Source organism: Mauremys mutica, chromosome 8 (genome assembly GCF_020497125.1).
Source record: "Mauremys mutica isolate MM-2020 ecotype Southern chromosome 8, ASM2049712v1, whole genome shotgun sequence".
Classification (NCBI taxonomy): Eukaryota; Metazoa; Chordata; order Testudines; family Geoemydidae; genus Mauremys; species Mauremys mutica.
In genome coordinates this window covers 75371420-75515297 of record NC_059079.1, presented here as the reverse complement: position 1 = coordinate 75515297, position 143878 = coordinate 75371420, and the positions used below count along the sequence as shown (strand labels likewise).

Sequence of the window (143878 nt, the reverse complement as noted above, 5' to 3'; positions counted from 1 at the left end):
CAAAGTCAATGAGGTTGGCTGATTTGCACCAGCTGAGGATGCTGCATAGAGAAGGGAGGCTTGGTGGTTAGGGAGATTCAGATGCAAATCCCTGCTCTGCTACAGACTTGCTGTGTGACCTTGGCTAAGTCACTTAGAACCTAGCTCCACACCTGTACAATGAGGATAACAGCCCAGGCCTGCCTCCCAGGGGTGTCAGAAGGAGAAATGCATTACAGATAGTGAGGTGCTTGGACTCCATAGTAATGGGGGCCAGATAAGCACAACAGATAAACAGGATCTGGCCCATAGAATCTATTCCTCATCCTTCTGTTGGGGGAGCCAGGTGTCCCTGAGAATAAGACCATTTTCCATCAGCAGGAAGGATGGCTGAGTGATTAAAGCACAGGCCTCGGAGTTACAGGCTCAATTCTTGGGTCTGCCACTGACTTCCTGTGTGACTTTGGCCAACTCACTAAGGCCCACAGAGGGGTTCAGGCTCCTAACTTCCATGGAAATCAATGAGAGTTGGGACCTCAAATGCTTTTGTGGAGGATCTGGGCTTCAGTCTCTCTGTGTCTCAGTTCCCCATCTGTAAAATGGAAACAATACTTCCTACCTACCTGTGATACTTCAGTCACTGAGGTTTGCAGAGCACTCTGCAGTCTTCATGGGCAGGGCGCTGCAGAAAAGCAAAGGACCTTTTGGTTCTGCCAACAGTTTAGCTGTGAGCCTGCACAGTGAAGCCACGGGGCTCCCAAGTGCCCCGCATTAACATCCTTCCCCATTGCTGGACCATCAGCTGGTGAGGGAGCCTGTATCGCAACGGGACAGGCCAGGCTGCTTTGCTCCTCTTCCCCTCAATACTTCCTTGCTGGTTTACAGGGCTTGGCTCCTGCCCTATGGATAGCTCACGGTTGGGGGTTTTGTAACATCAGAGGTAACCCAGCCAATCATGGTGGGGTCTGTGTGTATACTGGAGCTGTGTTGGTTAAAATGCCTTAAAAATCGTCAGATTTCTTTATTATCCCCCAAAGCCACTGTTCTTGTGGTCATCCATCCTGTGTGTCTCTGTTGCATGCTTGTGTGCAGCAGTAGTCACTTAGTTAGAAGTCTGTAAGTATTTACGGGGGGGGGGGGAATATTAAATAATGGGCTCTTTAATCTGGCAAAGAAAGATCTAGCACAATCCAGTGGCTGGAAGCTGAAACTAGAGAAATTCAGATTGGGAATAGGGTGTATGTTTTTTAACAGTGAGAGTAAATAAACCATTGGAACAAATTACCAAGGGTCGTGGTAGATTGTCCATCACGGACAATTTTTAAATCAAGACTGGATGTTTGTCTCAAAGCTCTGCTCTAGGGATTATTCTGGGGCAGGTCTCTGGCCTGTGCTACACAGGTGGTCAGACTAGATGGTCACGATGGTCCTGTCTGGCCTTGGAATCTACAAATTTGGGTTCGTGGCCAAATTCCAGGCCTGGGGCAGCACCTCCAAGTATGTCGTCTTTACTCCTTCTGCCTGCTCATCCTCCCCTGCCCCACACTCTCCCTGCCAGGGTTTCAGGGGAGTAACATTTGGGGAAGGGATGAAGCTTAAACAAGGGTGTCCAGGCGGTTCCTCCTCTGGGGCAACCCCAGCCATTGGTGCAGGCTGGCGCATTTCAAAGGCAAAGAGTTTGCTCTTCAGAAGCATCTTAATAAGTCCAGGTAGAAGCAAGTCTTGACTGGGGAGAGGGGTAGCCATACCAGGGGAGGGGGGAAACTCCAGCAGAGCAGGGCAAGTGCTGCTCCCCTCCTGCCAGCCTACCCCTCAATGCATTTGCCTCTTCCGAGCACCACCTCATCAACGGCTCCTCTCCTCTCACCCTTCTGTTCCTGGCTTGCCCTTCCTGCCCACCCATTCCTTGTCCGAACCACGGGCCTGAGGCTCCATCACACTCAGGCCCCGTTTGGCTGCTTCAGGAGCATGAAAGGTCCTTAAAGTGCATTTAAAGAGCCCCTAGGAAACCCCCCCTCTGCTATGAACCAGGATGTGGGCAGTCAGGCCTAGTGGTTGGAGCAAGAGTCACAGGCCAGGAACAGCACTGAAGGTTAGAGCCTGAGTTTGGGACCAGGAGTCAGAGCCCAGGGTCACAGCTGAAGCCAGAAGCAGGCGAGGGAGAGGGTGGGAGCAGAGTAGAGCTGCAGAGGAACAAGGCAGGCTCAGGAGAGCTTGCAGCTGCAGGCATGTTGTGGCTCAGCTGGGTTCGTAGGCTGCTGGAAAGTGGGCAGGCGCAACCGCAAGTCCTCATTCCTGACACCTGCTGGGCCTTCCTTGGCTGGTTACAACTAGCTTAAGGGCTCTCTGCTACCCCAGCTCCCAGCGAGTGGCAGACGGGATGGAGTAACTGAGACTCAGGCCCTTTGTCTTCTGTCCCCCATTTCTGTCTGCCTCCCTGGGCTTCTGCCTAGTGCTGGCCTGGCCTTGAAGCAGTTCAGGGAAGCAGCCTCCACTTGTTCCCACCCCTCTTCCCCAGAATGTCTGCTCTTCTCTCTCCCCGCTGCCTCTCTCACCACTCTCCTCTTCCCCGTGAGTCTCTTCCTTGGAGTCTCCTCCTCTGCTCCAGCAGGGCCAGGGCAGCACAGTCTTCCTCACAGTGAGTCGTGGTGCAGATGTCCAATGGCTCCCCCTGCAAAAAGGAGGCCTCTGTCCCCCCTGCTCTGCTGGTGACATTCTCCGTCTGCCACTGAAAACAATTCAGCAGAACCTGGACAGGCTGGAGCCCTACAGTAACCATGGTTGCAGGCTGCAAGTGGCGTATGGGCTGTATAACACGCCCTGGTGTGCCCTTCGATAAGGCTGAATGGTACTGCTATGAACTCCAAAAGGGAGCTCTGAGCACATGTGCAATGCAGAGCCATGCGCACTGCTGAGTGACAAGGAGATGCTTACCCCAAATTATCTCCATGCCATGCCGTGCACAAAGTGTGATTAGAATAGGACCCCTGCACATATCCGCATGAGAGTTGACTGCACACACCTTTGCTCCTCCATCCCATAAGGCTGGCTGCTGCTGTCATGTAGCTAGGGGGAAGCTGGGACCACTGCAGGAGATTTCATCAAAGACGGGCTGCAATGCCAAGGGATGGAGCTCAGGCTACTGAGCAACCTTGCCAGGAGTTCCAAGGGCTGATGAAATGGGGCATAGTAGCAAGGAAGGAGTTCCGGGAACAACCCCCGGAACAGCTGACTGCTTGTAGCAGGGCATTAGCAGTACTGCCACCTGTAATTATTTTTTTTGGCATGTCTCATGATATTTGAAAATTTTCATCAAGCCCCATCTCTTGGAGTCATGGGCTTATTTGAGAATCTCAATGTCCACTTAAAAGAAAAAAAGGAATTTTCTAGCCCTCATGGTTGCAGACCAACCCTGTGAAAATGTGGCATGAGCGTGCCCTAAAAGTTCAGAAGTCGGACAGCAAATAAAATGATCCCCAGATCTATTATTTTGCAACTCTTGTGATTTTTAAGCCATCTCGTAACATTGGTGGCCCTGTCTCATGATTGGTGAACACTTGAGGCTGGCAGCACTCTGTTGGGTTGTAGCGCCCTGTGCAGCAAAGCCACCAGCTCTCCTGGATCACTCTTGCCATCAGGTCAGCTGGGCCCTATTCCCTCCAGCACAGGAATACAAAAGGTCTAATGCCACTGATTCAGCCTGGCATTGGCGCTAGGCTGTCCCTATGATCAAGATAGAGGCGCTGTATATTTAGGTTTCTAGAATGCCCTGGGCATTCCCCCCAAGCACCCTATGCCTATCCCTCAAGGCTTCTTTGCCAAGACCTTCTGCTGGAGGGCAGGAGACTAGAGCCAGATACCCCTGCTCCACAGCTCCAGGGAAATTCCCTGGTGAAGGGATGAGCCATGTCCTTGTTTTGTGGTGTCCCTGTGCTGGTACAGCCCACATGCAGGGGCACAGGGTAAGCACAAATCGGGCGCTGAGTGTGTCTGTGAAGCAGAGGGAACTAGCAGCAGGGAGGGAAGGGCCTGCAGCCGAACTTGGGAGAACGCTTGAATTCAGGTTTGCGTTTGTCAGCTCAATTAACTATAAAGCCCCCCCTGTCCCTTCAGCAGGGGCTAAGTTTGCACCAGCCCCAACCTGTGTGGTTGTTAGGAGCCGGGAGGGAACATGTTTCAGTGTAACGGTTCCTGATGCCCTGAGGAGCAGCCACATAAGCCCATGGGGCTCCTCTGATTATCAGCATTGTGGTACTGCCTCTGAACTCAGTCAGGGACTGGCCACTACTGGGGGAATTGTGGGGGGAGGAGGGGAGATGGAGCCTAGGGTTGCCACTTTTTATTTGCACAAAAACGAACAACCTGACCCTGCCCTGCCCTGAGGCTGCACCCCTGTCCCGCCCCTTCTCTGAGGCCCCACCCCAGCTCACTCCAATCCCCACCCTCGCTCACTCATTCATTTTCATCGGGCTGGGGCAGGGGGTTGGAGTGCAGGAGGGGGTGAGGGCTCCGGGATGGGGCTAGAAATGAGGGGTTCAGAATGCAGGAGGGGGCTCTGGGCTGGGGTGGGGGTTGGAGTATGGGAGGGGGTACAGGATCTGGGCTGGGGGTTCAGGCTCTGGGGTGGGGCTCAGGATGAGGGGTTTAGGGTGTAGGAGTGGGCTACAGGGTGGGGCAGAGGGGTTTGGAGTGCAGGAGAGGGTGCAGGAGGATGTTCTGGGCTCAAGTTTGGGTACAGCCCCTGTCTTCTTGGAGACTAGAGACTGAGTGCCATGGATTACGAGGCCTCACTGGCTCTAGTTAACAGAGAAAAGCCCAACTCTCCACTCCATGAGGAAAGGGCTTGGAGGGCAGAGCCTCCAGGGCAGCCTGCCCTGCTGCCCCCCGCACCTACCCCAGGTCGTTATGCAGCCTGAAGCCTGCTCTATAATCCACCTGAGGACAGGTTACCCTCTAGTGCCCCCCGAGAGCATGGCAGTATGGAGTGCTTTTTCACCCACCATCCCTTGCCTATCTGTAGACAGCTCTCTGCTCCTACTGCGCAGCTCTCCAGGGGATGGGGGGAGGGGGGCAGGGAGCCCCATTACTTTGTGCATGTTCTGTGAGCCCCACTAGCCAATCCGTGTCCTTCGTTGATGGACTGCCCAATGAGAGCGCAGGAAGGCAGGGGTGGCCCGGTGAAAGGGATGCTGCTGGTTGGCTGGCCAGGAGGGGATGCACAATGCCAGGGATTCAGCTATTTGTATTCTCTGAGACAGCGGAGCTGCAGGAGCAGGCGCTTTGGTTAATTAGATTACGAGACCCCACAGGCTTCTGAGTCATAAAAAAAATTGAAATGATTTTTGAAATTGAGGATGGGGTTTCTGCCAAGAGATGCTTTAATGAGCTTTTAGGTTTTCTCTCTTAGCTGAGCATGAGTAGGTATGGGCCACTATCACAGCCACTGTGTGCTGAAGGCTGGTAGTTTGCAGGAGAGGCTATTTACTTCTGCTGCGATCTCTATTCATTGCTTTCACAGTAATGGGAATCCTTTGCCCCTTAGGGCCCTTTTCATCTAAAAGCCTCCATGTGCCTTCCAAATGTTAACGCTCCATTCCTCACCATTGCCCCATGAGGTGCCCATCTCCAATGTGCAGTGGGGAAATTGAGGCACAAAACAGTTAAAGGACAGATTCTTGCCCCCTCTAAGCTGTTCCATCACATATAGGGGCTGTTAATTCACCACAGCTAGCTTGTAAATTCCCCCAAGTGCAGCACTCTGATGCTCCCCTCCTAATCCCCAGGACAGGGGACAGGCTGAGGGTAGATGATTAGTACTGTGTGGATTCTGGCCTGCTCCAAAGCCCGTAGGCTGGCTTTGATGGATCGCCATAAATTAGAAGAGTCACCTGCTCCTCTGAGTTACATCTGGGGCTATTTTGGAGCAGCCCAGATTCTGAAGGATCAAATGGTCGTGTAAAGCCACTTTCCTCCCTCCCCAGTTTGGTCGGGCTGGAGGCGCTGCACAGAATGCCAGCCTGCCTGTCTTGGTGGAGGGACACAGAGTCAGCTGTTGGTAGCGGTGGGATTAGAAGCTGGTGGTTTCCGGCTCCCAGCACCGTGCTTGGTTGCCTAGAGATGCCCTAGCAGTGGAATGACATTGCACTGGGACACTTTCCAGAACTAAAGTTTATTGCTTATAATAACATGTTAAGAGCTCTCCAGTTGGGCATCCAAAAGTCGATGATCTTAATGGTCCCTTCTGTTGTTAAAATTTAGGATCTATGAAAATCAGAGGCCACTTTGCAAAACATTTACTGAGGTGCTGAGAAAGGGTGGAGGGACTTATCCTTTTCCTCCTAGAGATTCTGCCATGGTCACATCCCCAGCTGAAGTCTCCCAAAGTGTTCCTCCCCTTTACTTCTCCTGCTCATGCTCTCCCTGACCTTGTCATCAGCAATCACCCCTCATTAACTTTGAAAGATTCATCAGAATCTCCTTAGCAGTGCTGAATTTTGGCATGATTTCTACTAACATCAAGAACAAAGGTGGTCTTGAGCCCAGTTAAGGAACATTTAATATGGTGCATTTGTCACTGGGGTCTGGGCAACTTTCAGAGTAGCTGCATGTGGCTGGGTCAGATTGGCTTGGAGCCTGATTTCAATGCCACGTGCATGATCATGCTATTTCAGTTCCTGTCGGCTCTGGCTTTAATGTTAGTTAGACCTGTCAGCTTTCGTTGGGAGTCAGAGAATGACCTCATCTCTTCTAGCTCCTGCAGGGAGCTCCATTAAATAAGCATGTCTTGATCTTTTTTCAGTTTTTTAAAAAACGTTAATTTAGCACTGGTGAAAGGTACCAGGCTGAGAATGCTGAAGAACAAAGCATCTCATTCATCCACAGAACAGGTCTAGCACAGGCAGCACCAGAAGGAGGTTCCTCCCCACACTTAGTCAGCAGGACCCAATCTTGGTGCAGAACAGACCACCCCGGTGGTGCAAGACTGCCATTTACTCTCCATGTCCATTCAGTCCTTGGTCAGTCTCTGATGCATCTACCAATAAGGAGGCTAATTAGAGCCCTCTAGAAAGCCATCTGAGACCATTTTGTCTTATTTCATGCTGGCTCTCCAACAGCTCTCAGGTGGTGGTGCCCAGGGGCGGCTCTAGTGATTTCGCCGCCCCAAGCACGGCGGCATGCCATGGGGGGCGCTCTGCCGGTCGCCGGTCCCGCGGCTCCGGTGGACCTCCCGGAGATGTGCCTGCGGAGGGTCCGCTGGTCCCATGGCTCCGGTGGACCTCCCGCAAGCACGCTTGGTGTGCTGGGGCCTGGAGCTGCCCCTGGTGGTGCCCATTCTGGATTGGATTCAAACCAGCTGTAGAAGTGGTAGATTCATTAGCCTATCAGAAATCCCCTAAATAACCCAGCCATAAGTTTTAAGATGGTCACATGTTCATCGAGGGTATATTTATCACTAGGTTAGGAAGGGTTAATAAATGATTAATAGATGTTTTAAAAAGAGTTAATCAATTATCATACAGTCCCATAGGTCAACAGATTGTTAACCATGGCTTATAACTGTCTATCATGCTTTTTGTTGATGCTTATAACCACGTGTCTGTGACATGCTGATAGCATCTATCCTTTAGTAAACCTTTATAAATTGGTTATAAATGTGCCTTTAGTATAACGGGTGACCTTTAAGACTATACATTATTTTGCGCCAATCTTGTGGTCTCAAGGGATTTTACTCTTTGCCTTCATCTTGATGGCTGCACTGCCTCTTAGCTTGTCCAGAAACTTTCAGTGGATGTCAGCTTCTGATGGGAAGGAGCCTTTTTAGAAGAGTGTCTCATTAGTTCCAGAACAGTATCCCTAGTTTTCTCAGTTAATGGGCCCTAGTCTCTGGAACTCACTCCTCCCTGTTGGTCCTGCAGAGCCTGAGTTTGTTGTGTCACTACAAGATACATGACCACGGTAATTTACTTAGTTTCCACTCAGAGGAGTGACTTTGGATTTCTTTGTGTTGGAGCTAGAGGCGGTCTCTCCTGGTGACATAGTGTATGTTTACAGTTATTGGGGTTCTCGTCTTTTCCATGCATTAAATAATGTGCTAGGGGCATTTTATAAATTAAACAATTCATTTATTAAATATGTATGGCCTGCTCTTGTGTAGTAACTTACACGAAGGCAAAGCGGGTCCAACCCACTGCCATGTTAGAATGGAACAGCATGGACAGTGCAATGTTGCCAGCACTGTGCATTCAAAAATCTCGAGTCAAGCCCCAAAATCATGAGATCTTAACAATAAAAGTTAAGTTCTTTTTTTTATTTTATTTTATTTTATTTTATTAAGTTCTTTTGAAACTTTGAGGTTCATGTTTCCAAGCTTATTTCTGCAACTACTTACTCTTTTTTCTTTTTTTTTTAAATGAAAGCTGAGATTCTGGTGTATTCACATGACTCCAAGGAGTTGGGGTTTAAAAAAAAAAGCCCAAATATCACGAGATTTGTGATAAAATCATGAGAGTTGGCAACACTGCATTACCCAGGTCTAAAAGACTACATAAGATGTAAGGCAGGAGAATTGGACTCGTAGTAAGGCTAGACAGAAAACACAAATTCCATTCCTAGAAAAATGTCAAGTTTTCACATCATCCCACATCAGAACGAAACCCAGAGCTTTTGAAACTTTTTTCAAAAAAAGAGGGCCTCATCCTAGAATAGCCAAATGTCTACAGTACGGTTGCTACAGCGGCATAGTTACAGTGCTGAAGCTGTGCCGCTCTAGTGCCACAGTGCAGATGCTTCCTACGCTGGCAGGAGGAGTTTTTTCATTGGTGTTGTTAATCCACCTTTCTGAGAGGTGGCAGCTAGATCGACAGAAGAATTCTTCTACTGACCTAGCTGCATCTACAACTAGGGGTTAGGTCAACTTAGCCATGGCACTCAGGGTGCAAAATTTTTCATAGTCCTGAGTGACATAACTAGGTTGAACTAATTTTTAAGTGTTGACTAGGCCCAATAGTCTAGTGACTAGGGCTCTGAGCTGGGATGGTGGCTAGGGAACTGACTTGGGGTGTGGAAAGCCCTGGTTCAAGTCTTTGCTCCAAATCAGACGGAGCAACTCCTTGAACCTGGGTCTCCTACATATTAGGCAAATGCCCTAACTGGCTATTCAGGAGGCCTCTGGTATTGATCAGAAAGTCCATCCTGGAATAGGCATTCCCTCCTGGCAGAAGTTTAATCAAAACAATACATTTCTGCAAAAGGTTTTGGTTTCGACAGACAGGCATTCTCTGATGAAAAATATTTAGTCAAAGAATTCCCAACCAGTTCTATTTCATAGTGTCAGAGTTTACAGCAAATTGTAAGAACCATATCTTAGGTTTTGTCCATTCTAGGCAGTTGTACTGCTTTAACGATATGTGGTATAAAAACATATATAAAATAGAACAGAATCGGTATAGTAAAGCAGTACATCCCCTCCAGTCTGGACAAGGTTGTATCAGTCTAAATGTGATTTATAGTAGTAAGGCTATTCCGCTGTAAAAGGGGAATAAGCTATACCCACATAATGCACCCTAGGAGTTGTATCAGTATAAATTTATCACACCCCTGATCTAGAAATATCACACCTCTAACAGACAGTTATACCCGTACAACTGTCACATGTAGACTAGACCTTAGTCTGTACCAGAGCAGCTCAAAATTTCTCGTTCAAATTTTTTTTTGTTTTAATGAAATCTGGCCATTTTTCAAAGGCTGAATAGGGGGTGTTTTTTGTTTGTTTTTTTGCTCACTGTTTTGGATTTCCCATTTTTGTTTCCTTATTGCCAATTTTGATTTGTTGGCTTAGTCACATGGTGGGAGTGTTCACAATAAAAACTGCTCTGAAAAGAAAAATGTTGCTGGCAACATTTAAAAAAATGCTTTTGAAAAGTACAATTTTTGAAAAAAAAAATCAATCTTCCAATTACAGAAGTACCACAGCTATTTTTTAAAGAGGATCCATTCTGAAACAATGGAATGAAACTGCCTTTGTAAGAGTTTCGACCAGCTCAACTTTAAGCTCCTTTCTTGGTCCCTTACTTGAGCATGTACATAACTTTGAGGCAAATGGAACTATTTATGAGAGTAAAGTTATTTCATCTTAAGTGTAGCATAGTGGTTAGTCCACTGAACTAGGACTCAAGCCCTGGATTCTATTCCTAGTTGTGCCATGGGCCTGCTGAGTGATGTTGGGCAAGTCACTTTGCCTCTTTGTGCCTCAGTTTACCTCACTGTAACGTGCTTTAAGGTCTTCTGATGAAAGATCTATGTATTGTTCTGTGTTTGCAGGATCAGGGCATTAGAGGGTAAGCTGTTGTACGCAGGACAGTATCTTCCTGTGTGTTTGTACAAAACCCAGCACAATGGAGTCCTGATTGGGGTTTCTGGTCGCTACTACCAGACAAATAATAATAATTAACAATAACATGCTACATTATAAAGCTAGTGGAATGTTGGTCCTGATCAAAGGGAAGTCTGCTTTCCTTGTACTTACTCTGTCCCAATCTTTCAGTGCTAGGGGAAGGTCAGCCCTGCGTACAGAATATGTAGCTGTGCCAACCAACAGTTCAGCATTCAGCTTTTCAATACATAAAAAGAGCATTAACTACTTTTTGTCTGAAGATCCCCCATTAGGGCAGATTGATGCTTTAACACCAGTGTTTGCAGTGGGGGATGTCTCATACTAGCCTTTGCCATGGAATACCAGCACCCCCATGCTTCAACCACCACATCTTTTTGTGCTCATCACGCATGCGGCAGCTCCACCAAGTAACTGCCCCACTTGGCCCATGGCTCACGCAGTAGGTACCCACCTATCTCAGCTTGGCTCCTCATGGGCTCCTTCTTGCCTCTTCCTTTATCAACTTACTGCTTCCATGTTCTTTTCGCTACCAGCTTCTATGATTGGACAAAGATGGTGACTTCACTGATAATTCAAGGTTTCACGACTTCAGGCCCCAATACCTTGGAGAGCGTAGGTTTCTGCTGTGTCAGCTCTCCACACATCTGCTGTCTGTCAATGCTGGGTCACTGCTCTCCAGCTTCTGCTGTATCACTAGACTTCAGCTTGTACCTCATGGGGTTGTCCTCCTTCCTTTTTCCTTTCCAGTGGTTAGAGGATGGCCCAGCTCTTGGAACACTTCCTACAAGTGCCGTCAGAGCATGCCCTTCATAGGTGGCATGATGGCTGTATCCTACGCCTCAGAATAGTGCACGACTGACTTTGCTGTGGGTTGTGCTGACCCTGAGAGCAGTGCCCCAGACAGAGTTCCTGCACATGCTCACGGTCCCCTCTGGAGCTCCCTATGAACCTGGCACAAAGTCCGCCTCCAAGGTCTAAAGTCCTCCTTTAGCCCTGAGCAATCCAGAGCTCAGGCCCTTAGCTGGGCATGGAGCCTGTACCAGCACTGCCTATATCAGCATCTGTCTGGCATGACAGGCCTTGCCCCTGCCCCCACATCTTCGAGGCGGTGAGTGAGAATCAGTGCTCAGGATCACTGGGAAGGACTAACCCTTCAGAGCCCACAGGGCCTTCACACACTGCTGTGCTGCTGCTTGATGCAAATTCTCGTCCAAGCCAGGCGCTCTGTCCTCCTCAGGAGCCCACTCGACCCCCAACATTCAGGCAGCTCTCCCCTAGTGGCAAGGGGTGAAAAAGTCCAGCTAGCCTAGCCCTGAGTGCATTGGTACTGATGCTCTTTGATCTGAAGTTAGCTGGAGGTGTCAGTCAGTTGATGTCTTCATTCAGATCAGCATGGTGGGACTGAAGATTTTTGCTCCATCAATGTCCTAATGCCGATGGGTACCTGGCACTGTCAGGCCCATTGGAGTTGAGGCCTCAGGCTTCCACGGCACTGAGAGCTCTGAATAGCCTTGAAATCAGAATATTGCTTCATCTAGATAAGGATGCTCCAGGTGCTACCTGGGCCTAGCAGAGACAGGTGTTCTGAGGCCAGGTATCTCTGCTGGACCAGATACTAAAGGCAGCCCCTCTCTGATGGAGGACCCTGAATTCCCCCACTTCTTTGAAAACATGGTTCTGGCCATTCCCTTTACTTGGTGACTGACCTGGACTGCAAGTCAATAGGTGGGTCCCCATGTAGATATGGTGGCAGACCTCATCCACTTTAATCTGGACCAGCTGGGACGTGCAGGATCTTCTCCCTGACCAGCTGTTTCCTAGGGGCTTGAATCCGAAGGGATTCCAGCAAGACCAAAATGCTATCAACACTGTCAGCATTGAAGAAGTAAAAGAAGGAGTTACCGCAAAGAAAAAAGGGAAGGGTATTCCACTAGAATTCCTCCACCATCTCAGCCCCAAAGGACTCCAATGGCTAGCAACATTGTACTCTGCTACCTTAAGGACAGTATGGATTCCTGAAATATGGCGAGAGGCAATGGTAATTGCCATTCCAAAGCCTGGGAACCCCCCAGTGAAGTGGGAAGCTATAGGCCAATTTCTCCATTATCTACGACCTATACACTTCTTGAACGTATCATCCTCAAAAGAATACGCCCTTTTACTGAGCCAATTATCCCTGTCCAACAAGCAAGCTTCTGGCCATAACATAGTTGTTGTGACCAAGTTCTGGTACTCACAAATCACATTGAGGCTTGGCTATCAAAAAAGCTAAAGACTGGCGCGGTATTTGTTGACCTGTCATCTGCGTATGATACTATATGGGTTAAGGGCCTGATGCTGAAACTTGCTAAAATTATACCTTGCTACCAAACACTTTGCCTGCTGTGGACTATGCTGAGTAACAGAAGCCTAAGGATGTACCTGAGTAATAAGACCAGTGTACTCCGTATCATAAACAATGTGTTACCACAAGGCTCTGTACTTGCGCCAACTCTTTTTAATATTTACATAAATGACATGCCCCCAACTAAATCACAAAAATTTGGATATGCAGATGATCTTGCCATGACAATCCAAGCACAAACCTCCATGACACTGAGAAAGCATTGACTGAGGACTTCCAAAATATGGAACAATATTTCCGGAAATGGAGGCTCAACCCAAACCCTGGAAAAATAGTAAGCGCATTTCATCTTGATAATAAGAGTGACAAAAACACACAAAGTAGCTTTCTATGGTAAAAATGTACAACACGATTACACTCCAGCATATCACGGAACGAAACTCAACCACACTCTCTCCTTCCATGATCATCTTGAGAAGGTAGCTGCAAAGATAAAAAGTGGAGCCAACTTAATCCAGAAACTAGCAGGTACAACCTGGGGTGCATTAGCATCAGTGTTGTGAACATCTGCAATAGCATTTGTATATTCAGTAGCTGAATATTATGCACCAATATGGAGCAGATGCAGTCACACATGACTCGCATATACCCAGCTGAATACAGTGATGCGGTGCATCATGGGAACCCTTAAATTGACTCGAACACCATGGCTACCTGTTCTGTCTAACATCACTCCTTTGCCAAAACACTGAGGGCGCAGGGGCTAGACGGTGACCGGCAGTAGCCATGACTGAGGCAACGTGGGGATAGGGGGCGGGGGTTCCCCTGGGTGTGGAGACCCAGAGAGAGTGGAGTACTGCCAGGGGGGGCAGCACCCAAGACAAGGGCACTGGGGTCTTGGGAGGGACATGGGGCCAGCGGTAAGGTGGATCACTGGCCTGCAGAGGGCACTCCGACAGCTGGAGAGCTAATTCCCAACAGAGACCAGCAGGAGGCGCCGCAGGAGTGAGTCCGCACCCTTACACTACTCTACACGAGCCATATGGAAAAAGAAGAAGGTGCTTGATCATAAATGTCTCCTGCAGATCACTGGCTATTCCCCCTCCCTTCCCCATGGGAGTCTGGTGAAGGAGGGTGCTCTGACTAGCTGACTCACACTGTCAGCCCTCCCATCCCAAACCAGGACTGGCAGCTGCCTTCAGATGAAAGGCTCCTCAGTCTGCATCGCTTGCAAGCAATGACAGCAGCTCTCTCTGGTACTGGTGCCCACCAAGACGTGGCTTCATTCTTCAGGCCTTCATCAGGTGGGTCAGGAGAAGCTCAAGGACGTGCCCTATGCCAGAAGGAGCCTGTTCTTGGGGAGGAGAGATGTTAAGCTGAAGGAGAGTGAAAGCTGCCCTGGTTCCATCTGGGTTGTATCAATCCTCACCCTCCTACCAGGGAGCAAGAGGGACCTGTCTGCCACCACCCAGCTTGCAGTGCTGGGTCTGGATTCTGGGCTGTCCAGTGCACCAAGAGTCCCAACCTCTCAACAGAAGCCAAATAGTTTGAAGCACAGCCAGGTGCACACAGCCAAGGACCACTCCCAGACATCCTTGGGAGGACTCCCATCCGTGTCGTTGGCATTCGCAAACCCACTTGCTCACACCCCTGCAAACAGCCATTGCAAAGGAGTCCAGGAATATGTATCAGTGAGATGGCTCATCCAGGAAAGGCTCCCGGAGCCATTCTGACAGGCTCTGTTACAGTCTGTTGAAAGTTGCATGTCTGTGGACAATCTGTGAACAGACAGAGGGACTGCTGTTTATAAACATTACCTTAGCCAACCAGGGAGCAGAATCAGAACCATGACACATCAGTGACCAATCCTACAGCACAAGTGCCACATTGCCGGTGATCCAGGCTCAAATTTAGCACACAAGATATACATACAAGGGTTTCATTTTGTTCTCTAACACCCGCATGTGTATCAGGTTCTTCCTGGAGAAGGTGAGGATTGAAGGTATGGGAAATAGCAGGAAGAATAACTAGATAAAAGGCTGGCACACAGGGCTTCCTTGTACTTAAAAGATGTTCTCTGGGAGATGATCTTGTGTGAAAGCCAGGGGCGGCATGTCTGCGGGAGGTCCGCTGATAACATGGATTTGGCGGCATGCCTGCGGGAGGTTCGCGGGTCCTGTGCCTTCGGCGTACCCGCTGCCGAATTGCCGCCAAAACCGCGGGACCAGCGAACCTCCCGCAGAATTGCCACCGAAGACAGCCTGACTGCCACCCTCACGGCGACTGGCAGGCCGCCCCCCGTGGCTTGCTGCCCCAGGCATGTGCTTGGTGCACTGGTGCCTGGAGCTGCCCCGGCGAAAGCACAAGACTGGGAGTCAGGAGACCAGCCATGGGATCCTCCCTCCCGCGCTGGCCCCTAGACACTGGGTAAGAAGACTGGCGTGTGTAAAATGGCCTGATCACCCTGCAACTGAGCTGGGAGGATTCCATGGTGCAGGTACTGTGGAAGACAGCTCCAAGGCTGCCTTCTGAGGGCCCCCTCCCAAGCCCAGGTGGCTGGGGCAGGGCTGAGGCTGGGGGCAGGAAGGGTGTGTTTCGGGGAGCGCCTCAGCACACAGCACTGCGGAGATTGCTGCCCATCAGGCAACCTGAGGAGGCTGTTGTAACTTTGAGAGGCCCCCAGTTATGCCAGCAGCCTCGTCTCCAGCCCTCGGAACAGCTCAGGATCAGGAGGGTGCAGAGGTGGTTTAAAGCCACCTTCACCCCCTTTCCACCTGGGCTGAGAGTTCTGGAAAAGTACAGAACCTCCCCTGGATCCCATCTCTGGCTCCATCACGCTCACTCTGTCTGACCTTGGGCAACTCACATGACATCTGTGTCTCTGTTTTCCCATGTGCACAAGGTAGATGATCCCTTTTCCCTAGGTCACCAAAAGGGGGTTTACTGCTTAATTCATTAATGCAAAGGGCTGGAGAAAGGCTCAGTACATAACACGTTGTGTAGTTGCAAACTCAGGGTAAAGGAAAGAATATTTGCAGAATAACTGGCTCAGTTTATTTTTCCCATTTGAGTAACTGCAAAAAGAGTGCAGGCATAAAAGCAGTTAAGGATTTTAAGACCTACTTTTATTGTGTTTGTTTATAACTAGGAAAAGTGGTATTGTTTCCCAAGTGGAAAATTTTCACGCCGTTTGGTTCCAAATGCACGGTAATGGCTCTGCAGGTTCTAATAAAAATTAAAAATAAGGAACTACAGTATTTGGCCTCAAGAAAAAGCAACCACCATGCACAGTAATTTCTGATTACCTAAAAGGTGTGTGGATGGGGAGGAGGGAGGGCGATTTAGCATGTGGTTGGTGTATTTTAGGCTGTGGGGGACTGTTTTATCTGTGGACTCAGATTTACCCTGGAAACTAAGGATGTAGGCCATGCTGTTTAAATTGACAATGAGCGATGGGTTAAACCACAAGGGACAGGTATAGCCAGCAACAATTGCCAGGATCCAAAGAGATATATGCTCCTGTACCAAAAAAAAAACAGAGAGTAATTTTTCAATGGCAGGAGGCATATTATCTTGGTGCACATCTGATTGCTGGTAGTGATGCAGAGCTAAGGTAGGCAGTAGAGGACTGAACTATGGCCAGAATATCTGAGGTTCTCATACAGCTCCCATTGCCAGGAGCACCTCGCAATCTTTCATAGTTCTGCCCTCACTCCCCCGGGGTAGGGCAGTGCTGTTATCCCCATTGTACACATGGGGAAATGAGGCCCAGAGACTAAGTACAAGGGCAAACAGGGAACAGAACCTGGGTTTCCTGAATTTTCAGCTGTAGCCTTAACCCCAGCACCAGCCTCCCTCTGCAAGCTCGCTGAACCAGATTGAGGCCCCTTGTTCTCCCTGCACTCATTTCACTTCTTTCTGCACAGACAGTGGCTACAGCCTCCAATGTGGCACCATCTCCTTAGAGCCCGAGAGCCACCTTCATGCGGTGTGGGGTCCCTGCTGTAGGAAAGGATGGAGACTGGGCAGTGGGCAGACCGGAGGCAGGCGTGGATGGGGGCATTGAGGACATGCATCATCCCTCCTCCAGCCACACAAACTTGGTAATACTGTTATAGGTTCCATTCTATTTTCCATATACCCTCCTAGGGACCGTGGGCAAGTCCTTGTTAGCACAGTTCCAGTGGAGCCATGCTGCAGGGTCGCAGACGAAAAGGGCATCTGGGACGATGTCCGTGGCCTCACACAGGTTTCCTGGGATCTGCCAGATTTGGAGGCAGGCCCCACATGTTTTTCTGTGGGGTCAGCAAACCCTGAAGTGAGAGAACATGGGGGAATTTCTGTGAGGTGGAGGTACCAGTCCTGCCCCATGTCCCCAGAGCCCAGCTAAACTGCGGGGCTGGTCTCTACACCTGCAGCCTGAACCAAAGCTCATCAGAGTCAATGGAAAGGCTCCCTGTGGGCTTTCAAACAGACCTCTGCTGAGGAGGAGGGTCAGAATTTGGCCCATCTATTTTTGGAGCCATCAATAAACTTCAGCAGTCAAGTGGGGTGGAGGCATCCAGTCATCAGTCATGTCAGGGCTAGAATGATCCCATTCATATCTGGGGCTGAATACCAATCACTCCTGATCTATTTCCCTGGAAAACCCCAGAGTCAGGACAGAGGAGGTAGTTAGGGAGGGGGCATTTCTGAGACAGCTTTTGCCATGAGCATGGGCAAAGAGGCACAGCCCTCTAATTGCTAGGGAAGGTTCTCAGGTTTAAATTACTGCCTAATTTTGAAGAGCACTAGAAAAATGACATCCCTGCAAGACAGCTACAGTGGCCCTCATGCTATTCTTGGCCGCTGCTCTTCTAAAACACACACACACACACACAAACAGAGAGGGAGGAATTGGACAGAATGTTAAAGGTACAAGATGGGTGAGGTAATAACTTTTATAGGACCTACTTCCGTTGGTGAGAGAGACAAGCTTTCAAGCCACACAGAGCTCTTCTTCAGGGCTGAAGGAGTGAGCTTGAAAGCTTGTCTCTCTCACCAAAAGAAGGTGGTCCAATAAAAGCTATTACCTCACCCACCTTGTCTCTCTGATATCCTGGGACCAGCAAGGCTACAACTACACTGCAAACAGATTTTTAAGGAGCTTGTCATTGTTAGCTGGGAGGTAGCAGAAGGACAGAGGGCCAAGGCAGAGTTATAGCAAAGCTGAGGTTTATCTGGAAGACAAAGACTCAGATCTTCAGCTGTTCTCATTCCACTCCCCTAGTAGACACTGACTGTCTAGTGCGCGCACACGCTCAATAAGTTCCATTAACCGTCTATATCCAACGCACACTTTGTAAGCTCGATCGCAGATCAAGTTATGACAACATGACAGGCCACCTATTAAAAAAATAGCATTCATGTCAGACATTTTATATTGTGCCTGTCACTCTTGATCACAGAGGTGACAAGAGCTACGGGCGAGATCCCACAGACACTTATTCACAGCAGTTCTTACGCAGGCAGTTGTCCCATTGGAGTCAATGATTTGCATGAGCAAGGATTACTCATAGGAGTAAGCACTTGCAGGATCTGGGCCGCTTTGCCCACTACTCGAATGCAGCCACCTCTGTGGTGGATCACAGCAGCTATTAAACAGCGCACAGTAATGCTAAACAATAGGTTGGGACAGGAAGTGAAGAACATTCTAGCTAGCTGAAATGACACAGAGGGATCCAGGGTGGCAGAATGTAATGTTCCAGACTGGAATTTGTCCAGCACACTGAGGTCAATAGAACTACACTTGTGGAAAATGCCAAGGAATTGTTCATGACCACAAGTGCTCCCAACCTCAGTTTTGTGTGTCACCTGAAAGATGGATTTAAATCTGCATTTTATCCAGTAATAAAAAAAATTAAAACAAAAATGAAACAAAAGATTTTTGTATTTCTGTCTCTAGAAAAAAAGAAGGGTAGAGTTTTGTCCGGAGGGGTTGAAAATCTAGGTTAGGAGAAGCTGCTGTAATTGCATACGTGCGTGTATGTACGCAGAGTGATTTGTGTTTGGGGGAAGGGGAAGAGACATAGAGAAGAAATTGCCTGTTATGACTTGGGAATTCTGCTGATTAATTCTGCCAAGATGCAGGCTGGTGCCTCAAATTACCTTTTCTTCATACACACACAAAAAAGACTTGAAAGGTAACTTTCAGAAATGACATATTAAGAAGTGTCTTCCAGCAGTTTTACCAGTAACAAGATGGAGCAGCATTGCTAGGCAGTGATATATCTGCATGTTGTGGAGTTCAGCAAATGAGGCAAAGGGAAGGGGAATGTACCTTGAAGATTAAAAATACCCGTGGAAATGACCCAATGGGTAAGCTTCAGAATTCTACAATTAAATACCCAGGCATGTGCTGTGTGGGGCTGGCTGAGCTAACACAGGGACTGAGACAAAACATTTTCCCCAGACACTGCAGAATTTACATACGGTGCCTGGAAAGGGCTGTCAGCAAGCTGGCAAGTGGGGCTCACCCCTTCACATTCACTCCAGGGCCCTCTCATCCTCCGAAACACTCATCACTGGCATTTGTAGGGTGAGCAGAACCCACACCGTTGCAGAATCAGAGGAGGAGGAGGGTAAGGTCTAAAGGGAGAAATGGTGGTGGTGAGGGGGAGATAATTTAGGAGAGGAGAAAGGGAGAGAGAGAGAGAGAGAATATGTTGGAGGTAAAAATAGATTCTGGAGAAAAGCCAAATTAGGAAAGAAAAATGTTCTGAAGAAAGAGAGTTTTAGAGTAAAAACAAACAGAAACCTTTTAAAAGGAGGGAAATCATAGCCAGGGAGTAAAGCATGGGCCCTGAACGACAGCAAAGCAACGCGGCATCGGCACATAGGTGCGTGTGATGCACCTGGGGCACTGACAAGCTGTTTCGCGAGACACGGGAAGGAGAATATAGGGAATGAGGGGGGCACAAAGTACATGGGAAGTCGGTTATTTTGTCTTTGTTCTGGAAATTTTGCTGTAGGCAGCATTTTGGGCCAGATTCCTGCTCTGCCCCTCCCCCCCACCCCACTTGCTCCACAATGTTAGCAACTCTTGCGCTGTCTTGCAACATTTGGTAGTTTTCTTAAAGTCCAAACTCCTGGAGTCCTGGGATTACATGAGAATCTCAGATTTCGTTTAAACACAGTGTGTTTCCAGCCCTTGCAGTCACACATAATCTGAACACACATACAAAATGATGAGGTCTAAATTAGCTGTTACCACTCAGGAAAGATCTTGGAGTCATTGTGGATAGTTCTCTGAAAACATCCACTCAATGTGCAGCGTCGGTAAAAAACAGATTGTTAGGAGCCATTAGGAAAGGGATAGATAATAAGATAGAAAATATCATAATGACTCTATATAAATCTATGGTGCACCCACACCTTGAATACTGCTCACAGTTCTGGTTACCCCATCTCAAAAAGTATATATTAAAATTGGAAAAAGTACAGATAAGTGCAACAGAATTGCTTAGAGGTATGGAACAGCTTCTGTATGAGGCGAGATTAAAAAGACGGGGACTGTTCAGTTTAGAAAAGAGATGATCGGGGGGGAGTGAGTATAATAGGGGTTTATACAATCATGAATGGTGTGGAAAAAATGAATAGGGAAATGTTATTTACCCCTTCACATTGCAAAAGAACCAGGGGTCACCCAATGACATTAATAGGCAGTAGGTTTAAAACAAGCATAATGAAGTGCTTCTTCACATAATGCAGAGGCAACCTGTGGTACTTGTTACTATGGGATGTTGTGAAGGCCAAGAGCATAACTGTGCTCAGAAAGGAATTACATAAGTTCCTGGAGTATAGGTCCATCAATGGCTATGAGCCAAGCTGGTCAGGGAGGCAACCCCATGCTCTGTGTGTCCCTAAGTCTCTGACCACCAGAAGCTGGGACTGGATGACAGTGGATGGATCACTGAGGTTGCCACTGCTTGAGCAGTGGCATGGATCTCGGTTTACTAATAGCAGCTGCAATCTTTTCTTTTACCACAGACTCCTCAGAAAGAGACATTGGGCCAGGCAAAGCAGCCGCCATTCCCCAAGGGCCTAATCCAAAGCCCACGGAGATCAACAGACTGACTCCCATTGGCTTTGATGGGCTTTGGCTCAGGCCCTACATGCAGTTTCTGCCACTGCTGTGGAGTTGGAGGGTGAAGGAATAGGGCTGGAGTAGACCCCTTAATCATGCAATGGGGACACTGCCAGGAGACCCAGCAGGCCTAATCCTGCTCTGGGTTGCACCTTGCATACTCACTGGCACCTGTCCAAAGAGGGTGAGGCATGCTGCCAAGCCAGCCCCTTTGCAGAGGTGTCTGTGCCTTCACAAGAGCAAGGCAGGGAGGGACCAGACTCAGGATGTCCAAGCCAAACTGCTCTCTCCCTCTGTCCCCACTTGCTTGCCCCAGCTGCCTCTTTCAGGCCAATGCTCTGACCTTGTCACATGGGAGATGGGTGAGTTTGTTTTCTTCTCCTCTCCAGTGCCCCATGAGCTGCATCACAACATGACCTTCTCCTCTGCCTTTCCCTTCTGCCTCTCAATCTTGTCTGTTTGGGTCTTGATACAAAACAAGAAATCAACAGTCCCCTTTCAAAGAGAAGCAAGCCCAGCAACATTCCCTCAATTGCCGAAGGATAGCCCCAGGAGCATGGAGGCAAAAGAGGCATGAACCTCAGATATCTCAGCCTGCCCTGAGTATAGTCTATAAGCTTCCCCCTCCCCATGTCTCTCCTGCCTTCATTCAGAAGTAAAGAACACAAATAAGCTACAGCAACAAAGAATCCTGTGGCACCTTATAGACTAACAGACGTTTTGCAGCATGAGCACGTCTGTTAGTCTATAAGGTGCCACAGGATTCTTTGCTGCTTCTACAGAACCAGACTAACACAGCTACCCCTCTGATAAATAAGCTACAGTAGCTTTTCCAAGTTTCTCTGTGCGGTAGCAGCCAGGCAGTGGGAATCCTTCCAGATCTGAATACAGGGAGGAAAATTAAAAATAAATAATTTCCACTAGCCATTCAGCTTCAACAAGAGCTGGTAGGTTTCCAAACCAAGCTCATAAAAGAACTGCTGTGTTGTATCCAGCCATAACTAAAATCAGGCAAACTTGCTTCATTTGTAACCATTCCCTTTGTAATCAGCTCTCTCCCAAAACTCGCAGCAGCCCCAGTCTTTGTCTCCACCACAAACACAAGGAAGAAACAGGCAAACATAACCTGGAATGACCACAGGGAAGTTTACAGGACCCCGAGGCAGTGCTCTGAGAACAAAGAAAGGGCATGTTCATTCTGAAGCCACTGATCAGTAACCCTTCCGCTCCATGGGAACCTCGGATGGGAGCGATTCAGAGGCATAGAAGCTGCACCATCTAAAGAAAGATCTACCAGTTGGGTATATGTATGGGTGAAATATTCTACCATTGGAGGTTCTGGACAACAGCCATTACTAGGATGAGCAGAAGTAGACATACCTGAGCTAACTTGGGTCCCAGAGAAGTAAAGATCTGAGTAATTACTCCCAGCATTAGCCTCTGATGATGCTTTACTACACTGGTACCCACGTTTAAGGCCTCACAGGTCTAGAACCCAGGTATCCAGAGTTACCAGGCAGCTAGCCTCTCCATCACCCAGCAGCAGCTGTAAACATATTGTGCTCCACTTCCCATGACCTGCTGTGGACGCAGATAGGGGAAGTTCCACCTCAAGAGTTTGACAGACAGCAGCTGCATGGCTCCTGATTGGCTCCCTGCCCTATATAAACTCAAGGGCATTCCAGAAAGTGTCCAGGCAATGGTGTGGATTGCCTGTAGTTGCCATGACTGCTCCTGCAAGTAGCAGCCCCTCTTCTGACTCCTTCAGAACCTTCTCCTTAAGTTCTACCTGCACTTTTCCTTGCCCCTCCTGATTTATGCACACCCATTCTGTGGCCCCATGAAGTCACAGGACCTCCTCATCAACCTCCTCCTGGCCCTGGACAAGGTGGCCGTCCAACATACCAGGAGGAGGAAGTTGGATGGGGGGTACTCTGTGACTACAGGGCCTATTTACGATCATCCCTCAAGTCACGTCCCCAGGCCGAGTTCCTCTGGGCCACGTCCACTGGCTCCTTAGACTCCTTCGAGGAGCAGTGGGTGCGGTCTGGGGTTCTTTGCTCAGTGTCCCCCTCTTGCTCCCTGTTTCTGTCCCTGTGACCTTCACTCTTGTCCCTGTTTTTTCATTTGTTGTCCACTGGATTTATTTGATCACTGGGTCCTCCCCTTAGGCTAGGGCTAGGGGAAGAGGGGAGGCCTTGAGATGTGGGCAGGCTTTCTCCCGCCCTTCCCCAGCGATTCAATAGGTGCTCCTGCTCCTGGCTTGATTTGGACTTTGCCTCCTGAAGCCTGACTTGGACTCTGGCCCTTGGCATCTACCATGGCCTGGAACCTGACTATGAACCGCTCTGCCCCTCCCTGCGTCAGGTTTGTCCTTGCTCTGAGTCTTGGCCCTGACTGCCCTGGTTGGGATCTTGACACCAAGCTAGGTAGCTTAAAGCTAGCTTGGGGCAAGATATGTAAGGTGCAGTCACATCTTGTGATTGCAGTATAGATTCACCCTTAGAAAAGAAATCATCCCTGCCCTGCTGGGTTTACAATCAAGACTTCAACAGACAAAGGGTAGGGAATGGAGCTACAAAGTGAATGAGTATGGTGAAGAGCCCGCAGTGTTTTGCTACTTACCTGAACTGTTGAGGTTGGCTTTCTTGTGGCAAATAAGCTATCCAAGGTGTTTGCCATCACATGCTGTCAGTACATGTCTGATAATAAGGATAATAATAATTAAGGCTACGATTATGTCACAGAGGTTATGAAAGTCACTGAATCCATGACTTCCATTGACCTCCGTGACATTTTCTGCCCTGGGGCTGGAGCTCTCAGCCAGCCCGCCCCCCTCTCCCCCCCCCCCCAGCTCCCTGCCCTGGTGGGGAGAACCTGCTGCTGCCCCGCTGCGGCAGACAGCGAGGACTCCCTGCAGCTCTCCAGCCATGGTGGGTGGTGGGGGGACTCCCCACAGCTGGCCTGCTGCAGCGGGCAGCCAGAGGACCCTGCAGCTTCCAGCTGCCCTGGGGGTGAGGGAACCCTGCAGCAGCCCAGCCCCACGGGCAGGGGGACCCCAGAGCTCCCACGCAACGCAGCGGCACTGGTGGCGGACCCGGGAGCCCCAGAAGCAGTGGGTGCTGAACCCACCTACCACTTTTGTCAGCGACAGTTTTAGTGAAAGTCAGGGATGGGTCACAGGTTTCTGTGAATTTTTGTTTGTTACCCATGACCCGTCCCTGACTTTTACTAAAAATATCTGTGACAAAAACTTAGCCTTAATAATAATAATCAAGCAGGTGTGTGTGGGGATTGGTTCTTAGCCCCAGGCTATTTAACATTTTTATCAATGCCCTGGAAGAAAGCATAAAATCATCACTGAGAAAAGTTTGCAAATGGCCCAAAAATGAGGGGAGTGGTAAATAACAAAGAGGACAGGTCACTGTTGGAAGGATCTGGGTTGCTTGGTAAACTGAGTGAAAGCAAACAACATGTTTTAATATGGCTAAAGTGAATGTATACCTCTCGGAACAAATACTCTAGACTTACAGGATGGGGGACTGTATCCGGGGAAGCTGTGACTCTGAAACAGATTTGAGGGTCGGGGTGGATATTCAGCTGAACACAAGCTCGCTCTGACCAAAAGGGCTAATGTGATCCTGGGATGCATAAACAGGGAAATCTCAAGTTGGAGTAGAGAGGCCATTTTACTTCTGTATGTGGTGCTGTCTGGACCCAGTGGGGGGGCGGCATTGAAAGCACAGGGGAGACAGGCTCCCGGCTTCAGTTCCAATGCTGCTCATCGGTCCTTGTCTGGCTCATGGCAGCAATTTCAGGGAAAGTCCTGTTCAGTCCCCTGCTGCCCCAGGCAGGAACATGCTCCGTGCAGACAGAATCTTCATGAATTTAGCTACAAAGCTGTAACAAATCTCAACTGAGGATGTGCAGACTGCAATTCTCACCCCACCTCCCTGCCACCTCAAGGCTTATAACTGGGCTAAATTTGGGTGAATTTTCACAGAATGGCAAAACCCAGCCCTGACACAGAGGCCACCTCTCTACCAAATTTCAATCCCCACTCCAAAGCGCACAGGTGCTAGAGCTTCTCATAGAAAAGATCAACAGAATTCTTTAACATGGGCATAACAATGTATGTTTTCCTAGCCTCATTCTTGGAAATAGCCAAACAATTTTGACTGAAATTTCCAAAAATAATTCAGCCTGAGGCAGACAACCAACATGGACAATTTCAGGCCAAATGGTTGAAGTTTGGCAAAGTTACATGCAAATTAAAACAGGGTCTTATTATAGAAAGTGTTGGGCAACCTTAATAGGTGGTGCTACCAGCCCTGTCTGTAATAATAATATATAGTTATAGAACAATATCATTGCCACTAGGGCCTAGCAGTATTACAGTTTACACACAGGGGTGGGCAAATTATGGCCCACAGGCCAAATCCAGCCCACGATCTGCACCAGGTCGGGGCTGCACCAGCGGCTTGGCCTCACTCCAGCCGGGGTGCTGGGTCAGGGGGCGGACCACACGGCTTGGCCCGGCTCTGGCACTCCGACTGGGGCGCAGGGTTGGGGCCCGCACCATGCAGCTCCCAGAAGCTGTGGCATGGTCCCACTCCAGCTCCTATGTGCTCCAATGGGAGCTGCAGGGGTGGTGCCTGCGGATGGGGCAGCATGCAGAGCCACCTGGCTGCGCCTCCACGTAGGAGCCAGAGAAGGGACATGCCACTGCTTTGGGAGCCGCTTGAGGTAAGCGCCGCTCAGAGCCTGCACCCCTGAGCCTCTCCCCATGCTCCAACCCCCTGCCCAGCCCTGATCCCTCTCCCTCTCTCCAAACCTCTTGATCCCAACCTGGAGCACCCTCCTGCACCCCAAACCTCTCATCCCCAGCCCCACCCCAGAACCTGCACCCCCAGCCGGAACCTGCACCCCTTCCTGCACCCCTGCTCCAGCCCTGATACCCTTCCCACCCTCTGAACCCCTCGGTCCCAGCCCAGAGCATCCTCCTACACCCCAAACTCTTCATCCCTAGCCCCACCCCAGAGCCCGCACCCCCTCCTGCACCCCAACCACAATTTTGTGAGCATTCATGGTTCTCCATACGATTTCTATTCCCCGATGTGGCCCTCGGGCCAAAAGTTATGCCCACCCCTGCCCTAGAAAAAGCAAGCCTGTGTACTATCAGGCCTTGAGCCATCCCTGATGCATATTTCTTACTATTTTGTGTGCAGATCCACATTCTTCATATGCATGGAAGGAGGCTTCCATGCATGTTTGAGGCCTCTTGGCAAGCCGAGTGCACATTGACCCATGACAACCCCAGCAGGTTACTAGCCAGAAGATTTGTGGTCATCACCACCATGCTTGAGGCATATGCAGGGTTTGGGTAGCCGAAGCTTCTCAGAAGCTCCAGACACGTAGCTTGTTTATAAGAGCCAATAGCCCGTGCTCCTGACAGTGCCCGATCACCTGCATCTTGGGAGAGGAAGAATGAGATTGGCACAGAGAGCAGCAGTAGCAGCGAACAGCAGCAGGAGAACCAGATGTCCTGCCCCTGTTGGTACCAGCAGGAGGGAGGCCTTTGTATAGCTTGGAGGACAGGAGGAGCCTGAGTCCTCATGGTGATGGTGCACATACTCCTCTTCTGAACAGCTGCTGCTATGGTAGGCACTAGGGTTGGGTTCAGGGGGTGTCAGGACAGCAAGGGATGCTGCGCTTCAGTCCCTGCAGGGCAGACAAACACAGCTGCTGCTGGGCACAAGGGCTGAAGCATGGTTCTGAACCTCGCTGCTACCTTGTAGAAGGCGGGGACCCAATTCTGCCATCCCTGAACTTTAACAATATGATCTAGAAAGTGGGTTTCTTCAGGGGGGCTGTGGACTTTGCAGCATCTGCAGAGGATGCCCCATCTCAGTCCTGCCTGTCTTCCCTGTCACGATGACTGTGGCATGAAGCCAATAAAGGGAATTAGTCCGTTTCTCAGGCGAGTGAGTCAAGGAGCACCTGGCCTCTAAACGCAGGCTTCTTGCGTCTCTGCCGAGGGCTCCTTTGCATCATTCTGTGCCATCAGATGATGTAAAAGAAAGTGCCCTGGCCCAATGGATCTGAGGGGTCTGCAACTGTGGAGAGATGGATTCTTTTCCTGGTTCTACCACTTGATCAAATCACTCAGCCGCCTCCTCTGTATAATGGAGATAACGGTACTGACCTGGGTGAAGTGCTTTGAGATCTAGGGATGACAAGAGTAAACTGAGCTCCTGCCTGTGGGTTTGTGTGTTCTCAGGTGTAATTTCTCTAGTGCATTAAGGATGCAGAGTCTTTGAACAGAGGGTGACTCATAAATATGTATTTTACTACACTAATTATTATTAATATTTTATTAGTGGTATTAATAATAGTATTCACGAGAATGGTGACTAGATATTACAATGTATATACCACAGCACTTTGGGTGTAGGCAGCAACAAGTAGAAACACCCATATCAACAAGAGAATACCAGGTCCCCAACCTGCAGCGCTTACGTTCTCAAGGCACAAACAAGCAGCAGACAGTGGAAGGGTCTATGGAATTCAGCTCACATTAGTCTCATGGAACAGATGGATTTGTAGGAGTGATTTGAAGAGCCTGCTTTACCAGGGGTAACTGACTGCCTCAGTGTGTTTTACATGTCCCCATGGAGCTGGCTTCTGTCATCAACTGAGGGGTGGCTTATTTAGCTACAGGGCTACACTTCTAGTGCTAAAGATTCTGGGTTCGTTGCCCCTGATGAGAGTCACTACAAAGAGAAAGTCAGAAGACTCTCGTCAGCTACTAAGGGCCTCCCTGTGCAGATCTGACATACCTGGGATGTATCTAAGTACTATGGTGATGAGTGCTGTAGAGCACCGAGAGAAAAGCAGAGAGGGAATAACTTGCTGTTATTATTATTGTTCCAATTAGACAGCGTCTTTGTGCATCTTAGGAACCCACTGAATATCTGAACTAACCAGCTGTGGGAACTGTTCTGAGACGATGTCAAACATCAGCTGATCCTTTCACAGATTGATAGATTCCAAGGTGAGAAGGGGGAATCTACAGGAAGAGATGAGAGGCTATTTTGCCTCGGTATTTTGGCACTGGTGCAACCAATGCTGGAATCTCGCATCCAGTTCTGGTGTCCACAATTCAAGAAGGCTGCTGATAAACTGGAGAGGGTTCAGAGAAGAGCCACGAGAATGATTAAAGGATCAGAATTGTTGTAGCCATGTTGGTCCTGGAATATTAGAGGGCGGCTCTAGCTTTTTTGCCGCCCCAAGAACAGCAGGCAGGCTGCCTTCAGCGGCTTGCCTGCGGGAGGTCCCCAGTCCCGCAGATTCGGCAGCATGCCTGAGGGAGGTCTGCTGGTCCCACGGCTTCAGTGTACCTGCTGCCAAATTGCCGCCGAATCTGCGGGACCGGTGGGCCTCCCGCAGGCATGCCGCCGAAGGCTGCATAACTGTCGCCCTTGCAGGAACTGGCAGGGCGCCACCTGTGGCCTGTCGCCCTAGGCACATGCTTGGAGCGCTGGTGCCTGGAATCGCCGCTGTTAGAGAGACAAGGAGCGCGATGTATTACCTTTTATTGGACCAACTTCAGAAGATATTACCTCAGCCACTATGTCTCTAAAGGATTAGAAAACATGCCCTATAGCGATAGACCCAAGGAAAACTCAAGCTATTTAGCTTAATAAAGAGGAGGTTAAGGAGTGACTTGATCAGTCTGTAACTATCTATGTTGGGAACAAATATTTTATAATGTGCTTTCCAACAGCAGACAAAGGTCTAACATGATCCAAAGGCTGGCAGCTGAAGCTAGACAAGTTGAAGTTAGGCATAAATTTTTAACGGTGAGAGGAATTATCCACTGGAACAACTTACTAAGGGTCATGGTGGATTCTCCATCACGGACAATTGATTTAAAATCAATATTGGATGTTTTTCTAAAAGATCTGCCCTAGGAATTTTGGGTAAGTTCTACGGCCTGTGTTATACAGGGGGTCAAGCTATCTGATCCCAATGGTTCCGTCTGGCCTTGGAATGGATGAAATAAAAAAGAAAACACAGTAAGGGCCAAATCTCTCCTTTCCCTTGATGCCTACAAAACTCTCGACCATGGTTAGGCAGGAGTCTTAGCACACCAGCAGCCTAACAGGCTGACCAGTATTGTCTCATTGTTTCCTTGTGCTCCCCTATCCATCTGTCTGTATCCATCCGGTGTCTCTTGTCTTATACTTGGATTGTAAGCTCTTTGGCGCAGGGACTGTTGTTTTGTTTGGACAGTACTTAGCACAGTAGGATCTTGGTCCAGCACTGGGGCTCCCCAGTGCTATAATAATAAACCATTTTCCTGAGGGTTTCCACTGATGAATTTGGAGTTGCACAAGGTCTAAGGACAGGTGTAAGGTGCCTATTCAGTATTTATTCAGTCCTTGTTCAGGAAAAGCTCTTTGGACTCTGTGGGAGGTTTGCCTAAGGACTAAGGATTGAGTAAGGGCCTAGGGAAAAAAGCAACTCTCTGAGCCATTTTAGCCTAGAAATCAGGCTCAAAACCAGTATCTACTTCTGACTGGTGATGATTAGATGACTGGAGGAGGCAGGTTGAAAATAATTCGGCAGCACTCTAGTGACAACTTCAACAGACTGCCACTCATCCCTATTGGTTTCTGTAGGTCCCAAAGTTTTGCCTGGTTTCTATTGGCTTCTAATGATATCTAGCAGATGAAATTGGGGGATCAGTTCTGTTCTGAGAACAAGTATTTCCAGGAAATGTTGGACAAATAGCCCCATTACTCTGCTCCAAGACCTAGTTGGTCAACTGGAACCAGTAGGAATCAGTGGAAAACATCTAACATGGATTTCCACTAGCAGGCAGGGGAAGCTGCTCTAGGGTGACCTGTTTTTAAAGGGACAATCCCGTTTTTGGGGACTTTTTCTTATATAGGCACCTATTACTCCCCACCCCCATCCCATTTTTTCACAGTTGCTATTTGGTCACCCTAAGCTGCTCTCAAACTGTTCTCCACTTCTCACTTAAGCAGGGCCGCCCAGAGGGGGGACAAGAGGGGCAATTTGCCCCAGGCCCCGGGCTCCGCAGGGGCCCCCACGAGAGTTTTTCGGGGCCCCTGGAGCGGGGTTATTCACTCGCTCCGGGAGCACTGGAAAACTCTCGCGGGGCCCGGGCCCCCGGAACTTCTTCTGCTCCCGGTCTTCACTGGCGAGGGGTCCTTCCGCTCCGGGGCGGAAGGACCCCCTGCCGGTGAATTACTACCGAAGCAGGACCCACCACCGATGTGCAGCCCGGTCTTCAGCAGTAATTTGGCAGCGGGGGGCCCTTCCATTCCGGGACCCCCCGCCGAAGTGCCCTGGAGACCTGCGGCGGGGGCCCCCCGCCACTGAATTACCGTCGAAGACCCGGCTGCACTTCAGCGGCGGGTCCCGCTTTGCGGTAATTCGGCGGCGGGGGCGACCCCACCGCGGGTCTCCGGGTCCCGGAGCGGAAGGGCCCCCCGCCGCCGAATTACCGCCGAAGTGGGGGCCCTCTGCCGCCGAAGACCCCAGGCCCCTAGAATCCTCTGGGCGGCCCTGCACTTAAGTGCACCTTTTCAACCCTCACGCATTTGCAAGCTTGGTCCAAGCACTGGACAGAGGTGCAGATGAGAAGACATCAGGGTGATTGGGCGAGAGAGTAGGTTAGTCTTCTCTGAACTGTGTCGTACTTTTATTTGGTCCCTTGTTGCAGACTGTAGTTGTCATGCATTGGTTAGGACAGTTTGGGCTACATTTACAAACCCAGATGCCTCCTAGTACACTGCATATGTGACTGAGGGGAAATCCACGTGCACTCAGATGCAGACTGAGTAAAACTGTGCAAAAATTATTAGTGCCTGCACAGTGACTCACTTAGCTTGTGTGCCTGCCTGGGGCGTATGCACAATGCCCTGCTGGCGTCATTGTGCCACTTAGGCACCTGTGTTTGGAAACATGGCACTTTGTGACCTCATCCCATTGCTGGGGTGATATAGGCTGCTTTATTTCTTCCGGGCGCAGAAGGGATTCTAAATGCAGCATTAGAATTGCTGAACATACACTGAGTCCCACAAGCAGTGGAAGAGCTTATCCACATTTTCTGCTGATTTCTAATGGCCATCAGCATTGCTAATGAGGGGCTTTGAATTTCCAGAGGGACACAAATTAATCAGTCAAATAGTGAGAGAGACTGCCCGTAGTCAGGGGAAAGCTATATAGGGATGCACCATGGGTATATATCAGTAAAATGGCCTTGCCCCAAGTCCTGGACTGAGTGATAGGGCACCTTCTTCACAGCTCTACATAAGTCCAGTGAATTCTTATTTACAAGGATTTGGGAGGGTACTCCATCGTGGCCTTTAAGAATAAGATTTGTGGCTAGCAGTTTGAGCATGTGTGCAGTAGTGGTGTTCAGTTGGCCTGAGGATTAGAGCTTCAGTCTATCAGTCATAGCTTCCAATGAGAGAGACAAGCTAAATCCTATGATAGAATCATAAATATTATACTGTGGAGGATCACACTTGAAAAACAGTATCACATACCAGTTGGGTCTGTTACGATTTCAGGCCATGGAGATTGGAAGAATGCCATTCAGCTATGCTGACTAGGGCTAGGTGAATTTTTTCAGAGAATAGTAAATTTGTCAAAGTGCATTTTTCAGGGCACCAAAACCATTTGTGAATTCAAATTCAGCTAATTGATTCAGCTGGGAAAAAACCTGAAAAAACTCTAGCTTGGAAATGTCAAAATGGTTCATTTTGACATTTGGTTTCAAAACAGTGTTTTCAAATCGACATCTCATCTTGAAACAACATTTTCTAAATGAAATGTCAATTCAATTGACTTTTGGAATATTTGGATTGCTCTGAATGAAATTTTTTCAGTTTTTTGTTTGGGTAAGAAACACCCTCTCCCCTCAACCCCCCCAAAATCCAGTTTTGGTTCAAAACTGACTTCTCTGAGGGGGGTGAGTAGATTGGTCTGGCCACTGAACCAAAAAAACAATGTTGACCAACTAGTGTTCCCATTCAGAGGTACAGTATATCCATGGGAGGAGGGAGTTAACTACAGTAATATATATCCTAGAATAATACACAGGGGGATAGATTAGATGATCAACAGAGAGAGAAATGAACTAGATTATTGGCCTGAACATGCTTTAACATAGAGTAGTGGTTAACTAGAATTAATTAAAGCTGGTTAAAACTACTGCCGGTATTACCCATTTCCACCTAGCTATTTGATCATTTACTCAACACCTCTTCCTGGGGCTGGAGGGGGGGTGGCAATACAGAGTGATGCCAAAGAAAACAAAACAAATGTAGGGAGGAAAGGAAAAGAATCCGATCTCACTAGTTAATCATATCCTACAAATATTAAAAATTGCCCTGCTGTGTTAGAGCAGTATTCAGTCAAGGTGTGAACCTAACTCCAGTAACACAGCAAAAAAAAAGCATTTATATTAAACATGGTTATAATGATCCTGCTCAATTGTAGATGAGTGGGGAGCTTGGCTGTTTTAGGGGATTGTGCAGGTGTATAATGCAAAGGTAGACTTACTGCTGTAATGGTGAGTAGGACGTGGGTAGGCCCTGACTATCATGTGCCCGCATGAGGAGTTCTGTTACGCTACATCCCATGGAACCCTTTCCCACTTCAGGAGACCTCACTCCGATGGTGTCCTAGCTTGCTCCTTCTGTCCTACAAATTCAGTGATGTCAGCACCAAACACAAATACAGAACCTGTGGCCAGCTTTCAAAAGGAAGCCAATCCCTCAACACGTTGATCTCAGTAAAAAGAAAATCTTCAGTCTCTTGTGGTCTGGGTGTTGATGTGACTGGCCTGGGTAGGGAAGGGGAGATTGTTGTGTGGGTGTTGGAAGTTAGTCCCTTCTCTAGGTGGTATATCACAAAATGATAATGGGATCCGGTCTCTGCTTTTCTTCTCAGTTGCGTTCTTTGCCGGCACTCTTCAAGCCCATTCTGCTTTCAGGAGAGTTCCTTGGTTAAAACGAGACACTGTCGCTGAGTTCAGTCTAAGAGAAACGTGACCCTCTTCACTCCTTGGTCATTTTCCAGGACCCCTAGGAATTGCTGATTATTCTGCCTCAATCTCTTCTCCATTAAGTGATGTTATCTTTGCAGACATGTAGCCTATCTGAAGCTCTGTGCTAGCCATGCCTGATCATTTCAGCCATCTCATCCTCTTGCCCCAATTCCAGGTTGTTCTGTCTGCTCCACTCTGCATCCTTCTGAGTCCGTGAAAGTGCGTGGGGAGAGCACAGATTCTGGTCCCTACCTATGGGCCCAGTCCTGCATGATGCTTGAGTATGTGTAACCCACAGAGCCTGCCTTCTGGGGCAGGCAGGGCCCACTTCCTAATGTAAGTGTAAGCAGAGTCAGAATGAGCTCTCCCCTGACATCTGGTGGTGAGCTGTGGAAAAGGCCTTCAGGGGCTGATCTCGTTTGCATGGGCACACCCATCTGCCTAGCATGATGGGACTGCTTGCCCAAATGTTCATTTTGGCTGCTATGGGATCCCCAGTCTCTTTGTTATTGGGGCAGAAGTAATAAAGGAGTTTTATCCTGGTTTGTGAATCAAGGGCAGTAGAACTGTACTAGGCATTTTATGATTGAGGGACTCTCCCTCAACTAAGCAGCACTTGCTAGTCCAGGGTTCCAAAGCCCAGCAGCTAGAGAAAGATTCAGGGGACAGGAGGTTGTTCCTTGTGGTGTGGGATTTTTTGGTGTAGGTCTCAAACACTACTTTGAACTTCATTCTCTCTCCTGTATAATAACAGAGCTAATTTAGACTCAACTAAATGTCTTGTTACATGCTGTGGAGCTGAAATCACTGATACCTAGGTTTAAGTATTAGACCTACTTTGGGCTAGTGGTGATGATGCAAGAAGACTATGCAGATGTACCAGCAGTGAAGCTCCCCTACTAACAGCTGGAATCACTGAGAGCTGTGTTAAGGGGGGGCTGAAGACTTATTGGTGAAATGGCTGGTGGAGAGGTATGGCTAGTGGTCTGGGTGGCTGGTGGAAAGGCACGGTTAGTGAAATGGCTGGTGGAGAGGTGTGGCTGGCAGTGAAGACTGGAGCAGAATGCTACAGAGAGGCATGGCAATCGGCTGTCGAGGGCCCGAGCAGTGAAGCATGAAAGGTGCTTCCATACCTCTCCCCCCTTCCACCCAGGCTGGGAGGTGAACTTCTGAACTCGGGGGCTGCACTGACCAAGGACAGCCTCTGCGAGTGGGGTGACTTTTGGGTTGCTGGACTTCAGAACCCAAAGGGAAAGGACATGACCCAGTCTACTGGGGTGTGGGTCTTCTGGTTCATGGTTTGCATTTATGTATCCTAGTTGTGGTGTTTTCCCAATTTAATGCTGAGTTGTTTACCTCCTGTTATTAGGTTTTTTTTGCTACACCAAGATTCTGTGCTTGCAAGAGGGGAAATATTGCCTCTTAGAGGTGCCCAGGGGTGTGTGTGTAATTTTCCCAGGTCACTGGGTGGGGGCTCAAGTTGGTTTTGCATTGTATTGTTGAAAGGGAACCCCTAGGTACTGAATCTGGCCCTTGTTGCTGTCAACTCTGCCTGGTATAAAGGTTATATAAGCATTGGCGATGGGCTAAATAGGCAGTGTTAGGATCTGGACCCAGATCGGGTTTGGGCTGTGCTGTGGGTTTGAGGCTAACTCAAGACTGGAGCTTGGGTTCAGATTCAATAGTGCCAAAATCTCATGAGCTGTTCATGTGCCATTGTGACCCTGAATGGCAGAACCCTTGGAAGAGCAGCCATACTCATGAGTTTTCCACTGCATCTAAACTGGAACCAGAAAAAAAGGCCCCTTCTGGGTTTGGGTCTGGCCTGGAACCAAAAGTACAGTACTGGGTTCAGCTACGATGGTTCAGATCTAACATTCCCCAGCTTCCAAAGGGGGCCCAATTCCAGATCCTGGCATAAGCCTATCTTTCTTTGCCGTTGCTTGGATGTGTTGGGCACGGAAGGCGGTGGCCACTGGCAACCCCCATTGGTCTCTCTGACACACTGTGCAGTGAAATGTCCATTGTGCAGCACAGCCAGACATTCCTGCTTCTCAAGTGTTCCTTGCTCTCCGGGGGGAAGGAGAAGAAGAGGAGATCATCTCTTTTTATTGCCTTTCAATTCTCTCTTTTCATCAGTTTTCCAGTTTCAGACTAAAGATTCTCACATTTCCACCTCTTTCATTGGGTCAGAACTTGTAACGCAGGCAGCAGAGCTAGCTGAATATATTGTGTTCTCAAGAGCCAATATAAATTTGTGCTGAGGGAGTAGCCAATTTCAATCATAATAATTATTAATAGTTGCACTTATATGGCATCCAAACATTTCAAAGCCTTTTACAAACATTAATTAATCCTTACACCCCCCCCCCCCCCGATAGTACAACATTATCCCCCATTTGACGCATACGGGAACTGAAACAGAGAAATGGAATGAGTTGCTCAAGCAAGTGAGTTAGCAGCAGAAATAGGAATAGAACCCAGGAGTCCTAGCTGCCTGGTTCCTGCACTAACCAATATCCCATCCTCCTCCTTTGGGTGAAGAAATCATTTTTCTTTTTAAATTATTTCAGATGCCTCTACACTTCTGCCTGAACCCCAATGTAGAGAGGTTAGCCAGGGCTCATCTCTCTCCAGGGCGGCGGGGAACCACACCGCCTCACTACACTCTGTTTATGTACTGGGGAATTAGCTCGGCCGCGGGAGCCCTCCCCAGGCGGCCCTGGTGGGGGCAGAAATAAGTACAGTTAGGCTGGGGCCCTAAGTCAGGGTGGGGCAACAATGAGTTAGGTGCTCAGGCCCTCAGGCAGGGCTGAGCAATAGCACTATAGCAGTAGCAATATACACAGTAGCAGGCCCTGGCCCTAGGTCAGGGTGGGGCAATAATGAGTCCGGAGCTCAGGCCCTCCGGCAGGGCTGAGCAACAACAGTAGGCCCAAGCCTCCAAAAGGCCTGGGAGAAGGGGAGACTGCCACCCACGAGTTGGGTGGCAGGGGGGACGCAGGCCCTCCCACTCCACTGTGTCCCAGCCCAGGGCCCTAGCAGCGGCAGAAGACCCATTGCTGTGTCAGTGGGGATCCTGGCCACAACGCACTGACATGGGTTCTGGCAGTGCTGCAGCCAGACTAGGGTCGACTGCCCCTGGGCTACTTCCTACCTCCCCTTCGTGTGGTACCTGGGTTGGGGTGGTGTCCTCCGGGGGCTCCAGCATCATGGGCTCCTCGGGGCAGCTGGCGAGAGGCAGGCCCAGCAACTCCTCCAGGTAGCTGGTGCAGGGCAGGCCTGGCAACTCTTCTGGGTAGCGAGCGCAGGGCAGGTCGGGCCAGTCCTTGCATGGACTGCGGGTCACTGGTGCTTCCCAGTCGTGGCCTAGGCCAGAGGCATCTGGCCTCTCTGGCAGCTGCTTTTCCAGTGAGCTCTGAGGTCAAGCCTTTATACTTCCGGGGCACCATCTGACCCTCTGGGGGGCGGGCTCAGAGCTCACTAGCTCTGCCCACTCTGGCGTCCAGAGGGGCTCACCTCTCTCCGGGGTGGTGGGGAACCACACCCAGGGGTGGCTCTAGTAATTTCGCCGCCCCAAGTACGGTGGCACGCTGCAGGGGGCACTCTGCTGGTCGCCGGTCCTGCGCTCCGGTGGACCTCCCGCAGGCGTGCCTGCGGATGCTCCACCGAAGCCACGGGACCAGCGGACCCTCCGCAGGCACGCCTGCGGGAGGTCCGTCCACCGGAGCCGCCTGCCGCCCTCCCGGCGACCGACAGAGTTCCCCCCGCGGCATGCCGCCCAAGCACACACTTGGCGTGCTGGGGCCTGGAGCCACCCCTGACCACACCGCCTCACTACACCCAACAATACTGAAACCTCAGCAATATTTAAGTTCAGTTTGTAAGTCACTGCTTTCAGCTGCATGTCAAGGCTGGATATAAATTTAAACTATTTTATATGCAAATACTGTTTTGTAATCAGCAACAACTTACTTTATTTGCAAGACTGGCATCACTATCTGTTAAAAAAAAAGTAAGGTGCCTTTTTGTAGTGCTGTAGATAGATAGATTAGATAATTTGTCCACTGTGCTATGTTGACCTTCTTTTGTCCTGCCTGGGTAGCAATTCTTAGGATATTCATAAAGGACACATTTGTGATGGTCTTAAGTGGCAACTAGATGACATGTTTCAGCAGTATTTACATGTAGGGGAAAGAAGTGTTACTCAGGCAGTGAAGGAACTATTTTTAAATAGAGAGAGTCAGCAGGAATAATTTTGCAAGTCTGCACATCTCTGCTGTACTACAAGGTGTTATAAAAATTGCAACTAGCCCGCCTCTTATTCCCACGCCCGGGATTGAATCTGCCTTTTAACTGGGAGGTAACGTATCAACAGACACATCTGGGAGGAAGTACCCCATACCTCTGAGGCTGCAATGACATTAACCTGTCATGCTGCAGTGTTTCCAAATACCCCTGTGCCCCACATGAGTCTGCTAACCGAATGCAATATTTCCCCCACACCAGTGGGTGCCCAGACCCACCTTGGTGCTTCCCCTGATATTCTGCCATCTTCTGAAGCTTCACTCTACTCACCACTGGGACATCTATCCTCAGGCAATGACAGCTGTGCAGAGTCACCTCTCTACTGATGTGCTTCCCACCATGAGAATTCTCCTACCCAACATCCTCTCTCACCCATGGGTGTGCCAGCCAGCTGCAGCACACCCTTATGGGCATGCCAACTGGCAGCATTACCCCTGTGCACCAGCAATCTCTGGCTTGCAATGCTGGGACACCTTCCCATGAAAAGCAGCCTTCTGGGCAGGCAATGAACCCACTGCCAACTATGATCACTGTTGTTGTTAGGTGTTATCACTGAATCATAGAACTGGAAAGACCTCGAGGGGTCATCTAGTCCAGTCCCCTGAACTCAAGGCAGGACTAAGTATTATCTAGACCATCCCTGACAGGTGTTTGTCCAACCTGCTCTTAAAAATCCCCAATGATGGAGATTCCACAACCTCCCTAGGCAATTTATTCCAGTGCTTAACTACTCTGACAGTTTGGAAGTTTTTCCTAATGTCCAACCTAAACTGCCCTTGCTGCAATTTAAGCCCATTGCTTCTTGTCCTATCCTCAGAGGTTATGTTGGCAATAACAACAAAGAGACCTCGTCCTGGCCCAGGACCCCATTGTGTTAGGTGCTGGACAGGACGGGGAGCACAAAGAAACACTCAGGCAGTCTGGGTCAGCATGACTCACAGTGGGTTCAGTCCACCACCAGCCTAACCGTTGTCAAGTTTGTTGTAGGCCTCATGGCAAAGGAGAGTTTTAAGGAGTTTTAATCTGAGAGGGGAAACATGGCAGCTGCATTTCTGGTACTACCAGGCCGTTCTCTGAATGATTGCAACCTTAGCGCCAGGCATGGGTATGAAGCTAGAGCATGGAACACCCCTCATTGACAATACCCACTGCTGTGAGTGGTGATTACTTGGGCACCTTCCAAACACCAGCCTGTTTTCTGTCTGTGTGGTGTGACAGGGGCTGTGGTGATATGGCTGGCACTGCCAGAGTTTTAGACAAAGTGGTATGCCCATGTCAATAGCCACTAAGTACTGCTCAGTGCTGTGACGGCCTGTGAGATCTTGTTTGTGAGCCATTAGCCTGATGGCCCTGCCAAAGGCTTCAAAGGAGCAGTATCTGCCCCACTCTGACCTGTAACAGACACCTCCCACAGTCCAGTGGGCACCAGAGCAGGTTTTCAGGAGGGCTGAATCTGGGAACCTCTGGATTTAAAAGCATGAAGCTCAACTGCCTGTGAAAGCGCCGTTAGCTCAAAGGCTGTAGAAGACTCAGAAATCTTTATATATGGTCCAACCACTAGAGGAGGACAGAGCCACAGCATGAGGGACAAGTGCATTTGAACTGGGCATACTGACTATTGACTCACAGGCACTGGCTCTGCACTTTTCTGGGAGGGTTATGTAGGAAACAGGCCACGCATGTGCCTTCTTGTGTCTCCTGCTGCTCAGTGAGAAGGGACTGATCTTTTGGGACTGTGGCTGTGTTTGGATCATACGATTGCTTTCCTCTGTTGCATAGGCCGTATGCACAAAGAGTTCTGACATGTGCCACCTCCCCTGGCTTCTATTTTAAGGCAAGGAGGGCATGAGTTTTCAAAGTTTTCAGCCCACTCCAGCCATCACCTCCAAGAAGTGGCACCCACCCAGCTGCAGCTCAGGAGTCTGAATGCATGTTTGTCTCATTCCTCTGCACTTTGAAACTGTCATTAGACAGTAACATCATTAACGGTGACAATTTCAGACACTCACGATTTTCTGTTTCTCCTCCTTTGTAGATAATACTGAGCCTGAGTTAACCAAGGGCACGCCCTGTGAGAACAAGCTGAACATGAATGAAAACATTCACTGTCCATTATCTTCTGCGGAGTATAATGAGCCACATACCTCGGGCTTGCAGCTAGCCATGTTAGCCTGTAATAATGGGAGTGAACAGCCAGCAGAGCCCACAAATCCCTCCAATGAAAAAGCCAGCCTCCTGAATAGCGCTGAGCCATCCAGAGCAAAGGAACGCAGAAGCCCAACCAATGACAGCACCGGCCATGGGGCTGAACATCTGGAAATGGCACCAGACCTATGGAAGCAGAGCGAAATGCAGAGAAACAGGGTACAGCAAATGCAATCAGAGGGTGACAGCAGCAGTGTCAACGGTCTGGTGCTGATGAACGGTTTGCATACAGAGTTTGAGCCGAGGAAGGAGAGGGACTTTGATGTCAAGGAGGTAACAGAGACACAGGGCAGCACAGCACCAAGGAGAAGTGACGCTGACTTGGAGGAGAGGGACTCGCCTAGCAAGGAGCTGTATAGCAAGCTGCTCAGTGGTGTGCATTTGCAGACCTTCCTGGACTCTCCAGAGGTGCTAAGTGCTGGGGACTCAGAGGAACAGCTAAGGTAACTGGGATTCTCTCTCAATTTGTTTCACTGCTTGGATTAATGTGCATCATATTTCCCCCACTTAAATCTGGGGGGGGGAACCATCAGGTCTAAGCTCTCTCATGGTTGGCTTTGGCCCCAAATGTACCCTCCTTTACTGTCTTCTGTTGTATCATATCCTTTTGCAAAGCTCTTGTCAAACAGTCACCCAAAATCAATGGGGTTTGCTGATGGAACCGCTACCCCTTGCACTCCCCTGTGGAATAAGTTGGGGAGCGCTATGTGAGGGGATCTGCATGGGATTTTCTGCTTCCCTCCCCTTGGTATTTCCATGGGCACCAGTGGTCAAAGCCCTAATCAGCACAGAGTCATTGTCCTACGTGATTCTTGCACCACAGTACATGTGGTATCACAGCGGCAGAAAGAGGCCAGCAAGCTGCAGGGAGTCCAAAGAAGAGCAATGAGCATGGTTAGCGAGGTGCCTGGTCTGATGTGCGAGGAGAGAGTACAAAGATCTGGAATGATTCTGGATGGGGATGTGAGAACAGTTTTACAAGGGTGCAGGTACCAAGCAAGGAGGCAGACCATTCAGGATGGTCCCAGCACATAGCGAGGAGTCAGGGGTCACAGTGACGAAATGAACGTGTGTGAATATTAGGGAAAGTTTCCTAATGAGAAATCAATGATCTTGTGGAGCAATCTTCTTAGAAAAGAGGTGGTCCCATTGCTTAACTTATGCAGAACTAGCATGGGCAAAAGCAAATGGTGTTTGGCTGATGTTTGTTTGAGTCCCAAGTAGCTACTCAGTTCCCTAAGAATTAGTTTTAATTCATGTCAGTGTCTGGGGCATGGTTGTCCTCCTTGATGCCTTCTGTTGGATGGTAGTTTAGCAATGGGGAGGGCGGGCTGGACGCTTTGCAAGCAGGAAAGCAGCAAATTGTGCTGCCCACCAGGACCCACAACCTGAGACCGAGAGAAACTCCACATCAGTTCATTGAAACGGCTCTTTAGAGGTCTGGCCAAGAGCTAATGGCGATAGTGGTGACCCTCTGAGAGATTCTGCCCGGACCAAAGCCAGAAGCAGTAGCAACATGGCTTCAGTGAACATATAGGACACCAATTAAAAATATAATAAAAGAACTGGTGTACAGTGACGCATGCTAATATCAATGGAATCGTTAATATATTGCGCAAGCTCCGAACTAATGGAGGAAAAAAGCCTTCTCTCAGATCACTTGCAGAACAGCGCTCCGCTGAAGAATTAGGCCTCAAGAAAGATGTAACGGTGGTCCACCATTGGAAGAGGAATGATTTTAAGGTGCTGGGCATGCTAAAGGCGTGAAGTTATGAAATGGCAGACCAACGGTTTGGAGAGAATACAATCAGACTGTGTTCCGCATTCCAAGAACTTGCTTTGCTATTTATGTATTTACTTAGGTTTATTTATAATTTGCTTTAAATTCTAAGCCCAATACATAGGGAAAAACACACCCCAGAAACAACTGCAAAATGCTTACATAACTGCCGCACTATAACTGACAGCCCTGCCCGGAAATATCTCTTGGTTACCAGGAGGGAGCCAGATTCTTTCCCTCTGTTCCAGCTGCCTTGTGCTGCTCAACAGTCTGTTGTGTCACAGTTATGAAAGCATCATAGTTATGAGAGGTTGAAGCATCTGGGGTGGGGGCAAATTCATCACTGGTGTAAGCAGGTGCAACTCCACTAAAATCCACAGAGATCCATCTGCTTACACTAGGGCTGAATTTGGCCCAATATGTCATAACCAATGTGTCTTCATTCATTAACTGCAAAGCTGGCCATCCCCCACTATATTCTGGCCTTGAATAGCCTGTGTGACTCATTAGATGAGACCAAATTCAGAGCTGTGGGGAGTAGGTGAGGTTCTGTGGAAGTCAGTGGAATTGAACCAGCTCTGAATTTGGCCTATTCTTTTACTTTTTGTAAGTGAATGTATTGTTCTTTGCTATCCCCCATTTTGTGCAGTGGATGTCTGTCACAGAGCATCTAAACCCTGTTTAATATATCCTAATTAGTAGTTAAGAACAAATATAACTTAGATAATATTTTTACTTCAAGGTCCAAAAGACACAGACAAGGTTTTCATCTTGAGGCTAAAAGACCTAGTTAACTGATAATTCATTTATAATTACCAAATCATTTGTATAGCATGTTTCATCTAGAGATCTCAAAGGACTTTACAAAGGTGGGTCAGTCCCATTAAACCATTTTACAGATAGGGAAACTGAGTTGCCTAAGGTCACCTAGTAAGTCAGTGTCAGAGCTGGGAAAAGAGCTCTGGGCTCCACAGACCTGGTCCCATGCCCGACCTCTGTATGTGTTAGCAACATCTTCACATGAAATATTTAGTAACAAACAAGGAAACAGCAACTACTTTGGATGTGTCTGCTGTCATTTCCATACATTAGCATATATTTGCACTCTCTCATTTAGATACATTTCTACTCTGATTTATGCAAATTCCCCTACACAACATTCAGCAAAGCCTTCGTTTTCCCAAGCCTCACTAAACTTTTCACTGTGTGTTTTATCCCCAAGCCCAGTTCTCTGCCATCAGCTGCTCGGGCCTGGGTGGAGCCTTGATAGTAAAGAAAATGCTCCTGGGAGCCAGGTTGGGAGGGTGGAGGGCAGACTGGTCTGGCAATGTGGATCTGACTGCAGGAGCAAAGCCCAAGGCTGGTACGTAGGGTAGTAAGATGGTCCAGGGGTTAAGGTCCCTGCTCTACCACAGGCTTCCTGTGTGACCTGGGGCAAGTCACTTGGCACCTGAGTCACTCCCAGTGATTTCAGTGCAAGTTAGGAGCCTATGTGCCCTTGAGACTCTGGGCCATAGCTCCTCTGTTGCCTTAGTTCCCCTTAATGCCCTTCCTTCCCTCACAGGGATGGTGTGAGGAGAACTACATGACACATCACAAGGTGCTCAGATAGTGCAGTAACAGGGCCAGATAAGTATGTTGGACCAACAGTACCATTATATATCTCCAGTAACACTGTGCTGCTTTCAGCTCCAGCCTGATGCTTTTCAGCTGCTTATAGTAACGACTCTCTCCGCTGCCTGTAGTGTTCTTACAGCCAGTCACCTTATATGTTCTTCTTATCTATAACATGGCAGTGCCGAGGGGCCCCAGAGATGATCCGAGCCACACTGAGCTCCATGCTGTACACACACACACGCACTGTTGCAGGATGACTGGCCCCTTTAAGACCAGCCTCTGGGCCCATTCAGTTGCCTCTCAACTGGGCTGATGAGAAGGCAGCTGGCCCATGTAAAGAGGAAAGACTGCATGGGAGGAGGAGTGAGGGAGGGGCAGGTGAGAGCAGCCTGAGAGCAGAGGTGCAAGGAAGGTGCTGCAGGAGCTGCTGCTGGTGACTTCAGTTGGGAGAGCTGGGGAGAGCTGCTGCATTATGGGAAGGTTTGTGCAGTGGCCCTTAGGAATGAGGGGAAGAGCCAGTGTGGGCAGTGTAAACTGGGCCCAGAAGTAGGGATTGGCTTAGGAGGCGGGAGGGTAGATCCCAGGAGCAGAGGTAGGACTAACAGAGGAGGAGGCCTGGGGGAGTGAGACACTGCAGGGAATCCTCTCACAGGAGATCTGAGTTGGGGCCACAGGAGAAGACTCGAGGGAGAGGAGTGGGCCTAGGAGTCTTGGGTGGATGCCTGGAGAGTGGGACCCTGGGGCAGAGGGGTTAATGGCTCTCTGGTGGGTAGAGTGACCAGATTTTTATAGGGACAGTCCCAATATTTGGGGCTTTGTCTTACATAGATGCCTATTACCCCCGCACCCCTTGTCCCATTTTTTCACAGTTGCCGTCTGGTCACCCTTCTGGTAGAGGACCTGGAAATGGTGACCTTTGAATGAGATTGAAGAGCTGCTGCATTGTAACTTTGGGGTTTTGGGAAGAACTGATTTCCTTATGAGGGATCTGTAGACTGTGCCAGTGTTGCTGCATAAAGGGTTTGAGAGATGCTAGTCCTTTGCACGGGCAGATGAAGGGGAAACTGAGGTGGGCTGCACCTGTATTGCTGATATTGGCTGCAGGAGGATGCCTGTGACAGGGGTTTACCCTGAAACACTCACATAGTGAAAGACAGTGCCTGCCTCAAAGAGCTTACAGTCTGAAGAGTGAAGACAGACACAGGGTGGGTGAGGAAACCAACACAGAGAGGCAAAATGACTCGCCCAAGATCATACAACAGGGCCATACAGCCCAGGTCTCCTCCTGACTCCCAGCCCAGTGCTTTATCCACTAGCTCACACTGTCTTCCCCTGTGCACAGGGAGAGCGGCTCAGCTATATAGCATACTGGCAGTATCTCTCTGCTTCCCCCCTCCCAGCACACCTCCAGTAGGCAATGCAGGATTTGGTCCTTTAGGGAACCTGTAAGCGAGTTCCCTTTACCACTGAGATCAAATCATTTTTCTTATAAGTCATCTGAGTGATTTGAGTTCATAGAACTATTTTCATTTAATTAGGACTTCAAAACAGCAGGGGGATCTTTAATTTAAAAGAAAGTTCAGCAAACATTTTTCAAAGAGGGTGCCTCATGTCAGATGCTTAGACAGCTATCGTGGCTCCTAAGTTTGAAAATTGGCCTCTGCCAATACATTTCTTCCATAGAAGATGAATGGCCAGATAGTGCTCCAATTCCATTCAATAAAACTTTAACACAACTCTTCAGGAGACTGCTGCCTTCAGTGCAGAACATTAAAGGCCTAATTTCACTCATGTTCTTTCCAGACACAGGACTCAGTACTGCCAATACAGCAAATGCGGTTCTACGTTATTATGACAAATTAACCAGCAAGAAAAGAAATGTAAACAACTTTATGCATAAAAATCCAGCTCAGTTCAGTTGCATAAATAACCATTGCATGTGTCGCCATAAGCATTAATGATGGAAAGAATGATTGGAAAAGGCAGCCTAGGCAATTTGAGATATCATTACTCCAGTATAGTTACAAAGACTTATGAGTGTAATGCATGTAAATATATGGATCCTAGCTTATGTATAAAGCAAACTCTTTCCATGCTATTTAATGTCTTAGTACTGAACTCTTCTCTGTGGGCAGGCCACTCCAACACACAAGATCAAGTTCAATCAGATTCAGGTTCTGACCTTATCTGAAATCTCAGGGCTTGCCTACACGGCACAGTAGTGCACAGCAGTGGGATGTGAATTCTAATGCACATCAATGATTCGCCCACTAACTGGCCTGGGTAGACCCTGCTGGTGCACACTAAAAGTGCATGCTAACAAGGTACTGTTTGGAATGGGACTATGTTAATGTGCACTAGGGAACTTTTAGTGTGCGCCAACAGTGTCTATGCAGGTCAGTTAGTGCGTGACAAGTTGGTGCACATTAGAATTCACACCCCACTGATGCACACTGTTGCGCCATGTAGACAAATCCAAAGCTGAGTGTTGGCTGGGTCAGGTCCAGGACGTGTCTATGGGCCCGAGTGTTAGAGAGTCTCTTTCTAATCTCTTGAAAACTCTTTCCTGTTGGTGAGGGATGAAAATCTTTTGACTTTGACTATGATGGTCTCGTTTCCTCTCTGATGAAAGGCGTCACCTCGCTTTGTTTCCCTCTTGGGCACTGGCCTTGACTGGTTGCAGGCTGCTTCCCCGGGAGTCAGTGCCCGCCTTCCTTCTCTGCACTTGGGTTGCAGACACTTACATTCAGGGTGGCTTCCCCTACGTACAAAAGATAGTCACTGCCTGTTCTTTGTGTCACTCAGCCTTAGCGGTATGGATCTTGGGAGCCAACATCTCTTACCATTCACACGGGTTCGCTCTACGGGGAGCTCAAAGGCTGTCAACAACAAAGGTAAAAGGTCTAGAAGGTAGACATGGATAGGCTAAAAGGAATGAATGGATAAAAGAAGACAATATGGGGGAAGCTGGCACTGCTTTGTAGACAGAGGGCTCCAGCACAACCAACGGGACCATCTGTCCTGAGAACTAAAATTCTCTCTCACCCCCACACAAGTGTGCTGACTTTCTGGGAGGGTGCAGTAAGGAGGCAAGGGCCCAGAGCTTCTCATTAGTCAGTACAAACAGAACACAGAGTAACAAATGGGTTTCAGCTGCAGGAGGGGAAATCTAAGTTAGCTATGATGGTAATTGTTCAAACAATTTAGCAAAGGAAGAGGCTGCCAAGGCAGGCTGTGGAATCTCCGTTGCTGGTGGTGATTAGAGATATGAGATCAGGTGGATGGCCTCTCCGAGGTTCCTCCTATTTTGCAGGAAGGAAGGGATCACTCTGGTCAGGAACTCATTTCCATGTGATGGAACTTGCCCTGCAGGGCAGAGTGAGAGGTGACACAAAGTAGTTTGACAAGAGTGAAATTCAGCAAAACTCACAAATCTGGTGATATTGTTGGTGTTTTTCTTAAAGCCTGAGCACCTGGAGTCAGGTGAGACTCTCAGCTTTGTTTAAAAATTAACGTTTCGAGCCCTTGAGGGTGTGGAGACAAGCTTGAAAATGTGAGCCCTGACAGCTCAAAGCTAGAGGATCACTTAAAAGAGCCCAAGAGTTATTTATTAAATCTCATGACTTTGGAGTGGCCTTATGATATTTGAATGCTTGGGGTTGGCAATGTCAGGTTTGTCCTCGCTTGCTGTCCTTCACTGGCCCCCCCTTCTCCAGCGCATCAGGCACATACTTCCTGTCCTCACCTTTCGGGCCTCACGCCAGAGAGCCCTCCCCTAGCTATCCAGTCTAACTGCATATCACAATGCCAGCCCCGCCTTCTGCCTCCCAACAATGCCAGCTTTGATCACCTGCTTGTCTGCTTCCCCCGTAAGCACTGTCACACTTCCTCCTGTGCTATGGAGAACTCCCCATTAGAGCCCAGAAAGCTGTCACTGGGTCTGTGTTTGAATCCCTTCGTGAAACCTACATCTGCCAGGATGCTTAACGAATCACTGGCATTGGGTAGGCTGGCAGCTCATATCACTGATCACACACATCTGTCTCTGCTAGAACCTTGATCCCTTCCCACTCCCACCTGCCTGTCTAGTCACCGGTCACCTCTTGTCTGTATCTTATTACACTGCGAGCTCTCTGGGGCAGGGAGTGGCATTGAGACGTTGGTATGTGAAATGCCCAGTGCTTTGCATCTCTGATCCCTGGCTGGGATCCTTAGGTGTTAGGGCAATTCTAGTGATAATAATGAAGCCCTACAAAGCATTGGTCATCCACCTATCTGCCCAGTAACGCTATTCAGAGAATCAGTCCCACGCTCACTGAGAACGATAAAGGGTCAGTGAGTGAGTTAGAGGGCGGGGCCCCTCAGCATGTCACCGCACAGCGTCACCTCTTCGAATTTGCTATGCTGAAGAAGGCAGTGGGCCATGCAATAGTAAAAACAGCTGTGGTGAAAAATGCAGCTTTGCAGTCTGAGCCCAGTAGAGCAATCAGCTGCAGCAGGATGTGCGTTCACCCTGCGTCCAGCTGAGATCTTCCAAGACACCTCAAACCTGCCTGATATTCTGAAGTTGCTGAGCACCCACCTACCCTCTGGCACTGGTAAGGGGTCCCAAGCTGGGCACCTGCCACAACCCTGGGTTTCCTGCCCCCTAGACTCGGGTAACTGCTGCCATTGCAGAATTTCCCTCTTGCTCCAAGGACCCAGTGAGCAGACGCTCACAGCTCAGCATGGCAGATGCTCTTCAAAGGCCACTACAGGAAACCCAGTCCCCACAGTCATGATGGGTCCCCCCCACTTTTGCAGACCTTGTGGTGCCACTGCCCCAGCTCCCCTTACGCCTCCCAGCAGGCCTCTAGTGCCGTGTTCCAGCCCTTCTCTTAGGACTTCACAGCTGCGTAGAATAGTACTGAAGCCTTGGCCAGGGTCTGCGCCTCAGACCTATTGCCCTGAATTGCAGATTGCATCAGCCACCCAAGCAGGGCCACCAGGGAGTGGCTTACTACTGCCAGGGGCCTTGTCTAAGGTATTTAAAGTGAAGTCATCAGCCCCTTCCCCCCAGCCTCCAGGGAGCCCCCTCTCCTCTTCCAGCATTAGTTGGGAGCCACATGGCCACTTACACCCTTTCTAGCAGGAGCCCAGTGTTAGGGTTTGTCAATAGAAACTGACTTCAGAGAGGGTGTCAGCACTGGAAATCATGTGGCTGTTGGGTCACAAAACTGCTGCTGAAAGGGCCACCCTCTCTTCCCTGCCCCCTGCTCAGGGCCGCCCAGAGGATTCAGGGGCCTGGGGTCTTCGGCAGCAGGGGGCCGCCGAATGCCACTGAAGACCCAGCACTTCACCGGTGGGTCCCGGGGCGGAAGGACCCCCCACCGCGGGTCTTCGGGGTACTTTGGTGGCAGGTCCCAGAGTGGAAGGACCGCCCCGCGGCCGAATTGCCGTCGAAGACCCGGAGCAGAAGAAGCTCCGGGGCCTCTGGAGTGAGTGAAGGACCCTGCTCCAGGGGCCCCGAAAAACTCTCGTGGGGGCCCCTGTGAGGTCTGGGGCTGGGGCAAATTGCCCCACTTCCCCCCCCCCCGGGCGGCCCTGCCCCTGTTGCCCCAGGACCACGCTCTCCCTCCTCCTTTTGATCCTCCCCTGCTTAGGAAGATGAATCTGCTGACCTAACACCTCTCCTGTTGTAGCCTTGTTTTGACCCATGTTTTCCCTCAGAAGGAGCCTTGGTTTCCCTTTGAAGCACCACAGCAATGGGACACCACCGCCTCCAGTCCCAGCCTGTGTGAAGGGTCCAAGGCAGCTGGGCAGCTTTGCCTGGAAGATTTAAACCAGGAAACTGATTGGGCGCTGGGTTAGGCCCCTGATTCGGTTTCTTCAGATGAAGCACTTAGGAGAGTGGGAGGGGAATGCATCCCATGGACGGAGGGAAAGAAGGGGTGGAGGGATGAGAGAACAGAGGCAGAAGAGGGGAAGTAAGAGGGAATGACAGAGAAGGCTAGGGTGAAACAACAGCCTTTGGCTTTCTTTATAGCCAAACCCTTTGATACTTAAAATCAGGCATGCTGGTTTATGTTAAGCGGGGTAAAATGGAAGTAATGGGGAAGAGAGTAAAAACATTTGCCCCTATTTCCTTGAAAAAATAAAAGATGACCTGCAAAGGGTTTTCAAAACATTGGGTTTATGTCCTTATTTTTGCTGTTTTATAATGGAGAAAGAGGCCCGGGAGGAGTCTTTTTAAGAGTGTATGTGACCCTGTTCACTGTAGAAGTTGCAGGTATAGCACATCTGGTCATCCCTGGTTTTACAGCAGGACGTCTCAGAGGGCCTTAGGATATTTATTGTGGCCTCTCCCTCCTTCAAGGGAAAGGTGAAGGTGTTGGATCTTTAACAAAGACATCCATTCTCCACAACATTAATTAGTCATTGATGTTAAATCGTGGGCCAAACGACTCCAAGGGTGGGATGCTGTAGTGCAGGGGTGCAGTCCAGAACTCACAACCTGGGGAGAGGGTGCAAAGGTGCCATTAAGTCAACTTCGTGCATTGAAGGCTAAGGAAGCCAGGTCCCTCTGTCCCCACTGGGCTTGCTCAACCTGGAGACAGGGTCTAAAGGGAAGCAGCCCAGTTTAGTTGGATCAGACCACCAAGGAGGCAGGACGCATATTGTGAGCTCCACGGAGCTGTGGGAGCCCCAATTCACAGAGGCCAGGCATGCCAAACCCCAGGCAGACACTGGACGGATAGCAGAGACCTGGGAGGGGACTGAATTGCCGCAGACCTCACCAGCAGACGACCCCATGGACTGCTGTAGTAGGACACTGGGTAGGAAGTGGCCTAGGGGAAATAGACACTAGTCCAGTCGTAGGACAGAGGAATCTATTGGTGTGTTTCGGGTGGATCCCCACTGACCCAGTGACAGAACACTCCGCCACTGTTAGGGCCCTGGGCTAGGTAGGCCTGGGTCCCCCTATCCCGTGCTGCCAGCCCTCACCGGGGTGGCAGCTTCCCCACCTTAGGCCTAGAGGTTGCAGTTGTCTACCATTCATCAGAGTCAGAATGCTAAACTATTGAGCACACCAAACTGTGTGTTTGCTGCTCCGCCCTGCTTGAGGACCTGAGTCCCTGGGTGGTGGCCCAATCTGCCCTAACTGCTAGGCCATGCTGCCCTGAGAGCAAGGACAGCCCCAAAATACTCTGACTACTGCCCTGGGAGCAAGGGTAACCCAAAGGACACTGATTGCTAGGTCACACTCTCCCGTTTTGTGGGTTAGACTGTCAGAGAGACAGTGGGGCATAAGCTCCCTGCTGACCTTGACGGGGTGCATATACCCTGTGATACCTCCCTTAATTTAAGACAATTATTTCTTGACCAATTCTCCATCTCTGATCAATGCCAATGCAAGGGAGAGGGTGTTTTCCCTGTATCTCTCTGAGCTCCCCATGCTGCGGACAGCTGAGCCCATCGACAATTGGGGATGCAATTCTATCAGACTTCCAAGCCACAGTCCTCTTCGCAGTGTCTTCTCTAACCAGCAGCATACCCTTGGCAGGGCGGTTCTCCAACATCCTGCTCCTGATCACAGCTGCAGATGCTGCCAGGCAATGCAAAAAATTAGCAGGCCCTTGCACTGCAGCAGCTTTGCACTGGACTGCTAGTGCAGCATGGCCCTAAATCTGGCATAGCCAGCAGTGGAGGGTCACCCTAATGGAGGGGGACCGTCCCATGGCATGAAACTGGCACCCTGGCTCCACAGCTTCCCCTCCCTGCAGCTGGTGCAGGGGATGTGGCTGGGGCAAGGGGTAATGACCAGTGCTTCAGTGTGCCCTGGTGATCCAAGGCTGCCTAAAAGGACCCTTGAGGCCCTTGGTAGCCATTGGAGAAGGACATAGGTGATTCAGGCCAGGCAGCAGCCACCTTTAAAAAAGCTCAAGGAGTCCAACTGTCATAATGAACTAGGCCAGGGTCCATCTTTGGAAGCCACAAGCAGGGGAAGAAAAGGTTGGGAGGAACACAGCTCTGCAAGCTTTGGCCCAGCTGAAAGAGGCAACATAACTGTGGGCAGAATTCCCTCTGCAGCCAGAGCCAGTCTTACTGGTGTGGGACATGAGCAGAGGAGAGCCTAGCAAGGGGGGCCAGGGCCAGCCGCTAGAAACAAACGCTTTCTCTGGAACTGTCCCAAGCGTCCCTGTGACACGGTGAACATGGGCCCCACCCTGCCATTCTCACTGAGGTGCATCTCGGCGTGCAATCACTCGCACGTGCTCTTGGCTGCTCCGGGTCTCTGGGCTCAAAGGCAGGGCAGGATCCAGGGACAGAAATGAAGAGCAGAGGCTGTCCACCATCCCCACTCTGTTTGCCTCTCTGTCCAAAACACGGTGCTGTCTGTGGTGGGGCTGGAGGGCAGGTGTGTGGCTGCTCCCCCTGGGATAGGGGGCAGCCGATGGGTATTACAGCATGAGCTCAATCCCTTCAGCCTATGGTCAGAGGTGCCAAGCTCCCACCACTCTAAGCAGTGCCCATGGGTGCACTGGGTGCTCAGCACCTCAGACCATCGAGCCCCTTGGCTTTGCCCTGGGAGGGAGCTCTTGAGCATGGCTCAGGGATCAGCCAGTCAGACCGTGCTGTGTCCCACTCCCTGTTCCCCTCAGAGTGCTCCCTGCCTGCCACTCCCAACCTTTCCCCTCAGGGCCCGCCCTGTTTCTGCGGCAGTAGTGGGTATGAAAAGCCCCTTCCATGGAGCCAGAATGGAAGCAGCAGCCTTGGCAATGAGCTGAGACATGCCAGCCCAGCCCCCTCAATTTAATAGTGAAGGAATGAAATCAGGCACCAATTTAGGCCTTGATGACTTCTCGGCTTGGATTCACCCAGGCATTAAAGAGCCGTCAGGAAACCTTCAGACTCATGCAGATAAGAATGAATCCCTCTGGAGCGCCAGACAAACAGCCCAGCTTGTCCCCCCTGCACATGGCCCCTGGCCCCTTCCAGCCTGCAACTTGCAGAGCTTTCTCCACGTCACTGGGGCGGGCAGCTCTCATACTACCAGGGGTGGCTCTAGACATTTTGCTGCCCCAAGCAGGGCGGCATGCTGCGGGAGGCGCTCTGCCGGTCCCGTGGCTCCGGTGGACCTGCCACAGGCGTGCCTGCGGAGGGTCTTCTGGTCCCGCGGCTCCACCGAAGCCACAACCCTCCGCAGGCATGCCAGCAGGAGGTCCACCGAAGCCGCGGGACCAGCGGACCCTCCGCAGGCATGCCGCAGGAGGTGGCCTGCCTGCCACCCTCCCGGCGACCGGCAGAGCGCCCCCCGCGGCATGCCGCCCCAAGCACGCGCTTGGCGTGCTGGGGTCTGGAGCCGCCCCTGCATACTACAGACAGGTGGTTTGTTCCTAGCTCTCAGGTTGTTCAAGGGTGCCAGTACCTCCACATACCCCCTGCAGTCCACCCACTCCTCCCATGACAGCACGGCTCTCTCAGGAGCCACACTCCCATATTATACCCCTGTGCTTATGTGCTCCAGCCCCACTCAGGGTGGGTTTCACTGAGCAGAGGGGCAGCCAGCATCAGTCGCCTTTGTCCATGTCCTCTTACCCTTCATGAGCTTAAGGGAGGATGGTTCCACCCAGAGCAGCCCACTCCCGCTTCCGGCCCCCTCAACACATTGATCCCTGACCCCACAGTGCTTACATGGGGCGGGCTTCTGTGGGACTGAGGAAGGGGGAGCAGACTACAACTATCCACCTCCTCCAGCACACCCCAGATTAGGTAGCCCTCAATCTGGCTCCCTCAGGCATGCAGTATAGGAATGAACAATGGGTCTCACACACGAATCCCTATTGGCATACACCACAATGACTAGGCATAGCTACAGAGCTAGACTGGAGAGAGAAGTGATCCAACCACAGAGGAGAAATATTCTCAGAGTATGAAAACCCTCCACAGATGAAATAGAAAGATGGGAGGGGATCCTTAGGGGCTGTGGCCACTGGCATCAGACATAAGGCAGGATTCCATCAGCCTCAGGTATTTCCCAGGCACCTGGCACCCAGGGAGCTGGTGCCACACAGAAGCCAAAAGCTGGTGTTTAAACAAAAAAGTTGTCATGGGGCTGATTCTCCTCTCATTCTCAGTGCTGTAAGTCAGGAGGAACTCCAGTGAGATCAATGGAGCCACCCTGGGGTGAACCTGGGTGGGAGAAGGATCAGACTAGGTGTTATGCATGAAGCCAAAGGCATACAAAATACCAGACCCTACTAGTTCCCCAGTGATCACTGTTTTGTATTCAAGATGAGTGGCCTGGCTTCTGCTCTGAATTATACTCCTTAGACATCAGTGGGAGGCCAGCGAGGCTGAGCCTATGTGCTGGGGGATGGGGGGGCTAAGGGCCTGATCCAACACCCACTGAAGTCGATAGGAGTCCTTCCACTGACTCCAGCAGGCACTGAGCCATGCCCTGAGAGGTGCCGAAAGAAGGAAAGAAGCCCTTATGTACTACATTGGCTCTAGCAGTCATACAAGAAGCTCTTACCTTTGATGGAGGTCTAGATTAGAGCCCTGCAAATCCGTGAATATCCACAGACCATTTTTGCGGATCACAGATTGGATGTGGATACAAATTTTGTATCTGCACAGCTCTCTGTGTTTGTGGGCCTCACCCACATGATATATATACTACCTGTGTGGCCCTGAGGCTGTCACATGGGCCGCAGCTGTGTGCTGATTGGGCCGTGGGTTGAGAACCACTGCTCCAGAGATTCAGGATAGGCAAGGAGAACCATGCCATTGCCATGCAGTATCTGACCTAGCTATCAACCAGTCCAGTCCCCCAACGAATGAACTGAACACGTGTGCCCAAAACAGCACGAGCCCTGGCTGAGTCTGTGAGGACATGGGCCTAGGTGACCTAAAAGGTCTTCTCCATCTCCAGTAGCTATGATACCAATACACCTTCCCATCTCACCTCTGCTGTCTGCAGGGGCCCCCCTCCCTCTCCAGCTGAGGCTGGTCACCCCCCTCAACTCCTGCAGGTTGGCAGGGAGGCTGGGTGATGGCTTGACCATGCCCCGAGCAAAGTCTTGGGGGTCTGCCTGGAGTAGCTGCTGCCTCCCTAGTCCTTACAAGATCTGCTTGGGGTCAGGCTGATCCCCAGACACCATCCTGGCAGTTGGGAAGTGCCCCCTCCCACTGCTTGCCAGGGCTCTCCAGACGGCAAGGATAGAGACACGTCATCACTCCCACATGGTAGCTAGGCAGCCACAAGCTAGGGATTATGGGGCACCCAGCCAGCAAGCAGTTGCTAGGGAACTCCAGGATTCCTTAGCGATCGCCTCAGGGATTCTGAGGCACCTGTGCCCTGCACTCAGTAGGGGACTGGCTGGCCTGGGAATGGTCCCCCACGGTTGAAGCAGCCAGGGGTATGGATTCATCCACCTGCCCCAGAAGACACTGGGAGTTCAAGAAGCAGCAGTCATGCCAGCAGGAGGCAGAGAACCACCTGAGGCCCCAGGAAAGGTTCTAAAGGGCCTACCTAACCCCCAGGTAGAGCAGGAGGTCGCTCAGGCCCCTGCCAAAGACTTCCAGCAGCAGGTGGGAGGCTGCTGCGGTCTGGGGGAGGAAAGCACTGGAAAGGGGATGCTACTTTGTATTGCTTGCTGCTTGGGCATTCTTGCACAAGCTGTCTGGGAACTTGGGCTGGTGTCTCCAAACGCAGACAAACCTGCCCTGGCCCTGAATTTGAATGGGGCCTGGGCTGTTTGCAAACATTTTGCATGGCCCTATGTATCCCTTTCCTGCAATGGGACATGGTGGCACCCACCCTTCACACCGGCTTTTCCTCTGCCACATCTTGCTGCAAACACAGCACTAACATGCTGTCAGTGCAGTCCAGGGCTCCCTGCTTCCTTAGTTCATGTATTTATAAAAGGCCATCCAGTGCCCTGGGAGCTTTATCCATGATCACTAACAGAGCTGGTCAGTAGGTCAGGAGACCACCTCTGCCATCCCCATCCTGAGCTCCCAGCACACACACAATCCCCCTCCCAAGTCCCCTTCCTAACCTACCTTCCTTTCCCCCCAAAAGAAAAGCCTGGGGAAACAGGTGGGTTTGCAGGCTGGCCACAGGCTGTGGGACTACGAAGGAAGTGAGCTCCCGCATCAGGAGTATTGGACTGATCACACTCTGCTGCCAGCCTCTTCCCATTTATACCTAGAGGGGCTGTTCACTCAAGCATTGAGCTGACCTAGCCTGCCAGGGTGCCACATAGAGAGCGAGGCACCTTTCAAGTCACTGGGACTCAAATCATGCTGGGTACGAAAGGCCAAAACCAACCCTTTCCCCTTCCCCTAGAAATCCTGGGGTCAGCAGGCCTGATGTGCTCCTAGGGAGGTGCGTTGCTTCCTAGGTGGGTGTTGCATTCTGTGCTAGCTGGGTTTTCTGATCACTTTGATGGTGCGGCTGGGTGGGGAGCACATTACGGCCATCCTGCCACTGTGACATAGGCTGGGAGGTCTACATCTGAAAGAAAGTCTGTAATCTCCATAGCAAGCCTGGCTGATAAGATGCACATGAGACAATCACAGCCACGCTCCAGCAGGACTGCTAGGTAAAGGGCGATGGCACAATCGCTGCCATCTCCTCCATTTCCTTCCCATCCTACAAGCTTTATCCCAATCTAGTCTCCATTGAGTCTCAGGGAGCTCACGCTCACCTGAGCCCCAGACTCAGTTCGACACCACCTGAAACCCTCCATCACATACAAGCTGCAGGGCCAGTGCAACCACTAGGTGAACTAGGTGGCTGCCTGGGGCACCTAGTGGTTGAGGGCACCTAAAAGCCCGGTCAGGCGAGGAGGTGGAGTGGAGGTGAGCTGGGGTGGGGGGGCGCAGGGAGGGCCGCCCGCAGTAACGGGGGGGGCGCACAGGGGAACCGCTCCCCACCCCAGATCACCTCCACTCTGCCTCCTCTGCTGAGCACACAGCCCCCGCTCTAATTCTCCTCCAATCGGCACCGTAAGCCTGGGAGGGGAGGAGAATTAGAGCAGCGCTGGCGTGCTCAGCGGAGGAGGCGGGGTGGAGGTGAGCTGGGGCGGGCTTCCTGGGTGGGGTTAACTGCCACGGAGGGGGGTGGGAGGGCGGTGTTAGCTGCCGTGGAGGGGGCGGGGTTAGCTTCCATGGGGGAGGGCTCCCCGGGCGGGGTTAGCTGCCATGGAGGTGGGGCTCCCCGGGCAGGGTTAGCTGCAGGGGGTGGGTAGCTGCTGCGGGCGTGGTGCCCCGGGTGGGGGGGGGGTGCGCTGGGTTAGCTGCCACAGGTGGGTTCCTCTGGTGGGAGGGGCGGGTGGGCGTGGTTAGCTGCCACGGAGGGGGGGCGGTGGGTGGGGTTAGCTAGGTGGTGGGGTGGCGCAAGGTGGAAGTTTCGCCTAGGGCGCTAAACTTCCTTGCACCGGCCCTGACCAGCTGGGTTAGAAGAGAAGAAGATATAAAGCTGAGAGCTGCCCCCTCATGTGTTCTCATTAACCCATGTAAAGGCCCCATCAGGAGGGGTGACAGAGTGAATCATAGAATCATAGACTTTAAGGTCAGAAGGGACCATTATGATCATCGAGTCTGACCTCCTGCACAATGCAGGCCACAGAATCTCACCCACCCACTCCTGTATCAAACCTGTGTCTGAGCCATTGAAGTCCTCAAATCATGGTTTAAAGACTTCAAGGTGCAGAGAACCTTCCAGCAAGTGACCCGTGCCCCACGCTGCAGAGAAAGGCAAAAAAACCCCCAGAGCTTCTGCCAATCTGCCCTGGAAAAAAATTCCTTCCCGACCCCAAATATGGTGATCAGCTAAACCCTGAGCATGTGGGCAAGACTCACCAGTCAGGCACCCAGGAAAGAATTTTCTGTAGTAACTCAGATCCCACCCCATCTAACATACCATCACAGGCCATTGGGCATATTTACCGCTAGTAGTCAAAGACAAATTAATTGCCAAAATTAGGCTATCCCATTATACCATCCCCTCCATAAACTTATCAAGCTTAGTCTTGAAGCCAGATATGTCTTTTGCCCCCACTACTCCCCTTGGAAGGCTGTTCCAGAACTTCACTCCTCTGATGGTTAGAAACCTTCGTCTAATTTCCTGATAGCCAATTTATTTCCATTTGTTCTTGTGTCCACATTGGTACTGAGCTTAAATAATTCCTCTCCCTCCCTGGTATTTATTCCTCTGATATATTTATAGAGAGCAATCATATCTTCCCTCAGCCTTCTTTTGGCTAGGCTAAACAAGCCAAGCTCTTTGAGTCTCCTTTTATATGACAGGTTTTCCATTCCTTGGATCATCCTAGTAGCCCTTCTCTGAACCTGTTCCAGTTTGAATTCATCCTTCTTAAACATGGGAGACCATAACTGCACACAGTATTCCAGATGAGGTCTCACCAGTGCCTTGTATAGTGGTACTAACACCTCTTTATCTCTACTGGAAATACCTCGCCTGATGCATCCCAAGACCGCATTAGCTTTTTTCACGGCCATATCACATTGGCGGCTCATAGTCATCCTGTGATCAACCAATACTCCGAGGTCCTTCTCTTCCTCTGTTACTTCCAACTGATGCCTCCCCAGCTTATAACAATAGTTCTAGTTATTAATCCCTAAATGCATGACCTTGCACTTTTCACTATTACATTTCATCCTATTACTATTACTCCTGTTTACAAGGTCATCCAGATCTTCCTGTATGATATCCCGATCCTTCTCTGTATTGGCAATACCTCCCAGCTTTGTGTCATCCGCAGTGTAATATTAGCACATTCCCACTTTTTGTGCCAAGGTCAGTAATAAAAAAAGATTAAATAAGATTGATCCCTATACTGATCCCTGAGGAACTCCCCTAGTAACCTCCCTCCAGCCTGACAATTCACCTTTCAGTATGACCCGTTGTAGTCTCCCCTTTAACCAGTTCCTTATCCACCTTTCAATTTTCATATTGATCTACATCTTTTCCAATTTAGCTAATAATTCCCCATGTGGAATCCCTAGGCACCCCACAGGACAGTGCCCTTGGGGCCCATGAACAAAATGCCCAGGACCACCCTTTGGATGCTTTCAGAAAAAAGGGATAGAACCAGTCCAAAGAAGCCCCTGCTCAAGCCCCCTGCTCAGCCAGGGTCCACAGACCAGTCAACCTTTGATAGCATCCCCCACATGGTCAACCTCTGCTAGGAGACATATCAAAATCACCTTGTGGTCAATGGCATGAAAGGCAGGTGATAGTGATAGATCTAAAAGAATGAATGTGGACCTCCAAACTTCATCCATCTCCAGGGGTGGGACCATCCACACACCCACCAGCTCAGCCTCAGTGGCATACTAGGTCTGAAGAGCCCCAAAGAATCTCAGGATTGCTGGTTGTTCAGCCACCACGTTCTCCATAACCTCCCACAAAGATGGGAGATTCCAGATGGGGTGATAGCTGGAGAAATTGCTTATGGCTAAGGTTACATTTGTCACAGAGGTCACAGAAGTCATGGAATCTGAGACCTCCGTGACATTTTGTGCTTCAGTCCTAGGGGCCTAGGGACTGGAGCTGGCAGCCAGCAGGGCCCCAGCAGGGTTCCTGCGACAGGGGACTCTGTTCCATTGACAGCCTCGCTGGGGGTGGAGGTGGGAGAGGCTCGGGCAAGTAGCTGGGGGTGTCCTGTTTTCATTTTGGGAAATATGGTCACCCTGCAGCTCTCAGCTGCCATGGGCAGAGGGGGGCATCCCCTGTAGCTTCCAGCTGCCGCAGGAACAGGGAGAACCCCACAGCTCCCAGCCACCACAGTGGCAGTGGAAACTATGGAGCTGCAGCAGCAAAAGTCACAGACAGGTCACGGCTTCTGTGAATTATTTTTTTCGACCTGTCCGTTACTTTCACTAAAAATAACAATGACAAAATCTTAGCCTTACTCATGGCACATGATGGCTTTTGAAGCAGGAGTCTAACCATTGTTTCCTTTTGGGAAACCGACACTCTAGGTGACATAACTCTGCTGGCATCATAGGGACATAGACCTAAAGCACTGGCAGCAAATGGCACATCCTACAGCACCACCAGAACTCCTGAAAACCTCTGGGGCTTCAACGCAAGCAGAGAGGACTCTGCGTGTGGCCCCCCAGGAGCCACTTCCACTGAGGCAGAACTATCAGTCAAGCTTTTTTGTACAGCCCTTGGTTTGAAAGCCCCTCCCAATGAAAAGTTCTTGGTTTTGTCATTTGGTGCAAACAGCTCCAATTAACCAGATGACCCAGAACACATCCCCTGTCAGGCCCGTCACAGAGGCAGAGGCAAAGAAGCCTTCACTGCTTCCTGCATGGCCACAGCATAAGATTTCAAAACCTGATCATGCTTCAGTCAGTCAGATTTGGTGTTGGAATGGCGCTTTGTCCATAAACAGGCCTCAGGATGAAACACTTGATGAGGGCTGGATTTGAGTTCACAGTGTTTGTTCATGGGCAGTTGTATGACGCACCGGGGCATAATCAGTCCCAGGTTGATAGTAGTGTGTTAGTGGCAAAACATCAGTCTTAGGGCGGTGCAGTGCCCTCGCAGCTTTCAAGCAGGGATGAGTGGTATGGCCTCATAGTACGGACACCAGCTGCCTACCAGCATCGCAGCATTTCCTGGGATGCTGAAATGACTACAGTCCGTTTTAAGTGTGCATTGAAAAGTCGTCACCAGCATGACTACAAGGCTGGAAATCTGCGGATTCGTGGTAAGGGATGGATGATGAAGGTAAAAGTATCTATTTACTGAGTATGGGCTGTTCTGTACAGCTAAATTAACACCACTAAACAATGGCACTGCATTAACAAGACCCCAGTACTGAGAGCCGACTGACAGTGCTGTTGGGAGCGTAATGGATTTGAACTTGACCAGTGCCGTGCTGACCTGGCACCCCTTTCCTTCCCCATTCAAAGGGCAATAAGGACATTTACAGTACACAGGACTCCTGCTGTAATAGCCCTGTGCATGCATTCCTTTGAGACCCCATGGGCCCGGTCACCAAGTCCCTTTGTTCATATGGTCAGTCAGCACAGAAAGGCTCTGGATCTCATGGAGAAACTCCTGCCAAATGCTGCCCTCTCCTGTTCATCTTCAGCAGAACCAGAAACCAGCAGAGAAAAGCGGAGAGCTCTATTTGTGCTGTGACAGGAGATCTCCTGCCAGAGGTGCTGGAACTAGGGGTACTAGGGAGGTGCTGCCGCAACCCCTGGATTGAAGTGGTTTCCATCATACACAGGGTTTACAGTTTGGTTCAATGGCTCGCAGCACCCCCACTGTACAAATTGTTCCAGCCCCCCTGTCATGCCCATACCCTCTCTCCATGACACCTGGAGAGCGATGGGCTTATTTAAAGATTCTACCCGGTGGGTATGTACTGGGTATATATATATTTTTAAAAACCGTCTAAAATTACTGTCCTTGGGCTTTATTTGCTCATTAGCTCAGTTGGCAATAGTATGATCCTGATGGAAAAATATTAGCCCAGGTTCCTTATTATCCGGCTCCACCTGTAGCTCATTAATATGTTCCCTGCTGGGGAGCAGCACTCATTTATCACAGCTTATTTATTTAAGGCTCGACAACATACACTGGCGCTAAATCACCTTCTTCTTGAGAAGAAGGGAAATATTAATCCTGGAGCAAACAGTACAGTACTATGCAGGAAGGAGCAGAGGGCAGGGCTGGCTGGGCATGGTCAGAGAGATTGGCACAGTAGGGGTGTGGGCACAGAACCAACCCTGAGAAGTTTGAGGTTGGGGGCATTCAGATCTGAATCCCTACATTTCACCCTGACGTCTGAATTTGGGGCTGTGCTCTTGTGAGATTCCATCCCAGCCTTGTAGAATAATGTCCTGGCGTTTTCCACTGTGGGCGGGTGTGTGTGTCTGTGCTATATACATTCTGGTTTGCTTGCTCCTGTATGTGGGAATACCTTTCCCAAAGTCAGCAACCAAGTTATCCCACAAGGCTGCTGGGCCATCTTGCAATATTGGCTATTTCTGCACAAGAAGATGTTTATAGATGGTATACGTTCATTGTCCAGAACAGAGCTGGCAATCAGGACTCCTGGAAAGTGCTGTGATCTCTCTTTCAGGTTTGGCTCATAATGAGTTTGCAAAATCTGTGTCAGAACCACATTCTCTTGGGTCTCACGCCCTGAGGTTTGAAAAGGGTATGGTTCAAACAAACCTGGTTTTCCCTGTAGTAGAAAACTCATTCCAAATCCCTAGCATCTCCTAGCAGGGGTTGACCATAGGGGGGATGCTATCAAAGGTTGACTGGTCTGTGGACCCTGGCTGAGCAGGGGGCTTGAGCAGGGATTGTATCTTCTTAGATGTCTGCCTTGAGGTGTTACCAGAAATGTAATAACGATAGCTGGACTTGCACCCATTCATACAAGTTTTCTGGGTCACCAGAGTCAGCAGTATCTTTGACTCTGATGCATCCACAGTACTCCCATCTCAGGAAGGCATGTTCCCTCTAGAAAGCTGGGCTGCAATCATTAGGATGTGAGCCAGATCTGGTATGATAATGAGACAGCGCCGAGAAACACAGTAGGGAAAGAAAAAATGCATTGATCACCCCCTGGCTTTTCCACCTGGATCACGGTGCTAAAAGGCAGCCCCACTCCAGCACACGTAAGTGTGAATGGCTTTTGCTGGAAGATGAGCTGGGAATCTCATGAGATTCCCAGGGTATTTCAGACAGGCCGGCAATACTGCAGGAGCAATATTTCAGCACTTTCATTTCTGCTCACTCTGTGCAAAAACTGGCACTTTCCCCGCTCAGGGGCTTCCAACACATAGCACTTTGCCCATTTGAGTTCCGCTGCACCTCTTGGGTTTTGTATTGAATTTTGTACTTGAATGAACCCAAAGATTCAAAGCCAAACTTAGTCAGAATTGCCAGGTTTCCCCGACACTATTAGTGTTTGTCATGATTTTGAGACAAAGGCATAAACTAGCCCAAGTTGGCTTGAAAATGAGACCATGATCACGTGAAGGCAGAGACAGGTCTGACCCACAGCGTTCTGATCTAGAGCTAGAGTTCGGTGCTCTTCAGAGCAGCGGTTTGAGGATTTTGGGTGTGCTGTTATCATGGAGACAGAGTCAGTAGGGAAGTTTAAATCTGAGCTTCACCAGAGTCCCGGGAGCCAGGGGTGCAGGTTAGCTTCAGTCCATTATGGAGCTGGGACCAGTCAGAAATTCTGATGCAAATTTCTCTGGTTCGAATCTGTGGGTTTGGCTCGGCCCATTATAAAGATTGGGGTCAGCTGTGCAGCTGGACCTAGCATTCCCAAGTTCTGGATTGTGGAGCTCGGAGTACTGGCTCTGAGCCCATAACTGCTCAAAATCTCACTCTCTCAAAGAGTCATTCAGGCCAGAGAGTGAGCAAAAGCATGAGAATGGCTCTATAGCCTGGTGGGTAGAGCACTCGCCTAGCAGGTGAGCGATCCAGGCCCCCTCCTCCAATGACTCTTCAGGTATTTGTCCACAGTGCAATGGCTTCAGCAGGAGAGACGGAGGCAGCCCCACCTCAGAATATCCTATAGCCCAGTGGTTAGTGTACTCACCAGAGAAGTGGCAGATCCTTTTGCAGGGGGGATTTGAACTTGGGATCTCCCACATCCCAGGTGAATACCCTAACCCTAGGCTAAAAGCTAGGAGGGAGGTCCTTCTGCCTCCGTCTCCCCAACCCTTGCTCTTTTGTGTGAGTTTGCCTGAGGGGCCTGATCTGATGCTGGCCTCTGAAGACACTTACCGGATAGGGCCCTGCATGCACCTTAGGCAGCTGAGTGCCTGTCTTCCCCGGTTAGTGAATTGCTCTGGGGCTGAAGTGAAGGCAGGTGCCCAGGCACCTAGAGAGAGTCAGCAATGCATGTGCCCAGCGGCAGAAACACAGCCAGCAAGGGAATGTCTACTGCAAAAATGCAGGAACTGAGGGAGTTTAGGTACCTGCAGAGGGAGATTTGTGCATCATGGTGGTCCCAGAACAGGGACTTAGGCACCTCACTCCTTCTGTGCCCTCAGACCTGCCTGCAGTCACACAGGGGGTCTGGGACAGAGCAGGGAGCTGTGCCTGGCTCCTAGGCTAGTCCTCACGCCACTGTGCCATCCTTCTTCTAGTCATGTACACCTTGAACCTGCAAGAGTAACCGAGGTATTTCTCACATCTGCCCTTGTGTTCCAGGTTTGCAGCTGGAGAAGCCAAGCAAAGTTGCACGGAGGATGACAAGGAAGAGTTGCAATTGAAAGACATCAGGGATGGATTCAGCTCTACCTTTGAAAAAATTGTGGAGTCCGACCTTATGAAGGGCACGTACTACAGCAGCCTGGACTCCCTGGACGTGCTCTCCCTCACGGATGAGACAGACAGCTGTGTCAGTTTTGAGGCTCCGCTCACTCCGCTGATTCAGCAAAGGGTCAAGGAAAGCCCTGAACTTTTAGAACAGAAACTGGTTGCCCAGCAGAAAGGAGCCCTGCAACACATGGCGGCAGAGAAGCAAGAGCAGGCAGCCGCGAAGCCAGCAGAGGAGGATTTGGGGAGCCCTCTGAGGCACTCAATTACCAGCAGCAGGTCAGAGAATGTGCTCAGCCGGTTATCCTTGAAAAATATCCCTAATGGATTCCACATTGATGGGGCTGAGGAAGACGCCTTGAAGCTTATTAACTCCATCAGGTAAGGCAGACTGTGAGTTCTGAGGCCGGGAGTGTCATTTTGTTCTGTGTTCATACAGCACCTAGCACAGTGGGGGGCCCATAGACCTAACTGGAGCTCCTGGATACTACAGATTATTATTAGTAAGCCAGCATTCTCCTTTGTGCTTCCCTGAGTACATGCCACAATTAACAATCAGTATTTATCAGGAGGTGACACCTGTCATCATTATCTCTTTTATAGTAGGACCCCAGCCCAGGATAAGGCTAGGCATATATAGACTATTTTCCATATGACCACAGAGCCCTTGGTGAGCATGAAGGATGCTGCAATCCGAAGGGGAAAGTCACTTACAAGAGGAATAGCCGTAACACAAGGAAATGGGGTCAGTCTGAATTATAGATGCTGATGCTGTGTAACGCAGCCGACGTAGGAAACTAAGTCCTGCAAAAGCAGCAAAGAATCCTGTGGCACCTTATAGACTAACAGACGTTTTGCAGCATGAGCTTTCGTGGGTGAATGCCCACTTCGTCGGATTAGTCTATAAGGTGCCACAGGATTCTTTGCTGCTTTTTCAGAACCAGACTAATACGGCTACCTCTCTGATACTTAAGTCCTGCAAGTGTAGGGAGCTACATTATTCTTCCATTCACCAGAGGGCAGGGTGGAGGAATCACACCCAGTATAGGCCTACAGCTCGCATTGAAGTCAGTGTGACTGTGCACACGTACCATTGGGCAGGATTTGGCCCTTCAGCGGAATCACGATGTCTTCACTCTGTATTGAGTCAGTCCCTACTCAAGTAAACCTGTCACTGACTTCATGAGGTTTGCTCATGTAATGACTGAGCATTCACTGCATAGGGACATGGTTTGCCCTTATGCTGGCATTCCCTGGTTGGCCAAGGAGCACACGTCCATGGGAGACATAGCTCACCTCTGTGTTACCCAGATTCTGTGGCCTCTAAGTGCCAGTCTGATCCCTGGCATACATTATGGCTCCACAGGGTCATTAAGGCACCCACAGATTATTCAGATGCCCTGAAGCAACCAGGATGGGAGCGTCATAGGAGCCACTATGGTGACTCTGTGCCACCCTGGATTCCCTTAGAAAGGGGAGCCTCAAGTGGCCAGATCTGCCAGCTTCAGGGCTGCTTTGCACTGCCAGCATGGTCAAAAGCAATTGTAGGACTCCTTGAAATCGGGGCCTTGGCCTTTAAAGCTTCTCAGACTTCCAGTCCAGCTTAGTTAGGCAAATGAATTCAGGTAACCCCCCTCATCCCCATCTGAGCTGCTGTGTTTCATCAGTGCCTTATGCTTGGGTTCACCTCTTCTTCCATTTGTGCTTCCTAAACGTGGCTGCTGTGGGAGCTCAGTCCTGCCAAGGGCTGAGCACAGCCTGGATCAGGACTTTCTGCACTTGCCTCCTCTTGTATGGACTCATTTACTAAGGGGCATTTGTTCGGCTTGTTTGATACCTGCTTTGCCAGCTCTCCTCTTTGTCTGCCAATTGTGTTCCTATTATGGATTTTGGGGGTGGTTTTATTATTGCAAAGGGCCATGGGCCATGGGATCAGACATCTAACCATTCAACACCCATTTATTTGTGTGGCTTATACAACTTCTGTCTTCGACTGCAGGCATATACACAATTAGTACTTAGAACACATTGTAAGTTGGCACACATCATGCCAACTAAAAGGCTAAAACATTCTCCCACCCACTGAACGTAACCGCACCCTACTACCCCCCGCTACAGATAGCCTGACTCTGCAGCACACCCTAGTGGCCAGTGAGGCTGGACTTAGAGCGAGAATGGAATAATACTGACTCCTATTTGGGTCACGAGTGAAAATGAGTCTGAAGGTGTCCTCTCAGCCCCGATCTGTGTGCATTACAAACCTGTCAAATACTGGGCATGGTTCAGCCCCAAACAATCCTGCTGGGCATGATCACGGTGCATCGACCGACCTTTATGGGGCTGGGACTGGAGAGGGAGTCTAGAGACTGGCAGAGCTGGGAGAGGTGAGGGAAGCAGGACAAGAGTTTCAGATCAATATTGAAATGCATGGGGGTGAGCAAGTCTCTCTAAAATGGTTTCAGGTGCCCATTACCCCCTTGAGCGCCCTGGCCTTGCCCTTAGTCCATTGTCTTCTGCTGCCCTGGTGCCCTAGAGGGAGAGGTGGAGTCATTACAGTTTATAGCCCCTTCTCCCTTTCCATTGCTGGGGCCAGCTCAGCACAATCAGCCCCTCACTTCCCTGAGTCCCAACTTCAGATGCAGTTAAAAAAAAGTTGCTTCCAGAACAAGGGCTAATCTGTGCAAACAGATTCACCAGGACAGCTGAGCCATTGAATGGCATTTGAAAAGCAGCAGAGATTAGTGAGCTAGCTTCAGACTGACGCACTGAGTGAGTTGTGTCCGGATCAAAGCAGATCACTCGGTGCCATTAAGAAAGTGAATGAAAAAGCATCAGCGATGAAAATATCCCCAGAAGAGCAAACACCCACCCTGCCGTGTAAGCACTTCAGGTTAGAGCTGAACCCCCGCCTGAGCAGAGAGGCAGAAAATACAAGACAAGACTCTCTGGCAAAGCCCTTGACCGCCAGCAAGTGACGCACATGCTGCACAAAACTTCCTTCGCTACACAAGAAGGCAACACAGGGTAGTTGTTGTTGGCTAGCGAGGTGAACCTCTCAAAGGGAAATCTGGAGCAGGTTTGGATGTGCCATAAAATACGTTCAGTTAATTACAAGGCTCCCAGTGAAACAGGCTTTACCAATCCTGTGTAAACAGGCTGGCCCAGAGGGTGGATCGGGGAAAACTAAGACAAGGCCACAGAGTCCACATTTCCATGGGTCCAGTGACCCTGCCAGTGGGGGCAAGTGGTGTAGAATGATATGGTCACTGCTGAGGGGTGTATTAGCCACTGACTAGGGAAGAGGATGGTGCTGAGATCTAGTCCTGCACCTTGACCCTGGTTCGACAGGTGAAACTCATCTTCCCAACCTTCTCCCCACCCAACCCCTTCTGCCACACAAAGCTCAGGGCCTAGAGCTTTATGCAGATGAGTTGCATTTCACCCTTAGCAAAAAAAATTTGGACTTGAAGGTAATTTGGTTTTTGGAATGTTCAGGTTAAGAGAGTATTTGTACTGAGACTCGAATACAGGCCTAGACATACAGAGATGATTCCCCAGCAGACCACACTCACCAGCCTATTACAGCTGGATTACTTCTGGGGATAAACTGCATAGTCGGTTACTTGATCCTACTTTGGTTCATTATGAAATACATTCAAAAGCCAAATAACTAATGTCAGTCAGGTTTATTGCTCTAAGACAATAACAATATAGTACAGGAGAAAGGTTCAATACGATACCAGTCTCTGGGAAGCCATCTTGTGCTGTGATGTTACATTCACCTTAAGCAGAAGGGAGTATTTATAGGATGAGTTTACAAATTACACATCTATTTATGTGTCACTGAAATCCAGCCCACCCTTAACTTCTTTTCTGTTCCTGCCTTATCTTTGTTTCGGATAGCAGCACTGCTGGTATTGGTCTGTGAAGGTTCTTACCTAGCTTATGCTAAGACATAGAATGAATGTATCTTGATTTTGACAAGGTTTGTATCTGCGTATGCCAAAACTTACTTCAGTGAATGCAAGGAATTATGGGATTTTTAGCATAAGGAGCAGGGTTATATAAAAAGCATAGGCCAATTTAGGCTATGCAGCTACTATGTATGTTTAATGCTATTTGTGCTTAATTCATACTAATATATGTATGGTGCAGATAATACATATTGGTAATGTGAGATAGATAGATAGATATGCTAGCCCAGCATATATTAATCACCTCCTTCCCAGCTCTTACAGAGGTAAGGGTCTTATGAGTACATAGATAAAGGAAGAGAGCAGGGGCAGCTCAGGACCATCAGCATGGGACTGTTGATTAAAGCACCTCCCGCGGTGAGGCTTATCATAGATGGTGCACAGTCAGTGGGGATTCATGAATGCAAGCGGCATGAACAATTGCAGTTGTCACAGTCTACAATAGGGAAGAGATTTCTGATAGTAGATGGCTCTAATCTAGCAGAAAAATGCATAATGAGATCCAGTGATTAGAAAGAGAAGACAGACAAATTCAGACCAGAAATAAGGGTTAAATTTTTCATGTAATTAACCATTGGAACAACTTACCTAGTGATGGGTTCAGTGGTGAGCTGGAGCCGGTTCACAAGAACCGGTTGTTAAATTTAGAAGCCGGTGTAGAACTGGTTATTAAAGGGGCTGGCGGGTGGGCAAACTCCGCTCCGCGGGCCACATCCGGCCTGCGGGACCATCCTGTCCGGCCCGCCTGAACTCCCAGCTGGGGAGGCTCCTCTGACCCCTCCCCCGCTCCTCCCCCCCACACACAGAGCCCCAGCGCACCGAGCCGCCAGCGCCAGCGCTCTGGGCAGCTCTGCAGCTCCTGCTGCTTTAAGTGGCATGGTAAGGGGGTGGGGCTGCGAGCTCCAGCGGGCCACGCGGCACCCATACATGCTGCCCTGAGCAACATGGTAAGGGGGCTGGGTCAGGGCTGGGAGGCAAGGTTGGATAAGAGGCAGGGAGTGGTTGGTCGGGGCAGAGGTTCTGGGGGGGCGGTCAGGGGACGGGAAACAGAGGGGTTGAGTAGGCATGGGAGTTCCAGGGGTCTTTCGGGGTGGTGGTGGATGGGGTCGGGGCAGTCAGGGGACAGGGAGTGGGGCGAGTTGGGTAGGGGGTGGGGTCCTTGGGGGCAGTTAGGGTGGGGGGTATTGGGAGGGGGTGATCAGGGGACAAGGAGCAGGGGGGTTGATGGGTTGTTGGTTATGAGGGGGGCAGGACGTGGGTTGGGCTCGGATGGGGGCGGAAACACAGGCACATGGGGCTTGTACTCACCGCGTGGTTCCCTACCGGGTCTTCGGCGGTGGGGGGGGTCTTCACTCGCTCCGGGTGAAGGACCTGCTGCCGAAATACCGCTGAAAACCTGGAGCGAGTGAAAACACACACACACACACACCCCGCCGCCTAAGTGCCGCCGAGGGCACGGTAGGGAACCAGTTATTAGGATTTTGGGAGCTCATCACTGGGTGGGTTGGATTCTCCGTCACTTGACGTCTTTAAATCAATATTATAAGAACATAAGAACATAAGAAAGGCCGTACCGGGTCAGACCAAAGGTCCATCTAGCCCAGTATCTGTCTACCGACAGTGGCCAATGCCAGGTGCCCCTGAGGGAGTGAACCTAACAGGCAATGATCAAGTGATCTCTCTCCTGCCATCCATCTCCATCCTCTGACGAACAGAGGCTAGGGACACCATTCTTACCCATCCTGGCTAATAGCCATTTATGGACTTAGCCACCATGAATTTATCCAGTCCCCTTTTAAACATTGTTATAGTCCTAGCCTTCACAACCTCCTCAGGTAAGGAGTTCCACAAGTTGACTGTGCGCTGCGTGAAGAAGAACTTCCTTTTATTTGTTTTAAACCTGCTGCCTATTAATTTCATTTGGTGACCCCTAGTTCTTGTATTATGGGAATAAGTAAATAACTTTTCCTTATCCACTTTCTCAACATCACTCATGATTTTATATACCTCTATCATGTCCCCCCTTAGTCTCCTCTTTTCCAAACTGAAGAGTCCTAGCCTCTTTAATCTTTCCTCATATGGGACCCTCTCTAAACCCCTAATCATTTTAGTTGCTCTTTTCTGAACCTTTTCTAGTGCTAGAATATCTTTTTGAGGTGAGGAGACCACATCTGTACACAGTATTCGAGATGTGGGCGTACCATGGATTTATATAAGGGCAATAATATATTCTCAGTCTTATTCTCTATCCCCTTTTTAATGATTCCTAACATCCTGTTTGCTTTTTTGACCGCCTCTGCACACTGCGTGGACATCTTCAGAGAACTATCCACGATAACTCCAAGATCTTTTTCCGGACTCGTTGTAGCTAAATTAGCCCCCATCATGTTGTATGTATAGTTGGGGTTATTTTTTCCAATGTGCATTACTTTACATTTATCCACATTAAATTTCATTTGCCATTTTGTTGCCCAATCACTTAGTTTTGTGAGATCTTTTTGAAGTTCTTCACAATCTGCTTTGGTCTTAACTATCTTGAGTAGTTTAGTGTCATCTGCAAACTTTGCCACCTCACTGTTTACCCCTTTCTCCAGATCATTTATGAATAAATTGAATAGGATTGGTCCTAGGACTGACCCTTGGGGAACACCACTAGTTACCCCTCTCCATTCTGAGAATTTACCATTAATTCCTACCCTTTGTTCCCTGTCCTTTAACCAGTTCTCAATCCATGAAAGGACCTTTCCTTTTATCCCATGACAGCTTAATTTACGTAAGAGCCTTTGGTGAGGGACCTTGTCAAAGGCTTTCTAAAAGGATCCACTATAGCTCAAAGAGATGTCATGGGCATGGTGGGGAAATTATTGGGTGAATTTTTTTTGGCCTAGTGTTATGCAGGTAGTCAGATTAGATGTTCATAATGTCCAGATGTTCTCAGCTTAAAATCTATGTATCTATGAATCATTTCAAAGTGGAGAGTGATGGATGGGTTTGGAGAATAAGGTATGCAGACTTCATCTCTAGCCTACTGACTTAAATGCAGTCCAAGCCATTAGTGAATTGTTACTCTGACTGCTGTTATGTGTCTTAGTAGAGCTGACTGGGAATTTTTTGACTAACTATATTTAATCAAAACATGCCAATTCATCAAGGCCAACATTTCCCATGGGAACTTGGATGAATATTTTGTTTAGAAAAAAATTGAAAATAAATGTTTGGAAAAATCTCAAAATGTTCCATGTTGACATTTTCAAAAGAAAACATTTCATTTTTTTCAGTTTGAAATTATTTTCATTTAGAAATTTGTTATTCTATATTTAAAAATAAAGGTCAACATCAAAACAAAATGTTTTGAATTTATGTTTTTGATTGCCCTAAAATGAATTTTTTTTCTCTTTTTTTGAATTTTCAGTTCACAAAAAACATTTCAGTTTTTTTGTTTTGTTTTGTTTGGGTTTTTTTTTTGTCCCAATACCAGACAAGAAAAAATTTCAAAATCTCAAAAAATTTCAAGGGGTGGGAAATCTGTTTTCCAAAAAACTCTGTGCCTTAATGTGAAATGAGCTGATGGGTCTCAGTCCAGTTCCCGGTGGACAGATGTCCACATCTCGCAACCCACTGCCTCAGTTAGCAGGAATTGGCCCCTTACTGGCCATCTCAGCAGTGAGGCCAAGGGGGGTAGAGGCTGAACTCCCCTCTCACATGCTGACGCACACTGGTGGGCAGTGTTGGGTACACTTGCACTGATGATCGCTCATGCTGGACCTGTTCTCTGGACAGGAGACTTCAGTCCCCAGGGCTGTCAATCCAGCACCTTTCACCTAGTACTGAATTCACTTTGGAGAGATGCCCGAAGTATTTCTCCAAACAGGAGCTGAATGAAGGTGAAGGGAATGGTGGCTGGGTGGTTGCATATGATATCTTAACCATTTCACCCAACCCAAGGCTAAACACTGATTAAGCTGCTTAGAAAACACCTGACGTGCATGAAGTACGGCACCTAGCCTGCAGCTTGAATGACATGGAATAGACCATGGAACGGGTACAAAGAAGGGCCACTAGAATGATCCGAGGAATGGAAGGCCTGTCGTATGACAGGAGACTTGAGGAGCTCGGTTTGTTTTCCTTAACCAAAAGAAGGATAAGGGGAGATATGATTGCACTCTTTAAATATATCAGAGGGATAAATACCAGGGAAGGAGAGGAATTATTTCAGCTCAGTGCTAATGTAGACACGAGGACAAACGGATATAAATTGTCAGTCAGGAAATTTAGGCTTGAAATTAGACGAAGGTTTCTAACCATCAGGGGAGTGCAATACTGGAACAGCCTACCGAGGGAAACAGTAGGGGCGAAGGACCTCCATGACTTTAAGATTAAGCTAGATAAGTTTATGGAGGAGATGGTATAATAGGATAACGGGCTTAGTCAATAGGTCAATTAAGTGCCAAACTGGTACTTAATTGGGTCAAATTGGGTCAATAATATGATATTCTTAACCTCTTTCAGAGGGTATGGCTGGAGAGTCTTGCCCGCATGCTCGGGGTTCAGCTGACCGCCATATTTGGGGTCGGGAAGGAATTTTCCTCCAGGGCAGATTGGCAGTGTCCCTGGAGGTTTTTCGCCTTCCTCCGAAGCATGGGGCAGGGGTCGCTTGCTAAAAGAGTGGGTAGATCGGCTAATGTGGCCTGCATCTTGCAGGAGGTCAGACTAGATGATCATAATGGTCCCTTCTGATCTTGAATTCTATGATTCTATGATTCTATGATTCTATGATTCAATGGAACTATGGGGTTGATTGGCTGGTTGGTCCCCAGATGGCGAGCTCAGAGGTTGTCCGACTTTCCAAATGCTGAGACTGATAAAGGAAACATCATACCCAGGTCTGATCAAACAGCCTTTGGATTTCTGACAAACAGCTTGCAGCCCGTTGAGATGAGGTGCTCATGTTTCTCTAAAACCACGTTAATGATAGAGTGGTTTGGGATTTGGTATAAGGCTTGTATTGTCCAAAGCTCTGGGGTTTCCAGAAAATACCACATTTGTTTCTTTAATTGTTTTCTGTTCACCATGCAGTGATGCCAGCTTAAAAGACACCCTTTCCGACTCGGACTCTGACATGGGCAGCACTGAACAGCTTGACCATGGCAGCACAGACACATTAGCAAATGGCTGCAAGGCAGATAGTGATGCTGCCAAGAGACTGGCCAAGCGCCTCTATCACCTTGAAGGATTCAAGCGCTGTGATGTGGCACGCCAGCTTGGGAAAAAGTAAGTGGCTCTTTACATCATGGCTAGGTCACAAGGCAAGTGTTAGAGGATGTGGATCTGGATCTGGGGAGAAGTCTACTGCTATAGATCTGATTTGCAATGCTGAGCTCAAAGCCGGCACGAAAATGGCCCTACCATATGGGACAAAAGTGAACACTGGCTTCACTGGGGAGAATGGAACAGGACAAAAGCAGAAGTGACTTTTCAAGGGAAAGATCTGCTGTTCCAGGGAATTCTTGAGCTTGCTTCAGAGTCAGGTTCAACTAAGAGCATTGGGATCTTTCTGGATAATAAGCGCTGCGTGAAATTGATATGGGCCCAACCCACACACCTAGATCCAAACACTCCTGAACTTGGGGGATGTTCAGAGAGTGGACCAGGATCATGATCTGAATTTCACAGATGATCACAGATGAACAAGTTCTTGCTCTGACTTTATAGTAGGTCCAAACAAGACCCCTGAAACTAACACCCCCAGGAGTCTAAGGGGTTTGAGATCCAAATCTAGACTTTTTGATTAGGACCCATTTCTGACATAACATATACTGAAATCTGATGTAAGCCACCACTCCAGGAACTTTGCTTAGAAGAGGTGGTTGTTGGGGAGAACCCCAATAAAACTCTTATCACTGTTTTTTATTGAATGCCTCCACTGGGCTCAGTCATGTACAACGCAGGGACTCAGTTGTCTCTCCAAGAAAGTGAACAGCAGGTGTCACTGCTAATGCTACAAAGGGATAACGTCTCCTATCACTGCACAGTTCAACACCATGTTATTTCGATCTCCCTGGGTGATTCCAGTAAGGGTTAGTTCACAGGCTGTTTCCTCTTATTGTTCTTTCGAGCCTGGATGATGTTCCCTTTCCTTGTTCTGTATATTTATGAGGTTTGTGCCTGTTACTGGTGAGCCTGGATTGTCCAATGGGGGTTGCATACAGGTGGAAGAGGAGCAGAGGTGAAAGTAAGCCGGTACCCCCCGGTACGGTGCTGGACCAGCTTCCTCAGGTGGCAATTTAAAGGGCTTGGGGCTCCCAGCAGCGGCAGGAGCCGTGGGCCCTTTAAATTGCTGCCAGAGCCCCACTGCTGGAGCCCCCGGGTAGCAGAGGTGGCCGGGACCCCCTGGGCTCCGGCAATGATTTAAAGGGCCTGGGGCTCCACTGCGGTGGTGGCAGCTGGGAGCCCCAAGCCCTTTAAATCACCCTGGAGCCCTGCCACCGCTACCCCAGGGCTCTGGCAGCAGGGGACAGGCGGTGATTTAAAGGGCCCTGGGGCTCCACTGAAGTTAGTGGTGGCCGGAGCCCCGAGCCCTCTAAATGGTCCCTGAGACCCGGGGCTCCCAGCCGCCTCTGCAGCTGGTTGTGGGCTCCCAGCCACCACTACCGCAGCCAGAGCCTGGGGCTCTAAAGATGCCACCCCTTCTGGTTGAGGCCCCACCCCTGCTCAGGACTCCAGCGTACCAGTAAGTCCTTTAAGTTACTTTCACCCCTGAAGAGGAGGATCCTGGCCCTGCGAGTAAGCCCCACATTGTCCTTTCCATCTGATATCTGACCCCAGTTTACGGGCAGCTTACATTAAAAGTGCCACAGTCACTCACAGGCTCCACTACAATTAGACTATTAGGCCTGCAGCCCTAATGTGTACAACTCCTGCTGAAATGAACAGGAGCACTGGACAGAGAAGAATCAGACCAGCTCATATCATCTAATACCTGCAGCCCCTCTTCTGCCAGTCACCCGCTGCATGAAAGGGCAAGAACAAACACCAATGAAGCATAGGCTGCCCCATTGCAGGTGACAATCAGGGGACCTATAGGATGGCATTTCGGACAGGGATTCAGAATGCTGCTTGCATTACCTGCCATGAAATAAGAATACTGAGGCCCCAGAAGAGAGTGTGTTCACAAAGCCACTCAGGCAATAATGAGAATACACAGAGATGACAACTACTCTTCTGCACCGTGAGCCATCAGCTGCCCTGTAGTGGGCTGGAGAGCCCCCATGGCCACACCCTTCAAACCTGGACTGGATGTGGCAATGTGACCTTCTCCCCTGGCATGTAAGTAGTTTTACTGCACTTCGTTACTTACTCTTAAGAGGGAATCTCTTTGAATTCACAGTAGAGGGGCAAAGTTGAGCTTGGAGAATAACCCAATTCGTTATGTAGAATATTGTGGCTCGAGAATGGATCTTAAAACAGTGCAGTATGTATCCACTTCTAACCCTATGCCGATATTCAGGGGAGAAATATTTGAAAAGGTCAGAACTCCTGGGTTCTGCTCCTGGCTCTGGAATAAGAGTATTGGTAACTACAACGATCTAAGAACCTGTATTAGTCGCTACTTCTTTACAAGAGGAGCAATCTTTGGAGGGGGGAGAAAACACCAGGCAGAGGTTAGTAATTGGCCCTATGGGATTTTCTGCTTGGCCTGGCCCACTAGCCCAGGGAACTCTCTAACCCCTGATTGGGAGTCTTATTGCTTTCCAGGCAATGGTTTCTCTATACTGTGTAAATTATACTATGAACTCATATAGGGCCAGGCCTGGAGTCTCTCTACCCTGGTTGGTATCGATTTAGGACCTGGTCCAGGCTCTATTCCCTCTGATCCAGTGCCCATGGAAAGCAATGGAAAGATTCCCATTGATTCCCAATGGGTCTGGAATCTAGTCCTTAATCTTCCCTGAGGGAGTCATGGCTGCCAGTGTAACCTGTTTGCTAATTAACATGTTTTTTGTTTCCTTGCAGGGCTGGGTGCCTTCGGCTGCCCCTTTTATGCATGGGTGGAGATCCATTGCAATAGATCCTCCTACTCCAGCCAGGCGCAGAGGTGGCAAGCGATGCAAACGAACACAAGAGAGGAATGGGGACATTTAACTTGTGCGATGCCGTGGAAGCTGGGATCTTCCAAGGCACTGGAGCAAATAGTCTCTGGATTTAATGAAGAGGGGCTGATGCGAGGCTTTCCCAGTGAGGGGTGTCCTGGGCTCTTGAATGTGTTTCCTGCCTTGATTTGTCCAAAGCCGGATCTGATGACCCAAAGGGCACGCTGCATGACCTGCATCCTCTCCCAGCGAAGGGAAAGGGAGTGGGACATGGAGGCCACGTTTCTGGCAGGAATGACTCTGCAAGAGTTGTGTTTTTCATTAGAAATCTCCCTGATCTATTTTGATGAGCTGTTTCTAATGCATGTAATGTGTGTATTGTGCCTGCAGCACGGGATCCGCGACACTGTACGTTCAAAATACATACAAATGCCAATAAAATCAAGCACCACTTGCTTTATGGTGGGACTCTGTCAGATCTCGTAAGCTAGGCAAGATCAAGTTACAGCAACATGTGGATGGGAGCAGTGCTTAATTTGTAATGAAAGAGGTGCTGGGGGCTCAAGCAATTTTTTACATTCATAACTGATGCAGCAAGCCCAGAGGTGCCGGGGCTCTGAATTGCCAAGGCCAGAGGTGCTACAGCTCAGCCCTCGCAAGCCTTGGCACACATTAAGCACTGGATGGAAGACCTCAGCGGAAATCTCAGGCACTGTAGGCAGTGGAGCTGGAGATACAACTGGGCGGCTCTATTCCCTCTAACTTAACGCTGAGCCAGTTCCCCAGGGTGAGGCTCAGAAATGATGCTTCACTGACACGGCCTCCCTTTGGCTGACATGGAAAGCCAAGGTCCTAACCAGCGGTGGCTGCTAATGTCTTCACAGCTCTCGTTACAAAAAATAAAAGTGCAAGTCCAATTCTGATTCCAAAGCCACCCAAACAAACAAAAACACAGCAGAGCCAGCAAGTTGCCCACATGGATAAACCAACAATTCCATGACCCTGAGCTCAGATGCTGCAAAGGAACCATTAGCACAGCCCTGCTCGCCTTCAGTTATTAAGTCCATGAGATTCCATGCAGGAGTAAAGCTTTGCATTTGGATCCACTTGCAGGATTGGGGCCTTAAGCATACCCTTTGTTCCCCTTCTCCGTCTTTTGTCTGTAGTTATCTCTGAGGTTTATGTCTAAACTTGTAAGGGCTTTGGGACAGTGATGTCCTCTGTTGTGCGAAATTCCTCACACACTTTGGACTTATAAAAATAATACCGTCATTCATTATTTGTATTAGGTAGCGCTACAAGGCCCCTTTCTGCTAATGCAGATGTTAGCCCAACGTCCTGGACAAATTCCAACGTAGATCATTACATTCTGCCTCCCTAAATTAACCCTGCAATTTTCACTGCAAGTATTCGTCTCTTCCTGACCTCAGCCATTGTGTTATGTTGTTGAACACTGTCTCACTCCAGACGCAGCACCATTACAATGATGGATGAATGATCCCTGTGTGGCTGGCATATCAGTTGGTAAAATGCTTTGGGATCCTTTGAGATGAAAGGCGCTATATCAATGTAGGATAATTAGCATTAAGCATTACATTTTTCATGAGCCTGAACAGGGCCATCATTATATGAATTACTGGTGCTCCAAAGGGCATATGCCGTTAAGCTGAGATAATTACCCATTTCTTGCAAACATCCATCAATTATTCGTTCATTAATTTTTGGTATTAATATCAAATATTAATGGAGGCATCACTAGCCTACAGCGCCACAGGCAAAGAGCAAACAAGCCACATAGAGAGTTCTGCACAAGGGCTGGGTATCTCTGCAGCCACAGGAAATGCACTGACTTTTATACAAAACTCCTTTGCCAGGATTTTCAAAACTGGAGGCATGAAGTTGGGCCCTTGAGCCCATAGTTAGGTGCCTAAATAAGTGGCCTGCATTTTCAGAAGTCAACCAGCAGTTACCTTTGAGCTCGGGATCAGGGCCGAAGATCATGGCAACTGACCAGCACTTTTGAAAGATCAGGTCACTTATTTCGGTCCCTGAATACAGGGTGAGATTCTCTGCTGCCCCGAGGTGTGTGGGCAAAGATGGCTTTCAGCTTATGACACCTTCCTACCTCCTGATTCAAGGCTGCTCCTTCTTCTTAGCGTGTGCGCAACATGCCTCAGGTGGCACGTGACCAGGATTCAGCACCGAATTTGGACTGCTGGTTGGATTGTTAGCTTCCCCGGCCCGAGCCAGGTACTGACGGGGAGTGTGATGTGAACACTGATCCATGCCCCCCTTTGAAGCTGCAGAGAGCCAGAATGGATTCAGTGGTGTGTGCTATGCCCCTCCCCCTCATATCTGCAACACCTGTCAGCTCCGCCCCAGAACACCACATACACTGTGGGCTACCTACAGCAGCCTAATACATTGCCTAAATGGTGGAAATCTCCCCTGGCCCTTATCAGCCATTTATGGCCCCCATACGCCACTCACACAGGGAGGAAGGGACTGTCTACACTCCAGCACAGTTTGAAATAGCCAAACTAGCTTTGATCTAGCTAGATTCAATGAGAATAGCAGTGGAGCCATGGCAATGCGGGATGTCCAAGCCCACCTGGGATCCTGGATATGTTCTTGAATGGCTAACCCACGCTGCCACCACTTCATTGCTATTGTTATTGGAGCTAGGCTAGATCAAAGTTAGCTGGGGTGTGTCTACCAGGGGCAGCTCTAGACATTTCGCCACCCCAAGCAGGGTGGCATGCCGCGGGGGGCACTCTGCTGGTCACCGGGAGGGCGTCAGGCGGCTCCGGTGGACCTCCCGCAGGCGTGCCTGTGGAGGGTCCGCTGGTCCCGCGGCTTTGGTGGACCTCCCGCAGGCATGCCTGCGGAGGGTCCACTGGTCCCGCGGCTCCACCGAAGCCGCAGGACCAGCGGACCCTCCGCAGGCACGCCTGCGGGAGGTCCACCGGAGCCACCTGCCGCCCTCCCGGCAACCGGCAGAGCGCCCCCTGTGGCATGCCGCCCCAAGCACGCGCTTGGCATGCTGGGGCCTGGAGCCGCCCCTGGTGTCTACACATGCAGCAGTCAGACCTCTGAGTGCAGTGTAGACGGAGCGCTAGGAGCCTGATTCTAAACAGCCCAGATGTAAAATCAGACCCCGATGTTCTGCTGAGGATTCCGTAGCCTGCGGCTTGACATGGCTGTTTAGGAAATAGATTGTGGTCCGCACGTGCTGGCTACATTGTACATAATGGCTCTGCAGATCATTTTAAAATGCATATGAAATGCAATGACACTAGCAAACAGCGGATGAGTTAATGAGACATAAAAGGCATTTTCAAAATATGCCCTTCGCAAGTATGTGGCGTTCCTTGTCCTCCTCCGTCCCCGACTGAAATGTCTTTCATGGGCAAGCCCTGGAGATGGAACACTATATTCAGCTGCAATTGCCACTTTGACAGGCAACATCTTCTAGATGCTTTATAGTGCCAGGAGGCACATGCTTTAGAGTCAGAAGAAAATGGAGCCTGTAAAAGAGACCCAACAGGATCCTCTGGTTATTCTCACTCAGTGCCTCCCTTGTCAATTTGGCTTGGTCGTCAAGTTAAAATACCTGGTTTCTGTCTGCCAGAGCTGCACACTGAACCTGGAAGTCAAGCCATGTCCTTCCCAGTCGCACAGCATTAAGCCATGAAGAGAGTGCAGTAGCTGTGTGGAGGCATATCGGTGCCAGGAGTTTCAGGCATCTGAAAAGTGCATTAATATCTTATGAACACAGTGTCTCACTGCAGTCAGAGTGTAGATGTCACAGCACATCTTGGCCAATACGAATTTTTAACAGCTTTGTGGGGGCCGTTTGCACTGTCTCCTTCCATTCTGAAGTGTAGTTCCTATAAAAGGATGAGAGATGATAAAGAGCAGGTGACAGATGCTTTTCCTTTGTCATTTGAAGCAGAGAGGGTTTGCGGCTTGATATCTATTCCAACCTGCTGTTTTTGATGGCTCCCAGGGTTTCATTTGGGTTCCTTCCCCTCAAACCCAACTTCAGAAGCTCTTCGGCCTGTCAGGAGCAATGTGTAGCCCAGCACTAGCAGCCAGAGCTAACGAAAGGAGCTCTACCTGTTCAGCTCACCAAAAAGAAGATCAAGCGGTGACTTGATTACAGCGTATAAGAACCTTTACTGGAAGAAAACACTGAGTACTAAAAGACTCCTTAATCTAGTGGAGAAAGGTACAAGGAAAACCAATGGCTGGAAGTTAAAGCCAGACAAATTAAACTGAGAAAGGTACCTAATTTTAATAGTGGGGGTGATTAACCCCTGGAACACATGAGCAACTGAAGTGGTGGATTCTCCATCTCTTGACACCTTCAGATCCAGACTGGATGCTATTCTGGAAGAGATGCATTGCCCTCATGCAGACCAACACTGTCTCATTGTTTCCTGGTATGCCTCCATTGGCCCATCTGCATCCATCTGTTGTTTCCTGTCTTATACTTTGGAGTAAGGACTGTCTGTTTGCGCCAGCACAGTGGGGTTCTGGTCCATGATGACTAGTGTTCCTAGGCGTTATGGTCATACAGATAGCCTATCATTATTTGTATTATTTACTAACACAAGAGATTGGGTTCAGTACAGGAGTAACTAGGTGAAAATCTCTGGCTTGTGTTTTACAGGAGGTCAGTTTTATGGTCCCTTCTGGCCTTCAGATCTATAAATCTATGAACTTACCTTCTTCCATAAAGATTAAAACATGGCATAGAGAATCGTTGCTGGTGAAAATTCCTGTGATCGCCAAGTGGTGTTATAGATGGCCAGGTCCAGAAATGCAGCTGAGAGGACCATTCCAAAACCCATGTTCTCCTTCAGCCCCCTCCTCACTCTTCCCCTCCCCCAGCCTCTTTTCTCACATACTCCATCCCCACAAGGGGGCCTGGTTGTCTTTCCCTGCTCCCTGCCCACTGTTTCCTTCCATCCCTGTCACATAACAGGTGTAAGACCTTGTGTGTGTGTTTCAGTGAGCTGGTCCCTGCCGTGTACTGGTGAGAGTTACTCCATCACTCTGACATCATCAAAAGAGTTCAACAAGCCTAATCCACTGGCTTTGTCTAAGTCATTGTCTATGTCTCCTCTAGTGACTGGACCCAACAAAGACCCTGCTTCTTACTGTACTTATCTGTAGCTCAGGGGTGGGCAAACTACGACCCACAGGCTGGATCCGGCCCCTCAGGGCTTTGGATCCGGCCCATGAGATTGCCCCCCGTGGCCGTCACGGGCCCCACGCCGCTTTCAGCAGCGGCTGGCCCAACGTTCCTGCCACCCCCAGACCCTTCCTTCCAAGCACTGCCCCCTGGGAAGTGGAACGGGGAACCGCAGCCAATGGGAACTTTGTGGGAGGTACCTGGAGGCGTGGCAAGGGCAGTGCACACGGAGCCCTCCACCCCACCACCCCCAGGGGCCACAGCACTTCCTGGAGTGGCATGGGGCCAGGTCCAGGGCAGGCATGCAGGGAGCCTGTCCTGGCCCCAGTGCGTGCTGCTGCCACCCCAGAGTCTGACCCCTCCTGCACCCCACCCCCCAACTCCCTGCCCTAAGGCTCCTGCCTGCACCGCGCACCCCTCCTTCACCCCAACTCCCTTCTCTGAGCCCCCTCGTACACCCTGCACCCCAACCCCATTCCCTGAGCCCCCTGCTGATTCTTCACCCTGTGCAACCCGCACCCCTCCTGCACTCCTGCCCTGAGCCCCCTCCTGCACGCCTCACCCCCCCTGCACCCCAACTCCCTTCCTTGAGCCCCCTCATACATCCCGCACCCCTCCTCTGCCCCAATCCCTTGCCCTGAGCCCCTTCCTGCACACCGCACCCCCTCCCACACCTCGCACTCCCTCCCACACCCAAATCCTCTGCCCCAGCCCTGCATACAATTTCCCCAACCAAATGTGGCCCTCGGCCCAAAAAGTTTGCCCACCCCTGCTGTAGCTGAACGACTCCTTCGGCTCAAATGGCAGGGACTTGTGCTGGGGGGCCTAGATTCAATGCTCACCATTGACTCTTTTGTCTCTGTGTAGGCAGCCAGGATTCACTACACAGACAATAAAGGGGCGATTTTCAAAGGTAACTGGTGGAGTTAGGCCTCCAACTCCGTTTTCACAGGTGCAAAGGGCTGCTAGGTGCTCAACGCTCATTAAACATCCTCGAGGGTCACCGAACTGCCCTTTATGCCTGTGAAAATCTCCCCCAAGGATTCAAGGTGGGAGGATTTTAGAATCTCTGCAAGTATCTGCTGGAAGTTGGGTTGCCCAGGAGAGGATACTCTGAGATTCCTGTTATAAAAAGGGTGTTCTTCGCCTATGGGTTAGCTGATCGCTCCCTCTTTAATTACAGCAATGAATTTAGCAAGTTGGTAGCAGAAGAATATCTCAGTTTCTTTGACTTCACTGGGCTCACCCTGGACAAAGCACTCAGGTGAGCCGCACTGTTTTCATTAAAAACCTACCCCATGATGAACTGATCTAGAAGCCCAGTGTTTCCAATTTGCCATGTAGTGCAGCCCCGCTCATGCAGTTAAGGTCTGACCACTGATTGTGTGTATAATGACAGCTGGGGGCTGACAGATGTGTTGGGGTAACGGGAATCCCAGCTGTGTTTAAATATTTACCGTGATATAATGATCGGCACAATATGCTCCCATTGGAAACAGGGTCTGAGCTGCACGAGCCTCACTTGGCCTGAGCTTGAAGGGGGTTGGGTCTGGGGTTCTCTCTGTGGAAAACACCAAATTAAAGTAACGCCCAGTTGACCATGAGGCAAAGCCAGCCCCAGCTGTACAACCCAAGCTGGCACCATTCTCCTGTGTGAGGGTCAGGGCTGGATTCAGGGACCTGAGCTGGCACAGAGCCCAGCATGCGGGATATTAGTGGGAACAGGCCATCGGGGGCAGGGCAGGGTGAGAAGATGCCGCTCTCTGAGTGGGGTCACACAGAAGCACACAGGCCACAGAGCAGCTCCACAGCTGCTCCATAGCTTTGCAGAAAGGCTGTTGCCCCTTTGCTCCCTGCACAGCTCAGGTGGGGCCCTAGGCTGTGGATTTCCGTCTTGACCCGTAAGCTGAAATGTCCTTTTTTATTTGCAGAACGTTCTTGAAAGCGTTCCCTCTGATGGGAGAGACACAGGAACGGGAGCGTGTGCTGATCCACTTCTCCCGGAGGTACTGCCAGTGCAACCCAGAAGAGAGCACGTCGGAAGGTATCTCCCCGCCTCCTGTCAGACACCTCACCCTCCCTGACAGTGCTGACAATGCGTGCGCAGCAGCTGGTCTGCTGTACAGCCAAGAGCAGAGATCTCAAAGCGTAGCCTGGGGTCTGCTGGTGGCCTGGAGGCTGCTTGCTGGTAATCTGCAAAGTGCTGGCTAGTGCTGACTCAGACAGCGTGAGCAATTCCTTCCTGAAGGACAAAGCAGGGTTGCACTTCAGGGAGGGGGACATTTATAAATAGTGCATAGCTAATAATTGATGAATGGATGTGACATGCAGGGGTAATCTGTGATGTAGGTGGTTATAAACACAGCAGAACAAGGTGGTTCAAAACCATGCTTCTAAGCAACCTGTGGGCTCCCATAGCAGTCTCTGTTTATTAAAACCTCTGTTAAATATCTATTAGCCTTTTATAAACGATTTAGAAATGGAACCTTAATATAAAGTGTGACCCAACAGGCTTATCTCACTAAGGGCCACTAAAATCCACAGATACATTATCCTGAGACTTCCCCATGGCAGACATTATGGCAAATGCTACAAATCAGTGGCATGATCATGTGGGGGACAGGAGGTGATCCACGTGGTTGCAGATGGAAAGGGAGGGGCCCATAGGAGAATCTCTGCATTAGGATGTCATCCACACTAGGAAAAAGTTTGAGAACCCCAGTCTAGATTACTGGCAATGGTACTGCAGGTGATTTCCTTACCATGATACAACTTCATGTGCAGTGGTCTTGCCAGTATATTTGTTGTCCCATTTTGTAGAGAAAACAGCTAAGCTTTTAATTTGAGCAACCTCCTATGACTATATTGCTGCTCCCATGATCTGTATTAATTGTTCCAACAAACCCTATAAAAACACAGCTGGGGGAGGGGGAGATATTTTTTTATTTGAAATATTTATTCAAGCAATTCCCAGTACAAAGATGTGAGAAAACAGAAGGTGTGTGGGTGAGGCCTACAAGATCAAAGGGATTGCACAATGAAATGCCCTGGGCATACTTTGCAAGCAGAAGTCTGGACAGCCCATTATAGTGCAGTCCTGCAAACATGAGTTTGACAGCTTTGTCATTTGTGCTGAGCATTATTGTCTTCTGCTGAGAAGAACACAGGGGTCAGGAAAAGAGATCTCCTCAAGTGAAGTTACAGGTCGATGGTGGGAATGGAGGTGGGGCAGGCTTTGGGTGGTGGGCGGGGCTGGCTCCAGGCACCAGCTTATCAAGCAGGTGCTTGGGGTGGCAACTCGGGAGTGGGGCAGCACTTTCAGGGATTCGGCGGCAATTCAGCGGAGGGTCCCTCACTCCTGCTCAGAGCGAAGGACCTCCCGCTGAATTGCCACAGATCGTGATTGCGGCTTTTTTTTTTGGCTGCTTGGGGCAGCAAAACCCCTGGAGCCGGCCCTGGTGGTGGGAGAATAGCCAGCATTTCACCTTGTAGGACTCTTGGTTGCAATCCCTGCGAGGGAATGTTTAAATCCAAACTAACTGGCTCTTTCTAGTGGTTTCGCTTGTTTGATTGCACAGAAATATTTCTGTTGATAAAAGATTTTGTAAAGCTGTATTTTTATAAAATCTGCAGGCCAAATCCTTTCAACTTCACATAGTGCTTTCAAATCTGTTTGTGTGAGTAAGTGCTACTCAGTGTGAGTAAGACTGGCAGACTCTAAAGGCTGGGCCTAAATTGACCGTAGTGTCTGTTTAACAATACTATAATAACATTATTAGAAACAGTTCATGTGCACCTGCAATTCCTGACTAGCTTTGGCAATCCAAAGAGAGAACATTCTTACATTACATTGTACATTTGCTAACTAAAATGCTAGCAAATCCAGTCTCCAATTCGGGATAGCTCTTTGCCAAATTTAGCTTGCAAAAGATGAGTGGTTTTCAGACATTTGTGAGATGGCTGAAAGTCAAACATGGGTTGAACTGTACAGTTGGTGGAATATAACATACTGTTTGCAGTCAGCTGCCTAAAAGGGCAAACACCAGCTCAAGACAAGATTACAGTTACATGATGACAAAGCTATGCTGTGCAGTGAGTTATAATCAATTTGTGTAAGGTCACGGTCCTGGCTGAGTCTGCCCCTTGTGGATGGTCACCAGTCTGTGGTAGTGAACCAACCTTTGGATCCCACCTGCTTCCAGCCTGCTGGGTTTGTATAAAGGCCAGGCACTGTCTCTGCTTCCTCCTCTTGGCACATTCCCAGGGTGCAGACTGCATGTCTGAACTCCTTCCTTGGGTTGGGAGACTCCACAGGCCAACTGCTCTAGACCCCAAGATCAGTGCTGAACCTCCGAAGGCTCTCCAGTTGCTTATGCATCTCCCATGCAGCGCTTCCCTCCTGCCTCTGCCCCATGGGATGTCTGGTTTATAATCTGATTCTTCAGGAACATGTGGCTGCACACTTTACTCTTAGGGTTTATCTACAAAGGGACAGTCAGGAAAATTAATCCGAATTCAGATTAAGCTAAACCAAATTAAGGCCACTTTAATTCTGCACGAGAGTGTTTACACAGGGGTTTAATGCAGTTTAACTAATCCACTTTAAATTTACATCTTTAGTTAATTCGGATTAATTTCTCAAGTGTCCCAGTGTAAACAAGCCCTTAGAGAGCACAGGACATTTACCAATCTAGGCAAATCAGCAAACATCTTTAACACAACCCCACTCTTGAATCCTCACTGCTACTGAGTCCTTGGGATTTGGACCGTGTCCTTGGGTGAAGGCAAAGCCCCACTTCCCCGGGGGGGGGTGTCTGTTTGAGTGGTGGAATGGCTCCATTTCCTTACAGAGCATGTCATTTTTCAAAGCAGTCTGTGTCACTTTTGTTTGTTTGTTTCTATACTTCTGCTGGGGATTTTCCATGCTCCAACCCCCTAGGAATTACTAGGGCAGAGTCATCAAAAGTCAATGATTCTGTTGGTAGCAGCCTCATTGTTCTACCAGGGCAGAGGAATTGAATGTTAATGGACCTTGATAGCTCTGTCACACAGTCTCCAGATATAGCTGCCAGCTTCCTGCTACAAGATGGATGATCACCTTCACAACGATTGTTACAAGTACCAGTATTGTTCCTAAAACTGCATGGAATTCATAACTGGACCCCAAACTATCCCATAAGGTATGACTGTACAATTAATACCAATGGCTGTTGCAAAGACTTTGGGGTTTAATGTCCCTTCCGTGAATGATCATGAGACACGTTATTGTACATATTTCAAAACAGCAAATAAGTTGGTGCTGGACCGGAGGTAACCTGGCCCCTGAGAGTTGTGTTCTTGAAGATAAAACAGATTTTGACAGCAAGACTTTCTCTGACAAGTGTCACGTAGACAAGAAATTTGGGTTCTTGGAGGCTCCACTGAATGAAGAGTGGTAGAAACTATGGCCCCGGGAACAACAGTCAATCCAGTCTGGTAAGTTCCTTTTGTCACATTCTTTATGTGCTTCACTGACACATTTGTGATGAGACTATGTGTTTGACAGGTTGTTTTCCTCAAGTCACCCACCTATTTCCAGCTCTTCTATCATCATCAATATACCTAGCCCCTGAAATGCTGGCATTGCATCTGTGCAGTGCACGTTCCCGCATTGCAGCAGAGTATCTACCGTCTGGAGGATACTGTCTCCCTCCGTCTTCCACGCACATTCCACATCGCTCACTTTCACTTGATTCCATTCATGGCATTCATTTTCCCAGTGGCTTGGAGCTCAGACCAGTGTTGTGTGCTCTTTGGCCCAGATCCTCAAAGGTTTTTTGGTGTCCAACTCCCAGAGGGAGTTAGGCACCTAAATATCAGATTGTGGTGTCTCAGGAGATCATGTCCCCTATAGCCCAGAAGCCTGGATAGGGAAATATTACATTCCCTCTGGATAAATACAAGTTGCATCAGAGTATTTCATCAGAGTATGAATTTCTGCTCTTTATTTCTTCAGCCATGTAAAATGATGGAGTGTTGTCTATTGGTTACAGAAGTGGGGGAGGGAATCAGGAATCCCAAATTAGGTTCTCTGCTCTTCCCCTAACTCATTGTGTGACCTTGAACAAGTCACTTAGCTTTCCTGTGCCTCAGCTGAATTCTCTGTAATATAGGGGCAATCACTTATGTCCCTCCCAGGGCCCTTGTGTGGGTTAACTATAGACGGGCTGCAGTGAGAAGGTTTATCATCATCATCCTCACAGCTACATCAGTGCCAGCCTTCAAAACCAGAACCTGCAATCAGTCACCACCCTGCTATGCTGGGATGCTCTGGCCCCATGAAGAGCAGTAGAGATGAGGGCTCAGCCAACCCTCCCCTTGGCGTGGCCCTTTAAGGTTTTGGGAGTTCACAAGGGCAGAGGAAGTGGCAGAGGCAGATACTGGCAGAGAGGAAGCAATTCCGGAGAATAATGAGTGTTTGAGTGGAAAAACCCATTACTGTTTCTTTAAGGGGCTTGGACCAGGAGCCTTTTAGTGCAGGGTACAGGGGCGGCTCTAGCCATTTCGCCGCCCAAAGCACGGCAGCACGCCGCGGGGGGCGCTCTGCTGGTCGCCAGTCCCGCGGCTCTGGTGGACCTCCCGCAGACATGCCTGCGGAGGGTCCGCTGGTCCCGCGGCTCCGGTGCCTGCAGATGCTCCACCGAAGCCGCGGGACCAGTGGACCCTCCACAGGCATGCCTGCGGGAGGTCCACCGGAGCCGCCTGCCACCCTCCTGGCGACCGGCAGAGCGCCCCCCGCGGCATGCCACCCCAAGCACGCACTTGGTGTGCTGGGGCCTGGAGCCGCCCCTGGCAGGGTGGGCAGCCTTCCACTCTCTACAGCCAGCCGGTCTGAGCCCAGGGGAGCAGGGCAGAATAGGTCGTCTCCTCCCACATAACAGAGAGAAGCTTGCACAAGGCAGCTGTCTGCCTGCTGACCCCTCCCAGGCTAGGGGAGAAAGAGCTGCCTGGGAAAAAGGGGAAGCTGGGGAGAAGCTGGCTGAGGCCTGCCGTTGGCCTGAATTATACCCCAGCTCCCAGAGGATGGCTGAGGCCCTGCTCCAGGGAGCGTGGGAATTATAACCCAGCTCCAGGAGACAGGGCTGGAGAGTCTGGAACTGGGGAGAGGGAGCCTACCTGAACCGTATCCAGACCCCAGCAGGGCATGGACCTGAGGGGCTAAAGATGAGGGTTTTGTACTTTGTAGTTGAGTTAATAAATCAGAGCCCGCACAAAGTGGGTGTCTGTTTGTAGTACTGGTGGCTGAGTAAATGACTGAAAGAAGGAAGAGGGAGTTGAAGGTCGTGCTCCTGTGGGCCACAAGGGGCTGCACTTGAGGGTTGTGCTCTGACACCTGCCCCGACAGGGACCCCCCAGGAGCAGGAGGTAGGATCAATCTCCAGAGTTCCTTGAGCTCTTGAAACTGCAGGCAAAGGCTTCTGGCATTGAACAGGGGTGGGCCATAGCTCATTCTCAGTGCATTGAGCCACTCGTTCCCCTGCCCCTCTTGCCTGGTGTGCGACATGCCATGCTGCTGAGCCCTTAGGTGATTCACTGGTCGATACGTGTACATGGAATAAGGCAAATGAAGTGTGAGGTTTTGTTCTGCTCTCTTTTGCAGAGCCTGCCCCTGTAGTAACCGAGGCCACGGACAGGAAAGAGAAGACAGTGTTGGGGCCGACGCTGCGACTTCTAACTGTGAAAGGAGCATTTTTTTCATCAGTGTTGTGTATGAAATGCAGCTGATACTGTTTTTAAAATCCTCCTTCTGAGAACAATAAAAAGTTCCAAGCAGCAGCTGGTGACGAGACTCATTTGGAAACTGCTCCCCTGTCCTTGCTTACTGGGCATTAGGCTGAGCTATGAAATCAGGTGCCACTGAGGGGACTGGTCCCTGTGTAAGGCCCTGATCCAGCCAAGCACTTAAACATATGTGTTGCTTTAAGCACATGAGTTGGCCCATTGACGAGCTCATGCTTTGTTGGACTGGGGAGGCTGCCTAGTGCATCTGCTCCTGAACCATTCAGTCAGGGAGAGACTTTCCACTCACCTGAATGGCAGCAAGATCAAGCATTATGTGCGCAGGTGGGGGCGAAAGGTGCATGTAGCATTCATCTGTGTCCGGGCCAGCCACAGCTGTGGTCCTTTGCTCAACTAGGCACAGTGATTGCTCCTCATAGCAACTCCTAGGATGCTAGCTGTGTCCCAGTCCCCCATCCTGCAATGGACGTGCTTCCTCTGCATGTCAGGAAGCACTAGGGGTACCCAGATTTTTACCATATGGGTTAATAATTGAAGCTATCTGGTAGCAAAGCTGAGATGCACTTCCTACATTCCCTCTTCTCCTATGTGCTAATTGCCTTGCCCTGCATGGGGCATGGGACACTTGCAGCTTTAAACCAGTGTATATGGTGGATTCTCTGTTACTTCAAGTCTTTAAACCATGGTGTGAGGACTTCAGTAACTCAGCCAGAGGTTAGGGGTCTATCACAGGAGGAGTGGGTGGGTGAGGTTCTGTGGCCTGCGATGTGCAGGAAGTCAGACTAGATGATCACGATGGTCCCTTCTGGCCTTAAAGTCCATGAGTCAGTAAAGGTGACCTGGGATTTTGTGTGTGTGTGTGTGTGTGTGTGTGTGTGTGTGTGTGTGTGTGTGTGTGCCCATTGTTATAGGTCTATGACATGAGGGCCATTTACATGGTAGCCATTAGGCCATCGTAAGCACAGGACCCTCACTGTACAGGGTCAAGCAGAAGAACAGGCTGAGCACGGATGGGGAAAAATCCTTTTTTTAAATACTCAGATCTTCAACAGCAGCAAAGGGCATTCAGGAAACTGCTTGCCAGCAACTGTTGTTCATATGTGAATGGTTTATTTATTCAGAGTCACTCTAGGGTGGGAGGCTGCCACTGTAAAGGCTGCCATTGTAAAACTGCCTTATTAAGGGGAACAGGCAGGATTCACCCCCAGCTTGTTCATGGAGATGTAAATTACGTCTCCCATCACCCACCTGGGCCCTGTGCAGAAGGAGCATTGATCCAGCAATGAACCTGGGCCTATACACATATAAAAAACAGAGTTCTTCCCCATGTTACTGATGATGCCTGAAGAGCGACATCCACTTACAACCTAGTTTCCTTCTCTCCCCTTAAAATATTTGATTCCTTTTTGCATTTTTCTCTAGGTGGGCAGTGAAAATAGGTTGGTCAGTTTCACTTTTCTTTTAGACAGTTTTGTTTTCCAGATCTCATGTGCTAGCAGTTTGGCTCAGAGGAGAATATTTTATCTTAAGTTGAGCAAATAATTTTTTTTTTTCAGTTCAGTGGCTGAACTGAAATTTTTTGAAAATGTCAAAATGAATTATTTTCATTTTCCAAAAAAAAAATTTCCATTTTTTATTTTTCCAAAACTATTTGCCGATTCAACCCAAATATGTGACTAGTTTTGTTTGCCTGAAAAAAATGCACAAATAAATAAATAAAATTGCCCAGATCTAGTTTTAAGAGAGCTAAAAAGCGTTTTAATCATGAAACCATTTCTCTGGGGTTTTTACTGTAACGAATTCTGCTAGTGTCCATTTAAGCAATTGACAGCATAAGGGCAGGTTGGAAATATTTTCCAAATCGGTAGTGTTGCCTAGTGCACACATGCATGCCTGCACATCTGAATGTAACAAGCATATGCCCACTGACTCCCACACAGCTATACACACATGCACCTATGCACCTTCCAGAGACACACTTGCATGCAGCACATACATACACACCTCTGATAGGTGCGCTGTCATAAATATAAAGGGAAGGGTAACCACCTTTCTGTATACAGTACTATAAAATCCCTCCTGGCCAGAGGCACAATATCCTCTTACCTGTAAAGGGTTAAGAAGCTCAAGTAACCTGGCTGGCACCTGACCAAAAGGACCAATAAGGGCACAAGATACTTTCAAATCTGGGGTGGCGGGGGAAGGTTTTGTTCTGTCTGTTCCGTGTGGCTTTTGCCGGAGACAGGTCAAGGAAGCAAGCAATCCAACTCCTACAGAGTTAGTAAGTATTTAGCAAGGAAATGTGTTAGATTATCTTTTGTTTTGGCCTGTGAGTTTCTCTGTGCTGGGGGCAAATGTATATTCCTGTTTTTTTCTCATGTCAGGGTTCCCTCCCCACTCTGAATTTTAGGGTACAGATGAGGGGACCCTCATGAAAGACCCCCTAAGCTTATTTCTACCAGTTTAGGTTAAAACTTCCCCAAGGCACAAATTCTCCCTTGTACCTTGGATTATGTTAATGCTGCCACCACCAAGTGATTCAAACAAAGAATCAGGGAAAGGATCATTTGGAGTCCTATTTCACCAAAATATCCCCGCAAGCCCCTACACCCCATTTCCTGGGGAGGCTTGAGAATAAACAAGATGAGCACAGACCAGCCTTGGTTTTTAGGGGTTTTTTTTAGGATACTAAATAAAACCCCAATCAGATTTAAAAAAAAAACCCAGAACTTTGTTAGAAAGAAAAAGGGTAAAAGGAGTACCTCTGTAATGTGACAAACCCAGACCAGTGGGGTACAGGAGTCTGGTAGAGGGCAAATATAATGGTCACTGGATGAGTAGTTTTCTGTTCCCTGAGTGACCAGAGCAGGGGCTGCACTAGAGTAATCAGGAACCTGCTAGAACCAATTAAGGCAGACAGGCTGATTAGGACACCTGCAGCCAATCAAGGCAGGCTAATCAGGGCACCTGGGTTTAAAAAGGAGCTCACTTCAGTTTGTGGGGTGTGTGTGTGTGAGGAGCTGGGAGTAAGAGGCACAAGGAGCTGAGAGGGTGTGCTACTGGAGGACTAAGGAGTACAAGCATTATCAGACACCAGGAGGAAGGTCCTGTGGTGAGGATAAAGGTGTTTGGAGGAGGCCATGGGGAAGTAGCCCAGGGAGTTGTAGCTGTCTTGCAGCTGTTACAGGAGGCACTATAGACAGCTGCGATCCACAGGGCCCTGGGCTGGAACCCGGAGTAGAGGGTGGGCCCGGGTTCCTCCCAACTCCTGATCAGACACAGAAGGAGTTGATCCAGACTGTGGGTTCCACCAGAGGGGAAGATCACTGAGGTGAGCAAATCTACCAATAAGCGCAGGACCCACGAAGATAGAGGAGGAACTTTGACACAGTAAGATTAGAATGGAAGATAATCTCACAGGCAATCAGATTCAAAACAAAGAGGATTTCCCTCTAGGCAAAACCTTAAAGTTACAAAAAGGAAAAAAACAGGAATACACATTTCCCGCCCCACCCCACCCCACCCCAGCACAGAGAAATTCACAAGCCAAAACAAAAGATAATCTAACATATTTCCTTGCTAAATACTTACCAACACTATAGGAGCTGGATTGCTTGCTTCCTTGATCTGTCTCTGGCAAAAGCCACACGGAACAGACAGAACAAAGCCTTCCCCCCCCCTCCAGATTTGAAAGTATCTTGTGCCCTTATTGGCCCTTTTGGTTAGGTGCCAGCCAGGCACACACGCACACATGTGGAGCCACCCAGACACAGGTTGGTGCACACATCTGCATACGTGTGCAAATACACCCGCCCATTGACAGACCCCTGCATCACACACAAGAATGCACACGCCCACACCCCCCTACACACACACAGGCTGCCAGGGTTAGAAATTAGGCCACTTGGTTGCCGTCAGCAGGCAGCTCAGAAGTGCCAATTGCTTTTTTTCCCCTTTGGTTTTGAATATGTCAACTTTTCAGCTGCAATTAATTTTCAAATCTGCCTTCAGCTTCCAGAACAGCAGAAGTGCTTAGCACCACGTGGGCTCCCCCATTGCTCTGCTGAGCAAAATGTGCACAAGCTATCGTGAAGTCACAGCAATCTCATTGCTTTGATTGGTGCTGTTCCAAATTGGGTAGTTTTATATTCAATTTCCCTGGATTTGGGGGTGGGGGTATTGATTTCTTCCTCTGGGCTTGGCAGAGGTTTTCCATTGTGTTTGCAGTTGGGAATGTTCCTGGAGCTCTCAAATCCAGGCCAAATCCAGAAGGCTCCACTCAAGTTTTCCCCAGCCCCAGCTCAGACAGAGTCATGTTGCATTCAACAGGAGTCTGCCTGCATCTGGAGGGAATGCAAGCTGAGTAAAGAGCTCAGGATTTGGCTCCAGGATCCCAGCATTATGGAGACAGCAAATCCCTTCTCACTAATGGGGCAGTAAGGAGCTTGGCTGTGCACTGTGATTTCATCACAAGCAAATAAATGATCGAAGGAGGAAGATCTCCCTCACCAGTGCCCTCTTCACAGGGAGGTTTATTCCAGCTCCTGGATGCTGGTGATGCTGTTTAACCACAAAGAACTGGACTGCAGTGGCTCAAGCAATCCCACCATACCCCCACGCCATGCAAGGGCTGGGCATAATGACACTCCCTTCACTTCCAAGGCAGTGGGAGCCACTCCCTTCTCATGCCCATGGGGCATGCTGAGCATCCTAAGAGATGCACCTCTTCCCTCTGTTCAGCAGGGGACTCTGGCAGGCACTATACCTCCTCGAGCTCCCCATGAGGCCAGGCAGGTCTGGGCACCACCTCCCAGCATGGAGCTGTTGGCAAACTCAGCCTGGCCTTAACAGGGCTGCCTGGGAGGGGTGGGAGGCAAGTGGGGCAATTTGCCCCAGGGCCCCCCCATGAGAATATAGTATTGCAACATTTTTTTATGGAAGGGGCCCCCGAAGTTGCTTTGCCCCAGGCCCCCTGAATCCTCTGGGCGGCCCTGGGCCTTAAGAGTCAATTCACAAAGCTGGACATGAGGGGTGAATATACAAGGGACGTGCCCTGTTTGGGCCACAAAGCGCAGAGTTTGTTCAGGCAGACGGAGGAAGTGGTGGCCAGAGAAGCCAGAGAAGGCAGGGCTAAAAAAGAAATTCTGCCTCCCTTGCATAGGCCATGACTCCACCTCCTTGCCACACCTTTGTGGCACATGAAGAGAACTGGCCGTGTGGTCAGGGATGCACTTGAACCCTGACACTGGGTAGTGCACTGTTGGGGGAGTTGCACTGGCCCCTGTGCAGGTGGCACTCTGCCTCTTAAATAGCAACAGATCCCCGGGGCCAGATGGTACCAATCTAGGCATTCAGAAGGCTCTGGAGAAGACGCTGCTGACCGAAGTACACAATCTCATTTGAAGCAGCCTCTCCAAAGGGAGCTGGAGGGACAGCACCTATCTGTAAAAAGAATACGCAGGGCCAGCAAGGGAATCCGAGAGCAGGTACAAACAGTAACGACAGAGTTACAAACACCAAGAGGGTCATGGTGTGATGGGCCAAGCCAGCTTGGCTTCTGCAAAAGAACATTTTGACTGGCTCATACTCTGCTCAAACTCTTTGCTCTGACAAAATAGGGAGTAAGGAACAATAGGTGGATATAATTTATTTCAGCTTTCAAAAAGCCTGTGACAAAGTCCCTCTGAAGAGATCACTAATGAAGCGAAGTCGCGGGGTTAATGGTGATGTTCGGAAACAGTCCAACGGACAGAAAACAGAGAGTGGGAATAAATAGTCCATTTTCATACCGGAAGGAGTTAGCATCGGGGTCCCACATGGCTCTATACCAGGATTTGTGTCCCATAATATACTTGTTAATGATCTGGAAACAGGGGTGAGCAATGAGGCAGAAAAATAGCAGCTGGCACCAAATGATTGAGGTTAGTCAAACCTGAAGAGGGACTTCTGAGGGACCTACCCTAGCAAGGTGATGAGCAGCCATGTGGCCACGGAAATTCACAACTGACAAATGCAGAGTTATCCAGACTGGAAGAAAGATTCTGAATCATTCAGACCCCCATCCGGGTACTAATTTAACACTCAGGAGAAACTCCTGGGCACCGCTGTGATCAGCTTAGCGATGACTTCTGCCCAATATGCAGTGAGGATCCGAAAAGCAATCAAACATTAGGGGGTATAAAAAATGAGAGAGACAGAGAGAGTGATCCTGGGGGTTTTACAGTGCTGTTATAGAAGGGTTACCTGACCCTAGAGCCAGATAACATTAGCAAGCTGGCCTTTATGCTAAGACCACTGAAATCATTAATGTTAGAGATAAAGTTTCTTGACACCTTAAATGACTGCTTCTTGGAGCAGCTGGTCCTGGAACCTACAAGGGGAGAGGCAATTCTTGATTTAGTCCTAAATGGAGCACAGGATCTAGTCCAAGAGGTGAATATAGCTGATAATAATAGTCACCATAATATAATTAAATTTAACATCCCTGTGGTAGGGAAAACACCACAGCAGCCCAACACTGTAGCATTTAATTTCAGAAAGGGGAACTACACAGAAATGAGGAAGTTAGTTAAACAGAAATTAAAAGGTACGGTGCCAAAAGTGAAATCCCTACAAGATGCATGGAAACTTTTTAAAGACATCATAATAGAGCCTCAACTTAAATGTATAACCAAATTAAAAAACACAATAAGAGAACCAAAAAAGTGCCACCGTGGCTAAACAACAAAGTAAAAGAAGCAGTGAGAGACAAAAAGGCATCCTTTAAAAAGTGGAAGTTAAATCCTAATGAGGAAAATAGAAAGGAGCATAAACTTTGGCAAGTGAAGTATAAAAATATAATTAAGAAGGCCCCAAAAGAATTTGAAGAACAGCTAGCCAAAAACTCAAACAGTAATAGCAGAAAAATGTACATCAGAAGCAGGAAGCCTGCTACATAACCAGTGGGGCCACTGGACGATCGAGATGCTAAAGGAGCACTCAAGGACGATAAGGCCATTGTGGAGCAACTAAATGAATGCTTTGCCTCAGTCTTCATGGCTGAGGATGTGAGGGAGATTCCCAAGCCTGAGCCATTCTTTTTAGGTGACAAATCTGAGGAACTGTCCAAGATTGAGGTGTCATTAGAGGATGTTTTGGAACAAATTGATAAATTAAACAGTAATAAGTCACCAGGACCAGATGGCATTCACCCAAGAATTCTGGAGGAACTCAGATGTGAAATTGCAGAACTACTAACTGTGGTATGTAACCTATCATTTAAATCATCTTCTGTACCAAATGACTGGAGGATAGCTAATGTGATGCCAATTTTTAAAAAGGGTTCCAGAGATGATCCTGACAATTACAGGCCAGTAAGCCTGACTTCAGTACCAGGCAAACTGGTTGAAACTATAGTAAAAGAACAATTGTCAGATACATAGTTGAACATAATTTGTTGGGGAAGAGTCAACATGTTTTTTGTAAAGGGAAATCATGCCTCACCAATCTACTAGAATTCTTTCAGGGGGTCAACAAGCAAGTGGCCAAGGGGGATACAGTGGATATAGTGTACTTTGATTTTTAGAAAGCCTTTGACAAGGTCCCTCACCAAAGGCTCTTAAGCAAAGTAAACTGTCATGGTAAGCTGTCACCTCTCATGGATTGGTAACTGGTTAAAAGATAGGAAACAAAGGGTAGGAATAAATGGTCAGTTTTCAGAATGAAGAGAGGTAAATAGTGTCTGTACTAGCACCAGTGCTGTTCAACATATTCATAAGTTATCTGAAAAAAGGGATAAACGGTGAGGTGGTAAAATTTGCAGAGGATACAAAACTACTCAAGATACTTAAGTCCCAGGCAGACTGCAAAGAGCTACAAAGGGATCGCACAAAACTGGGTGACTGGGCAACAAAATGGCAGATGAAATTCAATGTTGATAAATGCAAAGTAATGCACATTGGAAAACATGATCCCAACTATACATATATAATGATCTGGTCTAAATTAGCTGTTATCACTCGAGAGAGATCTTGGAATAATTGTGGATAGTTGTCTGAAAACATCTACTTAATGTGCATCAGCAGTTTAAAAAGCAAACAGAATGTTGGGAATCATTAAGAAAGGGATAGATAATAAGACAAAAATATCACATTGTCTCTATATCAATCTATGGTACACACACATCTTGAATATTGCATGCAGATGTGGTCATGTGGCCATCTCAAAAAAGATATATTGGAATTGGAAAAGGTTCAGAAAATGGCAACAAAAATGATTAGGGGTATGAAACGGCCTCCGTATGAGGAGAGATTAATGATTGGGACTTTTCAGTTTGGAAAAGGGACAACTAAGGGGGGCTATGATACAGGTCTATAAAATCACGACTGATGTGGAGAAAGTAAATAGGAAAGTGTTACTTACTCCTTATCATAACACAAGCACTAGGGGTCACCAAATGAAATTAATAGTCAGTAGTTTTAAAACAAACAAAAGGAAGTATTTCTTCACATGTGGAGTCAACCTGTGGAACTCCTTGTCAGATGATTTTGTGAAGGCCAAAAGCATAACAGGGTTCAAAAAAACAACTAGATAAGTTCATGGAGGATAGGTTCATCAATGGCTATTAGTCAGGATGGGCAGGGATGGTGTCCCTAGCCTTGAGTTTTGTCAGAAGCTGGGAATGAGCGACGGGATGGATCACTTGATGATACCTGTTCTATTCATTCCCCCTGGGGCACCTGCATTGGCCACTGTTGCAAGACAGGATACTGGGCTAGATGGACCTTTGGTCTGATCCAATTCGGCCGTTCTTATGTAACAAGCCCACTACATACCCTCTCATTGGACCCAGCAGCACTGCTGAGTGTATTGTTAAATCCAACAGCATGAAAACTTTCACAAAAAGCCACAGTTTGTGTCCCTTTTGCACTGGGGGAGTTGAGATGATAGAGGGGTCGAGGTGCTCTGAGGACAATGGTCTGGAGAGCGTTAATTAAGAGCCATTTGCATTTGTTGTGTGTTTCAGATGGGATTCATACACTGACCTGTGCCCTGATGCTGCTAAACACAGATCTTCATGGCCATGTAAGTAGAGCTTATCAAGGTCTCCTTCCTTCTTTCCTTCCTTCCCAAGTCTTTACAGTTCAGTGGGCCGTGCTGCCGGAGTACCTGAGAAGCAGGGTGGGTCGGAAGAGAGCACTCTGGCATTTCCAAGGTGGGACTCTAGAGACCAGGCCAGGTGAATGCCCAGCAGTGCCTGAAAGACAGCCCTGGAGACAAAGCCTGTTTGTGTCAAGCCCCACTTAAGCCAATGGCAAACCTCCCATTGGCTTCAATGGGGCCCTTTTGGTATAGTACAGGTCCAGCCCAGATAGTGGCAGTGCACCTTTGTTCCCAGTCTTCCCTGCCAGGGAAGGACCCTCTGGAGCCGGGGGCAGAGGGACATTGTCTCCCCTTGACCATTCGTTCCTGGGGTTGAGCTGAGATTGCCATTGATTGGGGGATGGTTGTTACGATGGAGACACCTGAGGCTAAATTCATCCCAGCTGGTTCTCTATTGACCTCAGCAGAGTTCCCTCCATGCATGAGTCTGATCCCTGCTCGCCAGGACCTGGACTGAGACCCTCCCAGCTCATGTCACACTGCACCATGCACTGAGCACTGTGAGATGCATTGGGTCACCTCCCACAGCAAAGCGTGCTGCAGCAGGACGGTGGGATATAGGGGACCCAGGCTGCTGATTGGAGGCAAGGCTGGTCTGACAACGGCAAGATGGTATTTAGGGCGATTTTACCAGGTGCCAAAGGATTCCTAGCGCTGCACATGGTCAGAAATGAGCATCTTCACAGCCAGGCCATGTATGAGAGGGGAAACCTAACTGACTGTAGGGGAGTAGCATTTGAAAACAGGGAGCCCAGGAAATGCACAGAAAAATGACTGGCATCCCAATCCTACCCCATGAAGGGAACGGTCCTGCTACCTTTGACTCCAGCAGGAGCACAGTCCTGGGACATAGGGTGTTGTCAGCATTGTTAGTCTACCCGCTAGCTGCTCTCCCCATGGCATTGCTGATCTGACCCCAAGCCTCTATGTCGCACAGGGGCACAGCGTGAGGAAATGCCTGTGGGCAGTGAGTCTCAAATCAGTCCTCATTCGGCTCTCCTAGGAGAAGAGAGTCGTGGCTCTGGATTCCCCTTGACACGCATGGATCTCCGGGCATCCTGTAGGGGCTGTTCACATGCAGGTCTGCTCTGCACAGCTGTTACAGTTGGAACCACATTGCCAATTGCTCGCCTGGCTGCCACTGGCCCTGGCCCCTCCCACCATGGGTCAGGATTCCCCGCCTTCCTCCATCCATAGGTAATGGGACGGATAGCAAGTCTGAGAAATTGGCACACGGGGTGCAGGGCAATAGGCGCCAATATAAGACAAAGCCCTGAATATTGGGACTATCCCTATAAAATCAGGACGTTTGGTCACCCTACCCATGTGTTTTAATCCCAGGGTAGGGTGGGGGGCAGATTGCCCTCGTCCCTAGAGTGAGCCCAGAGAGCCTGCACATCCCACATGCATAGACTGGCCAAGGCCAAGCACAGCTTCACCCCTGTGCAGCCCCATGGATGGCAGTCATGCCAAGGGGCCAGGCAGGGGGCTGGAGAGGTGTGGCCATGAACCAGCTCATCCCACACACTAGCCCCCAGCAATAGCAAGGCTTGCCAGGAAAGAGATGGTGCCTCCGAAGGCAACCCCGAAGGGAGGCATCTCCTTAGTGCCCCAAACACACAGTCTGGCCCTTAGATCTTTAATTAGCTTTCTGCATGCAAGTCCCCATGTCCTGCTCCCATGTGAACCCCTCCTCAGTGGGGCGAATCCAGCCGGGAGCTGAGCTGCCCCCCCTTGCAGAGCTTGTGGGTGCAGTGCCGTGTGTCTCAGCGGGCCATGAAGGTGCTGGGGGTGAGGGGTGTGACCAAGGCGTTACCAGGAGCAGGTCGGGCTCACCTGGAGTTCAGTCACCAGCCTGGTGCTCTGGCCTTCCAGCTGGGTGGTGAGTTCTCGCACCCATGTTCTCAGCGTGAGGTGGTGGGGACCAGGCGTTTGTACCAGCACCACCCCTAGAATGAGCCATATGGCTGCAAACGCTCATTGACGGCAGGATCACAGCCGCCCTCTGCCACTGAGCCTGGGGGAAGAGGAGTGACCGTTACCCCCAGTGGCATCCATAGGGCCTTACAGGCCACGGCCCCAGCAGCCCACTCTGACGGATGCTGTTCTGCTGCGCCCGCCGCTCCCTCCTTCACACATACGCTGCTCAGTTTGAATTTATGCGTTTTTAGGGCCAGATCAGATTTGGCTGCAATTCTGACAGACGCACCCTTGCGGCCAGCCCCACCCATGTGCTGAGAGGAGGATTCTTCCTGCCCCTCAAGCTGGGAGGACAAGGAAATAATGTCCTTCAGATGGAGTGAGGCTGGAGAAGTTTAGACTAAGCTAGCAGCCCAATGGATTTTCAGCTTCAATCACAGACCAGCATAAGTTTGAGAGAGAGGTTTAAGGCTGTCGGGCTCCGGGGTGTCATGGGGGGGCATGGATTAAATTTAAGTGGTGCTAAAACCACATTTTCCTGGGTAGGACACCCCACCTTTGCATTCCTTCTGGCACCCAGGGGCCTCGGGCATCCCCAGCCTCCGTGGAGAAGCAGAGACGGGGGCTCCAGACACTCCCAGTCTGCAGGAGGGTGGGAGGACTGGATCATTTTGGTGATTCCTAGGGAAGCGGGATGGGGGCTGGGGCTCCCAGAACTGCCTGGCCCCTGGTGGGGATGGTGCTCTTCGGCGTGACCACATGGCTATGGAAGAGCTTGTGGCTGGGTGTGGGGCAGGGAGACCTCAGAGCTGGGTGCAGGATAACATGGGGGGAAGAGCGCAGGGCTAGGTGTTGAGCAGCTGGAGTGAGGGGTGTGCGGAGCTGGAGGGAGGAGGAGAGGATGCGGCTGAGGGCAGTGAGGAGTGTGGGGGAGAGAGCACGGGGCAGGGCAGGGAAGGAAGAGCTCTAGGAAAATTCTGGTTGCAGCCCTTTCTGAGATGGAGGTGCATCCTGCAGCAGAGGGCAGGTGAAGGGCCTGAGTAGCAATTGACATATGACAGGGCTTCAGCCTGCCATGAAACAGATAAGCCAGGCAGGAGGATATTTAAACAGGGGCACAGGACACAGGTCAAAAATAATGGGCAAGATCCTGCTCAGCCCTGGGCCCTCAGCAGCACAAGGGCAGCTGGCATGTTGCATGGCCGCCCTCAACCTCCCATCCGCTGGGGCAATTGCAGGTGCCATTTTCTCTACTCCATGCTCAGCTGTATTCCATGGGGGGCTGCTGTGCCCAATTTATGGTACCCCACTGTCATGAGGACATTGAAATGCCTGAGCAACCTGAACAATTTTCTCGGAATCCAATCCAAGCCATCAGCTAGCTCCCCGCATGGCTTAGCAATGACACTGCCAAGCTTCTGGCAGCACAATGACTAGATGCTAGAGAAAGAGAGAGGCTTTGAAGCCCTGATGTCAAAGCTACATCTAAAATAAGCTACAGAGAAAAAAGAAATTGCAGTGCAACAGAGACACAAGCTGCACAAACAGCAAACGTCTCATTGCCCTCCGTTAGCAAGAGTCCCTAATAGAATGTGTGTAGCATCCTGCATTACAAGGCTACCATAAATAACATTCTGGGATCTCCCAAGGCTGGCAGGACTGACCTACTGGCAAATAAATCACAGGTTCCCAAGAGTAGTGTATGTGCTGTACAGCATGGATAGCATTACATTAGTCACCGGCTAGATTTCCAGATGCCCGTCACAAAAATAAATATGCACTGAGCATGGTGTTTCATGGTCTTTAATCTGGGTTTGGAACAGGATTGTGCAAGAACAGCACATCTCACAAATCTTTTGTCTGAACTGAGTACAACTGGTCAACTTTCTTTTTCATCAAAGCATTCTTTCCCTCCAACCAAAACTGGCTTTCCAGCCAAAACACAAAATTCCCTTTCAGTCAAAATATTCCTGTTTTTTGATGAAAAACCAGTCCTTCCAAAATTTTACGGGAAATGGGAAGTTTTTCAAAGAGCCAAAACACTTGCATTTGTGGTTTTTCACAGGGAAAATGTTCATCATAAATTTCAAAAGCAACATTTTTTTTCTAACTGCCCAGGGACAACAATTGATATTTTGTGATCGGCTGTAGAAATGAGGATCAATGTGAGTTTCCTGGGCTAAGGAGGTTTCCCTTCACTGTGGAAGTTCTTTTCTATATTTTTTTGCATGTGTGACATTAATTTCTTCTTCTCCTTCTTCTCCTCCTTTTTTCCTCCTCCTGCTCCTGGATCCTCTCTTTCTGCTCTTTAACCCTTTGCCAGGTGGTAAGTGCAGTGATTGTAGTGCTTTGCTTAAAGTATTGGCATTTGATTTCGTTTTTTCCTGTGTAAGAAGTCCTTTTGTGTGTGTGGATACCTACGTGATTGTGCGTTACAACAATGTAGTTTAAAAAGTATCTGAATTACATGTATTTCTGGAGGGGGTGTGTGATTCCCTGCTACATTCCAGAGGCCCAGTCCTGCTTCTATTGAATGAAATCAGTGGCAGAACTCCCATAGACTTCAACAGCAACAAGATTCCTCAAACTAAAACGCTATTGATCACGCATCAGCATCTGGGTTCTTCTCACTGATATTCACAGCACCCACTCTGACACCCCATCACAGCAGACTCTAAAAACACGTTGAATGTTTCCCACAGTCTACATTCCTTCCAGTGGGTTTCAGTGAGTCAAAAATCTTCTTTTGACCAAGAATCACTCAGTACAACAGTCTTCTAGAGGCAGGGACCTTTCTAAATACATCATTAATAACAAACCAAAGATTCATAGACATTTCTCATTTTAAAATAAATGCTAAGGGAGGCAAAATATGTGATTTGATCTGCCTCCTTCTTTCTAACTGTTTGGTTACAGGTGCTGTAACAACACCACCTATTACGTTATTTATTGACATAATGGAGACGTGTTGCAACATATTACTGCACATTGCTGAGAGGTGGGAGAGATTGTGAAATCCCACTTGCTCGGAAAGGGTTAACCCTAGCTGGTTGCTGGAGCAGGTGCAGTGCGGTGAGCCTGGAATTGACAAGTGCTGGGCACACTTGGGTCATGTTTTCAAGCTTTTCTCTGTAACCAAAACATATTTTTGTAATAACACCTGAGTTTTTCAGATAATCACATGACTTCTGTAGCTGGGGCTTTAAGAGAAACACCAAATAATGGGAGCCTTATGATAAAATGAGAGTTGGCAACACCGCAATGTGACTTTGCTGTTGGCCACTTCAGTTCCTGAGATCTTCTGGAAAGGAGCTAGCTACAGGATGCAGGCGGCCTCTTGGGTTCTGTCTGCAATGGCCTCACAACCTTCTCATGCATGACTGCTGGTTATTATTACACCTGGGTCAAAGCTTTTGGCCAAAACATAACAATGATAATTATATGAACACAGTATCACAGTGTTGCCGCATCTTGCAGTTTTATTACAACCCTCATAATATTTAATGTGGTTTTTTTCTTAAAGCCCCAGCTCCTGGAGTCATGTAATGACAGGATAATCTCAGCTTTCATGGAAAAAAGTGGCTGCAGAGCAAAGCTTGAAAACGTGACCCCTAAAAGCTCAAAAATTATCCCCTCCCCCACATTAGTGTTCTTTTAAAATCTCGATTGTTAAACCAATCTCATGATTTGGGGTGCCTGATTCATGACTTTTGAATGTCTGGGGTTGGCAGTTCTGCAGTGTTAAAACAATAGGAAATCTGCACCCCTTTGAGATTGGACCTTGCACCCCTGCATCATCCAGGGTCTGAGTTTAGGCTTGATGAAGCCAGAGCCTGATCTTGCAAGCTTTATGCAGGACAAGCCCCTAATGAAAGCAACGAAAGTTTTGCCTGCATGAAGCCTGCAGGATTGGACCCTCTGTCCAAATGGTTTGGTTTCTCCAGTCTAGCTTGTGAGCAGTTTGGGACAGGAACTTTACCTTCTTCAGGTTGGTTTTGTGTGGCATTGTGGCACACCAATGGCACTCAGCAACTAATGAATCATAAAATAATGGGGCTGTTTTTTTTTTAAATGTTAGGCATGCAAATGCATGTGCAAAATACACAGCTACTTTGCACCAGCAGCCGCCACTGTTGTGCATGCAAACTGGGTGATTGAATGTGCCTAATTCACCTAATCAGTCATTTGCATGCACAATGATGTGATTTGGATATGAGTCATCATTCAGTATCTGGATGTCATTTAGTTTTTCCATAGATAGATGTAAATCTAGAGTAACTCCATCACCTCAGTGGAGTCACACTGATGTCATACTGGTGTAAACAAAGTAGGAGGCGATTCAGGCACTTTGTTTATTGCAGTCCTTGTGAGTGAACGCTGACTAGTCCTTGGGCCAAATCCTGACTCCTGCACAAAGCCCATGTAAATGGGCCATGCACAGAAGTTCTCCAAGGAGTGGAACCCTATGCACCCAGGACACACAACAGCAGAGCCACTTTGTCAGGACTACCACAGCCTTCAGGCTGAAATAACATCCATGGTCCCTGCATTCCCCAATAGCAAGAGGGTTTGGACAGTGGATCCATATAGCTCTAGATCCGCTAGGCACACACCCATCCATCCTTCCCTCCCAACCTTTCAGCCTCTCATGAGGTGGCACAGGGAGTGCTGCTGCTGAGAACCCCTCTGTGGCTGGAGCCTCAGTCTCATGGCCTTTGAGGCCATCTGTGGGTCTGTATTTCCCAGGCTGCTCCTGAACTCTTCCTTAGAGATGCTAATCTTGGTGAAGACCTCACTAATTTCCCCATCATCCCTTACAATACGGGCAGATGCAGTTACCGTATTTACACATCCGAGCCTCACTGCCCTCTTCCATCTTTCTCTCCTTCCCTGTGTGCAGTAGAACACTGCACACAACACAGGCTTTTTGCTGCTAGTGCTTTTGCTGAGGAGGCATCAGGGTCCAGTGCAGAGATCTGAATCCTAGTACCAACTTGCCCATCACCTTTCCATGGGACCTCCAGCAAGTCACTTCCCAGTTCTATGCCTCAGTTTCCTCACTTATAAAATGGGGATGAAGACCCTGACCTGCTGTAGTGTCATGCTTTCAGAGCTCCTGCTGAAAAGAGCTATAGAAGCCAGATCCTTGACTGGAGTAAATCAGCATAACTCCACTGCTTTCCATGAGCATTTTGGGAAACGCCAAAACAGCCATTTAAACCCATCCCTTCTAACTCAACATCAGCATTGAACCAAATCCGCCATGTGCAGCTGCTCTAAGAGAGTTGCTGTGAAGAAGAAATGGCACGTTACAGATGCCAGCTAGAACAGAGGGCCACTGGGTACCAACCACAGGGCAGACTATTCAAACCCAGGGCACAAACCCTAAGTTGGCTGTGAGTTCTAAACTTAGATTTCTCCAAGCAGCACTTTAAAAGCCTTACCATGAAGTCACAGACAGCCATCCCCTTGGGTTCGCCACCCTGGTGAGCTTATCTCTGTGATCAATGGCCCCTTACACCAAGAGTCACAGCAATATTCAGGTTACTCCTGATCCCAAAGGACCAGTCACTTACCCCAGGTCAATTGTGCTTTAGGTCTTATACCAAAGACAAAGCATGTAGCCAATCTTATAGTAAACTAAATGAAGATTTATTAACTAGGAAAGGGAGATTAGTTATCTGCAAGGTTAAAGCCAGCAAACAGACACACAAATGAGTTAGTCTAAAGTTTCAAAAGGTAATAGCGGCTTCTATCATCAGCAAGCTCCACTTAACCTTTAGGGCTAACCCAGGCTAGGCAGCTGGGGATCTCTTGCTCATGCCTAGAAACACTTTGCCCCTCCCCCCGTCCCGCACACACACACCCTGAGTCCAAGCAGCAGAGAGATCCTTCGTTCCTTTGGTTTGGGGTTTTTTATCCTCCTCCTGCCATGGACTCTGAGCTGCAATCTCATCTGATGGGAGAAATCCACTTACAGGACTCATCTTCATGGGAAGGAGAGCAGAAAACAATCAGAGTCTCTAGTCCTTTTGTTGACGGTTTCTCAGTCCAGATGTGGGGAGTTTCCAGTTGTAAGATCCAACCCGAGCCCATCTGGTATTGAGGGGTCTCCTCTTTCATGGATAATAATTTCTGTAGAAAAGCAACTCTTCACACTAATTAAATTCCCTCTCCCGTCTGGCGATTCAGACAGTCAGAGAGGCTCACAATACAGCCACTCAAACATTACATTACCCTATGGAACGCAGACATTACAAGTGAGATTAATGCAGGCAGCAGCTCACGAGCATTCAATAGAGTCCAAACACTTGCTTATGATTCTGATACCTATTCTACCCACAGTTGAGCCAGACAGATTCCAACTGTGCATCTCTTAGTGTCCAGTGGAGACATGGCGACCTTGGTATGAGCTGGCAACTGGTCTGCCAGCGTCACAACCACGTAGTGCCACTTGGTGACTATGATTGGTCTGCAAGGGGTTGTGGTGTCACTTCCATAGTGACATCCTACTTTACAAACTTTCCTGACAGCCATCTCATGCTAGGTTTCATGAACATACCACTCTCATCCAATAGTTACTGCCCCAGAGTTCCCTGACCCCAGGCAGCATGTGTGAGCACTGAGAAATCAAGCTGTGTAAACTAAGCCACATCCCGCTGTGAAGCCATAGAGAGAAGAGTTTTCAGAGGCCAGGAATGTAATAGGATGCTGCGCTTTCTGGATGATGTGTTCACCAATGCCAGGCATCACTTTAAAGCTCATCAAATGCGCTCAGACTTCCCAGAGACAAGCGAGGAGGGCAGTGCTCTTAGAGAGCTGCAGTGTCTTCAGCTCCCTGCTGTGTCGCAGTGCCTCATTTTCCTTCTGAGTCAGGAGCCTTTTGAATCTGAAGGCTGCACTGCACCTTTGCTTTCCCCTCCTCACCTAAACCTCTGGGCTAACCCTCCTGCTCAGAGCTCTGTCACCTGCTGAGCCACCTAATGAGGACACCTAGCCAGCCTTTCATCAAGGGATATTACCAGGTCTGCGGGAGAAGCAGGTAGGAATCACTGATGCTTGACTGCATCAGATGCTGGAGACACGCATCTTGGATGGATTGGCATTTAATTACCCAAGCTGTGCAAGCTGAGCAGCCTAGGCCTCATTCTACTCTCACAACCATGTGGCTAAAGCTCCAGTGGAGGTACACCAGAGTAATACTACGTGAGAGCAGAATCAGTATCTATCTATCTATCTATCTATCATCTCAAACACATCAGGGAGGTAACTCTAATGAATGAGCTCTAAATGAATACTCTATATGAGTGGGCTACACAGAGACCTGATTTTTCACTTCTCATCCCGTGTCCAGGATCATGCAGTGTTGGGTAAAAGTTCATTCTCCTAGGGGAACATAGCAGTAATCACTGCCCAGATTCCTTCTTCTGCCATTGGCTAATGCCTGAGGCTTCATAGAAAGGCAAGTTGACTTTGTGCATGTGGCTAGTCAGTTGCTCAGGGAAATATCTCTTTCCAAGGTCTGCAGGCAACCCTTTATGCAATGAGAACCCAATTCAGCAAGGTACATAAGAAAGTGTTTAACTGTAAGCGTGTGAGAGTTCACATTGAATGGAACTACTTCCATGCATCACGTTAAGCGGTGTGCATAAGTACCTTGCTGAACCGGGTCTCGTGGCACAAGAATGTCTCCTTTGGTCTCATTTTGAATGATGTTTTTTTCTAGTGTAGCTGCAGCCGATCGGTGCATCCGTGTTCACTATCTGACCCTTTTGGAGTGGTTTCCATGAGAGCATTCAGCCTCTGAAGATGCTGCCGGCAACAACATGTATTTACTCCTGTGAATGTGGAGCAACTTCTGTGAAGTAGTGATAGGTTCCAGCTGCAAAACTCTTCCATAGTTGAGGGTCTTTGGGGTCTGGGTGGTTTTTTTACAGCCCATTCTAAACACAGGGGATGTGTGTGACAATTAAACCTGGGTTTGGATGTCAGGCACCTCTGGAGCTTTGGGATTTGGATTCAGGATTCTGGTTGTGACTTATCTCTAAAGGAAACAAACCACAAGTGGTGTCAGCATCCATCTGACCTCAGCTCAGGGACCCTAAAGAGGCAGGGATCTCACACTGCTATGAGCAAGCACTGCTCAGTTGCAGGAGAACCCACTGACACCAGGGATAATGCTGGCCCGTTATGCTAGAGAGATTTAATGAGCCGGTCCGTACTAGTTAATGTTGATGGGAGCCTGGCCTAGGGGACATAGCAGTGGTATGTGTTCATCCCTTTGCCTAGCTCGGAGAATGGCTGCTTTCCTCAGCGCAGCTCCCTGCTGGAGCCGGGCTATGGGGCATTTGTGCGTACAAGCAGGGGCGGCTCTAGCCATTTCACCGCCCCAAGCACGCGGCGGCCTGCGGATGCTCCACCGAAGCCGCGGGACCAGCGGACCCTCCGCAGGCACGCCTGTGGGAGGTCCACCGGAGCCGCCTGCCGCCCTCCCAGTGACCAGCAGAGCGCCCCCCATGGCATGCCGCCCCAAGCACGCGCTTGGTGTGCTGGGGCCTGGAGCCGCCCCTGCGTACAAGCAGGAACAGATGGAAACTCCACTAGCTGATTCAAGGATACTTGGTACCTGCACCAGTGAGCGAAGACATTCGTCCCCTCCCTGGGTGAGGGTATTCCACACCTCAGGGTCACCAGCCAGGGGCGGCTCTAGGAATTGCGCCGCCCCAAGCAGGGTGGCACGCCACGGGGGGCGCTCTGGCGGTCGCCAGTCCCGCGGCTCCGGTGGACCTCCTGCAGACATGCCTGCGGATGCTCCACCGAAGCCGCGGGACCAGCGGACCCTCCGCAGGCACGCCTGCGGGAGGTCCGCTGGAGCCACCTGCCGCCCTCCCGCGGCACGCCGCCCCAAGCGCGCGCTTGGCGCGCTGGGGTCTGGAGCCAGCCCTGTCACCAGCACCAGGTCCCTCTCTTGGAGGTCCATTGTTGGTCTGTTATGCTTCTCCCCCAAGCTTCATCCACACCATTCTGTTAAGGTGGCAGCTTGTAGCGCTACCACACCCTGGCTAGCAAGTGGGCATGAGTCCCACTGCCCTCTACTGGAGAGAAACAGCACTGCTTCACTTTGCATTCTAGCTCCTAGGCTGCCCAGAGTTAACTCATTAGCAGGGACGTGGCCAAGACTTTATAATATGTGTGTCTACAGTTAGGCTTCTAAATAAGATCCCTGATTTTCAGTATTAGCTCAGACTTCAACAGGGGCCGCTGGGTGGTTGGCTGTTTGGACAAATCAGGCCCTATTAAGTTCCGTGAATATGTACTGAGGAGGCCTGAATGTAGGCCCCCGCCTTTGCAAAGGTTGGCATGTCCTTTTGGAAGAGTGAGTTGTGTTTCTGTGGCTGCCGGGGAGTTCTGCATAGCCACCGTGTTGACTGCAAAGCCCTAGGAGGCTTCAGATTTGTTACAGCGCTTTATTGCTCTCCTCCTTGACCTCCCCTGGGTGTTGACTAATCCAAACCCTGCTAGTGATAGTATGCATAATTGGGAATATCAGACAGTCATTCAGATGTGGCACCAGCAACCAGAGCCGCTCAGAGAGAAACGTGTCCTCAATTCAACCGCAGCTAATGGGGCAGCAGGGGGCAAAGCTAGCCGTGTTAATCTCAAAGCCTGCCCACATGGTGTTAGCTAGTGATATGGGACAAAGCGGCATCAGAGCTGCAAGCAACCAGTGCTGTGGAGCGGTGAAGGCTGTGCACAGCGATGAACACTGCCAGGGAGTCAGCACATTCCCAGTTGGCCTCCTCTCTTGCTATTTGATGGGCTTTCACGCCAATCGAGGGTTCATTTCTAGTGCATGGGAAGCATTTGTTGGGTTGGGGGGGGAGGTGCTTATTTTATTTGTTTTTAGAGTTTCTTTTCCATCCTGTCGACCTCCAGAACCCACCTCACTTTGCACTGATTCACCCTGGTCACTGTAAGCAGGGTCCCACAGATCACACACAACAAGCCACCATTGCTGTCCTTCTGGATGACAGCCCCTGTGCTCTCCTCTTGCACCGTGGTGAAAAAGGAGTTCCTCACCCCCGAGCCACCCCTCTCACTCCATCCCAGGACGGGTGCTGGCTTTAACTACTTTGATAGTATAGCAAAGTCCTATTAAGGGTTGTGGTTTTAGGTGTTAACTGAAAAACACCCCCAGTACAAAGCAAATGAAGGCAGTGTTTATCCAAGAAATACTGGAGAAACACTAGAACTGGGTACTTGTGTCTAAGAGGTTGTTTACACGGAACAGTAATGTGGACTAGGGGAGTATGATTTCGCACGAATGTGTTGCTCATTAATTGGTCTGTGTTGACCCTGGTGGTGTGCACTAAAGGTTCCCTAGTGCACTTTAACGTAGGATTGTTTGAAACCGTCTGACGTGAAAGCACCCTTGGGAACGTTACAAACAGATCACTCTTTACAGGACATACTATATATACATTACAGTACTCACTACAGAGTATACCAAGAGAACCCCCATGATTTTTGGACATCTACATAAAAATTGCTAAAAATAACCCACCCAACTAAAAATAATCCACCCAACCCCCCAGTCAGACACTTCACAGCACTTCACAGCCACTCTGTGCTACTTTGGCTCCAGGGAATCAAGCCCAGTGTTATTTACTACAGTAGGAGTATATCTGGGCTTGGGTTTTGTGACTCGGCTGTTGTGTCGGACTCTCAATTTGGATTCAGTAATATGTGATTGCCAGAGGTAAGCCCATGTTAGAAGGCTGGCTCCAGATTTGGATTGGGAACACTGCCCAATTGGTGTGGGGAGGGGGTTAGATTTGAAAAATGTGGAGCCAGGTTCAGATTGCAAACATCAGGTACCACAGTGATGAGCCTGACAGAAGAACCTCTATGGAAGAGAGGAGCTACAACATTCACAGGTGTTCAGCGTTAGGCTCTTGGATCAGGTCCACACTCAGTTGCTAAAGCAGTTTGATTAAACTGGGAGCTATCCAGGGGTTTAAGGCTCTGTTTCTTTGCATTGCAGAATATTGGAAAGAAGATGTCATGCCAACAATTTATAGCAAACCTGGATGGCTTAAATGATGGGAAGGACTTTGCGAAGGATCTGCTGAAGGTAATGTGATATCAATATTAGTGTTATTAGGGTGGCACTTAAAGGCACCATCTCCAAGGCAGGCCCACTGTGCTAGGCGCTGTACATACACGTAGTGAGAGACAGTCGCTGCCCTGAAGAGCTGATAATTTGAATAGCCCATAGGTAGGAGGGGACCCAAACAGAAAGGCAAAGAGTCTCATACAAAGCAAAGCCAGGAATAGAACGTGGCTAGCTTGATTCGTTCACCTCAGGCCCTGCCGCTGAGTTATTTCTGGTGGTCCCGACCGTCAGAGTCCAAATGTACCTTCTGTTTTCCTTCCAGGGTAGTGTTGAAGCTTTGCAGCAGTCCAACCCTGTATTCGGAGCTCCTAGTAGGTTCTGCCCCGGGAAGAGAGCCAGGAATTCCTTAGGTCTCACCCAGCTGCTGGCACAGCTCTGTCTTAACACTACTTTTGCCTTTACAAGTGCTAGCTAGTCCTGTCACCCAGCACCCCAGCAAGGCTGCTACACATCACTGCCCATTTCACAGATGGGGAGCATGAAGCACAGAGAGACTTACCAGGAGGAGAATGCAGGTCGCTTGTGTTTAAGGCACTAGCCTAGTGACTACCCCTGCAGTAGGGAATTACAGACAAACCTCCCACCCATGGCTAAGCTAGTAGTGATAGCAATGGGAATGCTGGTCTAAAATTCCCTACTGCAGACACCGACTTCCCCTCTGAAGTCTCATCTATGGTAGGATCTTTCAAACCTCTAAGTCCCAATAGGTGCCAGGGCCGCCCAGAGAGGGGGACAAGTGGGGCAATTTGCCCCAGGCCCCGCAGGGGCCCCCACGAGAGTTTTTTGGGACCCCTGGAGCGGGGTCCTTCACTCACTCCGGGGGCCCCAGAAAACTCTTGCGGGGCCCGGGCCCCTGGGGCTTCTTCCACTCCTGGTCTTTGGCAGCAATTCGGCGGCAGGGGCCCCCCGCCGCAGGTCTTCAGGGCACTTTGGTGGCGGGTCCTGGAGCGGAAGGACCCCCTGCCGCTGAATTACCGCCAAAGCAGGGGCCCCCAGCCACTGAAGACCCCAGGCCCCCTGAATCCTCTGGGCGGCCCTGATAGGTGCAGCTCTGCCAGTGGGAATTGTGGTGTAACCACGGCTCAGACAGGCTCTGTCATCTCACCCCTGAGGTGGGGATTCCCCTCTTGGACGTGGGTCATTCCAAATGCCCACCCCTTGCCTTGGGCAGGGAGCCTTCCCACAGCCTCTGAGAAGGCAGGAGTTCACGCAGGAATCGCTCCAGTTCAGAGATGTAGCCCAGTGCTTTAGGAACAAAGGTCACAGCTTGGGACGCAGGACCCTAAGGCGGCACTGGCCTTCCCGGCTCTGCTGCTGACATGTACAGCAGGGAATTCACAATCACCAGGAGTCTGTCCCTGCCCAGAGAATCCTTCACACCTCCCTTCCAAATGCCAGCGCCCTTTGGGGGAGGCAGGGAGGTATTAAACTCCTTCAGCCCCTATGGGGACAATAACACTCCATAACATGCCCCATAATAAGCCTGAAGTCCAATGAAAGCTGCTCCCCTCTGAGCAGAACTGCAGTTACCCCTTGCCGACACCAGCGTCACCACATGCCTGCAAAAGAGGCACCGTTGCAATGGTCATAGGTGCTGACTCCATGGGTGCTCCGGCACTCAAGTACTCATGGAAAAAAAATACTGAGTGCTCAGCAGCCGTGGACCAGCTGTTTGGCGGCTGGCAGGAGGCATTCGGCGGAGGGTGGAGAGCAGTGAGCAGTAGGTGGGTGGGGTGCCTTGCAGGAGGCGGTGGGGCGGGAAGAGGCAGAGTGAGGGTAGGACCTCAGGGTGGGGGAGGGGCAGAGCAGGGATGGGAAGAGGTGGGGCAAGGGTGGGGCCTCTCGGGAAGGGGCAGGGTCTCAGGATGGAGTGGGGGTGGAGCACCCACCAGGAAAAATAAAATTCAGTGCCTGTGAAAATGGTGACTGCCCCTCTGTTCCAAACAGCTCTCCTGTAACAGGGCAGTAACCAAGCATCTCTCTGAGAGCACTTTTCAGCACAGGCCGTATAAAGGCATTCACCTGGGAGGCGTCTACAAATGGGACCCATTGCCTGGAGTTAATATTGTGCTCTCGTTTCAGACACTGTATAACTCAATCAAAAATGAGAAGCTGGAGTGGGCCATGTAAGTATCATTTTTCAGTGCCCTCTAACCCGAAAGGTCTCTTTCAAAGCAGCTGACGGCTCTTGGATCATTAGCTCAAGAAGCTTCAGGGAAGTGCAGTATTAACATACGCAGAGACTGGTAATGCTCCAGAAAGGACGTATGCCTCTGAACAGGTGAAATTCAACCCCATTTAGGGCCAGCGCAAGGCATAGGCACCAGGTAAGGCACAGCATTGGCCCTCTGCATGGGGGGGATTTTACCCCTTTAGAGGTACACCGCCTTGCTGGAGTATCTGACGTATCTGCATGTGGAGGGGTGACTGTCACACCAAGGAAACAAGATGTGAGCTCCCCAGTACGATAAACATCCACTGCTCAGTTCAGAAGCTGGGCTTTGACCAGTCCACCTGTCCCTGTTGGTGGGTGGGTTTATTAATGTATCACACGTGCAGAAGGCACCCATGAGCATCCCATGTGGGCCAGTGACATGTCTCAGAGCAATTTATACCATAATTAACCTGGTCAGCAATGTCATCCTTATCATCTCCAATAATAATAATAATAATAACAATAATAATCTTGCAAAACCTTAACTCCAGCCCCAGTCCCTTTACCTGTTTCAAACTCCATCTGTTTACAACATTAGGCCCGCTTCCTGCAATGAGTTGTGGGTGGCTGGATCCCCAAGGCCGATTGACCTCAGGGAGGCTCCATGGAGGTGCATGGTTCTGCTCATGGAAGGCCCATTACAAATCTCGTCTCTTTTTCTAGACTTCCTGTCTCATCCTCTGCTAAGCACCAGCATCCCATTGCTCTTGGCCTTCTGACCCCTCCCATTCCTGATGCCTCTTGTATTGATGCAGTTGTAGCCTGATTTTTCAGAAGTCCTTAGCTTGTGCAGCTCCAGTGGGCTTTGATGGACATTGAGAGCCCGCGGCACCACTGCAAATCAGGCCATTAATGCCGGGCAGTGGCGGGTGGTGTGTGCAGTGCTCACTCCCAGTGCAGTTGTCCCCAGGGATTAACTAGCAGAAACAAGCTCAGGATGACGTCCCATCAAGAGCCACCATGGGGCCAGATGGAAAACATGTGCACAGCTGCTGAAACCAGAACTTATCTACCTCCCTTCCACCAGGATTAATTACTGCTGCAACCCCCTGAGCACAATGTCATCCAGTCCATTACATTGCACACAGTCGGTTGATTATGGAAATGTACTGTAGAAGCTACTCAAACAATGTAATTGAAAAAAGGAAGAGACCCATATATTGCTCAGTAAGCCAAGCCTTGGTTGATTTCCCACTAGAAACTCGCACACCTGAAGGGGATGTGGATATCAGGTAAAAAACCATCAAGATAGAAACAGGGAAGATCCTTTGCATATAAATATTAGCTGTCCAAGCTGGAGGTGGGGTGGAATAGCTGTGCTAGAAATACACTCTTCAGGCTGCACTGGCCTCGCCTTGAAACCTCATGTGTCGGTTGATGGGCCTGAATCAAGTGAGCCGTGAAGTGGGTCTTGTCCTGACTTCACTCTGGTTGAACATCCTTTTAAAAAAAAAAAGTGTGTTTAGGGCTCTTCTTACCCTACCAGCAACCCCTTTATTTACCCACAGACAGGGGCGGCTCCAGGCCCCAGCACGCCAAGCGCGTGCTTGGGTTGGCATGCTGGAGGGGGCGCTCTGCCGGTCGCCGGGAGGGCAGCAGGTGGCTCCGGTGGACCTCCCGCAGGCGTGCCTGCGGAGGGTCTGCTGGTCCCGCGGCTCCGGTGGACCTCGGTGCCTGCGGGAGGTCTACCAAAGCCGCGGGACCAGCGGACCGCGGGACCAGCGGACCCTCAGCAGGCATGCCTGCGGGAGGTCCACCGGAGCCGCCTGCCGCCCTCCCGGTGACCGGCAGAGCGTCCCCCGCGGCATGCCGCCCTGCTTGGGGTGGCGAAATGTCTAGAGCCGCCCCCACCCACAGATCTGCTACGTTCTGGGCAGCCCCCCCTGCTTTGTCCTTCGGGAGAGACCTTTTTTCATCCTGGCCCATTCAGTCCCTGGTCTCTCTATGGGACCAGTTTATTACCAACTGTGGTAGTCAGTGGCGGATTAGCCACTGGGCCGACGGGGCCCATGCTCAGGGGCTCTCGCCTGTTGAGGACCCCCTGGAAAAAAGGGTGGCACCATGCTCCAACCCGCTCCGCCCACCCAAGTGATCCTGCTGGGGAGCAGAGTCTGGGCACAGAATGCCGGGTGGGAGAGAGGGTGGGGCAACCTCATTTCCCTAGCAGGAGCACCAGGAGGAGTGAGGAGGACTACAGGTGGCAGGGGTGGGGACGGGTCCCCACTTGTGCTGGCCCAGGGGCCTCACAAACCCCTAATTCGCCTCTGGTGGTGGTGGTGTTTATGATGCACCCACCTATGTATCAGGAACTGGACTGAGACCCACTAAGTCATTTCACAAAGGGGCCATCAGATGGTCACTACCAGGTGGAGCCAGATGCGTACAAGTGACTTGTGGCTGAGAGGTTCCATTTCCCAGCGCCAGTTGCAGGTGCCTTGCAGTTGCCTGGCTACACTGGAGAATGTTTCGTCTGGTTTTATTTTTTCCTGAAAAGCAATGGGGTGATGAGTAGAGCTGGGTGAATAATGGATTTTTCAGTTCATTAGCAATTTCAAAAATTTGGATGGGGGGAAATCATTTTGCCTCAGACGGAAAATATTTATTTTTTTAAAAAATGGTGCATTGAAAAGTCATGGGGGGGAATTGAGTGAAACAAGATATTTTGTTTGGATTTTGACCATTTTTTAATATTTCTGAATTTTTCAAAAATAAAATTCAAGGAAATGTTGACACAAAAGTCATTTCAAACCAGAAAAAAAAGTTTTTCCTAAATGAACAATTTGTAGAAACAAAGATGAATTCACAAAATGTTGTAATGCTGTTGAATCTTAGTCTTTTTCCCAAAAAAAAGTTTAATGAGAAAAATTTTGCCCTGCTCTGCTGATGAGACTGTTCAAAGTGCATAAGGAAGGACTTCTCCACACAACGCACAGTCAACCTGTGGAACTCATTGCCAGGGGATGTTGGGATGCCCAAAAGTATATCTGGAATTTAAAATTAATTAGATAAATTCATGGCTATTAGCCAAGATGGTCAGGGAGGCAATCCCATGCTTGGGTCTTCCTAAACCTCTGTCTGCCAGGCCTAAACCTGGAACCGAATGGCAGGGGATGTATCACTTCATAATTGCCCTATTCTATTCACTCCTCAGTGATTATCAATGGAAATTATGCTCTGAACTCCATTAGGTGCTTTTGAAAATCCCTTCCTAAATAAACGAGAGAGAGAGAAATCCCACCAGGCCAAAGCAACCTGATCAACGTCATTGCAGGCAATGGTCAGCAAAGAAGCCAGAGTATTGTTGTAAATCAGCCACTAGAGGGAGCCCTCTAGCTCCACTAAGGCTGTTCTAATGCACTGGCATCTGGCAGAAAATTTATATAAGAGAGTTCAGAGAAAGTGCAGCTAGTTCAGCTGAAAACAGGGAAGCGATTATTGTGTTATTGCAGAACGCTGGATTACCATGCGCACAGCCTTTCCTGCACGCCGTGAGTAGGGAGAACAGAGCCCCCAGGCAGCAGCCTTCCAAAGGCTGGGGCAGTTCATTTCCCACCTGATTTAGTTGGTACTTCATAGATCTCTTCCTCCCACGCCTTCACCCCCCATTTCCATAAACTCTTTTCCTTCCTCTCTCTGTATCAGCCTGAGACCCTGGAGGAAGGGGAGGCAGATGCTGCCTGACTGCAGGGCTCCTTGCTTTATTGCAGACAAGCTGGTTGCAACATGAGAAACCTCTAGCTTCCTTAGCACTAACACAAGTCCTGCCTGGAGCAGAGATCGCCAGGTACCATCACACAGCCACAGTGCTGAGCACAGACACTCGCATGGGCGACATAGACCCCCTGCACCAGGATACCTGCTGCGTCCTCAGAGATACCGACGAGTCAGATACCATACCAGATCACTCCCCACCACTCCGGGCACCTGACCTCCTCTGCCCAGGCCCTTAGCTAGCCCCCTCTCCAAGAGTATTAGTGCAATACACACCATCACATCCAAGTAGATCCACCCAGCCCCTGGAAGGGGAGACGTGAGGTCCATGTGAGAAATGTAGTGGGCACAAATGCCATGCCCCCACCCTGACCCCAGTGCCCCCACGACACCCCTTTTTGCAATGACAATGAGGCATTGGCCATTCGCTAGAGGAGCCCAGACTTCTGGCCCTTAGCAGGCCAGCCAGTGGAGGAGGCAGATACTTCACTCAATGATCACCTGTTCTGTTCATGCCCTCTGAAACACCTGGCACTGGCCACTGTTGGAAGATAGGACACTGGGCTAGATAGACCTTTGCTCTGACCCAGTGTGGTCATTCTTAGGTTCTGATGTTCTTATACATTGATGCCCTGGTGACATCCCTGCTAGCTGATGTCTCTTTTTGCCCATTTTTGCATAGCTTACATCTGAACTCTGATATGGCCCCAAGCTAATTTGTAGTGGTCCCAGTGGTGCCATTTAGGCACTGGGTGTTCTGGGGTGGTCCCAGAGCCTGGGCTCCAGCCCAAGCCCAAACTGCTACACCACAATTTTATAGCTCCATAGCACAAGCCCCGAGTCAGCTGACCCAGTCCAGCTGTAGGTCTTTAATTGCAGCGTAGACCCTGCAATCACTTCTCTGGTTAGTCAAGATTTTTCCCATGCCTCCCTGCATGGAGAGCTTTTCCCAGTCCCTGCTTCCATCAAGGTCTGTCCCAGGGCCTACTGCCTGGAGAGCTTTCCTTCCTCTGAGTGTCCTGTTCGACTCCCGCAGCCCTTTCCCCTGCTGAGCTCCATCACCACGTGAGCTTGGCTTTCATTCCTCTTGCTCCAGTCGCCTTCTGCTCACCGGTGGGCCCCATTCCATAATCAGGTGGGCCTAGCCCCATGTTCTCCAGCCCACTCTACACCAGCCTGGACCTCTGTCTAGTCTAGTACCCAGATGCTTCCACAGAAGGTGTAAGAACCCCACAGTAGCTGATTTGGGGTAATTTGCCTCCCATATTAGATCTCACCCAGGTCTCTAATAGCGGGCCTAAGCCCTGAAGTATAAGGCTGAATCTCCCTTCCACATATGCTTTGTTAGCATTAACCATGTCTCTGGGGATGTTTGATACCCACATGAATGGCCAGTCTCCTGTTTGACTAAGCCCTGGTCTACACTAAGGTCGGGGGTCGAACTAGGGTACGCGAATTCAGCTACGTGAATAACGTAGCTGAATTCGAACTACCCTAGTTCGACTTACTTACCCGTCCAGACGCCGCGGAAGCGAACTCCGCGGCTCCAAGGTCGACTCCGGCAACTCCTCCTGCCGCGGTGGAGTACCGGAGTTCGAACTAGCGCTTCCGGGGTTCGAACTATCGCGTCTAGATCAGACGCGATAGTTCGAACTCCGAGCAGTCGAACTCGCCGCGTCGACCCAGCAGGTAAGTGTAAACGTGGCCTAAGGGTATGTCTACACTAACCACCGGATCGGCGGGTAGTGATCGATCTATCAGGGATCAATGTATCGCGTCTCATCTAGATGCGATACATTGATCCCCGAACGCACTCTCCGTCGACTCCGGAACTCCGCCAGGCGAGAGGCGGAAGCAGAGTCGACGGGGGAGCAGAGGCTGTCAATTCCGCGCTGCGAGGACGTGAAATAAGTCAATCTAAGACAATCTAAGATACATCAACTTCAGCTACGCTATTCTAGTAGCTGAATTTGCGTATCTTAGATCGATCCCCCATCCCCCCCCAGTGTAGACCAGGCCTAAGTAATTTCACAAAGCTGCAATGAGAACAATCACGGGCTGTCAAATGATTCTCGCTGTTATGCCCTGTTCAATTCCGTTCAAGTCAACAGGGCTGCAGCAGTGCTCACGAGAGGAGAATTGGACCCCACATATTACAATAAGTGGCACACCATGATTTTCAATATATAACAACCTGGTTCACTATTCTACCGCTACTGTAATGAGTGACTTGCTTGAACCAAGGCCTGGTCCCTCCAGTGGGTAAAACATAGTGTCAAAGACTAATGTTCTTTGTTCAAGGTTTTCTCTGGGTTTCTTTCCAAGTGATGAGGATGAGCTGAGAAAATCGCTGTCGGAACTCGTGGACGACAAACTAGGAGCCAGTGCAAAGAAAGTGACGCGGATCGTAGACGGCAGCAATCCTTTCCTGGACATTCCCCAGGCCCTGAATGCAATTACCTATAAGCACGGCGTCCTCACCCGGAAAACCCATGCTGATACAGATGGGAAGAGAAGTATGTGTTAGAAAAGAAGCGCAGCACGTAGCATGACATGCCAGTAAGGGACACCTAGAGCAGAGAGGACAGTACCAGGACATGCAGTAAGAGTTGGGTCTAGCATCAGGACCAGAGCAGGGTGAATGCCACAAACAAGTATGCGGAGAGATAAACCTAATTGGTTTGCATGGCTGGTAGCCGGGACCCCATATACTGACTTCTGGGTGTCCCAGGGCAGAGGGCCAAGTCAAGGCCAATGCACCACTTCAGTCCTATTTTGAGGATTTCAATGGCGCACAGGGCTGTGCTGTGGTATATTTCCCCTGGTGCAAGGGGGTGAGCTCTGCCATCCAGCCCAGAACTTTCCCCACCTCATTTCAGTGCTTTTCACTCCCCTTTTCTGATTTTGCGTTTTCTTTGGCGTGGTAAAATGGCAAACAAAGGGAGATGTGATGGTTGTCCCTACACGGGCCAGGGGCTCTCCCCTGGCAGCCCCACATTCAGGGAAGGCCACAGTTACAGCCTCTGCACTCTCCTGTCTCCCTGGGATACTAACCAGCCTGGTGATGGGGCACGCAGACCTGGATGGTCACAGAATGGTGCAAATGCTCTGCGTGCTCAGGGGTATAGCAATGAACACATGTCCCCACATCCTGGGGCTCGCAGTGGGGCTGTGTATCTCCATCCCACCCCACACTTGGCCCCATGATTAGAGCCCCAACCACTCCTCTAAAAGATCACTGCCACCAGCTGCTCCCAGGCATCAGGAACGGCCCAGCTTTGCAGCTGGCCTGATCCTTATGCTGGGCTTAACCCAAACTCTGGATCCCAGCACCCTGAGCTATAGGGAAGGTCCAGACCCAGATCCACTCTCTAGCATGAGCCCAGCCGAAACCCCAGACCCCACAAGCCCCTGAACCTGGAGAGAGTCTGGATGCAGGGTCTCAGCTGTGTGGTGTTGGCCCATCTGCATTCTGCCATCGCACTGTACATGCTTGAGCTCCATTAGCAACTAGATGCGAAGTAACACTGCAGTGAAATGGGAGTGCAGGAGAGATACGGGGAAATGTGTTTGGAATCTGTTGGTTAATTACTGGCAATTAGTAAAACCACTGAGGATTATTTCTGTTAATGGAGATGGATGGCCCAGTCGCTGAGACCCATTAAAACCCCAGGAATACCTAAGGTTATGGCCCAAGGTCTCCCCTCTCTGAGCAGCCCTGTACTAATCACCAGGGCACATTTGTCATCCTCACCCATCATCGCAGAGCCCCCCTCCCTTCTTAGCCTGCCCAGGCTGGACGGGCCCCTCTGTAGTGCCAGGCATTGCCATGGAGCTACTCCGTCCAGGCCCCGCACTCCGACCCTATGGAACATGTGGTGTGGCAGCTTCCCTTTGGTGTTACCAGTGAGGAAGAGGAAGCTGTAGTTAACAGGCACATGTAACAAGCTGCTTTTCTTCATTTTAGCCCCGAGAGGAAGAAGAGGATGGAAGAAATTTTATGCTGTGCTTAAAGGGACCATTCTTTATTTGCAGAAGGTAAAAATGGCCAACTCTGTCCCATGCTGATATTTATTCTTTCAAGCTGTGTGAAATTCTTTCATGCTGTTTCTAGACTCCTAGAAAATGATGCAAATATTGGAGAAGGAGGCAGTGATTCTGAGCCCGGGCTCACGATGCAGGTGCCAACTTCCAGAGTGTTTTGTGCATAGGAGCAGGAGGCGCCCGTAAGGAGAGCTGGAGGGAATTAACTGTATGTAATCAAATGACTCAGGGTGGAGGACTTGATCGTCTTCCATATCCTCAGGGGAATGCTGGAGTGAAGGCTTCCCAGCCTTAGAAGATGTCAATACAAGGAGCAATGTTCTGAGGTTAAAGAAGGAGAAATGAGGCTAGGCCTTGAGGGGATGGTCCTCACAAGGGAGGTGGATGAAGTTCTTTCACTGCGGATATTCCCAGCTGGGTCAGAAAGGATATTAGTGGGGCCTGATGCAGCGGATAGCCCTTCATAGCAAGGTCGGTGGAGGGTCAGGGTGGACTTTTCCTGCCCTATCCTTATCTATAGTCGGTCCCTGATTCAGTGAGGTATTCACACGGGCCTAACTGCACATGCAAATAGTCCTGTTGACCTCATTGGGAAACTCACGTGCTTAAAGTGAGGCACAGGCTTCAGTGCTTCACTGAGTTGGGTCCTTAGTAGGGATCATTGCTGGAGCGTCTCTGTCTCCTTCCTGGCAGACTATACACGTGTATGTATTTCCTAAGGGGGCCAGCACACAACTCTGCTCACTGTGTCTCCCCATGGATGAGGTAAAGCACCAAGCCCAGCTCAAGAGAACAGCTGCAGAATCCCACTCCTGGTGCCCTTTGGTATTGTGACTGGTGGCATCCTCCTGTCTGCCTCTAGGGTACTTCCTGTTGGTAGGCGACCACGTGTGTCGCATTAACATCTCCAACACAACAGAAGTAAACAAATAGTGAATTATATAAGAGAGGCACGAGGGCCCCTCGGGACAGTACCAAGTTGTGACTCAGCCCCATGCTCACACCCTGACGATCTCTGTGTGGTGCTGGTGGTGATCCTGGAGTGTGTGTGCCGGGGCTCTCAGAGATCTGGCAGGGGCTGATGGTAATTGATTGGTGCCTGTTGCTCTCAGCCATTTTGGATTTTTACATCCATGCTGCCATCAGCTTAGCAGAGTCCAGCTAGGGCAGTGCTTGGGGACGGAGATTGTGGCCTCTGCAGGAAGAGGTGATGTTAGCTACTTCCTTCTGAGGGTACGTCCATACTACCCGCCCCAGTCGGCGGGTAGCGATCGACTTCTCGGAGTTCGATATATCACGTCTCATCTAGATGCAATATATCGAACTCCGAACGCGCTCCCGTCGACTCCGGAACTCCACCACTGCGAACGGCGGTGACGGAGTCGACGGGGGAGCCGCGGACTTCGATCCCACGGCGACTGGACGGGTAAGTAGTTCGAACTAAGGTAGTTCGAGTTCAGCTACGCTATTCACGTAGCTGAACTTGCGTACCTTAGTTCGACCCCCCTCCCAGTGTAGACCAGGCCTGAGTGAGTACTCAGCCAGTCCCCCACGTGGGATTAAGGGAAAGGTCACCATGCTGGGGAAGATGCTCTCTTTTGGTAAGGATGGAAATGCTGAGGTCAGGGCCACTTGTAGTCATCCATGATCCCATGGCAGTTCATAGGCGATATTAACCCCAAAGTCCTGGGCAGACACCAAAAGGGATAAATGGAATCTGCCTATATACGATTCTCTGCTGCAGTTTCGGTTTGCTATGGCATTCTTATTCACATTCAGTCTAAATGGTTGCAGATTGTTGCTGTGTGCTGTTAAGTAGCTGCCACATTTCACCCCAGAAGTAGCTGCATTTCACAGAGTGCGAAGTGATCTCCATGGATAGTTTATAAATCAGTTATATTTGTAAAGAGCGTTTGGTGGTTTTTTGAGATGCAACATATTATTAAGAGCAGCAGCCCCACAGTTACCTGACCTTGCACCACCGTGCTGCTGTACTTGAACAATCTATGCTTATTAATACCATGAAGGTATTGCCTAGTGGTTAAAGCAACGGAACTGGGAGTCAGGAGATTCCCAGTTCTTCTACAGATGCCCAGTATGACCTTGAGGCAAGTCACTGAACTGTCACATTGGGTATTTCTAGAAGATTTGGGATCTCTTGATGCCCAGTTCTGTGCTTTACCCACTAGGCAATGTTGCCAAGGTATTAATAAGTATACATTGCAGCAAGATGGCTGTAGATAACAATGGGGTAGGATCTGTTTAGCTACAAAGCCCTGAGAAATGGCAGTGAAGAGGATGTTACCAGCCTCCAGACCATGATGACAGATTCTGCCCTCAGCAACACCAGACTAGCTGTCAGCAGAGGCAGTGGGGAGCTGTGTATGCACAGTCAGGGATACAATTGGACCTTTAGGGCCGCATCTAGCCAAGCTACACTCAGTGCAGGACCAAGCAATGGAGATGGCAACAGGTTTAGAGCATTCTCCACTCTCCCCTGATCTGGGGACATAAGTTAGAACAGCCTCAGGGTAGCTCTAACTTCAGGGGCGGCTCTAGGAATCCCGCCACCCCAAGCAGGGCGGCACGCCGCGGGGTGCGCTCTGGCGGTCGCCGGTCCCGCGGCTCCGGGGGACCTCTTGCAGACATGACTGCGGAGGTTCCGCTGGTCCCGCGGCTCCGGTGGAGCATCTGCAGGCATGTCTGCGGGAGGTCCACCCGAGCCGCGGGACCAGTGAACCCTCCGCAGTCATGCCTGAGGGAGGTCCACTGGTCCCGCGGCTCCGCTGGACCTCCCGCAGGCATGACTGCGGAAGGTCCGCCGGAGCCGCCTGCCGCCCTGCCGGCAAAATGCCGCCCCAAGCGCGCGCTTGGCGCGCTGGGGTCTGGAGCCGGCCCTGTCTAACTTACACCAGCTGCAATGGAAACCAAAGGGCCTTTCCACTGGTCCTGGATCACTGGAGTGTCAGGTGCTCCTGCCATGCCCTTTCATACCACCAGCACTGGAGGGGAGCCAAAAAGAGGTGGGACAAAGCCAATGTAGCTGACTCTACATCATCGGGGAATTTCCTTATACAGTGACAAGCCCCAGCTGCTCTCTCCACTCTTGCAGCACAAAGGGGCTGGGCCAGGGAGCAGGGATCTGGTCCTGCGTATGAGGTACTAAGAACAGAGAGTCCCATTGGACCCTGGTGTGCAGTTAGTACGGTAATGAGAGAGAGAGAGAGAGAGAGAGAGAGAGAGACCCTCCCTTGTTTTCAGAGTTGCTGTCACCATGTTGGTCACAGTTAGGAGAAAGCCAAGGTTGGGGAGGTAATCTCTTTTATTGGGCCAGCTTCTGTGGATAGAAGAGACATGCTTTCAAATTACCCCAGACCTGAAGAACTATGTGTCGCTCAAAAGCTTGCCTCTTTCACCACCACCAGAACTTGGTCCAATCGAAGAGATTACATCCCTCGCCTTGTCATAGATAGATAGATAGATAGATAAATAGATAGAAGCAATACACCTAATGGTGCAGTGATGGCACATGTTGTTGACTCCCTCTTGTTAACTGCTGGATTGGCACGTCTGAGCATAGTTTGGAGAAGCAATTTCTGGATCCCTTAGTGGGTCTTGAGGAACAAGCAGAGAGTTCCTGAGCTCTAATCCCTGCCGTGCTGCTGACTCACTGTATGGCCTTTGGCAAGTAATTTCACCACTGTAAAATGAGGATAATAAGCCATAATTACCTCACTCACAGTGGTGTTGAGAGGATTAATGGCTGTGTGTGAAGAGCTAAGTGTTATTATGTAGGACTGCTTTGAAGAGCTGCTTGTTTGGGGATCGTCCAGAGGGCCTGATCCTGCAGCCCTTCCTCCTGAGAGTGGATCTGGTGATCTGGCCTAGGCAGGAGACGGGGCACTCCCTCGGTAACTGACCGATGCCTGTACAAGTGGGCAGTCAGGTTACAGAGGCGCTCCCTCACGCTAATACAGTACTGAGCATGTTTAAAAGGGCAAGTTTTCAAACTCCTTGTAAAAGGGTGAGAGCAGGCTGGAGGGTAAGTAAAACTCCTCTAAGCCCCGGAATCAGCAAGCTGGGCATTACTTCAGGAAACCTAGCCCAGGAGGCACGAATCCTGTTCCCAGTGTGGGAGAGCCAGGGCAGAGAGGAGCTGCTGGGTATGTCTACACAGCAAAAACAGATCCACGGCAGTGAGTCTCAGCTCCTTGGACAACTGTCTCGGGCTTGTGTGGAGAAATGAGAGAGTCCAGGCTCTGAGACCCGGGCAAGCGAGGAGGGTCCCACAGGCTCAGCCCAAGCCCAAATGTTTATAGTGCTATTTTTAGCCCCGCAGTGTGACCCCAAAGATGACCTGGACTCTGAGACTCACTGCTGCGGGAGGGGGGTTGCTGTGTAGACGTACTCTCAGAGCCTTAGCCAGTGGGAAGCCTATCCACACCCCATAAGCAGATTGGATCATGAGAAGCCCTTGTCCCTTTTCTCTCTGAGCTACATCTCCATAGTAACACCACCTGATTCTGGCCTCACACTGGAGTTATTCCTGACTTTCATCACTGTGTGAGAGAGCAAAATCAGGCTCAACAGGTCTGATTCTCTACTCCTATCCAGCTCCTCAGAGGGAGCAAAGGGGCCAAAAAGCTGGCAGGATCTTCCAAATGAGGGATTCCCATGTGGGCATCCCAGCAGATGTGGAGTTGCTGTAGGGAGTGTACCAGGACAAAGGGGAATGGCTGGCTGATTCCCTGATGGTCCCAGGCTCCCAGCACCATCCTCAGCTATGCCCAGCAGAAACTGGCACAGCGGAGAATGTGAGCCAATGAGTTGTTGTAGCTGTGTTGTTCCCAGGATATTAGAGGAACAGAGTGAGATAATAGCTTTTATTGGATCAACTTCTGTTGGTGAGAGAGAGACAAGTTTTTGAGCTTACGCAGACCTGAAGAAGAATTCTGGGTAAGCCTGAATCTTTCACCAAGAGAATTTGGTCCAATTACAGGTATTACCTCACCCACCTTGTCTTTTTAAAGCATTTTAATAGATTCTGAATAGAATAGGGATAGGGAAAGTGCATGAGATAAACTACGAGATACCCTGAAGTTCATTCCCACAAAAGAAAGGCCCGTAAAATATTTAGGATAAAATGAAATAAACTCCTCATCATTGAAGCGTTTGGGGACATTTCAAACTTGAAAGTGACCCCATTCTAACAGAAAAGGTTGCTGAAGTTCAGAGATATTCTCACCAACACTTGGCCAGTTTTTCATTGAGGAAAAACCAGTTTCCAAATAAAAACTAAATCATTTCGGAAGTGAAAAATACTGGCATTTCAGCTTGTTTGCAGTGTAAGATTTGCTGTATGGCTGGAAATTGTAACTAAAGCACAACTGCAAAAAGGGAGGTATGAAATTGTAAGAAAAAGGTGCTACCACAGCTACAACAACAACGCTGATGATGATGCACCAACCGACACGAATGTTTGCGTGAAATGCCTACAAATGCTGCAAGGAATAGTTTGATCTGAATATCAATCAGTTTTCACTGAAATTTAAATAAAAACAGTGATTGAAAACATTTTGATTGCTACTAAGTTTTTGTACTTACAGGCCTTGGTTCAGCAAAGCAATTAAGCACGTGCTTAACCTTAAATCCAAGTTCAAAATGTGATTAAGGGCCTGACTTCATTGATGTCAATGAGAGTCTTTCCATTGATTTCAGTGGGCTTTGGATCAGGGCTTAAGTGCTTTGTTGAACTGGGATGGGATTGCATTTGTGTTTAAGGTCAAACAGAAGTGTAAGGGTTTGGTGAATCAGAATTATTGTGTGATCCAACTCTAGACAGTGTCTGTGTGAACATGGCATCTTACAAACCTTGTCCAATTTATGCTGAGTCAGAATTGCTCTCCATAAATAAACCTGTATTGCACATTACTCCTCTTTGTTATATAGAGCCAGCAGAGCTATGGGAGACAGAGCTGCATTCTAGTCTCCCTTAGCCAGTCCTACAAAGACATATGACTATGTGTATATTTAGGGTTACATGGAGACCCTATGACTTCAGTGGGACTCCATTATTATCAATGTTTATGATTGTTGTGATAGTATCTATAGACTCCAGGCAGGGATCAGGGCCTTGTTGTGCTAGCTGCTTTACACATGTGTAACAAAGAATGGTCCCAGAGAGCTAACACATGCAAGTAACTTGGGAGGATCTGGCCCTAACTTTCAAATGCAGAACCTACCATCAATGATGATGCACAAGCCAGAAATGACCTAACTTGACACTCAGACCCCAGGGCCAGCAGTCGGAAAAACTATCTTTTGACTAGTGAAGTAAGCACCTCTGATGCTGAAATCAGTGAGGGACAATAAATGTGGAAGCCAATGACATTCGTGCTACGGTCCCTTTTCAGAACAGAGTCGCACTTTCGTTTTAAGATTATCCCTTTGACGCTCCGTCCCCTCCTTCCCCCGCCCACACACACACACTATATTTCATTGTCACTTGTCTCTGCCGGGACTGGAAGCAGAGGTGTCAGTATACTACCAAAGAAGTTATTCTTGCCATATTTCCAGCCCTACTGCAAATCTCACTAGAGATCCTGCTCTTGTGAGATCCCCAGCCCAGTTTTACAGACCCAAAAGGTTTGAACACTTGGGTAGCTCCTGGGACCTTTTGAAGTTCATGGAAATGTATATATAATACATTGGCCTCGTGTGTGGTCATGTCTCACTCTGGTTGTCTGCCTGGCAGACTGAGCAGTTGGGTCCACTTTGCATTGTGAGAGGTGGAATCTTCCCGGCAGCCTTGCTCTTCAGAGACAATGGAGGCCCAAACGACAACTCCACTCAAGCAATGCACTAGAGAAATGCAGTTTAATTTTTGTAACTGATTTCTGTTCTATGCAGGTTCTTACACCATGCTTATCTGCAGAGTACCTGAAAGTTGTAGTATCTAATTTGAAAGGAAGCATTTCTGGTTAAATTAATTTAAAAATATTCCAATTCAGGTCAAACTGACCCTAAACAAAATATTTCATTTAGATTTTTCTGACACAAAATTGAATTTTTTCAGCAAAATTTCCCATGGAATTCAGCAAAATTTTCCACAAAAAACTTTCAATTTTGGAGACACCGCATTTTCCATTGGAAAATCATAGTGACAGAAAGTTCCTGATCATCTGTACCCCTTCCTATAACAAAATACAATGTAAACTTCTGAGCAGACCTGTGCTTTTTTAGCTTATACCATAGACACTGGCCTTTTTGGTGCTGTGGGTCCTGGATTCAATTCCTGTTGTCAACCATAGCTTTGTATGTATGTGTCCATAGTTTGTTACATGAGATTTCAGCATCCCCAGGGTGGAAAAACTGCCATCATTTTAGACCAGCCCCATGATGTGCTGTGATGTTAGAATTCCTTAGGAAAATCAAAATGCCACAAACTAAGTCACCACTGTAGGGAAAAGCCCCTCAGAACTGCATCCCATTCAGCAGTATGCAGCCAGGTGCCCCCCGCCTTCCGCCCCAAGGTGATGCAATACTGAGATTTTCTTTGCGGTTCATCTTTAAGGAGTCAGCCACCTCAAGGTAGGAATTCGCTGCCAGACTTTTCTTGGCATGGTTCCTTTTAGCATCTTATCACACGAGGCCTGGTGGTGCTGTATGTGCTCATACACGTAGCAGCATTTCAAACCAGATATTTTTGCGCTGACTGCTTCAGAAAAGCAGCTTTCAGGCACTTTTACAGTCAGAAACACAGCTCTGTATTAATGGACCCTGCTTACTCAACATCTGGCATCTGCTCACTGTCTGGCTCTGCTGCTACTTCCCAGGCACAAAGATGCTGGTACTTCTGTTAGCCCTGCAAAGCCAGTGCAGGTATAGGAGAGCAGCTGGGTTCTGAACACAGAACGGCAATGATGTCAGTGGCAGAGAGAACACAAAATGATTTCAGCATCCCGTGTTAAATAGGTAGCACTGGGAGTAGGGAAAAATATATTTTGGCCTCTAACGTGATGTGTTGTGAGAGTCACCTTGAGATACTAGAGATGGGGCCTCTGGATCCCTTGCCAGGACCATATAGATTATATCTCACCTAATCAATTCCCTGCTATCACAGGGAGTCTCGCACATTGGTGCACCTTGGTCCCTCCTGTTCTCTGCCTGTGGTGCACAATAGTTTAGTCTCCTGAGGGCGGTGATACTGTGCCCTCAATCTGATTGTTAGCTTGGTCTGGGGGTGGTGTTGAGCCCTGTGACCTACAGGAGGTCAGACTAGCTGATCTGGGGGTCCCTTCTGGAACCCACCAGTGGAGCCTTGGTGGCCCCTTTTCCAGCTGAGGCCCTGAGCCTGGCCATGCATACATCTGCCCCCAACTCTCAGCACAGGAGCAGTGCCCCTGACATCAGGGGCACTTAATGGTAAGCACGTGTGGAAAGCGTTTTCAGGCTCAGTGCCCAAAGCCCAGTTTTTAATAATGCCTTTACTGAGCTATGTCCATTTACAGCAACTGTGTGATGGAAAAACCAGCAGGTGCTAGTGCTTTTACTCAAAGGCGTTGTTATGGGAGGAGGAGAGAGGCTATGCAGGCACCTAAAGTAGAGGGCATATGGCCCACCAAGCCAGCTGTATGCACACTATCCTACCTTCACACCATCCCCTCCTTCGGTAACTAACCTAAGTGCTTCACTAGACTTCCTGAGTGCATAGGCCTGGCTCCTCAAAGGCACGTAGCTCTTGCTGAAATCAATGGGAGTGCTTCTTGTGCGGCATCTCCATTACTAGCAGGTCACAACCATGGCAGCCCATTCTGTGCAATCCTCTGCTCATTTCCTTGTGGATGAATGGTCCTTTTGATCCGCTCAGGATACCACATTGTCCATCCAAGATCTTCTTTTTCTGCCCCCTGTTCTTCTGCCACCAGTACCCCTTCATCACACACTGCCCACTGAACCCCTTAAAGTGCACCCCGCGCACTGAACTTTTCTTTTCACAAGATCTCTGACAAGCATTTGCTGAGTTCCAGTCATCTCCAACACTTTTCCCTTGGTGACACGGTCTATCCACAGTCTATAACACCACAACTGGATGGATGTAGTTTCATTATTATCAATTGGTTGAATGTCCATGTTTCACAGCCGTAGTTTAACACGGACCAAAAATGAGTTTTTAAGTGTCGGAAATTACCCGTCAGCTTTATGTCCCTACGCAGCAGATGTTTATTCTTCAGAAATCAATGGAAGACAGGCATCTAAATGCTTTTGAGGATCTGGGCCTTTGTTCCTTTACGTTGCCTTTTGCCTGTCTGTGTTTCCTGTTCACTCCTAGGGTAAGTCTACACTGTAATTAAAAACCCACAGCTGGCCCATGCCAGCTGACTCAGGCTTGGGCTGTGGGACTGTTTAATTGCAGTTTAGATGTGGGTTCAGGCTGGAGCCTGGGCTCTAGGACCCTGCAAGATGGGAGTATCCCAAAGTTGGGGCTGCAGCCCGAGCCTGAACATCTACACTGCAATTAAACAGCCCCTTAGCCCGAGGCAGTGAGCCCAAGTCAGCTGGCACAGGCCAGCTGCGGGTGTCTAACTGCAGTGTAGACATCCCCTTAGCTTCCCTGTAACCACACCCGGTGTGTGATTCCATGAGCACTCACAAGCTAAGTGGATTTGATCTGTACTTAGAAGACCTGTAAAGAGCACATCAGACTGTAGGTCAGTGGGCCCCAAACTATGGGGCGTGCCCCCCAGGGGGGATGAAGGAACGTTCCGGGGAGGGGCACATGGCAGAGCCCAGGCCAGCCCTAGGGGGTAAGGAGGGAGCGCCCCACCCCCCACCCCCCACTCTGCCACTCAGCCCTGCTCCAGCCCCAGCTGCAGCTCCACTCCGCCCTCAGCCCACCTCTGGCCCCAGCCACAGCGCCGCTCCACCACCATCCCATCTCTGGCCTCAACCGCAGCGCCGCTGCACCCCCTGCTCCACCTCCAGTCCAGCTCTGCTCTCCTTCCCTCTCCACCCCGAGGCCAGCTCCACCTCTAGCCCCAGGTCCTCCCCATCCCCAGTTCCTCCCCAGCTCCACCTTCTGATCCAGCTGTGCAGTAATGGGGGCGCATGGACAGATTCCATTGCTGGTAAGGGGGAGGGGTGACAGGAAAGTTTGGGCACCACTGCTGTGGGTGCTGCTGACTCATTAGGTGGCTCCTTTCTTTCTTATTCAGTGTCCCAGCAAAGTGCTGGAGACTCGGTGCTGCTGGAGGTGTCATCTCTTGTTGAGTCATAAAACCGAGATCTCTTTTCTCTGTCATCCAAGATCTCCTGGCTGTTCTCATAAGAACAGTGGGGTTACCACACTCCGGCCGGGGTAACTGCATTCTTCCTCCTGAACACTCCCTGCAGTTTCAGTTGGATACCGTTTACTTCCTCACTTCCTGTCCTAAACAGCTGTGCAGTGTAGCCTTGCAGAGCTGTGGTCTAAAGGGGCTGCACTGTGAGTGGGACTTAATGCATCAAAGGGTGAAATTCATCCCTGTGCAGAGGGCAAGCAGCACCGCATAAGGTCCATATAAGCCTTATTTTGAGGATGGAAGGGGAATTTAAATGCACAGGGGTCAATCTCTCATCTTTGTAGGGCACTGTGTGATCTGAGGACAAAAGTGGCAACAGCAATGCGGATTTATTAATTATTTATTATGATTATTTTCATTAGTTTTGAAATCACCTGCATTTGGGAAAACTCTCTGAGCCCCACGTGAGTGCAATGACCTTCTTGCAATTTGCCAGGGCTCCTGTATAGGATTACACAGGAACATGCCAAGTAAAGTGGCAGGAACATCTCAGGGCTAATATTTAGAGAGACACAGGGGGTAGGGTAAGCAATTCAAACCTTACCTCCTGTCAGCTTTCTTGGGTTGTGTTTGAACTTAGTGCAGGGACTCTCAATGCACATCTGAATGGAGACATCCCTTTAGCTCCAAATGGTTATTACTGCGCTTCCTCCTATTGCGAGGGAAAGCGTAAGCCATTGGGCCAGATCGTCTCTGTTGATGTAAATCAGTGGAGCTCCAGAAGCCCCTGGGCTGAAGCCAATTTACAGCAGCTGAAAATCAGTTCCGTTCACTTTCAAGGGGCTTTACGCATGTGAATAAAGATTTCAGGACGTAACTCCGTATTGTCCATTCTCTGGTAGGCTGTGGATATGTGGCACCTGACATTTCCCTGGTGAATGTAATGATGGAAGAAGGTGCCAGAATGTCATTAATTATCACTCCAGCACTTACTGTAGAGGGGAGCCTTTTTCTGGTCTCGGTACTCTGTCATTATGGCACAGGATAGAGAAAAGGGCAGGTTTGTTAAGGAAACCCACAGATGCCAGCATTGTCATTATCCTATGAATGCTCCTTTGTGACAGGATGAATATAAACCTGACAAAGATCTCTCTGAAGTGGATCTGAAAAACGCCATCCGAGTTCACCATGCCTTAGCCACCAAAGCCTCTGACTACAGCAAAAAATCCAACGTGCTCAAGCTGAAGACAGCCGACTGGAGAGTTTTTCTCTTCCAAGCTCCGTGAGTACCATAGAGCAGCCCAGGTGACTCCCGTTTGGCTGATTTTATTCCTTATGTGAACAATACCAAGCTGGGGTTCAAGGCTGGTTTCTGGGCACCGGCAGTTTTTGGGGGTGTAATAAGGGATCAAATTGGATAGTCGTGTTTTAAATCACCTTCCACGGAGCAAATGATGGTGCAAAGTAGTGGACAATCCTTGATGTGTAGGAGTCAGGTCCTGAGCTCCTTACTCAGCTGTTCCTCAGCCCTGACTTAAGGACCATTCCACTGACTTCAGATGGAGTTTTGCCACCTAAGGACTGAGCAGAAGCAGAGTAAGGAGCTCAGGAAGGATCTAGACCTGCAGTTGTAGGACGTGAGTCCCCCACTCCAGTCATTGGGCTTGTCAGTTCCCAGATCTGGTAAGGCCTGTGCTGAGCCCCCAGTCACATGCAGGGCTATTGACTAGGCCCCAACTCCTTGTCAGTTCATTATTCTGGTATTGTTTCCATTTGTGTAGGGGGGCCATTTTCTCCTGCCTCCACACTTGCTGGTTCCTTTCAGGACTAAAAGGTGAAGTGCCACAATGCTGTATGCCTGATTCTGGGCTCACTTACCTGGTTCTACACTGGGATAACTCCACTGATTTCCATGGCATTATTCTGATTTACACTGCTTCAAGGGGGATCAGAATCAAGGCCTGGGAGAATCAGGCAGTTTACAGTGTATTTCCAGTCAGAACAGAAGCCAGAGGTTCCGACCCATTGCACAGACTCAGGAGCCTGGTTCCAATCTCTGTTAAACTAGTGCCAATCATGCATAACTCCCATTGCAGTTACAGCAGCATAAAACCAGTACCAGTGAGATCAGAATCAGGCCTTGGGGAACTGCAGCATCGGGATAAGGGTCTGGGATGTGGCGCACTTCTCTGCCCCTCTCGTGCTTCGCTCCCGGCTACCATGGACAGCACAGTCACCAGGATGCATGCCCACCTGGCAGGAGGCAGGGTCCACAGCAGAGCTCATTGTTAGGTTTGCACTTTTGGATGGCTTGGCAGGACATTCCATGCTTAAGGCCCAATTTAGGTACAAATGTGTCTTGCTTCTATGACCTCACTTGAAGAAAAATGGACTGTATTTCTCACTGGACTGGCCCAGCCGAGGGTGATCAGGTAAGCCAGAGCTCACACTCTCAGCTGTGCTTATTTGTTTCTAACTCTTCAGTAGATGCTCAAATCCTGTGGCGATTTGGACTCTCCTAGGCTCTATGTGACTAAAGCCTGCGGCAATTGCTAATAGGAAAATGGAGTCTGTCACCTCTAGGCCAGCTGTCCTGATCTAGCCCAGGTTGGTAGCGATCACCAGGGCTGAGACCAGCAGATCTTCTTGTCTGCTAGGTCTAAGTGAGTCCGTAGAGAACAGGATTCCACAGCATCAAAATCCCCACCACAAATCCACAATGATCCACGCCTTTGTTGGCTGTCTCATCAGAAAAGCCAGGAACTGAATGGACCATAGACTCAATTCCCCTCTCAGCCCAGGAGACAGGCTGTGCAGAACCAAGGCAGAGCCCATAGATGGGAAGCTGGCATTGCTGCATGGCCTGGGGATAAAACCAAATGGCGTAGGTCAATTTGTGTGCACAAAGTGGAGGCAGAGAGCTGGAGTCTTAGTGGCTTTCACTGGGACAATTTACAGGGGGAAAAGGAAATGTAACTGACAATCCTGTAGATAATAAGCAGGGGCGGCTCCAGGCACCAGCACGCCAAGCGCGTGCTTGGGGCAGCAAGCCACGGGGGGCGCTCTGCCGGTAGCCGCGAGGGCGGCAGGTAGGCTGCCTTCGGCGGCTTGCCTGCGGAGGGTCTGCTGGGCCCACGGCTTCAGTGGACCTCCCGCAGGCAAGCCACTGAAGGCATCCTGCCTGCCGTGCTTGGGGCGGCAAAATGCCTAGAGCCATCCCTGATAATAAGGAACCAGTTCCAATTCCCTGGTAACTTGCTCGGTTCCAATCCTGACAAATCCAAGGTGCGCAGAAAGCCAGGGCTTCAAAGCAAGGCTGCATGAGAACGGGCTGCCTTAGAACCAACCCTAATGCATGCAGGGCTGAGCGCAGTGACAGAAACAAACTCTCTCTCCCCATCACAGAAGCAAAGAAGAAATGCTCTCCTGGATACTGAGAATAAACCTAGTGGCTGCCATTTTCTCTGCCCCTGCCTTCCCGGCTGCCATATGCTCCATGAAGAAATTCTGCCGTCCCCTCTTGCCATCCTCAATGACTAAGCTGTGCCAGGTAATACATGTGCGAGGGGGGAGGGGCTGGAAAGCAGGTCAGTGCTGAGCATGAGATTTTGGGAGCTGCCGGGTATGCTTTTCAATGTGGCCAGGATAGATCTGCTGCTTGTTTCAGGTTCATTCCCAGCCTTCATGCGATTAACAGATAAACGCTATCCTGTGAGTCACACCCACCTATCTGCAAGGCTGAGATTGACGGCCAGTCACTCACCATGGCAAATCACAGGGTCTGATCCTGGCTCCTAATGTGTGTACCTGTATGCCACTGCTGGATCAACCTGCATACACTGAAAGGTGCCTGCCTAAGTCTATAGAGGCTGGAAGGGCAGTGGACATGGTTAGAGTGGGCACAGTCTCGTGAAAACCTGGGTATGCCTATGTGCTCAGCCAGTCATGCATTGCACACTTCATTCCACCCCAGAGCAGGAATAAGATACCCAGAGGGCATGTGTTCTGGTAGTAGAGTATCCTGTTGTTACTAAATGGTCACCCATTAACCCACTGGCGCACATGGCCACATTCATAGAATCATAGAATCATAGAATTCAAGATCAGAAGGGACCATTATGATCATCTAGTCTGACCTCCTGCAAGATGCAGGCCACATAAGCCGATCCACCCCCTCCTTAAGCAAGCGACCCCTGCCCCATGCTTCGGAGGAAGGCGAAAAACCTCCAGGGCCACTGCCAATCTACCCTGGAGGAAAATTCCTTCCCGACCCCAAATATGGCGGTCAGCTGAACCCCAAGCATGCGGGCAAGACTCTCCAGCGATACCCTCTGGAAAAAGGCTAACAATATCCTATCATTGACCCATTGTACTAATTACCAGTGTGGCACTTAATTGACCTATTGACATTCAAGGAGAACACTCAACCTGCCAGCTGGTTCTTCTGGCCCCCAAATCCTTCCTTCTTCTCAGAGAGTGTGTCTCCCATTGCTCGGTGCGTTTCCCAATTTCTCACCACTTCCAGGGGCAAAGGGCACAACCCTATTCCTATTGACCTCCATGGCAAAACTCCCGTGGATTTCAGTGGAGCCAGATAGGGCCCTCCATGCCTAGTAATTGGTTACGGTACTTTTTTTGTAAAGTGCAGCCAGGAATGGTTATCTGGTTACTTTTCAGGCAGCTTTCTTGGCTGTCCTGTGATTGGCAATCTGTGCAGCAAGCAGAAGTCATCTCTGCCTCTTGTGGGAATGGCATCTGGAAGAAAGACCCATTTAATCTTCAAGTCAGTAGCTTATAGAGCCAACGTCAGAATACATTATTATTACTAGCACTTAAAGGTGCCCTAGTTTAGTAGTTTAGGTGCCCTAGTTTACTAGTTTAGGAGAACTAGTTTAGTAATCAGATGCCATATTTTGTTCTCAGGTGGAGCCAGTCATCACTGATACAGCAGGGCTTTCCCATCTGTGATGTCTAGGATCCATTTCGGAGTCATTCTTGTTGCCCTTATTCAGGGCGCTCACCTGCAATAGAAGAGACCCAGCTTCAAGTCCCTCAGCTGTCTGATCTGGAGCAGGGACCTGAAGCACGTCCCAGCTGGCTCCCTTACCACTGGGCTACGGTGCTAGTCTCTGCTGTCCTAATGAATATTTATTAGCTATTCAAAGTGGAACAGGTCCCAGAGGAGAGACAGCAAGAGATGGGGCTGACTCTAGCCAGTGGCTAGAACATAGGAGATGCAGGTTCAGGTCCCTGCTTGGGATCAGACAGAATAGGCCCTTCAAAGTGGGTTGCCCAGCTCCCTGAGGAGTGTCAGAACCAGCTGACCATTCTGGGGCCTCTTTCATGTCTTTACATGAAAAATTCCAAAAGGCCTCAGTTTGGTTCTCGTGCAGAACAAAACCAAAATGCCAAAGTTCTCCATTCCTTTGTGAACCTGAACTGGTGTCCCAGCCAGCCCTAGCCGAGAGTGACACAGACCCTTTTAGCAGCCTGGTCCTGTCTGCAACCACCACTCCCCCTCCATTGCCATCATCCGCCTTTCTGCTCTGTGAAACCATCCCTGGGGTTCCTGGGCCTTTGCTCCTGGCACGGTGCCAATCAGAGTAACTAAACTCTCGCAGACTTTACCAGTGATCTTCCTCCCTGAACTGAATCCAGCACATTACTGCTGCCTGCATCCTGTTCAGCGCTGCAAGCGCTAGCCCACAAAGGAGCTGGGGCGGCTCCGAGCTCCCATCTCATCGGGGATTAGAGCCCCAGGGAGAAAGTGGAGCAGTTGATCTGGGTAAACTGGTGCAGTGGTCTGGCAATGCCAGGAGGCACCGCTGCTGGAAAATGCTCAGCTACTCCCGGGGCAGGTATCTGCTCTCTGAAATGGGCTTTTATAAGAGGCAGATATCATGTAGCTGGCACTGCTCCACAGAGAATACCAAGCACACTGTAGCATTGTACAGGGCTCTCCAGTGAGCAGCGAATACAACGCAAACACACCTCAGCAGCAAGGAGAGAGAGCAATAACCTGGCTCTCTACAGGAGTGAGCTCCGTGGAGGGGGATACCACCTTTAGCCAATGGGATACCATGTCACAAGGGCAGATATCCTGCAGGTCAGAGGGGGATGCCTAGTTCTGCTGACAGAGCAAGACACTGAGGCAGCTCCTTGATGGATGCTGGGAGCCTAAATCCCATTGAGGAGCTGGACCTCAGTTCAGGAAATGCAGTCAGTTAAATGACATGGCCCAGTTCATGTTTGCATTACAGAGGTACCGTAATGATTGATGGGTTTTGATCCTCCTCAGGGGCCCATATTTTGGCTGCTACTTCTCAGGTGAGTTTGGGAATTGAATGCATTCATTTGGCTCCAGCACAGAGCACAAGCCCAGCTCCAGCTGGATGTTGCACGTCCTTGAAAAGAAGAATCCCACGTTTGCAATCTGGCATTGCCCTTGTTTTTGCATATTAGTACATCTGAACAGTTGACTTGCTTCTCTCCACAGGAGGAACAGCTGAGGTCCCATGAAAATAAGATGAGGCAGATTGCAGACGAATTAACAGAGCATAAATTACATCCTGTAGAGAAAAGCCTCAAGTCAAAAGAGGCTGAAGAATATAGGCTGAAAGAGCATTACCTAATATTCGAGGTGAGGGAGCTTTCATCTTTCTTGTGATAAATGAGTCCTTGGACAAATCTGATGGGAGTTGATAAGCCTGGAATAGCTACTGTGCGTGCGTGTGTGTGTGTCTGTGTGCATGTGCATGTCTGTGTGGTATGGGTGTGCATGTGTGTCTGTGTGCATGTGTGTCTGTGTGTGGGAGTCTGTGGATGTGTGTGGGTGTGTGTCTGTGCATGAGTGCGTTTGTGTCTGTGTGTGTGTCTGTGCACACGTGTGTCTGTGTGCACGAGTGTCTCTGTGTGGGTCTGTGTGCGTGTGTGTCTATGCATGTGTGTGTGTCTGTGTGTGTGCGTGTCTGTGTGTGCGTGTGTGTGTATGTGTATGCAAGCACAGCGAGGCCTGTGGAGGTGGGCAGGGCAGTATGTACTGATGGCAATGTTCTTTTTTGTGCACTGAAATTTAAATAAAATGATTTTCTGTATTAATTTCCAAAACCGACAACAAAGAGAGAAATCAAATCCCAGCCTACTGTCCTGGCACCTGAACTGTCCCTCTGTCCTGCAGAAAGGAGATGGTCAGACTCTCTGTCTGGACCAGAGTGGCGGCTAAGGTTGGCTTTAAGAGACCTGTACACTCCCCCAGTCCTGGGTCTAACTGGTCTCACTTACAGTAACTGCCAGCAGTTCCAGAGAACCAGTCAACAGCTGGGTATCGGAAAACCATGGTCAGACCCCACTCCCCCAGCCAGACACCCTGCATCTGACAGGAGGAGTGGCATAAGAGCTGCTACAAGGATTCCAGGCTACCTACAAATTCTGCAACCTTGGAAGAGCCCACAGAGGGCCAGAGCTTCCAGCTTTGCTTGGTGTGACCCCAAGGTTACCCAGGAAACCAGTGTCAGAACCAGGACCAGAACCCAGATCCCTTAGCCCTGTGTACAATCTACTAGACCCACACTCACAAAGAGAATGTCGGTTGGCTGAATGGAAAAGGACACACTTCCTTGTCGGCAAAAAATGGCTTAAACCAGTGGCTCTCAGCCTCAAAAGCAGACTTAAAAATACAAAAGTGTCACAGCTCACTATTACTGAAACATTGCTGGCTTTCTCATTTTACCATGTAATTATAAAATAAATCAATTGAAATATAAATATTGTACTTACATTTCAGCGTATAGTATATAGAGCAGTATAAACAAGTCATTGTCTGCATCTGAAGAAGTGGGGGTTTTTACCCACGAAAGCTTACAAAATCTGTTAGTCTTTAAGGTGCCACCAGACTCCTCATTGTTTTTGTGGATACAGACTAGCACAGCTACCCCTCTGATAATTGTCTGTATGAAATTTTAGTTTGTACTGACTTCACTAGTGCTTTTTTATGTAGCTTGTTGTAAAATGAGACAAATACACCTCTACCTCGATATAACACAATCCGATATAACATGAATTCAGCTATAATGCGGTAAAGCAATGCTCTGGCGGGGGGCTGCGCACTCCGGTGGATCAAAGCAAGTTCGATATAACGCGGTAGGATTTTTTGGCTCCCGAGGACAGCATTATATCGAGGAGGTGTATCTAGATGAGTTGATGTACCCCCTAGAAGACCTATTCATATCCCATGGCTGTGAACCACTGACTTACACCTCTCACCTATGCTGATGCATTCTGAAATGCAGGGTTCTCTAAGAAAAAAGTACCTGGGCACAGGTCCAGTAGGAAAACCCTGATGGATGGAGCCACGTGGGGCAGTAGCTAAAGATGCCCAAAGGGGGCTTGGGGTAGAAAATACTGAGCACTTGAGAGTGACATTAGGGTGAAGAATGGCCCATCTTCAGCTGAACTTCACCCCTATGCAGAGAGCCAGTGCTATGTATCAGTTAACTCATCAAACAAGGGAATGACACCCTGGGAGCATGGTGCTCCACTCTGGGCAGCTCGCAGAGGTTATGAAGGTCAGCAAAGGCAGTGAAGATGGTCCAAGGTGCAGCAGGACTTACACGTTAGGAGGGACCGCAAAAACTGACCTAATCTAGCCTTGAAATTAAATATGAAGCGCAAAAGGAAAATGGAGCAGTCCCTTCTTTTTATACTAATATGAGAGTAAGCCACTATTTAAGGGTAATCATGAACCCGTTAATGGCACACGGCTAAATCTAAAATCATATAAGAACTAATAATTCCTCCTACAGATTGTAGTTACCGTGACAAGAAGTCAGAGAGTCAAACACTGTTATGGTTACTGGATAATTTTTCACCAGTATTGGTGTATTTACCAATGGGTAGGTGAAGGCTTATCGCACATTGGGCATAGAATAAACATATTGCTATTAGCAACGATCCCACTCTTTGCTTTGATTCCCGCTATGCTTATTTACCACAAGATTGAGTCAGTCCATGTCTGACTGAACCCTGCCTGAAAGCAGAAGGGTTCGCCCGGTGCATTGTTGTATACAGGTGATAGATGATTGCCCCAACTCGTTCTTGGATACCTTCAGCGTTCTCAGCACATCTTTGCCCCACTCCTTCCCTGTTACCCAGCTGTTTGTCCTGTTCTGTTTCCCTCTGCAGAAGAGCCGCTATGAGACGTACATTAACCTGCTGTGCGTGAAGATAAAAGTCGGGACGGATGATCTGGAGAAAATTGAAGCCAGCCTTTTCATGGTGGAAGCCGATGATATCTCCTTGCGGAAGACACATTCAAGCCCTTCCCTGAGCCAAGGACACTTGTCTGTACACAGCAAGGTGGAAAAGGACGTTATAGAGCAGAACACTTAACAGGTAACGCTAGTGCGGGCGAAACCAATCAGTGAGGCTTAGTACTTCATGACTAGATCGATGAGCACAATTATACCTAGGAAACCATATGAACAAAACCGGTAGACGTACAAGACGTGGATTCTGATCCAGCGAAAGAAATCAAAGAAGCTTTACACTTTCCTAATTTTTCCCCAGTGCCCTGACATTTCAGTGTCATTGACTCTCTACTTTCTCTTCACATCTGGACCCTCTTCAGTACTTCATTTACTACTGCTCCCTGTGTGCATACAATAAAGGGACACATTCTTTGTACAAGGGCTGGGCTGCTCATTCTCCAGCAGCTCTCCTCTGCGTCACTGGAGTTTTCAGACTCCTGCAGTTTCTGGCAATATGGAGACATGACCAGTTCTTGGAGTCTAGAATCTGTTCCTTTTTAACAACCAGCAGCAGGTCTGCAGCACCAGCAGCACTTACAACGAAACAGCAGGAAGCAACACAACATCGAGGAGCAAAATTCTCCATATTGCAATAATATAGGTTTGGCGGGATATTTACTGAGAATCAAAAAGTGTTATTACCATGTGCGTGCAAAAAGTGATCTGTGCATGGCAATAGTGGTATCCCGGGCACTATTGCTTGGTTTTTATACATATAAATATATATAAATAAATATATATAAGGAAACTTTTAAATGGTTTTGAAACTGGATGTCAAGGTCCAACACTGCGAAGGCAAGATGGCTGGGAAGCATCGTCAGGAAGGTGATTAGAAAATACAGGGGGCTTCAGAACGTAGCAGAATGTTTTTTAAAAGGCAGTCGCCTCTGTTTCTTTTTCGTTTTGCAATGAAGTTCCATATGGCTTTGCTGTGACACATTGCTCTACTGTTGCCGCTTATTAAACTAAATAGCTGAACCACTGCTTCTTTTGTATCCATAACTTCGGCCGCTTTGGATGGAGGCCCCATCTGAGCAGCAGTCCTGCAGATACAAGCTTCGCTACGTGACTGGGGCAGGTGGGAAACCCAACTCCTGTCCATCTGTATTGTACTTAACTCCATTTTGCTGAGCATACTATACGCTTTCAACGGGACATTGTGTTTCTGTTTCATTCTGTTGTCTGTAGTCCAATTATTTGCTGTTGTAATAGAAGTGATTCCACTGCATTTCAAAGGCCCATGGCACTTTATTTATTTATTTTCATTTCGTTTTCTAGGCATGTTCACAGTAACCAAGTTCTGGTTTTAAAGGATCTTGTAGCTGCTAATTACAGTAATTTACAGTTTATATTTTTGCAGCTTTTTTTTAAGGAAAAAAAGAGATTTGTTTGGACTCTGGTCAACTTTTGAGAGTTTATAGACTATTGGGTTTCCATAATGTTTCTTACCACTTTAAAAGCCTCTGCCCAATTTTACCTCTTCTTTTACCTCACCTCTTCTTTTGATCTCTTTGTTCCTTTGTACAGCTTGATAGTTTCTTTGAAAGGATGCACTAAGAATCATGTCAAATAAAGAAATAACAATAAAGCTGAATCTGTTGAGAAAGAGAATTGGTCTGAAGTAACGTTCTCACTGAGGCTCATACTGTGTAATGATTTCCAGTGTGTTCCCTGGTACCTTGAATTTAGACATAATTACATGGTCACACACAGATTTTCTGCCTAGGTGTTTCCTCCTGGGTGAACAATGGGATCTCTAGCCTATCTCCTGAACAAGATGTCTCAGCAGTGCTAGGCGTGTGGGGAGGAAGGGTGTCCATTTAATATGATCAAACTATGCTTTAGTCACTTAGCAAGTCCCAGTTTCCTCTGCATACATGTAGCTATGTCTAGGGGTCAGAGAGACATGAACAGCTGCATTTTCAGTGGATTCAGAACTGGCCGCATGTTTGATGGGAGCTCTGTGGCTCCAGCCCATGGCGCTCCCTGTGGGAATCAAGTGGCTGCATTATTATTATTTATTATTGGTGCCTAGAGACCCTAACCAAGATCAGGGCCATGAGTGGCCCGAGCTATTTAGCCAGCGAGGGTGGAAAACATTGGGGCAGGGAGGAGGAATAGCTCAGTGGTTTGAGCATTTGCCTGCTAAACCTAGGATTGTGAGTTCTAATCCTTAAGGAGGCCACTTAGGGATCAGGGGCAAAAATTGGTCCTGCTAGTAAAGGCAGGGGGCTGGGCTCAATGACCTTTCAAGGTCCCTTCCAGTTCTAGGAGATTGGCATATCTCCAATTATTATTATGTTTTCAGCTCCCCCCAAAAGCCAAACCAATCAGTGAAGCAAAACCAGAGTGGAGGGGAAAAACCCCCAAACCCTGGAAGAAGGCACCCAAGGTGCCTGCCCTGCTCACCCTGCCCTAGAACTGGCTGTTTTAGGGCTGCTATGTGCTAGCTACCATACAATCACATAGAGAGAGACAGCCCTTGCACTGAAGAGCCTGTGTCTAAAAAGACAGGACAGTTTTAGGACGTGTCATCATCCTCATTTTACGGATAGAGGCACAGAGAGATTGCCTGACCTGTTCAGTGTCACAGGAAATCTGTGGGGATCCAGGAACTGAAGCCAGATCTTCTGAGTCCCAGTGAAATGCTTCTCAAGAGTAGTAGCCTGGGCATCTCCCAGCAGGAGGCATGTGGCTGCATCCCATGAATGGCCTAGTAAGAGTCACACATGGTAACTAAATTGCATACATTTCCAGGGAGTCGTGTGCCATAGCTAAATTCCATGCATTGGCCAGTCAGAGGCTTGTGCAAAAGCCCTTACAACAGTGAAGATACAGGGGTGATGGGTCCATACAATCTGCTCAGCTGCCCTTACCTTTTTGTGTGGGAAGCAATGGGTGAAGTTTTGCTGATGAAACCAAAAGCCATGACAGAATAAAACAGCCCTGCAGGCTGCCTGCAGTGGCCTGGAATCTCACCGCTTTTAAAGTGCTCTCAGCACCGGGCAGGAGCCCAGAGGTGCTCTAGCTGGTGATGGGCAAACATACTCCACCTCATTTCAGCTCCATCCTTGTCCCAGTGACCTATAAGGAAGGAGCCGTCACAAGGCAAATGTTGCTGTCTAACTAGCTGAGGGCCCCCACATCTGGCTCAGGTGTCCGCTCATCCTACAAGACGTAGCAAAGTTTATAAGAACTGGGAAGGGAGCTCAGCTGGGTAGGAAGAAGCTGATGGCTTAATGCATCCTGAGCCTGGGAGTGATGACAGGTGTGAACAGGTTTCTCGGGGGGGGGGGGGGCGGATGATAATCACCCTGTCTTACCCTTCCATTGGAACAAAGTGTTTCTAGCCCCTATGCTTGTGGCGATAACCCTGAAAGCATGAACTAAGCAGAGACTAATGCAGCGCTGCCTGCCTGGCTGCAGACAGCCTGAAACAACAGCTCAGGAGTCCTCATCATGCGGGCTGTGGTTCCCAGTGGGGTGACAAGCAGGTGTCAGGGAGTCATGACTGCCCCACTGCAAGTATGTCTCCCTCTAGTGACTGGCCCCAGGGAGGAATAAAATCTGCTTGTTTCTGATAACTACCGGAGTTAATCCTTTAGTTGGAGCACTTGAGGCTGGTGCTGCAGGTCCTGGGTTCATGCCCCACTGGAGATTTTATATATACTCACACACGTATGCACACAGCCATGGTTTAGTTTCTAGCTCGCCTGGAGGTGGCCCTAGGTGATACTTGGAGATGTTACTGCCTGCCTCAGAATGTCCGTATCTCGTAAACGCTGTTGTTTCGGCATGACCCTTGTCATCCTCCCCTATTCCTGTATACTATCGCCTGGAGGCATTAACCCCTCCCCCCCACACACACACCCTGTATTTTG

The 143878-nt window shown here is 49.4% G+C and overlaps 1 protein-coding gene across 2 annotated transcripts; it reads left to right on the top strand.

Annotated features, from left to right (window-relative positions):
- Positions 1-39325: 39325 nt before the first annotated feature.
- On the top strand, positions 39326-141582 carry PSD2 (pleckstrin and Sec7 domain containing 2). 2 transcript variants are annotated; one of them, XM_045028025.1, is made up of 14 exons: positions 39326-39885; positions 63055-63543; positions 72213-72407; positions 81610-81690; positions 82358-82470; positions 97210-97268; positions 110311-110400; positions 112525-112568; positions 118694-118884; positions 120336-120406; positions 131817-131974; positions 134098-134242; positions 137189-137332; positions 139873-141582. In XM_045028025.1, the coding sequence occupies exons 1-14, from the start codon at positions 39326-39328 to the stop codon at positions 140077-140079; spliced, it is 2547 nt and encodes an 848-aa protein (XP_044883960.1). In that variant the 3' UTR covers positions 140080-141582. The 2 variants fall into 2 exon arrangements, with proteins under 2 accessions (XP_044883960.1, XP_044883959.1); XM_045028024.1 differs by lacking the exon at positions 39326-39885 and adding an exon at positions 54165-54413 and having other exon boundaries at positions 139873-141580.
- Positions 141583-143878: the final 2296 nt, after the last annotated feature.

Coding starts and splice junctions, on each gene's coding strand:
- PSD2 (XM_045028025.1), top strand. CDS start 39,326: ATGAATGAAAACATTCACTGTCCATTATCTTCTGCGGAGTATAATGAG. Junction 39,886..63,054: donor GACTCAGAGGAACAGCTAAG/GTAACTGGGATT, acceptor CTTGTGTTCCAG/GTTTGCAGCTGGAGAAGCCA. Junction 137,333..139,872: donor AGCATTACCTAATATTCGAG/GTGAGGGAGCTT, acceptor TTCCCTCTGCAG/AAGAGCCGCTATGAGACGTA.